This window comes from Rhipicephalus microplus, chromosome 5 (genome assembly GCF_043290135.1).
Source record: "Rhipicephalus microplus isolate Deutch F79 chromosome 5, USDA_Rmic, whole genome shotgun sequence".
NCBI classification, from domain to species: Eukaryota; Metazoa; Arthropoda; class Arachnida; order Ixodida; family Ixodidae; genus Rhipicephalus; species Rhipicephalus microplus.
Window position 1 is genome coordinate 132,856,000 of NC_134704.1, and position 144,179 is coordinate 133,000,178.

Consider the following 144,179-nt stretch of genomic DNA (forward strand, 5'->3'; position numbering starts at 1 on the left):
CAAGTGCACAAACACAACGTCGCTGAGGTAAGCAGACTGCGTCGGCTGGCTTGGAGCATTCAGCGTATTTTCTCCGCTGATACGCGAAACGCACGCACGATCACACACACAAGCCGCGCCCGCGCACTCGAAAAAAATCGAAAGTACAGAAAGAGAAATTTGACTGCGCGAAAGGCTACGATCCTCTAATGGGCCGTTCGCGTGGCGAGGGTGTGGGACAACTCGAAATGGTTCGTGCGGATCGTGAATTCGATGTAAAGGCGTTAGCCGCGCGAGCTAAAGAAGCGCGTTTCTAACTCGGCACGATATAGGGTGCGATGGGAGAGGGGGCTACAGTGACGTCACACTTTTGTCGGTCAACCCGGCGCACACGTGTTATGCCGTGTAGGTGAACCCGTTCGCGAAGCCGACGACGCCTCCGCTCGTGGTCGTCGTGGTTGCTGCTGTTGTCCGCGGGGACTCGGTCCTGTCGAAGATGATAATTCGCCCGCGTTCGCGCGATCACGCCGCCGGAGCTCGATTGTACTTTAGTGCAGGACGGGCGTACTTTCGTATGGGTGTCACTAGCACGCGCCCGGTGTCGAACTTGCGTTATGATACAGTGCGGCAACCGCCGTCACCGCCGAACCACTTCTCCCGACCACACGCGCCAACCCTTCCCAACTCTCCTCTTCTCCGCTCCGATCTCTCACTCTGATGACGCGACCCCGGATAGTGGGAAAGGGCTGGCTGGCTGTTCCTGCTTATGAGGGAAGGCCTGATCGTGTCAAGCAAGCGACATTCTGGTATTTACTTTGTTTTTTCTTAAAGCGTGGGAAGGCGCAAGAGTGGGGTGACGTGCTGTGATGAGGCGATGCCACTCACTCCCTGGCCACCCGAATTCTCGCTCGCGTTTCGCCTTATTTTTTGCTCTTCGAAACAAGGCTCTACGTATAGCGTGTGGCAGCCGTAAACACTCGGTGCCATTCAACGTCCTTGCGCGCCAGCTCAAATTAGTCATGACGGGGGAACCGCCAGCGGCGATGCGAGAAATTGGAGTAGGGGGTTTATACAAGCATCGCTCGGCGGTATGCATTACCCTTGAACTTGTCTATAACATAACCTTGTTTCGCCCGCACTTGAGTTACAGTGGCGAGAAAGCCTGAACTCCAGCTGGTAAACACGCCATGGTGATTGCTAGAGTAATAATTAGCGATGTCATTCTGGTAAGAAGACCAACTAGCCCCTTTACGCGAGCCTTAATTACAGTCAACCAAATCAAAATCACTGTGGCGAAACGCACTTACATGAGTAACACGTCCTGTATTGTTTACCAGTGGCATAAATCCAGAAAAATCACAACGGGGAACACAAATCAGATCATGGCGGCCATTTTGTTCTTTAAATGGGGGTTGTACTTTTTTACATGATAATTAAATCATGCTGTGAAATAAAATATAAAGTAACATTAATCGGGTCTGAACTCGAGCTAGTTAGGGCATTGCTATTAGAATTGCATTTGCGATTTCTGTAGTCTCACACAGCTGAAGAACACGGATACACGCTGAAAAATAATGACCCTTTCACAAAAGTTGAATGCGCTTCACTTAACCGTCCAAAATTAAAACATCATCATCATCATCACCATCATCATCGTGACTACGCCCACTGCAGGACAAAACGCATCTCCCATGTTCCGCCAGTCAACTCGGTCCTGTGCTTGCTGCTGCCCCTTCATACCTGAAAACTTCATAATCTCATCTGCCCTTGGGACGTTAGACCCCACATATGAATCAATTAATCCTATCTGCCCAACTAACTTTCTGTCTCCCCGTTACCTATCTTGCCTTCTCGGGAATCCAATCAGCTACCCTTAATTACCAGTGGTCACCCTGCCTACACACGTGCCCGGCGCACGTCCGTTTCGAACGGGAGTCGAACTTCTAGCCACTATAGTCGAACACACGCCCTCGCACTTAGAAGCGCGACACCTTAGCTGCTAAGCTACAACGGGCGGAGAGGGCACGAAATTCCAGCACTGATTGATGTGAGAAAAAAACGAACATAAGCGTGTTCGTGTGAGAAATATATACAACGACACAGAGGGTAACGTACTGTCAAGTTGTGGACGTCGTTGAAAGGGTATAATGCAGTCTACTGAAGGGCGTCGCGGTGAACTTACAAGCTACAGGAATAAATGGAAGTTCTGAGTGAGAAGCTGCGGCACGCCTGTCAATCACTCATCTGAGGGAGTTGCGCAAGCGTTTTGCTTTTGAACCGTATGTGTTTTGTCATTCGCTAATGCAAATACCACACATATTGATCTCTAAATGTTCACGTTCCTTACCAAAATATGAACCTTCAGTAAGCGGTGATGTCAACAGCTATGATGAAAGTTGTCGTTCATGTTTCCAACTTAACCCTATAGCGACAGGAACATATTTCTGTGTAGGAACACCAATAACCTCAAAAATGAGAAACTTGCTCGACGTCACGCAAATGAGCAAATTTGATTGGATGGGACATCTATGCAAATTATGCCTGGGTGCAACGTTAAAGTCTACGGGTTGAGCTTGTACTTACTCCTATATTGAAACTGACTATAAATCTCTGCAAAATTTCTCGGGACTCGTGGCGACGACGTTTATTAAGTGTGGTTAGATTACAGGCCCATATGTGTGACTATAATTAAACACCGTAGTACCGATAGAAACTAGAATCTCTCGCCGTATACAACTTCACTCGTTGATTCTGGAGCCGCTAGCAGGAAGTATCGTGGCCTACGCAGTACAAGGACGCGTAAGAGCATACCGCGGCCAGTCGATCATTGAGGCGTAATCGCGGACCACACCTTTTTTTCGTCCTGTCCACCCTCCGCTCCCCTTTCTCGCCAGTCATTATTGACCGCTTCCCCATCTCGAGACACACCATTCGACCAGCGCACACATTACGGCCACTATTTTATTCATCAGTGATGGTTCGGTGTACGTTGAGGTCAGTGCTGCCTAAATATACCAACCTCCCCGTGTTTTTTCACTAATGTATTCCACGCCCTCAGTTCTGCACCGGCTTAAGGAAACGACCGTTAGATAACGTAAACAATCGGGTCACTGTGCGGTAACCTTTGGCGGCTCACCTTTACAACGCTCGAGGGATTCCTGATTGTTGTTAAAATGTCACGTAATTAAAGAGGAAGACGTTCCCTGAGGCACAGGTATGCACCAAGGGACGGGGGGTACCAGGAACACTATGCCCACCCCTGATAGGCAGCTGGAGGAGGGAAGCACAGCTTAGTCTGGGAACCTTTGTTTACTTATTTGCTTTGCTTTGGACAGTGCGTGACCCAAAGCAAGCGTATGTGTTCAAGTGTTATACTTCGTGCGCTCAATATAAATCACTCCGATGGCCCTCCGCATGCTTTGACACTTAAGCATTTAGTGCATTCATACTTGTGAATGTTGATATTTAGAGCTTGCTTGGCAACGTGCTTAACGCATAGTTGGGCGAACAGACATGTGTTAAAGAAAGCTTGGGTCAGCTTAGGCAGGGCATGTAGAATTCCAAGAGAAGAATACCGAGTGAAGGGGACGTGCAAAGCTATAGGTGGGCAGATGAGATTAAGTTGTTTGCGGGGATAGTGTTGCTGCAGCAAACACAGGACCATGTTAATTGGGCAAACGTGGAAGAGATCCCTCGTTCAGCCTTCAGTGGGCGTAGTGAGGATGATGATGATGACGATAATGATGGTTGCATATATATTTACGTACGCGTTGCATCTACAAATAAAGCTGCAGAGAGGAAAAGGTTACATCGTTAGACATGACGGTAATTACGCGAGAGAGAAAGAGATCAGTAGGTTTAGTGCAGTGGTTTGGGGAGCAGGTCTTCGCCTAAACGGGGGAATACAGTGCTCGCGTCGTGTCCCTGTGAGGCATCTGTCTCTCTTTCAAACCTCTTCTTTCTGCTTGTTAATTTGGTGTGAGTTGTGAAGACTCGAGGGGTGCGTTCCAGTCTGTCAGTACGTGTAATTCAAGGGGGATGTGATTTGTCTCTGGTTACAAGGAAATAGCAGCCATGCGAGGAGGAGATGTCAAGAACTAACTTTTACCATAGCTTCCTACATTTCCCTTGCCTGCCGGATGACCGCCAAACGTCGGTCATCTTTGGCGGCGCTGCCTACGTAGAGGTAAGGGCCTTTGTACTTGGCCTTTGAGATCGGCAATTTCGGCGTTTGCCAAAGGCTAGGCCTTGTATTGGAGGAGTTGCCTGTTGAATGACGGCGTCACTTACGTAGGGTTAAATACAATTTTTTTTACGCCTTTTAAAATTTTTTACGTTATTTTTGTTGCATATAAGTTCCAAAAACGTAAAAACTTATTTGAAAACACCCCTACTTAGGTGGCGCCACCACCATAGTTCCCATGACGGCCGCTTTTCAAGTGACCGCCGATAATCCGGCAGACAAGGGAAATCTAGGCGGCTATGCTTTTACATTGCCAGTTCCGACATAAATACGCGATAATTATTCAGTCTTGTTTTTAACTCGTAACCAACTGCGCCTTTTTCGTTATACCTGGCATAATAGAAAGAAATGGTAAAAATTAAGCGAGTTAGCTAAGCAGTTTTTTATTGCGATATCAATTATGTGGACACTTTCGCATGGATTTGGCCGCCGGCGTCAGCGACCGCCCTTGTTCACCGTACATGTACACGTATCAATATATATGAATACGCAAAAAAGAAACGTAATCCAGACAAAGACTCCAGCGTGTGGTATCGAACGTTGAAAAGCAAGCTATTTATATCTACCACTCACCACTGGCGATGCCAATCTCGGGGTAACTATAATGTTGTCAGCATTACCACCGAGATGGCGCAATGAGCGCACGTCACCAGATCGTCACGACGCGGTGACGCGCGCTCATGGGTTCATCTCCCATGCGTACTTTGCCCATCGAAGGCGGGGCGGGGGGGGGGGGGGTAGACGCTTATACGTGCGCGCGCTTATCTCGCGGTGGGGATAATCGTACGCCTTGGGTTTTCACCGGAACAATTCTGTTGTAGTTACTGGGCGCACAAAGGTAACTGCACTCGCTGAACAGTCTCCGCTTGCGAAAACAGCCCACTTTTTAGACACAGATGAGCTAACAACTGAGACACTTATTCGAGTTCATATGTACCTGTTAGTACGTTTTGTGCGTCATTCGTGCGTGAGCAACGCAAGGCACGTTTCGATCTCCTTGCCATTCTTCGCGTGGCATTCCCATTTGTTGCTATTACATACATTGCTTCGCCTTTGGGGCAAAGCTGTAGCTTTTATGGGCTGTCAACTCCATAAATTAGTAAAGTAATAATTTTAAAATATGAAGTAGTGAGCCACTGTGTTTACTCACCAGAAATAACAAAGAATGAGATAAATGATAAGGTACATGATATAAAACTAACAAATGCGAAAAAAGTTCAGGTGGTCGCGATGAACAGGGTGCCTTATACCTGCTCTTCTTCGCTTTCGATTTGTGCTTTCCTATATCCCCACTACATTTAAAATGTTTTTTGCTTGCGCCTAACTGTAAGTTAAGCTTTCTTTATGTACATATAATTACGTATACGTTTTTGTAGATGAACTTTCACGGGTATTTCCCATGGTATTATTTCTAATGATTCACAATTAATGATTATGAGTTCATTCCAAGACACTTCATCACAAATGAGGCGTTAGCTGTGATACAGCGTCTCTGCACCAATCGCAAAATATAACTAGAGTTATTTGTCATTATTTAAAGGGTTGCTTCCCAAAAATTCATCGAATAATAACACAGATAACAAATGACTAGGCAGACGTTGTGCGTTACGATTACTTGCACGATTACTAAGAGTCTGTACTGCAAAGTGGCTGTGGGGTCAAGACAGTGAAGACCCAAGGTGATGCGCTCGCGACATATCTGATATCTTGACCCCTAAATCAAGACCACACAACGCAGATGCTGTTTACTTTCGAAGTAAGATGCAAGCGATTGAACGAAAAGGAAAACAGAAAGAACGTTACTTCAATTGGCTGAATTGAAGATTGAAGAGAGAGAGGTAAAAAAAAAACGAGTCACATGACAAAGGAAGGTCGATTAACGATGGTGATCTCGCTAAGCTACAGTGCATTGGGGAAACGGAAATGGGATTGAAATGTAACGCGGAGTAGTTCGTACACTTATGAACGCTCGAGCATATGCGTTCATCGTCCACTTCAAATCATCCACAACAGCAGCTCCCCCCCTCCTTTTTTATATTTCAACAAAGAAAATTCTGTACAGAATGCGGCCCTCGCAGTCGCGAATCTCACTCAACCCGTGCAATTCGGTCGCGTACAGCACAACCACCGAGCAAATACAAATAACGAGATTATTCTCAAACGAGTGAAACAAAAAAAAGTACTGCTGAGCAGGCTGCCGACCGATCGCTTGTTCCGAGCCGTCAGCTGTTCCCACTTGTGTACCAATATATTACGCGATAAAAAGAGTCCCAGATCCAAGCAGTACATTTTTTTCAAGCTCCACCCACCAAGGGCTCATTTGCGTCAAAAGCGTGATTAATAGCAAGCCACGTATACGAGCGCTCAACGACGCTCAGGCAGGCTCTGGGCAGTCGCTTAATCTTTTAAAGGGCATCGCATTGCGATCAGCGTGAAGTCCGTGTGCACAATTGACCTGGCTTATACTCGCCTTCCGGCGCCCGGTTTCTGGGGGCTGTGGATGCATAAAAAATGGCATCGCGTCAGAGCGCTGGGAACGATTGTCGATATGTTTCGCTCACCACGAGGCCCCGACACGAATTGCCTCGCATGCGTGGGGTGGAGAGACAAAATTAATTTCTGCGCTGGCATCACAGATGCGTTGTTCCCAATAACTTAAGACAACTTACCCGTTTCGTCCCCTTCACTCACCGCTATGGTCTACGTCAATAGTACGCTTCTGAGTAAAAAGTCTAAATCCAATCGATATCACCTAAAACTCGCAATCTTTATTTTTTACTTCATTATTATATTCCTAGTTAATAAATTTAAAGCCTTCGAGTAGACGCAGTACGATGGGACCACGGGCTCAATACAGACTGGCGCTTTTGTTAATTCGTGTGAACGTGCGCATTTATTGACAGCATATATCTGGCTCACTAACACATAACCACAGGAAGCTAAGGTAGGTGGGAACGTGAATAATACACAAGGGCACAATGGAATATCATCCTCGTATATCGAGGGTCTCAAACTCACGTCACCAAAGAGGCCACTGTCTCAAAATTCCCGCAAGGACCGGAACAGTCAGGAACGTAGAAGCGGAAAGGGGGGAGAGGTAGTAATGTGTAACATTGCCTGCGTGCTCCGATGACTGCTGGCAGCGCGTTCAAGTGGAAGTGACTGCAACCACAGCCTCTTTCGCCTCATCTCACGGTGAGCAAAGCAACCATTCATTGCTGAGATATGCCGTCCCCCCATCAAGGTGAATAACGCAAGAGGCTGGTAATCGCCTTGAAGGGGGGGTGGGGGGGGGGGGGGAGTGCTATTTTGTCACTGGTTCCATATCAACAGTGAATGGTAGCACTGCTTGCCGCGAGATGAAGCGAAAAGAGGTTGTGGTTGCTGTCGCCTGCATGTGAACGCGCTTCCAGCAGTCATCAGAGCACGCAGGCCACGTTTTCTCTTTCATAAAAACTGACGCTGTACATTGCCATCGGGCGTCACAACTTGGAATTATAATAATGACTTCATGGTTTTAAGCCAGTCTCCCACTACAAATTGCACACACGTAACTGAGCCTATTCCCTTAAGGCCACGTAGTGAGTGCATGGCAAGTTCAAAACGATTTCATGCATTAAGTGGTTGAGATACGCACTATAGGGGCAGGGTATCGCAACGCGTTCAACTCTTAAAGGCGAAGCTTTAGAGTCCTGCAATATTTGTTTTTTTGACAAAAGCCTGCAGACTTCAGCGAAGTACATACTATGCGTCTGTATATATATGGTACTACGTGCAACTACGTAGCTGTACTCTTTCTTGGCGTTGTGGCTGCTACTGATGATAATCTTGGTGATAATGATGAATGACGGGTGAGGCTATTGTATTGAGTGGAAAGCTTTACATTCCACACTCATTGCAAAATTCACATCCTGTGACGCCTGATGCTTTTCTACCCTTTTGCCGCATAATATCATGTCCCTCCAAGCGTCTCCTCACCCTATATGGTACCTGCATACAGCGGAATATCGTTATTACTTTCTTTAGAGCAACCGGAAAATGAAACATATTATACTAGAATCTTATTGACCAAAGAAGTTGTTGGGGAGTAACTTTGACCGGTAACAAACAGGCGAAAACGTATTAGGCTAAAAAAACCTATTAGGCTAAACAAACGTATTAGGCTAAAAACGTATTAAGCCGGATTCTTTCGACAAGATTTCACTTTTGGTATCTTTTTTTTTCAAGGAAGTTTGAAGAAGCACTGCCGTGGCTCTCTTTTCTAATTTAGAGAATTTCTTCGGGCGGCGTGGTCGTCAACATGGTCACCGCCAAAGACAACACCTCCAGATTTCTCCTTATTAAAATTTAATTATCGATAACGAAGATTAGAGGCTGGTTATTAGCTGTCATATCGAAGGAACTCCGGGCTAATGCTGACCACTTGGGGTTTTCGAACGTGCATTCATGTATAAAACCCGAGATTTTTTACATTTTTTTCTCAAAGTTGTGAGGCAACGGCAAATAATAAACACCTTTTCTGGAGCTGAACAGGGCATCGTCATAATCACTGACATACCTCAGCGGGTAATCGAGTAAATAGCACTGCATTCGAGAAAAACGTGTGCACACTAATCACGACCAAACTTATTCACTCTTTATCTTCCGAGCTGTCGCCGCCAGCCTAGAGAGAGGAAGAGAGGTGGAGAGTAAATGCGTTGCTAATAAATTCGTGTGTGTGCCTCCGAAATTGATATGTAAACTAAACAGAAAGACATGTAGCGGGGTACGTCGATAAACCTTCTACACGATGACATACACACTTCTTCACAGTGTGCTTCTTTGTGTGTGCGAGTAGATGTTGCAACCCCCCTCCCCCCCCTCTAGGTGTGTGTGCTGCAACGGAATCGACAAAACCAATAAAAACTCAACAACCATATTACTAAAGCAAATGGTCACCATACGCGTGTTGTTTCATGCATGATGACACATCCTCGACAAGCAACTTACAGATTTATCTGTAACGCATAGTCAGCATTTGCTTCACGCACTTGAAACCAAGCATATCCAGTAACGCTGTTTCCGACAAACCTATAAGAGCTCGTGTTTCAGATGCGCAATGTAAACATCGGTATTCTCATCCTTTGGTGACGGCTAATGACGACCATTTCCGGTGCTAACGGTATTGCAGCCTCGTTCATGAGTTGTTTTTGTTTTACAGCTTCACACGCCATTGTTTCCTTTTATAGCTCCCCCGATAGCTATGGCGTACCACTTTTCACGGCATACGCAATACGCCCGACTGCGCTGAGACAACGGACACGCGAAACACAATGGTGATAACGATGTCCCTGGGTTTTTGGGCATACTTGTTAAGATACATGTATCAGTGGGTGTTAAGTCTCGTCACGAGAACGATGCGAGGACCCACGCGATAACGTTGTATTCCTGAAAAACTACCTCACCATGTATATCGCACCTGTAAGGAAGCAGACAGAGGTCCTAACAGAAAGATAAACCAAGTGCTTACGTTGCATTAACTAAGATAAGACTCACAGGAATATGGTGACGCATCGTACGGCTTTTCTACGCTTCTATTTGTTGCTCACACTCAAATAGACAGGTGGTATGCATCATGCATGCATGCATGCATGCATGCGTGCATACATACATACATACATACATACATACATACATACATACATACATACATACATACATACATACATACATACATACATACATACATACATACATACATACATACATACATACATACATACATACATACATACATACATACATACTCAAAGAAAACACTTATGCACGTTAGTGATTTCTAACCAGAACGTAGTCACTTGAACCATAAGTCATTTTTAGAACTAACAGACAAAGGAGCAAATGAAAGTACAGGGGATGTCATTTTGTAGTAGCTATGATATAAATCTGAATAAAGTGCACGAAAACATAACTGGCTGCTGCCAGGGGCCGAACCTACGACCTTCGAATAACGCGCCCGAATAACGCGCCAACTGAGTTACAGCAGCGGTTTTCGCGCCGTCCACTTGCGGTATATATGTGCATTTTAAATTTGGGTGGCTTAATCAACGGCGCTATAGTAGCCATGAAGGCAAGCGTGGAACAATTTTTTCTGCCTGCTGGCAACATAAAGCTCGCAATGATTGTTGCTTTCCCTCGTTAATTGAGAGCGAGGGCCTGGTTCTGGCAGACTGAATGCCTTAAAGTAGTATACGGGAGATCATTGACTAGCTGCCAGTTCGTAAAGAAGAGAATTCAGTCATTTTTTTGGTAATGCGGGCCCCTAAATTTCTTAACGTGAACTTACGCCTACCCGAACGTTTTCGCATCATGCCGTTAATCGAAATGCGAACGATGTTGCTTGCAAACTCGAGACCACGTGACTTCGCTTCCCTCGCACATCGAAAGGCAATCGCAATATACAATAGACCCTTTAAAACACCTCGAGCGGGAAGTGCAAAAACACAACAATATATATAAAAAGAAGAATATGCTGCAGAAGGTGTCGAGCAGCCATTCAGACACTCGGTAATATAAACAAAGCAAAAGCATAATGACCGAATCAAACGTGCGCCATAAAAGACGTACCCCTTCATGCATGAGCTTCGCAGACAGTCACGAGTCCCGATCACACCGCATCGCGTGGCGAGGACGCTGAAATCCGGTCACGACGCAGCGAGCTTTGTTTCGGCGTCGCTGTCCACCGGGCGTTTCCGGGAAAGCGGCACGGTCTTCACTGCCAAGGTCGCACTTCGGCGAGTCGTGTGAATCCACAATACGAACACCTACTTCGGTTTGAAAAAAATATTGCAGCAGATCCGCGAACTGAATGCTGAGGATGGGGCGAAGCGTTGTGCGTCAGATAATGGCATTTTATTTTGTTCGGGTTAAAAGTATTTTATTCTGCTCTCGTTGACCTTTTGTTCGGTCGCATGATTTCATTGATGGGTAAATAAATGTCAGTGTTTTCACGGTGCTGTGGTCTTTCACATTTTTTAAACCATATGCGCGTAATGTACGCTCTGTAGACGGTAGAACGCACAGATGTTTCGCACATGAACTTCGGCTAGGGACTATGGCGAAGCGAGCCATGGCGACAACGGCGGGGCATTGTGCAAACATAAGGTGCTTCACCCCCAAAAGGTGCTTCGCCCTCATATGGTGGTTTTGGGACGTTAAACCCCACATATGAATCAATCAATTCGCCCCCAAAATAAAATAACTACAGCTTCTTATCGTTATAAGAGCCACGCTTGTGGGGCAAAATCACGGATATCAAACGCTCACGAATATGAAACGGTGTGATGGGGAACTCAAAATTTGAACTAAATCTACAAAGCTGTTAATGGACCATTACTACAGTTGGAGGAGGTCGTCTTGTGTTGGTGATAGGTAAAATCTCGTCTCCGGGCTATACAAAGAGTGTACGCTATGGAAAACCCCGGAATCATCGAGCCGGAAAACGTAAATAGCTTCCAGTGTACTATACTCAAAAGGCGGGGAGTCGCAGCATAGTGCCTATAAGGTCGTTAGAAAGACTTAGTGAACGGTTAGTCGCTGCTAATTCTCCAGCACACGAGCAAGTAATTGCAAAATGGAGAGTACAAATCCAGACAACGCGCGTGCGTTTAGACTGAACGCAGCCCATACAGAAAACTCGAAGCAATCGACTTACACTAAGTCTTCATGAGCACCACCTTGTCTTGGCTTTCGAGTCCATCGTAAATGAAAGGTTAACGATACGCCATGCGTAATGAGTTAAGATTTCCGGTCATGGAAACGGACTTAAGGCATTTATTATCGGTAAATTTAGTTGTCGTTATCGGATGTCGCATTGCCACCTTCTAAGCTATAGCTTCAATAAGCTCATACAGAGAACATAATCTCTATTGTTTGTATGTTTTTTTTTCTTCGGTAAATGTAAGACCGGGACCTCTAAACCACAAAACAAGTATTTCTGAGACTCGGGACATTCTCCGCAATCAAATGTAGGAGTTTTTTACAGTCAGTGGCAATTTAGTTTCCGTGGTTTATACTCCATCGTGACGTCACGACAAAAAAGATGATCACGTGGGAGCAGCACGTTGCGCCTTTGTGGCGCTCGCTCAGACTCGCTCGATAGTGTCGTAATATACTCGTTTGATGAACTCATGAAGATTTCCTTAAAGTACACATTAGCTCTTGTTATGTAAATGACAGAAATGTTATGTACCATATTTGTTTGCTATATAGTTATATTTGCTATTGTTTAGATCTCTTGAGACATAGTGTCGATGTATACGCCGTGTTCTAACTACATGCTTTAGTACTTCTACCACTCCCGATGTCACGAATAATAAAGAATTGCGTTCATAAGGCTTTATAAACATATAAATGACTAATACTTCGTTTTGGTTGACGTACTTGTACAACAATGTGCAGTCTGGGTAGCAACTGTTAAGTTTTCGACAGCTTTCATGCTTCGCTCGTTCGTGCACCCATACAACCCTTTTCTGCTAACCACTGCCGAGCTAGCTACGAAAGCACGAGCGTGTTCAATTATTCACGTTAATCGCGATGCATCTCGTTACCAGGCCATTAAGCTCTCTTCCGTTGTAAAATAGGCATGGTCGCATACTAGTATACGAAGAGTTTCAATCCACTGAATCGCGGGCAAACTAATCAGAAACATTTATCTGGGCATACGCATTCGGCCAGTAACTAGCCCATTCTTGATTTCTGTTGAAGCAAGCAACACTGGTTTGTAGTTTTGTTGTTTTCAGCAAGAAAAGGAAGAAGAGAGAAAGAGACGGAAATGCGGTGTGAATTCTGTTGGTGAGAAGGTGCGAGGTAGACCAGGGCGTATAACTGACCTAGACTGTATTTTTCCTTAACTAAATATTAAGGTCAGAATTTGTCGATCAGTGTGAACGAACTGCGTCTCTAGATACGTAAGGCTGGCTAAGCGGGTTTAATATTAGCAGGTTATTTTGGTTATGAGTTAAAACGTAGACATAATAAGAAACAAACAACACAATCATGTACTTACTGAACAGTTCTTAAAAAAACGCAAAATATGGGAAGCAATAAAACCACGTGTGCAGGACTAACCAGCCGAAAAGATACGTGTGCACATCAACCTGTGCTTGTGTTGTTCGTTCCTTTCTATGTCCATGTTTTTCGGGCATTTTAACTCGTAATGAATTATCAACTAACCCAGCAGTCTATTCTTTCACGTTATTTGTTAACAAGCTTATAAAATGTATTGCAATAGAGCAACACTGCCCATATTTCTACAACGCGCGGTACCTTTTAAAGCGCACTTTGCTGAACATGCGAACGTTATTACATTTCTTCGTCATTAACAACGTGGCCAGGCTGGCCACATACCCAACTTTCAATCTCAAGTTTAGCTTGTGTCGGGACGACGAATTGAAGTGTGCGAACCATCGTACCACCGTTTAGTGTCGTCCAATCAGGCCACGCATACTTATGCACATGAAACAGATGAGGGTTGCAGGAGGCACGATCAGTAGCGGCTTGACGAAGTCTAATTAGATGAGCCTGTCGGGTGGACAAAACAAAACAACCTCAAGAAAGCGATTGGCCTTTCTACGAATGAAACTAACGAGGACATGGTGGGCAGCGCGAGGGCAAACTAGTGAGAAACTCAACGCACATGAACACAGAATACTGGAAATCATTGTGTAGAGCCACCGTCTCGGAAGGGCATTGGTCACGGTTACAATCCCCTGACTAGATATTTTTAAACTAAAAAGGTCGTCACCTACAAACGAGTGGTGGTCGATATATTTATTTTTCGGTCATCTTGTGGGATTCCAGGCGATTGATTCGGATTTGCCACCTGTAGAACAACGTCAACACGCGTAGTCTCAGTACACGGAGCTCATGCGTTTTAAAAAATGTTGTGACTTACCGATCTGTCATTGAGAAATTTGTTCCTCTTCATTTCCAACATCGAATAATTTTTTTTCAGCTCAGTTCAAGGTTGTTCTGGCTTTCATATAATTCGGTATATGTGCACCGATGCGTCAAGCGACCTTCGTTGATTATTTTTGCGTCCCCTATAATACCCTTTCCAAAGCTTGGTTGCCTCAAGCATACTTGATCGTTCACTTTCTGTTATGTTTTTTTATTCTCTTTTTTGTACTCTTCTTGTGCGTGAGTCTGTTGAACTGTGGGAACATTGTGATTTAGTTAGTTTGACACTCTACGTCATCTCAAGAACGTTATTTTAATCCACTGACGAAAAGAAAAACGTGAGGACAGTAGCCGCAATTGACATGATCATTAATAAGCGAGGAATTATGTACTCTCATTTACCCCGGAGCAAAATCAAGTCAACGGTTCGAAGTAACTGATGCCGCATAGTGATAACATGCAGCGACCGATGTGTCTGAAGTTTCCTGCATTCGTGCGCTTGCAGCGTCTCACCGCAGCCGTAGTCCTTTGCACAACATCTTCTGGAATCATCCTTCATGCTACAACATACAGCATGCTCATTCCTCGATTTATTTGGTGTTTTTTCACCGTGAGCGTATTATGTAATGCCAGTTGTTGGGATCTGGAGGCTTTCTTGCACCAAATTATTGTAAGGTTAACCAACAATCAGAATTGGTCAAAAAGGGCTCAATACTTACGTTATACTAAGGGGGGGGGGAAGCGGACACAATAAGGACAAAGTGCCAAACTAGGCGCTGATGTATTGTCCTTAACTTTTTTCTCGGAAAGCGCATGTTGGTATTTACTGACACCCGTCCAGCAAAAACTTAGTACGACTGGCAGTGCTATTGCAAACTTTCAATACTGGGAGAAAACTTGCGTTAAAATTTACTGCTGTAAGTAATTCATGTGCTTCGTACAGCATATAAAGATGTATTAGTTCTTACGCATTACGAGATGGCTTATTGCCACTCAGTGGCATTAGCAGGTGAGCAGCGACAGAAAGACCCAAACCACCGACAGAAATTTTACTGCATGGACAGTTTTCTTAGTATTTATTTGTTAGTTTCGTCTGTAATTATTTTCTGCTCTTATCATTCAGAGTAGAGAACAATACTTGCGACCTGGTTGACCAATGAACTTTCTTCCGCTCTCTCGTTTGCCACTAGCGGTAATCTGCGCATCTCGAGTTCCTGGGGTTACTTGTAAGATAAGATAATGATAAGAGTCGTCTTTTGGTACGACGACTCTTATCATTCTGCGCAGTGACTCACCGGAGGTTCCCTCGAGGAGCCGGCGTCGTCGAACGAGGACCCGTCGGCGAGCGGCAGGTTGCGGACGCCGCTCGCGGCTGGTGCGTCCCTGACCACCGGCGGATCGGAGACGACCAGTGCGAGCTCCTCGCTCTCCCGACGTGTGCCCATGTCCATCTCGATGACGACCCGGTAGCTTGACGGCCGAGATAGGCGCACGAGGCAACTGACGCTCAGCGTGTGCGGCTTACCGGCGCACCTAACGGCGCTTCCGCGGCTACAGCCACCGTCCGCCGCGGCTGCCACTGCTCTCCACCTGTGCCGCCTCACTGTCACGTCGCTGCTGGTGCCTCGCTGCCACCGGCTCACTCCACAGTCGTAGCGACGCTCGCAGATCACTGGACAGTAGGCGTGTCTTTAGACAGTGGCTTGGACTTAGTCCAGTGCCCTATCAGAGGTAGCTAGTGACCGATCACTCCCGTCTTCGTGAGTAACAGTACATTCACTACTGGCTGGCCGCCTTCGATAATGGTATGTCTGATCACAGGGTTGGCTGGAGTTGGTGCTCACTAACTTCTGCGAATACGGAGCCCTTGGTTGCTCGCCGGGGATGTTTCGACACCTGTGTACACAATGGCTGCAGTGAGTTTAAGGCGTGTATTTATGCATGTACCTTCCCACGAGCGGAGAGTGTTACGAAGCTTCACGCCTCAACTCGTGTTGTGCAACGATGCCGAATCTCAGCAATAAATGTTGCAATACCTCTGTGTCACTATTTACTTTCAACAAGTACTATATACAGACGTGCGTGGTGGTTGTTCTCAAAGGTAGCGAATTTAGCGTGGTATTGGATAGTAAGTTCTTGAATAACAAGGTTTTGACTTCGAGGAACACGTTTCATTTGGAAGCATACGGGTGAACAGTGCTCGGCGCAGGCTAGTCTTCGGAAACGGAATTACCGTGGCTTCACAAGAAGTTTGTAAAAGCAGACCAAAATTTAGCGGGGTCGCCTTGTATGAGCGCGCATCCGTGTCCTGGGCTTATTCGTAATATTTAAAAGTCTCTTTGAGCGCAACGCTGTCAAAGCAAGAATGATATCCTCGGGTTCACGTAATTTTAGTTCCGGATGCGACCAAATGAATCCCAGTCTGGAAGTAACCTGTAGCTGCCTCAAAAGTGCCTTAACTTCGTGAGCGCGTACTGCCCTTCTGACTTCTTGAACAACGTATTTCTTGTTCCGAGCAGATAAAATGTCGAGCCGTAACAAGCTCGACCTATCGTGTAAGAGGCTGTGCCTATCAGGGCGCTCTTAACTGTAACTTCCCGACACAATATAAATGTTTCCCGGGACACCTAGGTCAGCCTTTTTCTGATTGCGCCTATCTATTCAAGACTGCTGCAGAACAATGCCCGGGACCCAGTTCTGAGATACGGCACTCGCCAGCTCTAAATTATGCGGACAAAACAGAACGCCAAGCGTGCCAAAACACAAGAAGTTTCGGAAAGCAGTCACGTGCTTTGGCAACCGGACTAACAGACTTGATACAGGTGTGTTATGTCAACGGTCGAGACGCTGTCTACAAGTGTCACAGATGCTGCTGCGATGTCACGGCTAAAGACGTCAAGCCAACTTCTTTAGGAGCCAAGGTCCTGGAGCACAAGCCACAAGGACTTCCTGGTTTTTACACCAGAAACATTTGAACGATAAGGTACAGAGGGGGATGTCCTGTACACCTGTATCGAGGCTTCGTAACAGGGCTAACGCGACACAGCACTTGAGTACATCCTGACGGTCACCACTGAACACACCGAACAACAGGTCCTCTATGAAGTCCTCTGACAGAAGCGAGGAGTGCCAGCGACGATGGTGACCGCCGCTGGCCTGTGCCTTCGGAGACGCGACGCTACTAGCACTGTGAATGTTGAGACAAACGAGTACGGGGCTAGGCACTTGCGCACACCGGGCAAGGTAAGACGCTCGCGTGCTGCGGCGCCGCGACGGATGTGGCATTCACGACTCGACTCGGACCGCGCCGTGTAAATGCTGCTGCAGCACGAAGGAGAATGACGAGGAGAGGAAGAGAGGGAAGACCTGGGCCGTCAGTTGCGGGCGCCCGCTGCAAGCTGCGGCCGCAAAAGGTCGCCGTCATCATAACGGCGCCGAGCCTTTTTGTTTGGCGGCGCGCAACGGCGGTTTCGGTTTCGCTCGCCCTCGCAGCTGCCATCTCGAAAGCAGAGATGTGAGCGAGGGTTCAAAGGGTTGTGTGCGCGGATGTAAAGAGAGAGCTGGGAGCCGGGGAAAGCGGAAGGAACAAAAGTGAAGGCGTTGGTCACGCCAGCTTTTTTGCGCCGTCGTCGAGCGGGCGATCGTTTTCTGCGTTTAAATTGCCACCGCGCGACGATGAGCCGTGCAGTCTGACCGATCGGCGGCCACGCGAATGGCCTTTTAATAAAGGTCTCGCGGGCACGGAGCCGATGCAAAGAGAGGGGGAGGGGGTGCACGCGAAGTCACCTTCACGGCCCTTTACACGGCAGCTCTCAGTCCCAGTTTGCACGTCGTGTGTACACACTTGCCGTTGTGTGCTGAATGGGGACATAGTGAATGGTGTGACGTGCATGTCGCTAGTGCGCAGTTACATGCTACACTATATTGCATGCATGCAGTAATTGACGTACCCTTTGGAAACGGGGACAGAGAAAATTCGAGCCCCTAGAGCTTTTAGGTCCCGCCTTGTTATCGTAGACTGATGTTCAGGCTTTGAATGGCAGCGCTGCCTTGCGAATACGGTGTGTCCCCGCTAAATACAGGCCAACTTAAAAACAAAACAAATTCTGGTGCACTACAGAAAAACGGGATTGAATGAATGCCATGGGCCACTTGGGGAAGCAAACCGCCGTTTCTCGCTTCAGCCCTCGTTGCATAATTAGTCAAGATATTCAGCCGATTCTATAAGCTTTATGTTATTTTTAGAAAATCCTAAGCGTTATGCATAAATGACGTGTGAAAATTATAACTCAATGGGACTTGAAAGTGTGTTCAGGCATTACTAACAATGTCCGTCCCAGTGAAACAGTGAATATGTACTTCGGCTGCTGACGCGAATTCGCGGATTTGATCTCGGCCATGATGGTCGCATTTCGACGGAGGCCAAATGGTAAAGAGCCGTGTACGGTTTGATGTCGGTGCACACTAACGAACACCAGATGATCGAAATTTCCGGAGCCCTCTGCAACGGCGTATCTAAACATCATATATTTCTTTTGAGATATGAAACATCATATATCAGAAATATATATCTCTAAATATATCATACATTGCTTCCAATGTGGGGCGAGAACTGCGGCCTCTTTAAAATCACGCGTACGATCGTTTGTTTCGTGATGCACATCTTTTTTTTTATACTCCACGTCACCGAGAAAAGAGCCATTGTATGGCCCTAGATATTTGTTAGAAACAGTCACATGCCAGACATTTTGCCATACAGTCTTGTTATATCGCACACGCATACCCACGGGATATACGACTGCGACCAGAATTTCAACTCCCCCATGGTGTATGACTCATCCACATGCTGAACTCACTGTTCCAGACTTAAGGTTGAAAGCCCGGCTCTCGTTTCCAGCGTTAAAGCAGCTTTGTCTTCTCTTGCTGTATGAGAAGTACAGTGAGCATAACCATCTTTATACTGACGCTTCAACTAAAGTGGATGGGTCTGCAGGGTCGATGATCTTTTCTGCAACAGCGACAACGACGAAGGTTCGGTTATCCCTCCTGAAGTCATCGACAGTGGCGGAACTTGCTGTTCTACGTAGCGCAGTTAACTTCATTAAACACCAAGAACTCAAGAAATGGAGCGTGTTCACGGACTCCAAGGCAGCACTACAGTGTTTGGTATTCGCCTTACGCCGGGGACCTCATGAACAGCTATAGTGCTGGAAATTAGAGAGCTGCTTCACCACCTCTTCGACGAAGGACACAGAATCACGTTTCAGTGGATTCCAAGTCACTGCGGCATATTGGGCAACGAACATGCCGATGCAGCTGCTCAGTCAGCACACGAAGATGGTGAAGAAGAATTCATTCCATTTTCAAGGACTGATGCTGTAATGAAAATCCAAGAAATCGGTGAAGAAAAATCTGTACCATTTTCAAGGACTGATGCTGCAATGACCATCCGAAAAATCGCTAATGAAGAAGTAAAATTCCTGTGGAACGCTGAGTGCTTACAGAACACCCGACTGCATAGGCTGGACACGTCTCGTCGACTTCGGCCTCCGTCCGGAATATCTCGACTTGAGACAACCGTGCTTTGTCGACTGTGGCTTGGTGTCACTTTCACCAAAGTTTTCGCCTTCCGGATCGGCATGGAAGACAGCGCTGCTTGCGATCATTGCGGCAGCGACGAAACTGTAGAGCACCTTCTCTGTCACTGCTCCCATCACAGCGAGCAAAGACGGCAGCTGGCTGCTGCGTTAGCTCGCCTTGACGACAGACCTTTGTGAGAACAACCAGTGCTTGAAAGGCGTATAATCTGTCCTCGCACAGAAAATCAGTGCGGGCATTAATGGACTTTTTGCGTGGTAGTGGCCTATTGAACAGGCTATAGCACCCCAGCCCACATTTATTTTTGCATGTCTATTTCGTTCTTCGCTTTCTTTCCCACCTTCCTTCCCCATTCCCCATTCCCTTAGTACAGGGTAGCAAACCGGATGCTCCAATTTCTGGTTAACCTCCCTGCTTTTCCCTCATTTTGTTCGCTCTCTCTCTCTCACACATGTTGCTTCGACCTGTAGTTATCGTCTCATCGGTGTGTACTGATTCACAACTATTTACAACTACAACGTCCAGCGGATTCCCTGATTACGGCCTTTAATTACATTAACTCTCTCTCTCTCTCTCTATATATATATATATATATATATATATATATATATATATATATATATATTAAGAATAAGGGAGCACACTTACGAAAATTTTATAATTGTTTACTCAACGTATCGGCCGTGGCACAGCCTTCGTCAGGATTAATCCTGATGTTAATCCTGACGAAGGCCGTGCCACGGCCGAAACGTAGCGTAAACAATTATCAAATTTTCGTAAGTGTGCTCCTTTATTTTTAATTATATTTGCACCGGACCCACAGAATTTCTTTTTTAAATCACACACACACACACACACACACACACACACATATATATATATATATATATATATATATATATATATATATATATATATATATATATATATATATATATATATATATATATATATATATATATATATATATATATATATATATATATATATATATATATATATATATATATATATATATATATATATATATATATATATATCTTCTAATGCTCATACAGTTTATGTAAAAACTGTATGAGCATTAGGCGGAATTAGCAAAGACGCGCACAATTACAGAATTTCCACCGGACGTAACCAAGCAGATGCAGCGTCTCCGTCCGGCTTCACTGTCACTTTACATGTTTTGTTTCACGAGCGCGTTATCAGCATGCTTCGCGCATGATTTTGAGGACTTTTTCGTTTCTGTGGCGTTATGAAGAATATCTCGTACATATTGGCATCATTATTTAGAACTAACAAATTAGCACCTATATGCGAATAACGCAAATTGGACGTAAAGATATCTAGCCGCTGGCAAGGACCGCATCTGCGACCGTATAAAATAACGTGTATAATGCTCCACCAACTGAGCGAATGTAATTACAATGAATACCATCTTTTATGCTTTCCTTGGATTTCTTTATTGTTAGTTTCTATTTGGTTTTTTCTAACAAACAAAACAATACAAAAAAACTAGCCATAAAAAAATTTCTTACATCGGCAACATAAAAATCAAGCGCCTGCAGATCGAGGGATCTGATCCTGGCCGCGGCGGCTGCATTATCGACGGAGATGAAAATCTTTAAGGCCTTCGCGCTTTGATTTACGTGCACGTTAAAGAGCACAAGATGGCCGAAATTTCCGGAGCTCTCCGCTACGGCTTCTCTCATAATCATATATGGTTTTGGGACGTTAGACCCCAACATCTTTTATAGCATTATTCTTATTATTATTATTATTATTATTATTATTATTATTATTATTATTATTATTATTATTATTATTATTATTATTATTATTATTATTATTATTATTTATCAAGCGCCTAAAACCGTCGTTATCATGTGGCCCAGATGGCATCCTTTCCACCACACTGAAAGGTTATGGTAGTATATTTGCCCCAGTTCTGACTAAAATATTGAACAACTGTGTGAACGCTTGCACATTCCCTAGCATGTGGAAAACTGCGCGGGTTTTTCCAGTATTTAAGTATTTAGGTCAAACTGCAAAACTGGTGTTTCTAATTACCGCGCGATTTCACTATTGTGTGCCACATCGAAGATCTTTGAGCTGGCTCTTCAGAACATTCCGTATGTTAACGTTATTAATTCATTGATTCCTAATCAACGTGGGTTTCTTCTTGGCCGCTGAACTACCACAAATTTTGCTAGTTTCATGACCCAAATCTCTACTCCTATATCTCTCAGAAGACAGGTTGATGTAGTCTACTGTGACCTGAGCATGGCTTTTGACGTAGTCATCCGCTCACTGTTTTTGTTTAAACTTGCGAACTTTGATGTTGACTCGTCTATTTTGAATCTCCTGGACAGCTATCTGCTTAATAGATCATGCTATGTTGCCGTAAATGGCAAAATGTCTTCTTTGTACAAAGTGACTGGTGGAGTCTCTCAAGAATCGGTATTAGGCCTACTTTTATTTTTAATTTACGTTAACAATGTTTCTTTTGCAAATAATTATTCTTCTTTCCTCTTGTATGCTGATGATATTAAGATATTCAAGAAAATTCATTCAGTCAACGCCTGTCATTTGCTGCAGTCAGATTTGTGTTCTTTCTCTGAATGTAGTAATAGCAATAACCTCTGTCTGAATACCTCAAAGACCAAAGTCATGAATATATCTCGCAAAACATCCATCGTCTCATTTGCATACTCTGCCAATACCATGTACTTATGTAGTGTATATATGTGATTTCAGCGAGCTTGGTTTTTTTTGGCAGCATACTCAATTTTATTGCTAACACTAAATGTGCAGCCATGCGTGGCCTTCGTTCTCTTGGCTGCATTTGCAGAATTTCTCAAGAATTCAGTTCTCCTACAGCCTTCCATAAATTGTACACCGCTATATGTCTTCCTCAACTCAGATATGCATCTGTGAACTGCAATGGCATTGCTAAATCATGTGGTGACGCCATTGATCGAGTCCAGAAAAACTTTATATGCATTTGCAATCATCATTTAGCTAGAAATAACTTTGGATCTCGTTACAACACTGACAGATTATTATTATTGCCAGCTCTTCACTGCCAACGAAGTCGTGATGACCTCTTATTTCTTTACAAGCTTATTCATGGTATGATATCCTGCCCATTACTTCTCAGTTGTGTATTTTTTTTTTATTCCACGTAGGTTAATCAGAGAGAATCGACCATATCATGTACCTCCCAACTTCTTTCAACACTTTACTGTTCACAGAATACAAAGCCTATAAAATTTAACTTTCATGATCTTGATGTTTCTCACAGTCCAGTGTGGTTGTTTTTATCTCAGCTCTGCGCTGTTTTAACATAGTTCTTCACAATGTACAGATTCTTTCCTTTCCGTTTTTCAGGAAAGCTTCTGCATAAATGTGTATATTTCCCTTTATTTTACATTTCCTTTCTATGATTCTCGTCTTGCCTTTTTGTTCTTCCCATTTTGCACTGATTTATTTTTTCCTGTGTATTTTCACTGTTTATTAAAGTTTTTAAAAGTGCTTGTATTGTATTATTTGTACTGTTTCATTGTTATTTATTGTTTTATTGTTTGTTTGCATTGTTTCATTTTTGCGGGCGCCTGCACTAAGATCTCATGGTTGTTCCAGGGCACGTTAAATAAATGATTGATTTATCGAATGATTGATTGATTGATTGATTGATTATGAGCACTATGAAATTTAGGCATTCGATAGACCATTTTCTTTATATTTCCTACCGAACATAAGGAAGTTAAGCTGTTTTCCATCGTCCATGGCATAGAACCACGATTACACACTACTTTCCCATCTGAATGGCTGATAACACAGAGCCCGATAATTGCACGCACAGATTGGTCCTCGCGTGAGGTATGTAGGAATCTTCTGTTGTTCTGCGATGAGGAAGATATTTCTTTCTTTTCTCGTTTGTATTGCTGAAATGAAAACCACTGCCCAAGGTCAGAGCTTGAAATCCCGTTGTCGGCCAAAATCATTGGAAGGGGTATAAAAAAAGTACTGTAGACTTATGTAATTGCACGTCCTCTCTTTCTCTCTTTCATTCTTTCTTTGTTTCTTCCTTTCTTTTTTATTGCTTTCTTTTCTTTCTTTCCTTCTTTCTTGTGCCATGACTACTCCGCATACGATGAACATCGTTGAATGGCACGAAATGGCCATGGTATGCAGGTGGATACTAACTGCGTGTGGATAAAATGCAACCACTAAGCGTAAAAGTCTATCAACAAAAGTGTGATTCGCGCCGAATCTTTCAACAAGTACTTTATTGAACTCAAGCTACAGTGAAGAACACCTTCACGACCTTACTCAACCAAGCCGCTTCCTCGCAAAAGCTGAATCCCAACGTTGCAATTAGAAAGGTCAACCGGCGTACGTGTCCCATCCTGCAAGCAACGGACGTGCTTCCTGCCTTCCCTCCCTCTGAAACTTTATTCCCTTGTTTTGACAAGCGGCCGCTCAAAAGGCTGCAGGGCCGGCTCAAACGACAACGGTGCTACCTCATCGCCGGATTGCGCCTTCCCCCTCCACCCCCAACACTGCTACCCCATCCTTAGAAAGCGCGCTCGCGTGCATTGTACCTTTCGTTTCTTTCGTTTTCAGTGCACTCTTATTTTTTTCTACTTATATTGTTCGTACGGGGCCATTTAAAGGCGGCTTCCTCAAAGCGCGCTCGACGCTCTCAGCAACGAGTCCGCACAAAGGGTTCGTAACGCAGTCTCGGATGACGCGACGAGGCCGGCAAAACAGGGAGAGTGAGAGGAAGATAGATTTCGACAGCGCTTCGAGTACAGGCGTTCCTTCCGGCCTTTAGGGGCGCTCCCTTATTTACAGGCGGCCAACACACCACGCCAGGGCCCGACGAGTCATGTTTGACGAGAGAGGCCGGGGAGGCAGGGGATCGTGTCAAGTGGAGTGACGACACGCCTGAGCAAAATGTTACAACTCGCTCGGCAAGGCGTAATCACGTCGCAGCCCTTACACTTTGCGATCGGAGAGTTGTCTGAGGATGAGATAGAGAGACAAAAACCGCTTTGTCGAGTGGGCGTAACCTCTGGAAGACAATCGACCTGTCCGACGCTTCTTGTTAGGCTAGTTGGCGCTTCGCATGTAAAGAACTTGCAAAAAAAAAAGATGCGTCGCGCCTATTTCGCTTTTTTATAATAACTGTAGGCTCCATAACTGAGATCATCGCCATTCTCATTATCACCGGCAGCAACAGAGGTACAGGGCCGATGATAAAATAATACAGGGGCTCTCAATAATGTTGGTCCTAGAGAACCCTGTTAAGCTTCATTCGATGCCAAGGAATCCCCCCCCTCCCCCGTTTTCATACTGCCGCGTGCATAGCTGCATTTAGCGGCGAGATAGCGACGACAACGACGAACGCGGATTTGCTCGAGAGGCGCAGCGCAGCAGAGTGAAGACGACGACAATCTTAGCGGCCTTTTCTGAGAGCGTCTCTACAAGTCCCACTGTCCGAGTTTTTAAATAAACCCCCTGTAATTTATAACCCGCTACACTGGTGGAGGAGCTGGGTACTACCACCTCATGATCAGCACCCCTGTGAGACGCGCCGAGTCCAACTACTCAACAACGGAGAAGGAGTGTCTGGCCGTCGTTTGGGCAGTTGCGAAGTTCCGCCCGTACTTATATGGCCGCGCTTTCAAAGTCGTAAGCGACCATCACTCTCTTTGTTGGTTGACCAACATGAAAGACGCATCTGGACGTTTAGCACGATGGAGCTTACGGCTCCAAAAGTACGACATGGCCGTAGTTTACAAGCCCGGAAGGCAACACTTAGACGCCGACTGTTCGTCAAGGTCACCGATTGAATCACCGGCTATAGAGGATGATGATTTCTCAGGTTTTTTAGTAGTTGTTGATGCAGCTATCATTTCTCGGCAGCAACAAGATGATCGGGAGCTCAACTCGCTTATAGAATTCTTGAACGGATGAGCCGCCAATGCACCAAGAGTGTTTTCGAAGAACTTATCGTCATTCTGTTTACGGGACGGAATTCTGTACAAAAAGAATTTTTCATCAACAGGTAGAAGCTATCTGCTGGTAGTTCCTGGAGCTCTCCGCAGCGAAATTTTACAAGCCTGGCATGACGAAGCCACTGCGGGCCACCCCGGTTTCACAAGAACACTGACACGCACCAAAGAAAAATATTACTGGCCAAGAATCGCAGCAGAGGTTAAACATTACGTCCGAACATGCATTGACTGTCAGCGGCGCAAGGTACCACCTGTCAAACCCGCTGGGCTATTACATCCTGTGCCCGTGGCAGAAACATCGTTTCCGCAAATCGGAATGGATCTGCTGGGCCCATACCCAACATCGGACAGCGGCAACAAATGGGTTATAGTGGCGACGGACTACCTCACCCGATACGCGGAGACCAAGGCAATCGCGAGTGGCACTGCAGCTGAAGCGGCCCAGTTCTCCATTGAGAACATTGTTCTGAGACATGGTGCTATAGCTGTCGTCATAACAGACAAAGGTACCGCGTTTACAGCCGAGCTTTTGCGCACTGTGCTTACGCTCAGTGGCACAGCGCATAGGAAGACGACAGCTTACCACCCACAAACGAATGGGCTCACAGAACGACTTAACAGGACAATCGCTGACATGTTTTGCATGTACGTCGACGTGGAACACAAGAATTGGGACCGAATATTGCCGTACATCACATTCGCGTATAATACGGTGCGCCAGGAAACAAGAAAAATGACGCCGTTCGCGCTAATTCATGGCAAAGAAGTTACGACAATGCTTGACGCCATGCTGCCTTACGAGTGCAATGATTCAGAGACAGACGCCGCAGACTTCACTGAGCGCGCCGAGGAAGCAAGGCAGCTTGCCCGCGTCATAATAATGAATCAGCAGCAACTTGACGCCCAATGGTAGAACCTTCGCCATCGATTCGTCATTTATCAACCAGGAGATATTCTAGGTTTGGTTTCCTGTACGACGACGAGGCCTCTCAGAGAAACTTCTACGCCGATACTTCGTACCTCACTAGGTTTTGCGCCGTCTTAGCGACGTGACGTATGAAGTCGTGCTCGACGCCTCCTCCTGTTCGAAACGTCGGCAGTATCTGCCTTAGACAGTGCACGTGGTCCGCATGAAACTTTACCACTCTCAGTGATGTAAACACTCGCTGACCGCATCTCTACCTGTTGAGCGTCGGGACGACGCTCACTCTGGCGGGAGGGTAATGCCGCGTGCATAGCTGCATTTAGCGGCGAGATAGCGACGACAACGAAGAACGCGGATTTGCTCGAGAGGCGAAGAGCAGGCGAGTGAAGAAGACGACAATCTTAGCGGCCTTCTCTGAGAGCGTCTCTACAAGTCCCACTGTCTGTATTTTTAAATAAACCACCTGTAATTTATAACCCGCGACAATACAAGGCTTTTTCATTCGCTTCATGATACATTAACGAGCAATAAATTCAAAAGGAGGCGTAAATAAAACGTTTATTCACTGACATGCAATTGAACTCACTGTCCTTGCACCAACAGATCGATCTTCTAGCTTATTTCCCAGTTCGCGCGTTCATGTTGTGCCCTGATGTGCGCTTATTAACATGAAATCAAGGTTTCTTAGATATATCGCACCTCGGGTTTGTCAAGTGACTTGGCTTGTGCGGAACCAGGGAAAATTTATCAGGGGCTCGCGGAACCCTGAGGAGGGACCTGTGAAACACCTGTAGGTTTCGCGGAAACCACTTTGAGGAGTACGTACTCCGCCACGGTGGTCTGGTGCTTATGGCACTCGGCTGCTAACCCCAAGGTCCTGGGAGAGAATTCCGGTGGGGGCGGCTGCATTTTCGATGACGCGAAAACGTTTGAGGCCCATGCACTTACTTTTAGTTGCACGTTAAAGAACCCCAGGTAGCTGAAATTTCCGGAACCCTCAACTATGGCACCTCTCATAATCATATCATGGTTTTGGGACCATTTGCGATACGACAAATGTTCATGCCACCATCACCGTCAAGGTCAACCAGTAAACACTTACTTTAATTATTATTTTTGTTTCTTTTTCATGCCTGACCCGCTGACTCGAAATGCATGCGCAGTCTCTTCAAAAGATATAGCCATGAAGGGCTGAGAAAATTGATGATTATGTAATGCTTTGTTTTTAATCACTGACCAGACCAAATGGATAAGTAATGTAAAATATTATTGCATGTGAGTGTTTCCTGCGAACTTCGCGTAGGTAATTGCAAAGACGAGTGTTCTTGGGAGGGGCAAATTTTTTGCAATGAACTCGATACACAAACATGTAGAACGCATTTCTTTGGCGTTTTCTTGAACAGAATGCGAAAATAAACGACATTTCTAGGTCACGCTCAGTTGATGCTAACGTATACTTCCTCGCATCTGCATGGCGCGATAGAAAGGGGACGAAATACCTAAAAGTACTGCGGACATGCTGAAAGCCCAGCCGCGCTGCACGTTCAACACGCGCGCGCAGCGAAAAGCGCTTGGAAGGGATATGGCGACGTGAGGTCACGTGATGCGAGTAAGCCAATCGCATCGGTGGTGGTGCGCGGAAAACAAATACAGTACTCTGAAATTTTTCCAGTTATTATAACGCAGCACTTCCACAATCCCATTCACTGATTTTTTCGCGCAAAACATCAAATAAATGTTTCATTTCATTCACCCTTTCCAGACGGAAGACTATCGTCTTTCGATGACATTTGCAGTGGAACAAGCATGCAGATACAGGATCGATTTTTTCTCTCCTCTTATTTTGCTCCTCCTATAGCTTTTATTGCCATTACCCTATTCATGTGCCGACCTGCTAAGGTGTCCTCGTAAGAAGAGACAGTTACGAACAACACGTTTCCCTTATTTTCCTCATCAGAACCACCTAGAGAGTCATGGAGGCGGATTTTAACGTACTGGTACTCAAATATAGTGGTTTTGATGACGTTATAGCAGCATGCCAGTTTGCAGTTAACCTCCTTATATGTGGTAATGACATTGGCCTCTGTGCACGAATAATGATCGAAAGCACCGGCATGCAATGTAATGATATACCCTTAACGTGACATCACAAACAACGCTTCGCAAGATGTTGGTGCTCTCACATGATGCCCTCGAGCTTAGCAAAGCAAGACCCTATGGAGAAAATTCACAATCGATATACCTCGTACATGAACCAAGGGCGAGCTCACTTCCTCGTCACGTCACGTTAACAGACTGGCGTCTTGAATTGCGCTAAAATGACGGGAAACGCCAAGAAAGAATAAACCGCTCTTTCTTTGTACTTTCAGAAGTTTTTTTAGAGACTGTTTCATTGGCTCGCGAGGCTGACTGAGAGTGAAAGTGGTTTATTATGAGAGAAGGGCTTAGAGGTCGACCTGGGTGAATTTTCTGACTTGCTACTCAGCGTTAGGCAAGGGAAGGAAGTGGTAAAGAGAGTAGACAGAAAGTGGCGTCTAGGTGTGGCGTTCACTTGTCGCCATACGTGCCCCTTACCGGTAGTGAATACAGTCCTAATTGTGAGGTATGTGGCCCTCTGGAGACCATTGAGCCCCTCTTGTGCGGCTGGCCGCAATACGGCACACAAAGAAAATCAATCACCACCTATGTACTGAATACTGTCAAGGAACAAGTATCGGGAAAAGTTTGTTTGCTCTGAAGACGTTTTTGCGAGGGACAGAACTCGAAAAAAGACTGTAAATAACTTCTGGAGACTGACTGTATAGTGTGCGTAAATTGAGCACGGCGTGCACACCAAGGTTGTTGCCGCTGACGACCTCCATACATGGCACACACCCAATGAAGGGGACTGACCAATCAGAAGGTGAATTCTCCCCATTATTTGGTTCAAGGTTCGTAGCCTTTCCTCTTCAAAAAGGTATCAATTATTGAGGCGACAAAGACTACAAATGAAGCAGACGTATGGATCAGTGAACCATTGGTACATTTGATTGTAATGTAATTTCCGTTTGCTTGCAGTTTAAAGCAGTTAAATGGTTTACCTAAATAAATGCACCCCCTCCAAGCTATCTTCCTCAGATTGATACCGTAATTGCCAGCACAGTTTTGTGGACGCAGTTGAGGCCGCTAGGCGCCGGTGCCGCATTCCACCGTGCGTCAAGGGGCTTCTTTTGTGGCGACGATGTCACCCGGAGAGATAGGCACCGGCGGAGCAGAGGCTGAGGGCTGCACGTCGGGCTTCGGTCACTGGCGGGTCACGGCCATTATGTACTGTATACTAGCATACGTTCGAGCGCACGCGGAAGTATTTATACTCGGGTCCTTGGAGCGGACGAAACGGGTTTTTCGTGCGCGCAATCTAAAGCTTACCTCGCCCGCCGATTGTTAAACCTGAGAATGTTTTATGTCTTGTCCACCTCGGGAACACTGTGGTTACGGAGTTCGGCTGCTTGGCCGAAGCTCACGGGTTTGATCCGGTACGTGGCGGTCGCATTTCCACGGGGGCGAAATGGCAGAGGCCCGCGGGTATACTGTGCGATGTCAGTGCAGGTAAAAAAAAACGCAAGCACAGCATTACCAGCGACCCTGTGACACACATGATTCAAAACACAAAAATAAAGCTACGGAGCATATCTAAATCTAACGCGAATGCAACTTATAGGTGTATTTTTCCCGAAAAAAAGGTACGCGTTGGAAGCGGGCGAACTCTTCCTAAAAAAAATGAAGTTAGTCCACCGCAAACGTCTAACAAGTCAGAGTTGTTTGGCTGCGTTTGTGCTGTCTTGACGCATTTTCAATTTATTCAGCTGCTCCAGAATTCAACTCATTTAGTTACCCTTTCTTGTGGTTGCGTTTGCACTCCAGCTTATCTAAAATCTGCGCGTATGTGTTGCCTTACTGGCACAAAATGTATCTACGTGACACTTTGAAATAGTCATTTTAAGCATGGCAAAGACCATCCTTAAAGTATACAGACGCGAGCTCTCGCCTTGTGTAGTGCACAGGACTTGTAGTATGTGTGTGCAGCAACTATAAGAGTCGGAATCACAAACTTCAAATAACAAGAAAACAAAGAGCCCGCGCGAGGTTTATTTCGGAAATGCGCATGTGCAAACTTCATACTCAATTCACTGCGGTCAATATTAGCCGTTCACGCGATTATATGGCGGATGTTCTAGTACATTTCACGATGTTTCAATAGAACTCAATTCTACTTCCGTCTCCTAATCACCATCTCCCAACGTCTCAGTGATTCATAACGAACTGGCGTACAAATCAGAAGCTTATTGTGCCGCACACAGGGTCTTTCGAAGTTCAGGTCACGGCGCTCCCATCCTGACTAAACTAAACTAGTCGCAGGGTCTTCTTATTCGGACCACGATGTACGCGAAAGCCAGAGACCGCTAGGGGGCGGCACAGTGATTCACGGAAAAACGCGTCGCTTAGCCATTGGATTTGGTAATTTCGTTCCGGCCCTGATGACTCCCTGTCGTGACTCGGGGCAGCCGAACAAGACGAATGCCGAGTCGTGACTTGGCGTCCCCGTGCGCGTGTGTGCATTTGTAGATGCGTTGACTGCGTGCAATTAATCCGTGTACGTTTGCGTGCCATGTGCGTGAGCGTGTCTCCCTACACTACCAAGGCGAGCACGTTACTACGTCCAATCAGCACACGTACAAGCTGCACGTTCTCGCTTACTGCACGTAACTAGACCGCACGGCCGACTGAACAGAGGAGGACAATGGTGGAGGGGATCTGCCGTGTCGTGTAACGGTGCGTCATATGGCGTGTGTGTGTGCATGCAGCCCAGCGAAAGACAATGAGATGTAACAACCCGTAACCAACCCATCTCGCCACGCGTGCCATATACAGCTCCGTCATCTCCCGTGCAGCCTGTGTGAGATGATATTTCCTGGTTGTAGCTCTATACCACAGAGGAGATCATCAGTCGCAAATCCGGTACGCAGTAGTATCTTCAAAAGGCCAAACCCCGCAGCAACGAAATCTGGTTCGGTGCTCGCTCGAGTGTAGAGTTTCATAGAGTGCCGCGAGAAAGTATATCCCCCCACCCCCCCACACACACGTGTGTGTGTATGAAAAACGTACCCCAAGCTAATAACTAGAAAGTGAGTAATGAGGTTTTGTTAATTACTCATAGCAGTGTAACTTTAGGTGCTCCATATTATTGCCACCTCGATTTCGAGTACGTCTGCAAAGATGGCAGGAGTTTCGCTGTCATAGCATTTTTAATAATAATATGAATACTGTATACCTCTCTCTGTGTGAGTGCCTGCGTGTTTGTGTGTCTAACAAAGACAATGAATCCGAAGCTTTCTTTATTAATTTGTCTAATAAAGAAAGCCCGTGAAATCTGAAAAGACTGGCACGTGACGTGAAAGCAGCGCTGTGGTCACTGTGAATTAGCTAGCCAAGGCTAAGCACCCACCTTTTGGCAGTAGGAGCACACTCACGCGTTATTTCTGTGTTTTAGATTTCTCGTGATTCTTTATCCACCAGTAAAGATAAGCATATTTAGTACATTGTTGAAAACAGTGCAGCCGAGTGTCATTTGAACATGCCTACACGTACCACAATGTCATTTTATTAATAGGTTATTACTTGTCGAGTTGAAAACATTGTTAGGGCTAATTAACTAAACCTTACTAACGAAAAAATTAGTAGCGGCTGCTGCACTATCCGGCCAACAATACGCACTAGATGAGCTTCGCCTAACGACCTTCCTCTTTTTCTTCAATCGAGTTGTGTGACGTTTGGGACACCCTGTGTATGTATAAACAAGAAAGGGTTTGTTCTTTCTGTACACAATTAATGAAACGAACGTACAACGGCCAGCCCTTATCCATGACGAATGAGACGGTGCGTATACCTTTGATGTTAAGTTCCGTTGCACGAATCCCACAAATAGTAAATCTAGTGGTATATATTTCTTTGCTCATGCATTTTATTAATCAAGAAATAACATATATAAATAAACGTGATACCATATCCCAGCACATATCCCAGGTTTCAATTGTTCCTAAAATCCAAGGCTTCATGTAGGCTTACGCAGATGTGCTGATCGTCCCCTGCAACGTTTACCGGAAGCTTTCTGCCCTTGACGTAGTTTTGCGTGGCCTCCGGGAACGGTGGCATTGCAAGTTATTTGCACCAAACGTTGTCTGCACCTTAGTCGTATCGAACAGCTTCCGTGATCGGACCAACCTTGATCAAGCGATGATGTTATGTGACAACGTCACAACTTTGCCGACTTGCAACGTCGTGATGATGACATATGGTGACGTCATGATTTCTTTGTCTTTTAAGTGTTCATATCGATGGTATATTTTCACATGATGAGGCATCTGAGACTTAAATACGCCTTAATAAATAAATAAATAAATAAATAAATAAATAAATAAATAAATAAATAAATAAATAAATAAATAAATAATGAAATAAATAAATAAATAAATAAATAAATGCATTATTGCAACATACAATGGCATTGAAAAGCTGTATATTGATTCCTAATTAAGTACGCAAAGTACGCTACAATGTAAACAACAGCTTGGCAGCCTATCGCATGACAGCTGTCTTAGCTTCCACCAAAGGGGCCCTCCACTCTTTACTGATTCGAGACAAATCGAAGAGAGGAATAAAGAGAAAATGAGGGGAAGCGGCTTATAGCTCGTTTTACGCATCCTTTCATTCAAATGGATGAAATCTTTTTTTAGGAATTCCCTTCGTTTTCGTTTTCTATCTATGGTACAGACGTGGAAACGGAGGTCCCCATTTCATCTCTGTGCTGGAAGTTTTTTTTTTTTTTCAGGTGATTTATTTTCATTTTCTTTTACAATGATTCATATACAGATATCTGGATTGGTAGCCTGGGAAGGTAAGTATCCGGTCCAGCATTGATTATATATATATATATATATATATATATATATATATATATATATATATATATATATATATATATATATATATATATATACAGGTTAATGACTTATAACAGAATACAATGAAACGAGGCGTCGGAACTTCCTATGTTTGCAATATTATTCAAGAAAACATTGTTTCATGGCGCTGTACACTTTAGTACCCTTTGTTTCTTACTACTTGTGACATCAAAGACAAAGGTACCATTTGTGTATGGCGCGATAAACCATCGCCTCCCCTGAACATAAACCCTGCTCACGCCTATGAGTACAACCACCCTTCCACCGCTACCTGTAGTATTTGCATGGTCAGCATGTTTGAAAGCATAGTGATGTTCTTTTTATTGTTTAAGCTAAAATGCGTTGATCCTAAAGTGACGACATAGCGTATTTTTATGCTGACAAAAGTAGTGTCTAAGAAGAATAAGCGGTTTTGCCACGCGTCTGGAGCACTCGTGAGCGTGGAGACAACTAAGCTTTGGTTAATGCGGAACAAAACCATCTTGATTTGTTCGTATTTGTAGGAACAGTGCACCGCTCGGGCACCTTGTGGGGTGCACGTTAAAGAACCCCAGGTGGTCTAAATTTCCGGAGCCCTCCACTACGGCGTCTCTCATAATCATATGGTGGTTTTGGGACGTTAAACCCCACAAATCAAATCAATCAATCGGGCACCTTGTGCATTGGTATCATATACGTAACATTGGGCCGTACTGCTCGGCGGAACTCACGCTTGTCAAGCGCCGCACACAGTAACAAGCTTGGACAGGGTGAGGGGAACATATGTGTTCACCTGTGCGCAGGTATGCAATATCTTCCTTGCCGCAAAGGTTACTTAAGTGGTCAGGTACTAAACTGCTTGTAGGATTGTCACAGAACGAGCGCTAAAAAAGAGCGCGCCGCCAAATCCTTGCGACAACGGGCGGCAGAAACGCCGCGAGGTAAAAAGAGAAAAAAAAAGAAAGCAAACATCGAGGGCTCCCGGGCGCGCGCTCTCCCCGCAGAAGCACGGCTTCGCAGACGAACCTCCTCACCCCACATCGGCGGCCCAGCAAGCCCGCGATTTTTCCAGAAAGAAGTGGGCGGGGCCATACCGAGTTGACTCACCGGCAGGAGAGGGCATTCCAACTGTCTCGCCCTCTTCCCAGCTTTCGCCGCGTATCGCGCCGGCGAAATGACCAGAAATTTCTGGAAAGTCGCGCGCAAGGTATTTAACCGAGCAGCCGAGACGAGAAATCAGGAGGTGACGGAAGTTAACGCCAGAACGCGTAGGAATTCCGCCGTGTAGTCGGCGAAGGTTCTGCCCGTAGTGACAGAACAGGAGGAGACGGAAGTGAGCGCCAGAGTGCGTAGAGAGTCCGCCGTGTAGTCGGCGAAGTTTGTGGTCCGTAGGGACGGCTCGAGCTACAGGCAAGAGCGTGGGTTTACCGCTATTGAGCGAGGACGCGTGGCAACAGCTGCGTGTGTGAAGCCGACGTGTTCGGGCGAAGAAGTTGAAGTTTGAAGAGTGGCCAATTGAAGACGGGAGGTTTCCTGGAAGAGAAACTTCAGAGAGCTGCGGAACGACAACAACGCTGGACTTTGAGTGAGTGATTCTCGGAAGAGTATCATTCAGACTTTTGTTCCAAGGACTTTGGACTGAATAGGTTTTCTATCTCTTTAGTCCTTAAGTGTCTTGGTTGTTCAATGCATGTGACTGCATCGTAGTGCGTATTGTTGTCTGTGTCCGTTGTTTCAAGTGTGGTTGATTGTACTGTGTAGTACATTGTCTGTTTGGTGACGTATTGTATGTAACTATTGTGGAGTGTGCATACGTGTGTATTGTTTTTGATCTGCCGTTAATGAGAATATAATTTTGTTTGTTTATCATCTCTCGGCTCTGTCTTGTTCTTTGGGCCACAGCCGGCGTCCGCTGGCGCACCAATAAGGACCACTTCTAAATTGTCCACGCTTTCGTGGTGCGGTTCGGGGGGCCGATACTTCGGCTCTTGGAATTAGCCCGGCGATCGCCTCCCTAATAAACGGGACAGGTGTGACAATTAATCTGGCGTCCGCGACAGGACCTTTTGGTGCACAGTGTGTCCAAAGTAGTGAGAAAGAGCCTCGAGTTGTTGATAGTGCTATCGGAACGATTTTGTGTGTTGTTCAGTGTTCTCGTTAACGAGTGCAGGGGAGTGTTCCGATAGACTGATTTAGGCAGATACTTTTTGCACGCGGCAAGGTTTCATTTGCGAGTTGCGAGACACAATGGATCTCGAAAAGTTAGTTGCGCTTGGTGAGAAGATGGGTCTTTCCGGCGCCGAACTACGGAAATGGGTAAGCCAGAAGGAGAAAGAGGCGGTGGAGAGAGAAAGGTTGGCAGCTGAGAAAGCCAAGGAAGAAAAAACAGCTGAGTTGGAACGAGAGAGGTTGGCGGTCGAAAGAGCCAAAGCGGAAAAAGAAGCTGAGTTGGAGAGAGAGAGGTTGGCGGCAGAGAGGGCCAAGGAAGAAAAGGCAGCTGAGTTGGAGAGAGAAAGGCTGGCCGCTGAAAGGGCGAGAGAAGAAAGAGAAGCAAAGGAGCGACAGCTGAAAGAAGAAAGAGAGGCAAAAGAGCGACAGCTGAAGGAAGAAAGAGAGCAGCAATTGAAGTTGGAGCTGGAGAGAGAGAAGTTGGCAGCCGAAAGGGCGAGAGAAGAAAGAGAAGCGGAGATGGCTGAAAGGGAACGGCAGCGGCAGCACGAAATTGAACTCGAGCGGCTCCGTTTGCAACAGCGAAACGAAACTCCCGTCCAAGCTAGAGTTGAAAGCAGCGAACGAGAGGATCACGGCTTCCGCTTGAACCCAAGCAAGCTGCTCGTAGCGTTTGATGAAAGGAAGGACGATCTTGACGCGTACCTTCACCGATTTGAGACGATTGCGAAGAGCCAGAATTGGCCGGAACATCAATGGGCGACTGCTTTGAGTACTTGCTTGAGTGGTGAAGCGCTCAGTGTGTACGGTAGGCTGACGCCGACCGATGCAGCCAACTACGCAAAGGTGAAAGCTGCTTTGTTGAAGCGATTTAGATTTACCGTGGAAGGATTCCGGGACAGATTTCGGACAGGAAAGCCAGCTGATGGTGAGACAGCTACGCAGTATGCTGCCCGACTTTGCCATTATTTCGACAGATGGATTGAACTTTCAGGGACAGCACAGGAGTACGATGAGCTTAGAGAGCTCCTAATTAGAGAACAATTTCTTACTAGTTGCCACCCAAGCCTGTCGCTGTATTTGAAAGAGAGGAAGGCAGAGTCATTTGAAGGAATGCTTGAATTGGCTGATCAATTCTTGGAAGCGCAAGGTGGCACTAATTTGGCCAAGGTAAAGAAGGAGTGCCCCGACGATTCGAAGAAATTGGCTCCCGAAGAAAAGAAGCGTGCACCAGAGAGCATTCCGCGATGTTTTTTGTGCAACCGAGTGGGTCATCGCGCGAAAAACTGTCGAACGATCTTTACGAGCCCTACGGTTGTAAAATGTTTTAAGTGTGGTCAGACTGGGCACAAAGCAGACGCTTGTCGGAACGGAGTGAGTCAAACTCACCAGGTATCTTGTGTGCAAGCGGCACCGAAATCTGATAATAATGCCGTCACTGATGGATTCGTAGAGTTGAAGAATGGGGAGAAAATTCCTATTGTGGGTGCTGTAATGTCAAAACAGCCAACCGGTGTTACGAAGGGAATGCCAACGCTTCCTGGAAAGATTGCAGGCAAGAAGATTACGGTTCTAAGAGACACCGGTAGCTCCACGGTTATCGTGAGGAGAAATTTGGTACGGGAAAGAGAGTTGACAGGCAGAACGAAACCGGTTTGCCTAATTGACCGTACGGTCCGGATGCTTCCCGAAGCAGAAATCGAGGTTGAAACCCCGTACTTCAGCGGGAAGGTTACTGCGTTATGCATGACGACCCCCCTGTATGACCTTGTCATCGGAAACATCGGCGGGGCGCGAGGGCCAAGTGATCCAGAATGTTTGGGAGAAGACCCGAAGATAGAGCCCTCGCCAACACAGCGGCCGCGAGATACAGTGGAGGAACATCCCGTGACGGAGCTCACTAGAGCCCAAGGTGAAGCTGCGGCGCAAGAGACAGCGAAGGAGAAGACGATCGTGTCGAATCAGTTCACGGGCCGAGCAACCGGACGTACGTCGGCACGACCTCAACCGACTGACAGTGTAAAGGAGACGGAGTTGGCCAGCCGGGCAAAATGTAGAGGCATTATCAAGCGGGTAAATAAACAGACAGGACCCGTCGAATGTAATGACGCGTTAACGGTGTCGGAAGAGACAACGATGGCTGAGACGACGCCTCAGATATCGTCGTGGGAAAGGGCTCGCCGAAAAAGAACGTGGAAACACAAGAATAGATCGAGCGAGCACCGCAAAAAGGGGCGCAAGCGCTGTTCGAAGTACTCAAGATAGGTGCTGAGGTGGAATCAGAATGTGTTCGGCAGGGCTGAGTGACATATGTTGTGTTAATATTCTTGTTATCCTGTGTCTCAAGTGTATGTCGAGTGAGTCAGTGTTCTGTGCGATGGTGTGATGTATAGTGTTGTATAATTGTTGGATAGACAGAACTTTGTACGGTTGTATTGTTTAGAATGTGTGATGAAGTGTTGTAGGCATGTACCTGTGGCTATATTTCATGTGTTGTGGAATTGAACTACAATGTACGATTGTATTGAGTGATATATTGTGAATGTGAAGTGTCATGAGCGACGGATTGTGTTACAGTCTGTGAGAATGTGTGGTGACTGTGCGCGCTCGTCTGTGTGGTTTTTGAATATTATGAGATAATATTCTTAAAGTGGGGGGCAGTGTCACAGAACGAGCGCTAAAAAAGAGCGCGCCGCCAAATCCTTGCGACAACGGGCGGCAGAAACGCCGCGAGGTAAAAAGAGAAAAAAAAAGAAAGCAAACATCGAGGGCTCCCGGGCGCGCGCTCTCCCCGCAGAAGCACGGCTTCGCAGACGAACCTCCTCACCCCACATCGGCGGCCCAGCAAGCCCGCGATTTTTCCAGAAAGAAGTGGGCGGGGCCATACCGAGTTGACTCACCGGCAGGAGAGGGCATTCCAACTGTCTCGCCCTCTTCCCAGCTTTCGCCGCGTATCGCGCCGGCGAAATGACCAGAAATTTCTGGAAAGTCGCGCGCAAGGTATTTAACCGAGCAGCCGAGACGAGAAATCAGGAGGTGACGGAAGTTAACGCCAGAACGCGTAGGAATTCCGCCGTGTAGTCGGCGAAGGTTCTGCCCGTAGTGACAGAACAGGAGGAGACGGAAGTGAGCGCCAGAGTGCGTAGAGAGTCCGCCGTGTAGTCGGCGAAGTTTGTGGTCCGTAGGGACGGCTCGAGCTACAGGCAAGAGCGTGGGTTTACCGCTATTGAGCGAGGACGCGTGGCAACAGCTGCGTGTGTGAAGCCGACGTGTTCGGGCGAAGAAGTTGAAGTTTGAAGAGTGGCCAATTGAAGACGGGAGGTTTCCTGGAAGAGAAACTTCAGAGAGCTGCGGAACGACAACAACGCTGGACTTTGAGTGAGTGATTCTCGGAAGAGTATCATTCAGACTTTTGTTCCAAGGACTTTGGACTGAATAGGTTTTCTATCTCTTTAGTCCTTAAGTGTCTTGGTTGTTCAATGCATGTGACTGCATCGTAGTGCGTATTGTTGTCTGTGTCCGTTGTTTCAAGTGTGGTTGATTGTACTGTGTAGTACATTGTCTGTTTGGTGACGTATTGTATGTAACTATTGTGGAGTGTGCATACGTGTGTATTGTTTTTGATCTGCCGTTAATGAGAATATAATTTTGTTTGTTTATCATCTCTCGGCTCTGTCTTGTTCTTTGGGCCACAGCCGGCGTCCGCTGGCGCACCAATAAGGACCACTTCTAAATTGTCCACGCTTTCGTGGTGCGGTTCGGGGGGCCGATACTTCGGCTCTTGGAATTAGCCCGGCGATCGCCTCCCTAATAAACGGGACAGGTGTGACAAGGATGAACGTCAGGCTGTGCGTAGGATATTTGCCGCTTTCGTGTGGAGTATCAATGGGAACCAAGGCGCAGGAATAATTTGTTTCTCCATTCAGTATCTGCTGGGGAAATGCATCTGCTTGCAGACTAAATTATGCCTCCGTTTCTCTTTTACTAATTGGCAGATCTTTCACACTTTTACACGCCTGCCCTTGGCCCCTTGGCTCGGGCTAACTAGCTAAAGCATGAGAGGGGGGGGGGGGGGTGCCGCCACCGTTGTTGTGTAGGCACATTGAACACCAACGGCATAGAACCACGGTTACACGGTTACCCAAAGAATGCAGTCAAACTTCGGAGCAACATGGTGTACATGGTGTTTCAGCTAAAACCACCAAGTAATAAAAACTTACATTTGAGTGCGGCGCGTTTTTTTTGAGTGCTACGCCTTTTTTTATTAGCGCATTACATTTCTGAGCCAGCATGTCATAATATTTTTTCCGAGTCATCAAGCTTGAAAATTAACAAAATGTACTGAATGAACCTATTAAGCTGGGGTACTAGGAAACAATGTTTCAGTATAGTTGCACTTAACCAGGGATAATAAGCTTTTCAATCTGGGGTAGGATATATCTGGGATAGGAATTTTTTCCGGCCTTTTTCTAAAGTGCCCAATAATAATAAATAATCAACAAACACCATGCGATTGCCGCCTAACGCACGGTGTTTTCAGTGCAATCGTGTGTAAGCTCAAGGAATTATCATAGACTGCTCACACACGAAGGTCGCTTGAACAGAAATCGGTGACTATGATGGATATTAAACCAATAAGCGATGGTAGAATGGTACCGATAAAAAAAAAAACTTCCACAAAAAAGTGGCAGCCACGTGTGAATTACGACATCCCGACCATTTTTAATTGGCTCAGTGCCACCGTTTTTTTCTTTTCGGGCTAACAAGAAAGATATACGTCACCCTCTTTCCCTCTGTCATGTTGATCATCAGACCCCATCCCCCCAAAAAATGTCTACACTGCATCTAACGCTGTTTCCGGTCTCGTATCGCATTCGCACGTGGCGGCTGCTTTTTCATTGAGGTTTGTTTTCTGTTTCTTTTTTTTTTGTTTTATCGGTGCCATTTTACCATGGCTTATTGGCTTAACGTCCATCGTAGTCACCAATAGCCTGTTCAAATGACCTTCGAGGGTGAGCAGTCTATGATATTTCCTTGAACTTATACTTGAGTGCACTAAAAACGCCTCGCGTTAGGTGGCAATCACGTGTCTTTTTTTATTTTTCATTTCACACGCTTTAGAAAAAGGATTGAAAAAATTAGGGAGTCCAGTTATCTTACCGCAGATTGAAAGTTTTATTATCTCTTGCTAAGCGCTGCACTAGTTCAGTATATTGGAGATTTTTCTCTAGAGTCGCAATTTAATAACTTCATTAAGCAATATCTCTTAATTTCCAAGCTAGGTGGATTGGAAAAAAATATTTTCACATGCTCTATATAGCTTAGAATACTAGTGCACTAGCAGGAGACGCGTAACACTCATGAATTTTTTTTTACGTGGTGCTTCTTGGCCTGAACGTCCTCTATATAAGAATGCAGAATTGTAGTAGGCGCTTTCTACCGGACTTGTAATCAGACGAGCCATTTTAATGAAAATAATATTTGATTGTTAAATTTAAGACTCTGACTTACTAGTGCTTGAAATTTTAAAACAAGCGCGCAGTAGATAACGCACTCTATTTAGAAGACGCAATTGCATTCCCATTCCATTCATCAAAGCACTGTCTCCATTCAACTCCAATTAAATTCTGAAATCGCGAAAATGTGGAATTAATCTGGAGATTCCCATTCCGTAGTGGTAACTCCGGAACACTGATTGACGCATCTGAAAGTTATGTACTCATTAGCCCAGCAGCAAGTTCCACTGAGAAGCTGTCGAGTCCGTGTCGCTTGCATCCCAGTGGGAGCACCCTTACGTGGCTTGATTGGCAGCACTGGTGAGAGGTGCGCATGCGCGGAGTTTTCATGTCTCACTGGCTTCCTCAATTTTCAAACGTACTTCGGAATTCAATATTTGAAGAAGCTCTCTACTCTCCCCGCGAGAACAAAACGACGACACAGAGACAAGAAAGACACTTCTTGTTTCTGTATCGTCGTTTTGTTCTCGCGCTATAACTATCGTCATGCCATACCAACTAGCCCAAGCTGCCGCACTTCTAAGCTACTCTTCCCATTCTGAGTGCTTCACTAAATTTTAGCCCAATCAACCTGCCCGATTCCTGCATAATTATTCGTAAGCAGTTTGTCGCCAGGACAGGCGCACAGGGACAGAATCCCAGTGGCCCAGGCTGATGCAAAAGCTCGCTTATATCCTACACGCAGTGTCAAACAACATTAATTTCGCAGACGCTTACAGCACATTAAATCACACCAGCCACACCCTGCCGAATATGTATGAACCATGTTCCCAAAACAAAAATCAAAACCGAAACCGAAATTGGCCACTTTTTTAAAAACAATAAATAGAAATTTTTACTTTATAGCAGTTTGTAAATAAAATAATCATTATTTCTAGGCTTACCTTATTATTTCAAAAAAGAACAATATGAATAAAATTTTTGTGCGAAACAGTCATTTGGTGCGGCGCTGCACAAACAACAAAAATGGCGTCCAAGAGCAGCAGCTTCATGGATACGCGAGCTGAACTTGCCGAACTTGTGAAGCGAAAAGCCGAAATCGCAGTACGTAACTCTCACAACTTCCTTCTGAAATGTTACTGAGTCGTTTTGTAAGGCATACTGCACTCAAAACCTTTCGGCGATGATGTAATCGCCTCACCCCTCGATCCTTTTCAATATGGCGGGAGCTGGTTCACAACATGGGGTTGCGTGTGGCGTGTATCGGACCGCACGTGTTTTTGTTTACGTTCTGCGAGTTCACCTTTCGAGGAGACGGATCGCTTTGGAAATTCGCTAAGTTGGGAGCCTAGCCTTTCACCTTGCCACTCAGAGGCAGTGTTGGCTACGCCAGTCATGTAAAAGAAGGGAATTTCAAAACGCGCGCGCCACACACGGCGCGCGTGCTGTTTCATTGACACGTGCTCTTCATATGCAGGATACACTGGCAAACCTCGAACGGCAGATATATGCATTCGAAGGCAGTTACCTGGAGGACACGCAGCTGTATGGAAACATAATACGTGGCTGGGATCGGTACTTGGCTCCGAATAAGTGAGTAGTTTCGTTCGACGCTCTTCTGTGTACATTGCTGATTTGAGCCGTACAATCGTATTTGTTGGCGATAGTTTGCTGCGTTGTGATCGCAGTTAACTGTCGCCAGTTGATTGCGTGGTTGGGGCTACAACTGTCATTGCGCCTGTAGTTTGTTCGAGTTGTGCTGTTCGCAAGCACCCGGAGTGGAACAGTTAGGCACGTGAACTTTCCTATTCCAATGTGTTCGCGCTGTGAGCTGTGCGCGAACGCGAAAAAAAAAAAAACGATCTGCTAAGTTCCGCATGTTTCTGATGGTAATTCACTCACACGTAGCCAGTCCTAGCACTGAAAACGCAGTGGCTGTGAATCTGTATGACATACGAGCCGACACATGTGTTTGTAAACATGCACAGGAAGAGTCATGTCTTCTTGCGAACAAAAGCAGTCATTGCAAAGGGCCATCTTTCATTAATATTTTCGTGATTGTAGCCCTTCCTAGTGAGGGCTGTGTTGCTATTCTATGCAAATGAAATCAATTTGAACCGTTCAAAGCGCTAGCAGTGCGGTTGTATTATGTAAAAACATTCTAACTAGGAGTGTGTGAATATACAAGTATAGAATTCAATAACACGACAGGACAAACATCTCTAACGTGGCAAAGGCCAATGGTTCAACTTTGTTTAGAAAGGGGTGGCTATTAACACGGAGGGTAACATAATTAGAGTAGGCCTTTTGTTAAAACTCATTAATATCCTTGCTGAAAAGCATGTGCATGTTCAGTTTAAAAGAGGTTGCGTCATCTACGCACGTAAAAAGACACATTTGAGAACTCTCTAGTGCTTCAAAACTTGACTTCCGAAACGAAGGCATAGACTCCTTGCATAGTTCAGTCGAGTGTGTTTCAAACGCCGTATAACGACCTAACTCTGGCTTCTTGAAACCCTCAGTGATTAGCTTCACATGTGGAAATTTGTTCAGTTTGTGCAGTTGTCACAGCTGCACCGAACCACTCGCTAACAAGCTCCCATCGTTTCACTGTGCAGTTAGAATGCTGCTGTGAAAGGCTACCTGAAGGTTTCTTGGGCTTGGAGCACCCATGGCAATGAAGCACGGCGGTACTGTTGTCAAGCTAGCTGTATTGTGCGACCATAGAAAAAAAAAATGCTAGCTACCGTACCGTCTCTGTTAGCTTTTGTGGTTCTGCTAACACTCTTCTGTCAACACGCTTGCCCATGAAAACTGAAAAAAAGAAAAGAAAAAAGAAGGCATCCCAAACAAGCGCGTAATGAAGCTGTCATCATGTCGTAGCGTCCCTGATTTTTTTCTTTGTTTTGCCACAACTGGGGGTAAAGTTTCGTGTAAATACACTATTTGATATTGTTGGCCTATTTGCTGCTATTTGATTGCAGATAAAATTTCGCTATTTTCGCACTCTCGATGCTAATGTAAACATGACCCCTACCGTGGCATTTTGACTAACTGGCCCTATGTCTTCAAGTACCTGATCAGACATGCCAAGTTCTCTAGCTCAGAGTTTTGAACAAACATAGGTGCCAATTAACACATGTCCATTCTGCACTGTGAAACTCTGAACGGTGCTATGAAACCCATATGTACAGCATCGACTTCATGTCACATTATATTGCGTGAACCTCATCACGCAATATATTCATAAGCATTCTCATTTTTTCTGAATTCCTTATACGTGATTCATTTTACTTTTGGGATTGGGACATTGTGGCACAAAGGCTGTAGTATGTCTAGTGTGTTTGTATGTGTGTTGTACTTCACTCGGCATACATTTTTTGTTATTGACATTTCTTCAACAACCATCAAGCATTGTTTTCATCGTCACATTTCGCCGTGGACTCTTACAAATATGGGTACGCTTGACTTGGTGTTTTAACTTTAACACAGTGTCTAAATGACATAAGCATTTTGCGTGATTATTCACTTTTCCGCTAGGTTTCAACATAGCGATAACAGCAGCACTTCTTGCTACTCAAAAAAGTTCTGGTCACATAAGAAACAAGCAGAACGCCAGCAAGGGCGAGATGGAAGCAGAAAGCTTGTTTGTCAAGTTGTGCTAGAGTCAGGAAACACTCTTTTTCCGCTTTCCTGTAATAAGAAGGCGCTTAGAGCTAAGGACTTGCTCTTAAAATGTTGTGGGCAGTTTAAGAGAAGTTGTATTTGAAACACTTGGCGAGACACGATGAGAAAACTGTGAGAAATGAGTGGGCCACTCGCTAAGGCTTTTGTTTCCCACCAATTCTACTAGGCTATGCCGACACACAAAACCGGAAGCAGTCAAACAGCTAAAATGTCTGTAGTGGTAACCACTGCCGTGCACCAACATTTCTTGAAGCAAGACACTCAATTAGACGAAAATAATTACAGAGTTATGCTTTGCATTCAGTTGTGTTTTAGCTTTTATCTGAAAGCTTAATTTTGTTCCCTTATTTTTTGCAATTCGTTGTGTTTGTTGCAGCTGATTTTCGTTGTGAAAAAGTTGCTTATGTATAATTCTCAAATCCAATGTACGTACATGGATACCAGAAGTAGTAGGTTGTCAACATTTTAACTTTAACATAGGTTTGAATTGAAGTGCACTAATGACAAGGGTGACCTGAGAGTTGATTTTGCTATGCTGAACCGCACTGTTGATACCAAACTTTTGTTAGATTCCGCTTCAAGTGAATAAAGCTTTCAAAATAAACAAAAGACTTTTCGTTTGTGCTTGCTCTAAGCAGGAACACGAACAGCAAGGCAGACAAAAGGAACCGCAAGTTCAAGGAAGCCGAACGTCTCTTTTCAAAGTCTTCCATCACTTCCATGGCTGTAAGTTCATTTGTTTTGTGTAATGTTTATAAGTTTGTGGTTTCTTAATGGTTCATTATACCTGCTCCTTTATAATTTCTTATTCTTCACAAAATTTTTCAGTACATATATCAAAATTTACAGTTCTGTTTCTGCATCAGATTTACATGCGTATTTAAAGGAAAGCTAATGACGCCAATTTTATCAGTTCAGCCTCTTAAAAGATCGGCCATGTGGCGTTTCTTTGGTGCAAAAAGATTGTTTTATATGATCTAAAATGAAGAAATAGAGCATCTGTATTAAAAATTTACCCTTAAATGATAGCACATCAGCCTGCCAGATATCTGCAACGATGGCTGAGTGGTTTCAGTATTAGTCTACCTACTCAAAACACGTGGGTTTCATGCATGCCTTGGGAGTCACTTCTCGAACAAGGTTAGGGGCTAGAGGCCAGCACAATGTAAGTGCACACGAGAGAACCTCAGGTAGTTGAAATTGCCCGAGTCCTTGACTATGGTGTCTATTGTAGCCCGTGTCACTTTAGTATAAGAAAACCCACAACCAAAACTGTTATTGTGTTAAAGCTTGTTTGCATGTTCGGGCTGTTTTTGTTTACAAAATATACTAAAAATGGTATTGTGGAGTCTTTGGTTTCTTGTTGATTTCACAGGAAAAATTTGCTCTCGATAACTAGGCATATTCTGAGTTGACACAGGCCTTTCTTCCTCGCATTAAAAGGAGCTAGCAAGGTATCTTCAAAGAGACACTAAAAAAAAAAACAGTGATTTGGTGCAGATTGAATAATTGCACGCTGAGAATTCTAACGGCACTAGTTTAACTATCATAAGTTCATCAGTAGCGGAGAAAATGAAGGTAGAAGTTTCATTTTCAAAATTTTACGCTGAAATCTTCATGCGTGACGTCAGTGATGGCCCGATGAAATTTTCTACTTCGTATGCTAAATTTGGGACACCCACATATGATAATGTACTTCATTTTTATCGATTAGAAGCTATGTAGGACCCAGGAGACACCTTCAATATCTACGACATCATGGTGTTCAATGCGGGAATCTCAAGTTGGCGTACCCACGTGCATTTTTTTTCCCCCACTTTTTCTTGCTTGCGAAAGGTTACCGTAATTACTCGAATCTAACGCGCACCTTTTTTTCCGGTTAAACGAGTTCATAAGTCGCATGCGCGTTAGAATCGAGTACGAACAAAAAAATTATGGTCAATCTATTGCCATCGGCAAATCCAAAATGGCCGCCCCCTACGTGCGTCGGCCATTTCTGCCTATGTGTTTCCCATGTGCGGCACATCGTACGTGTGCTGAGGAGTTCGTCATCTAGTAGTGCATTAGCATCGACGGCGTGGAAGGGCCAACTCCAAAAACTCGAGTGCACCACGATGCCGCTTTTAAAAGAAAAGTCATCGCGTGTGCAGAAACGGACGGAAATCGGGGCGCATCGCGGTTGTTCGGAGTTCCCGAAACGTGCGTGCGGGACCGGCGGAAACAAAAGCAGAAGATTGTCGACAGCAAAGCTTCAGGCAAAGGCTTCAGTGGACCACAGCAGGGTCGGTTTCCGCAAATTAAAAAGCTGCTCAGCGAGTATGTGCTTGAGCAGCGAGCGGCACAGCGGCCCGTGACGACAGAACTGCTCCAAGTGCGGGCTATGCAATTAGTCTTAGAAAAAAGTCTAATGCAGAGCCAGTTTAAAGCGAGCAGGTGCTGGCTAACTAACTTTATGAAGAGGAAAGGCTTTTCCCTCCGAAAGGAAACATGCATATGTGAAAAGTTTTGCGGAGGAGTACGATGAAAAGCTTCGCAGTTTTCAGAAGTTCGTCCTAAACTTGCGGCGCAACAACGGCTACCTGCTTGGGCAAATCGGGAATGCCGATCAGACGCCTCTTTACTTCGACATGCCTGGCACCACAACCGTCGAGAATAAGGGGGCGAAGCAAGTTCACGTGCTGACATCGGTCCACGGTAAAACTACAGTGACGGCAATGCTCTGTTACACGTCAGATGGGCACAAGCTTCGCCCGTACCTCATATTTAAATGGAAGACGCTCCCGAAAGGAGTCGTTTATTCGAGTGGTGTGATCGTGCGGGCCAGAGAGAAAAATGGGTGCGCGTTGCAATCCATGTCTTACGTTTTTTTTTTTTTTTTTCGTGGTGGAAATCAGGTGCGCGTTACAATCGAGGGCGCGGTAGAATCGAGTAAATACGGTATGCGGCATTAAAAGTGGTGTTTTCAGGATTGTGAACTTGTACTTGTCAACTGGTTGCCAGGACCAAGAGGGCAGTCGAAGCCAGACGGTTCCTGGACTAGGCAATCCTCCCACCTTAGAGTGACACTAGGCCTCATTCGGAATGCTGTTTCTAAAAACGTTTATTTCTCTCTCTTTAGTGTGCCTTGAGCGCTCGTAGCCACGCACTACCTAATTAATTGCAAGGTGTGCAAGAATGTGGTGCTTCATGATGATTTAGCACCTGTGATGTCGTTCGTCATTTTAATTTAAGTCGTGACACCTTGAGTGGACAAATTTATATCGTACCATTTACTGTTTTAAAGCCAAACCATCGTTTACGAGTGCCAGGCGCACCAATTCTTGTTTTGGTGTCTGTTTCAACAGTGGATGAGAATCATAATATCACGTCAGATTGAGGTGCCTTTCACCTGCAGCACAGTGCTCATCTATCTTCCATGAATATGCGTTTGGGGTCGTTGGTACTTATTGTACCAACAAGCCCAAATTTTAATCGTGCTAATAAAAGTCATGGTGCCTGTGTTATGGTATCTGTTCATGTATATTCTTAAGCCTACCGTAAAATCTCGAGCAACCCCCCTCCCTTCTTTGGGAAAATTTTAAATATGCGACCTCTTCTCCCTTTTCACTATTTTCGTTGTTTGATTCGCAGTTTTCAATAAAAGTCTGATGAGGCCGAATGAAAACAGTGAATGATTGGTATCCAATGAATCATCCCGTTAGAAGCTCATGTGTGCATTTCTTATTGTTGGCAGTTTTCCATTGCCATATTGAATTTTGTTTGGTTGGTTTTAATATCGGTTTTAATGTTGGTCGAGCATACTCGACCAACATTAAAACCGGCCGATCGGGCTCTGCACAGCATACAATAAAGTTCACTACGAGAAACTATACATCAAAAACGCATCATCAGATGTCGGTGCATGCATGCTGCAGCTTTTTGAGTGAACCGCGTTGTTGCACCAGGTTGCCCTTTGTTTCTTTCTATTTTCACGCCTCTACATGTGCTTGCGTTGGGCTGTAAGCAAAACCATTTCTTTGCGTTTAAGAGATGGCGCACTGCCACAAATGACGCGACTTTTAAATTTTGCTTGACGTCGTGCACACTCGCAAGTGTTTAGCATAGCTCTTAGGCTATATTTTAACTTTTATTGTGTTGCTATTTTGTGATTTAATGGCGTAATTTAATGTTGTTTTGATCTTAAACGGCACTGGCTTTCTCACCGAAATAAAAGGAACAGATACATAAAAAATGAGACTTTTTTTTTTCCAAGCACCAAGGTGGGAGGGCGGGAGTTATTATGCAACTGGGTTCATTACGCGAGTAAATACGGCATTTAGAAGTAAAATAACATTTTAGAGGTCCCCATCGCATTAGTGCACTTCAAATTCCTCGCCTGAAATTGTGGTCTCACGTCGCCGTGGATAACGTTGCCCGGCTTTACTGCAAGGCCGTAAACACTAGCAGCAGCAGAGCGAAAGTAGTGAGAGCCACAGCAGCAACTATGGCTATTGAACAATTTTTAGCCTTAGCCTCAAAGAGGGTAAGCGTGCGAAGTTCAACTGGGTCCTGCTAGGTGGCACGACCTGTCCAGTTTAACCAGGTAAAATTTGGACTTTTGAACCGCTCACACAGTTGCCCATAGTAATGTCCGGTGGTTGTTTTTTTCATCAATCAAACACAAACGAAGAAGCAGCATTTTATTATGTCTCTTGATGCATGAAAGAGTCTTAATTTAGTGCAGCTAGTTCTATTACTAGTCATGAATTTTAGGTGGTAAGTATGATGCCATTGGGATCATTTTGCGATTGTCCTACTTGTGGCGCATGTGTCCTCGTGCATTTACCTTAATTTGTCGGTACATGTGGCACTGCTGTTGATAATACTGTCGTTTTAGACGTCATATATGGAGCTTTCACTGTGACATAAATTGTTATTTGACTTTGGTGTCCCTTTAAATTGTTGATCAGTGTGCTAGAGCTAGTGTCTGCCCAGCCTAACTTTAGTCCCCATCTCAGCAGTACTTATTCCTGTAATCCTCGTACAAGCTCTCAACATATTGCATTCATTCCAGTCTGGAGCTACACTCTGTCGTCATGTTGCATGGGGTTTGCACCTACTAACATGTGTTACCCATGAGTTGTGTGTCGCTGCAGTTTTTTCCAGACTTTTTTCTCGAAGAGGAGTCTATTGTAAGTCATTCCTGCAGTTTCTGCAGACGACATGTCCTTTTATCTCTTCTTTTTTATCTTGTGTCGTGACGTTTCAACTGTAGTGACAGTGCAACTTGCTTGATAGATCGTCAATGTCCTGTTTATAAAGCTCTTGATTGGTTGACACATGAAAGACAAGTGTGTCGAGTTGACGATGTGTTGTTGGGAGAGAATGGGGTGGTCTTATTGTGTGCTGCTGATTGCATTGTGAAACTCACTGAGAGGGCGGTCAGAAGCAAAGAATGAAAGAGCCCTTGTGGTTTCTGTTGCATTTGGATGACGCGGCCATTGGCTGCTGTGAGGACGAGGGAGTGACTGTGTAAGGGAGGGTAGAAAGGGCGACCGAGAAATATGGCTGCTGGGCGGTTGTTCTTCAGAAACCTGAGACTATACTAATGTGGTCTTGTGATTATCTGCTCATGTTGTCGGGAATGCACATATACAGCAAGTTATACATATCACATTACCTTAGGGTCCGGATCAGTAATATGATGGCCACATAAGGGAGCCATATATCTTAATCTTACATTTCTGGTGGCCCATTTATGTGACAAACTTATGTAGTGCAATGCGTCATATTTGTCTGGTGTATAGCTGGTGCCATGAGATTTCTGCTTTGCTGTTGTCACTGAGAAATAAACTTACAGCATCACTTAACGTTTGCTCCATTGGTGATAGAATGCTGCATCATTCAGATGTGTGCTACTTGATTGTTTTAATAAAATGATTGCGCACAGAAATAAAACGCTAAACATTGCTTAATGGTTTTCTTTCCACAAATTACAGCCTCAAAAGCAATGCGAAGATGATGTCGTGCCAAAAGTCTTACCAATACCAAGCATCCTTGGATTGTGCTTTAAGTGCAGCTTTTCTCCATAAATAGCAGCAGCATCAGAGGCGCTGTGACATTTCCTAGAGCTGTTATGTGGCGTTACCAAAGCTAAGCGTATTCCTCGACAGTTTCTAGGAAATAATCACTGACACTGAAATTCTAAAGGCACAATGTTTAGGTTGTCTGAATTTTTCTGATACTTAGGTTCCTGTGAATTGTGCATTCGTTGCGGCTTTTAACATATGTGAGTGTGGTTGTAAAACAAGCCACAATGCTCCGCCAAGTTACAAGTGCATTGTCACCAAAATGATGGATCCGTAGTCTTGTACAGCTCTTCCTAATGTCCTGCCAATTACTCGTGTGTGATAGTCATCATCCATAGAAATACTTGTGCCAAGGCAAGACGAGACAGTGAAGAGGCTCCTTCTTTCCTTCCTTCCATGGCTGTTTGCATTAGTGGCGTGGCCTTTTGTGAAAGGGTCTGCGCTTGATTGTGAGGTGGGTGCAACATCAAGATGAGGACTATAGGAAGAAGGGCACACGCAGTCCTTTTTGCGTTCTTCATTCCATCGTCTTCGTTTGGGTGTTTGGTTCACCTTACATCACCAACTTGCCCGAAGTTTCGTGCGAAGTAGGGCTGAGCAGGTGACTCTTGTTGCTCCTCGTATCAGTCTAGAGGCATCATGTGAAGCAAGAGGAAAGGGCATGCTGGGGCCACCCCATATTTTATGCACAGCTCACTATGTCAAACAGCCTGCCAAAAAAAAAGGGGCATGGTGCAAAAAGCTTCCACCGAAGCATGGAGACTCTACTCCAGCGTCCATATCGTTTCATTCCTACCTTCACGCAGCGTACAATTTCAGCAACTGCACTTCTTCAGTGCCCCCAAGTTTTTAGCGTAAGTGGTTAGGGCTGATTACCACGATTTGGCGCTATTTGCTCGCTACTAGGGGACCTACTTGAAAGTGGCACGTAATGGAACCATTCTTTACGATTCCAAAATTAACTATATGCAGCTTTGAAGTATTAGTGATTTTGACTCCACGACTGTTGGCCACAGACGTACTTGTTAAGGCACGGAAGTCAAAAAGAAATGTTTGGCTGATACTAGTAGACATTTAAAATCAGTGCTGTTGTAAAAGTCAATTGTCAACGAGTTGTCTGTATGCAGCTTATAGAATTTTCAAAAGAAAGTTGGATAGTCTTTTCTGTTTTGATTGTTATGGCATCAGCACCTGCTGTTCGAATCAATATCTTTTACTATGCAAGGATATACAGGGCATACATGGGTGTTAATTTTGCTGCAGCACTACAAATACATGGACTGTTTCGGCATGTTCTCCTGTGGAACCGATTATTATTACTAACTTGACGTCTGTTTTTGGTTTATTGCAATGCTTTATTTTTTTTGCAGGCTGTGAGTGGCATTATAGAGAAGGATGAGAGAGGTGAGTTCAGGCTTTGAATTTTGTTAGCTGGCTTAGTTGCCTTTTAGTCTGGGCAGTTGCATTGTGGTGTACTATTGCAAGTGTAAAATTGTGAAGTTTAATGTTTGCCAATTCAAAAAATGGCCCGAGAAGAGGAATAAAAAGGGGCACACGTGTACGCGCACCTAAAACTAGTCATAGTGACTTCCTAGGCAGCGTAGCGTCATTCACACCAATGTATTGACAAAGAAGTGTCACCTACTTGCGGTGTCACGGCCGGGGGCCATGAAGAAGAGAGCTGATGAGTCATTGTAACCTGACGAAACAGACGGACACTTCATTTGACGACACCTATACATGTACAAGACAACAGCATCGCCAATGCACAGGGTTCCTTGACGATGCACTGAAATGGAAACTGCTGACCTGACACTTCCATGCTGATATTCTCATGCTGTTTTTTCTATCAATATGCATTGGAACTAATTATACCACCAATAAGCATTAATTTAGAATGTTTGTTATAAGTACTGTAGGAAGTCATTGTTTCAAAGTCTTTTATGAGAAAGAAAAATTAAAGAAATTTCAATTAAGCTGAATTTGTGGTTGTGCTGAAGCTACTACAAAACATAAAAAGTACTGTCGTAAAATGTACAAAGGCGGCACAATTTTATTGCTTAATGGACACTGTTTAGTAGCAGCATAACAGCATAATTTGAAGTGCCGCCTGGCGTGTTGCTCAAGTTTTCGGCCGAATGCACTCATGCTAAGGCACCAATATAGGGGTCACAAACCATATTGCCATTCAGGCTTTATGTTGGCTGTGTCCGCACTTATCTTCTTTGCACTGGGCCTTGATGTTCACCACACATGCCATGAACATCATTTACTGGCCTTGATGTTCTCCACACATGCCATGAACATAAGTTACTGCCGGTGGCAGTGTGTCTGGACCCTGCACTGTATACATCTTGCATACATAATGAGTATAGCTCTAACTAACATAGCATATACAAACATAAGCAGATAAGTCTGCAAGATGAAGGGGTCATCGAAGGCTATGAGTCAAATTTGCCGGTTAACAGCTGGAGATGTTGCAGTCTGACATGCAAACATTGTCTCTGTCAGAGTTTGGATCTGAGTGTAGGAATAGCTGAGATGTAGGAATAGGCAATGGAAGTCATCTTCCACCAGTGATCTGTCTTCGTTGGCATGGCCATGAAAGAGTTGGTTGAACCATACACAAATGTTGATGCATAGCGTCGTTCTGTTAGGCGAACAACAATCTGCTCATACACCACATGGTCAAGCAGGTGTCTGTATTTGCTGATTTTAGTTGGTAATATGTCTGCACCATGGACATCAAAAATAGCAATGGTATATCAAGTTTCATAGATACAGCATAAGGTGGCATCCTCGAGTAATACTTGATTATTTCGCTTCCACGCCTATTCAAATCGGTCACCAGATCGACGATTTTGCCGTGTTGAATTTGTTTCAAATAGTTAGTCTAGCCACTCAACTTTGAAAATTAATTTAATATTGCCCATTTTGGCAATATAGTGATTTTTGACAGACTTTCGCAGGAACCAATGTGCCTGTGTTGCTGGGAAATTGCACTTAGCTGGCAAACTTGACAGAAGTGCGTGCCCCTTGTGGTTATGTCACAGTAACATCAAATTTCTGTAATAAAAAAAAACCTCTACAAGTCAAATATTAAATTAAGGTGTCATCTTCGCAATCTGGCAGTGTCGAGCAGTAATGATTGACAGAAATTTATGCCAGCTATAAAACAGACAGCCATTTTAGTAGGAGTCAGGAAAATATATTCAACAAAAAAAAAATTTCTGAAGGTTGTCTGCATGTTTAAAGTGTGGAGGTGGCCTTCTCAGCCTGTTTCCAGGAGCTTTGGTTTCACTTTTATCGTTATATCAGACACGGGGCTGCATCTAATGTCACTAGTTGCTCCTATGGCGTTGGCGCATGCAGTGCACTTGGGTGCACACCTGCGCTGCAAAAGCACGCACCGCTTGAAGGTGTCTTGCAATCACACCTGAATTGAGTGAGCACAAACTTAAGAGTCCGAGGATGACAGTACGTCAGCTTCAAGTATTATGGTGATGGTGTTTTGCGTCAACTTGAGACATTCGCAGCCGCTCATTGGTTTGTTTTGTTTGGGGCCTCAACTTGTTCGCTCTGCAGCATGTTGGAAGTGCATAGCTGCTGACCTTTGTGCACAATATTATAGCTACTCTGGTCATGTGCGAGGTGCACACATTGCTGCGGTGCGGTTTGCTAGTGCAGGTTGCAGAGCTTCTCCTCGCATCAAGAAGACCACCAGAGCACATCTTGGTCCCGACTATAGAGCAGTGCGAAACGTTTCATAAATGCGTGTGATAGGATTTTTTTCAATGCGATCCACAAAAATGCAAAGAAGTATGCTTGGATACATATATTGGAACGCCAACCTATGCGGAGGGAGATGACGCTGGATGAAATAGCGAAGTTCAATAGGCATCTGATTTGTAGAGGCTTATTCACTACATAGACATCCATATATTTGGGAACACCTGCAGGCTATTATCGAAAAAAAAAAAAAATTACCAAGAAAATTGTACCAGTTCACTTCTGTTTCGCGAAAAAGCAAGCAGTGCTTCACCGCATGGAATGAGCAATGAAGCAGCACCTAGGTTCTGATTTTCTTTGTCTATGTGAATAGAAATGTTTTGTACAACATTTATTATTTTTTATACTGTTGCTGGGTCTTCAAAATGTAATTTTTGAATTTGCTTTGCTTGGAATATTCTTGCTCTGTTTATGGCACTGTTTACCAGCTGGCAACCAAAAATGTCGCTCTTTTCACATTTTTATCCACACATAAATATTTTTGTTACTCTACCAGATGTATTTTTTGGAAAAAGCATTTCATTTAGGTACCCGCCAAACTGGCAAAAACTCTCTTCCCGAAATGCGAAAAATAACAGTTAATGGTCAATCCGTATTGCCTCGCATAAACACCTATAAAGGGACCTTGCAACATTTATCCAGCTTGGTCACAAAACGCTGCCGATCAAATATTAAAGGGACTGTCTATTGTCCTTTAGTCCTTTACTTCTTTTCTGGTTGTGTCGCAATAAAAAGCGTACCATCTGAAGTGCCTAACCTTGCAGCGGTTCCTCAAGAAAGTGTGTAGAAATTTGTATAACAGAATTTTTCTATCTATGTTCGGTGTCCTTTCATCGGTGGGATGAACGCCCACAACAGTAATTGGTGGGGGGTGATGGCAAGTTCGCTGCCGATAAAGGTCAAAAGCTGAAGCTGCGTGAAACGCTGAAGCTGCGTGCGGTCCTTGCAGGCTTTATCAAGTTCTGTTTGTCAATGTTTTTACCTTAGTGGTCGTCACGCACACACTTTTTTTAGCGAAGCCGGATGGCGTGCTCGCGTTGTTTCTCCGTCTGCAGGCAGGCATGCAGGCTAGTAAACACAATGACGGCACCACCACCGGGTGCCTTTTTTAACTTGTGAGAGAAAAAGGGAGCAAAAATTAGTGTCTGGGGCAACCTAAAACTGCCTCAAGTGCGTAAGGTACAATTTCAACTTATATGTGTTTGTTTTTAAGCAAAAGAGTCAACCTGCTAGGATTTGTTGTCTTACCCGTAGAGTGACCACATCACTGTTGGGTGATGCTAGCGGTAATTTTTTGTCGACTTTCAACATCAAGTTAAATTTATAATTCCTTTTTTATGGGACAAAAGCATGCCCGTTGTCGCCAATGTGATGACTGATCTTCTCAATTGCGGTACAAACGAAAAAGTTTTTCAGAGTGGTAGACAATCCCTTTAACGTTCCAAAGAACACGTGAGCTAAACGGTACAGCGCAGCATGCGGCCTAGAATGTATGAGTAATTCTAAAAGCCAGCTATAAATTGCTCACTCTTCTTTAGACAAATGCTGCCATGAACCGAAATGACCGTGTTGTGAGCACTGGGTTCATGGCCGTGGGCTGATTTGTGCTTAGCGAGCCGCATAGTTGGTGCAGCTCCCATGGTATGCCATGACATGCGATCACATTGAGAGTAAACCACGCGTTTGATGAAAAATAGAAAACAGTGTGCTCAAGATTACGACACACACTCAAACACAGATGTAGTGTCTCACGCCCTCGTCCTTGCCCAGCACATAATTTCTTGCCCTGCACGTAGCTATCGAATCACATGTTGGTACGAAATAAGACAGAAAGTATTTAAGGGGAGATGCTACTCGTAGACACTTTTTTTTTTTTAATATTCGCCCAAGAGCAATGAAACTTGAGCTGTTTATGGAACTTTTTATGCTGATTTCAAATATATAATTAGTTTTCTTGCAAGTTGCTTACTTTTAGCTCTGCGAAATGACAAAGTGAAAACCTTAACCATTTCGCCCCCTTCTTTTCATCCCTAAACTTCTGTAATTTTTTAGCATTCATAGTTCGCAATGTTTGAAATGATGTGTAGAATGCAAATAACTAATTAGGAAGCACATACAACATATGTAATTGGCATGTAAACTAATAGACGTAAAAAGTTCATATTTCACCTATCTTAGTAAAGGTTTATATAGAATTTTTTATTATACATTGAAATATTGAAATTTTACACTAGATAATTGCATTCGCCATACTTTGGAAAAAATTTCGGCAAAATTGCATCCAGATCTGAGCACTAGAAGTGCCCAAAAAAGGAGGGGCATATTGAAAACAGTGGCAAAACCTGTGTTTTGAGAAAAACGAGTATTAGGGTTAAAATTTAGTTTTTATTTATGGAAGATGTCATTAAATCTGAAGAAATTTTTACACCAAAAAGAACAATACTTCTTGTAGTGGCCACTGCGACTAAAATACGCCAGCCCCGTGAGTTTGTCCCTCTCGGCTTTTTCGAGCCGACTCCTCGCAGACATTTCGCTCACAGACAGGGCCATAAAACGCTTGCCAAACTTCGGCTCCATCTGGCAGAGCCTTGTGCCAACTGCAAGCTAAGAAGAAGTTCGACAGGACTGCGAAATCTAAACTAAGTCCAGTGTCATGCCATTTTGCGGTCATGTTTGTGCCACATACCGTCGTACATAATGGCAATGTCCTCCCTGCTAAGTTCTCTCACTGCAAGCTCTTTCGATCTCGCAAGATTGATGCTGACGTCATTTATTGCCACATCACAAACTTTCCGGCTGACGGGTGTGAATGACTTTTGATGCATTGGTTTTTGCAAGCCAAGAGCTGCCCCAAATCGAACCAGCTGCTCGTCGCCTATTCCTACAGAGCGCGCTGCACTATGGCTTTCACTTGCGAGCGATGCGTTTTTCATTCATAATGGAGATAATTACATGAGAAAAGCATTGTTCAGCTACGCTGCTCGACAAGACATGGACCCCGCAAATAGGCTTCACAGCACATACAAGGGCAGAGCGGCCAATGGCGGTCCCCGATCCGTACCACGTGATAAGCCAGTTGCGGCGCTCGAAAAACGTGCAGAAACATGCTTATTTTTATTATTTATTGCACCGCATCAACGAGGGAAACTGTTGTTGCTTGAAGAGTGAGGCTCGAATCTTCGGCTAATGCGATCAACAATGGCGAGCAGCGGTGCTTATCGGCGGCAAGGTGCTCAAAGACTGCAGACGTTGGACCTTTTAACAGGCACCTTGTGCTCTTTAGATGCAATTTTAAAGCATTTCTAGTTAAGTCTCGACCTGTATTTTTTTTTACATAACAGTAGAGGTACTTATCTTATCAAAATAGGCAAAAATGAAAAATCAATATTTTTGAAAAATACTTGCATTTTTCGACCTGCATTGCCCCTTAAAGGGTGCGACAGATGTGGCGATTCCACATTTACTTAAAGGTACTCTCTGCCAACCTTCATTGCTTTCCTGTTTTGTTTTGCAATAAAGTCTACCATGTGAAGTGTATAACCTTGCAGCGGTTTCTTGGAAAGTGCATAGAAATTTTGAAAACAGAATTTTTGTATCCCCGTTATGTCTCTTTCCATCAGTGGGATGAATGCCCACAACACTGATCGATGCCTGTGAAAGTCGAAAACTGAAACCGCATCTTGTTTTTGCAGGTTTCATCAAGTTTGGATATTAATAAAACAAGTATCTTAGTGGTCGTTTTAGGCACACATACTTTTTCGTTGTTCTCATGAGCGGCGGCAGACGCCATGGTCGTGTTTCTCCGCTGTTTGCTGGCAGGCATGCAGGCGAGCGAACACACTGCTGGCAGCGCCACCGAGCGCCAATTTGAGCACATGAGAAAAAAAAACAAACCAAAAATTGGTCTCTGGCGCAATCTAAAGCTGCCTAAGTGCATAAAATACAATTTCAAGCTGAATGTGTTTGTTTTTAAGCAAAATAAGTTTACCTGCGAGGATTTTTTATCCTACCAATAGATTGTCAAGATTGACCACATTCGCTGTTGGGTGACGCTAGTGGTCACTTCTTATCGACTTTTAGCATGAAGTAAAAATGATAATTCTTTGTTTCTGGCCTGAAAGCATGCTCGTTGCCCCCGATCTGATGAACGATCTTTTCATTTGCGCCACAATTAGAAAATCTTTTCCGAGTGGTAGACAGTCCCTTTAATTGATTCTAAGAAAATTTTTGTGACAGTCAATTTATAAGGCAGCAGAGAGTCCTTTATTGAAGCAATTGGATGATCACTTGGCGAAGTGTTGCAGGACCTCTTTAAGGTATCTATCCTTGGTAGCAACTTCACGCATTCTCTAGCCAATCATAATGTCATTGTAAGTTTGTGGCCTCTAAAAACCCCAGCCCCACTCTCATTCTTACTTGCCTTGGAAGATTGCTTTTGGGATGACCGCTGCATCTGTAGAGCTCAATTTTAATTAGGTAATAATCCTCATGTTGCTCATTTCCAGAGCGCACCAACAGCGAGTCCGAGTCGCAAAACCAGCAGAGTGGTAGCGAGGAGAACGGGCCTGTGTCCTCTCTGCTGCCGCCGCAGGGAGGCTCCGCCGTGGCTGGCGGTGGGGGCTCAAGCAGCAGCACTTCGAGCAGCAGTTCGGGTGGCGCGGTCAACGGGGGGCCTGGCGGGCCACAGTCACCAAACCCAAGTGCGTTGCACCTTCTGCACTTCTTGTTTGGCGCCTCTAAGTCTGCGATGGCCATCCATCTCGATGGATAAATGGCTAGGCGGCATGGCTGCCGACCCGAAAGCCACGAGTTCAATCCCAGCAGCAGGGGTCTCATTTCAGTGGAGGCGATATGGTAGAGGCACGTGTTCTGTGCAATGTCAATGTGCGCCAAAGAACACTAGGCGGTCAAAATTTCCGGAGCCCTTTGCTACGGCGTCTCTCATAATTATATTGTGGTTTCTGGATGTAAAACGCCATATACCATTATTGTTAAGTCTGTAATCAGGAAGGCACAAGCAACACCTAAATGTTTACTGACATGGTTTTAAGACACTAAAAAGGGAATGCCGTATTTACTCGCATAATCCTCGCACTCGCATAATTCTCGCACCCCCCACATCGCCCACGAAAAATACGATTTTTTTTTTCCTCGAGTATTTATCGCACCCCCGAAAACTCCCGCAATAATGCCGTCTGCTCGTTCCAGCCACTGATGATGATAGCGCGCTCTATCTGGCGCCACCCCTTAAGCATCAAGCATACTATTGCACGGAGATTCAATCCAATCCAAGCCAAGCTGAAGTGACCAGTGCGCGTTGCGGCGTGTTTTGTATGTTGTGTTGGTAATCTTCGCACGTTATGGGGCGATACTGAAGCCACATGGCTGCTTCAAGTTGCAAGTGATAGACCATGCGCTAAACAACGGCAACAGGGCCGCCGGTTGGCCCTTTGGAGCCTACGAGTTTTGTGTTCGCTACTGTTGACGGCAGCTGAAAGCCACCAAGACGCGTTGGGCCTGCTGTGTGCCTAAAACTGGGATTGATGGTAAACTTTATTTCTTCAGAAGGAAACTGCAGACGATTCTGTTAAATAACCATCAGCCCAATACTAACGTCCTACGCTAACTTTTTGAGGGCTCCTGTTGAGCGCCGACCGCTACCGCTATGGCCGCAATGCCTACAAGCTTCGCGTATGGTATTCTAATTCTCGACTATTTGCTTTCACTTTTTGTGTCTCAAATAAATCTTGCCTTGTGTTGAACCTCTGCTTTTATTGTTGAGGTAAGCTCTAATTAGTACTTCTTAAAGCTTGCTGTAAGTTGCTGGCGTGAGAATCCCGATTTGCGGCCACTTCGTTTTCTTTTTCGCTCTCTGCGTTTTCATGGAAAGTTTTCCCCGCATAATTCTCGCACCCCCCAGCTTTGCATCAGTTTTCTGGCAAAAAAAGTGCGAGGATTTTGCGAGTAAATACGGTATTTTTCGTTTCCTTGATATGCAGTGTTAATGCTCTCTACCCACCTGACTCAGGCAACACCCATAAAATATTTTATTTTGTTTTCGTCGCTGAGCATGAGCAAGCCTGCTCCACCGCAATGAACTTCTTGTTCATTGTGGTCTTGTTCCCCAGTTCTATTGAACTAACGTATTTCACGCGTTATCTTGCTACCATGCCACTAACGCACTCTGCTTTTTTTTTCACGCTTCCTGGTCAATGCACATAGGGCACTTTGTGTGTTTTTTGCATTAGACTAGCATTGCCGGTTTTATTGTATATTCACGTAGCTACTTGTTACGAGAATTACCGTATTTACTCGCATGATCGGCGCACTCGCATAATAGGCGCACCCCTAGTTTGGTCGCGGAAAATTCGATTTTTTTAAATTCCGCGCATAATAGGCGCACCCCCGAACTTGGCCGTGATCAGAAACGATTCTACCCCCCAGCGGTACAGTTGAAACGCGGTCCCCGTACCCTGAAGAAAAAAAGAAGGCGAATCGACGAGCAAATAAAAAAAATTCGAAGTGCAACGACCTAACCAACGTGTTTGTCGAAATAAAACTCGAAAAAAAAAAAGCGTCCATGAGCGGGAAAAAAAAACGGCTGTTCCATCAATTACTGATACCCCCCAAATAGCCGCGCTTTTTGGAGGTCACGTGTACAACGCCGGGGGCTCGATCGCCATCACCACCATCAGAGAAAAAGAAAGAAACGCCATTTTGCAAGCGGTGTGCGTATGTTGTGGTCGTGTATTGAACTTTGGTTCCACCATGGGGAAGTACGCGAGCTACACGGCTGGGTTTAAACTGAAGGCAGTGCACTTGAAGTCGTCAGGAAAAGCTTCAAGAAGACGGTTATCTCGAACGCACTGGATGCGAGTGAGGATGACATGTTGTGGGGTGCGGATGATTCGGACACCGAAAACGAATCCCCGCTCGGCGAGGATGAATGTGTGATCTCCGACTCGGACTCCGAATAGGGAAAAGGAGGAACAGCTACGACTTTTGTGTGAATAAATTTTACGTGTGTGTGTGCAGTTTACGGCTCTCGCTTGTTCATTAAAAGGTACATAGGTATGTTTGTTTTATGCTGAATTAATTGGTAAACGATAAAGTCGCCTTTTACTTGACAAGTGTGCAGATTTAAAGCACGAGAACCGAGTTGAAAAAATTTTCGAAAATTTTACCCCGTGTAATTGGCGCACCACTAACTTCGAGCCGGATTTTCTGAAAAAAAAGTGCGCCTATTATGCGAGTAAATACGATACTACTGCTTTGCGAATCGCGGGCCATGCTACTGATTGCGCACGCTTGTGTGTGTGTCGTGATAATCTGAAAGCTTACTGCATTATTGCTTCCCTGTGTACCGCGGACCGTTGTTAGGAAGGAGGTGTCGGGACATGCCGCCATGTCCGTGACTGTGGGGACCTTGGGTAGCGTGGTCCCAGCTGGAGCCATTCGAGTGCCGGGAGAAGACGAGTCGAGGAGCCGGTGTAGAACAGCATGGAACAGATGAAGCACACTCGAGCGTCTCTGCGCTCGCGTTTTTATACACTGCCTTTTGCAGGATTCACTGTGAAAGAAGACAAGTCAGTTCAGGTCCCTCCAAAAGGATTGTCCTCTCCCACTCCGACCCTCTGCAGACTCGTGCGCCAAACCAGTTTCTAGAAAAAGTGCAAGGACACGCACACCCGGTGCCACAGGGAAGAGCAATACGGCACCACTAGCTCGGCTAGCTCCTTGCAGGCCCCGAACACAATGCACCAAGGCGCCGTCGCTGGCCCAGGAATGTAGAAAGCGTGCTCTTGGCACAAGTCCAGATGCGAGGCCCATTGTTCGGTGCGCCACCCAAAGGAGGAGGCGGAAGCACAGGCTGCAAATGTCCCTCCGGGTAGTCGGGTGGAAAGGGTTTTAGGTCCGTGGGCCCAGCAGACTCACCGCACCACCATTGTAATTTTAAGCTGCCCTGGAATGTCGCTCCCGGCAAAACACCGTGTTGTTGGTCGCGTGTAAACTTTGTGTTCAAAATCTGCACTGTACCACTCCTGCCCTGGCTGCCAGTACTGAATAAATAAAATAAAGTAAACATTATCCCGATGTGTCAACGCAGTTTCACTAAGTTTGCAAACTCTTTGTCCTGCACGAAATCTAGATCACACAAGCTGCTGTTGGGGTCACTGGAGACAATTCACTCATGGTTGTCTACGTGTACCACTACAGTGAAACCTCGTTAAACGGTGGTTGGCCGGAGCTCAGAAAAAGTATGTACTAAACGGTAATACTGCTTAATCGAAATAGCGTCAGGTCGCTCACTTACCTGTCAAAAAAAGAAACTTTCAGGGAGTGCGATGAAAGAACAAAAAACGTGCAGTAATTTATCAACTTCGCATGACAAAGTCTGTAATCTTCATTTGATGACGTGGCAGCCTAGCAGCAACGACAACGGCCTCAAACTCACTTATGCTGTGAGCCAGCTTTTCCGCCAGCCCCCTCTTCTCGGCAAATACCCGCATGACGCTGACGCAATGCGCAGCTTCGGCTACTGTCGGACCTGGATCACCCGTGTTGTCGCTTTCCATGTCGTCCTCATCACTATCATTTGGCGACACTTCGACAACAGAGGCAACAACGGCTTCATCGGACATGTCCAGAGATGTCTGCACATCACTGTCTGCATCTCTGAAGTCGGGGAAGGAAATGCGTTTCGTAACGCCCTGCCGCTCCAGCACTTCAGCTAGCAGAGTTTTGCAAGCTTCGTCTAAGATGTCCGAAGTCTGGTCGATAGTGTCACTGGCGTCATCTGCGTCGCCCGCACACACACTGAAGCCAGCACGCTTGAAGCAATTTTGAACTGTTGTTGCTTCAACCTGCCGCCACGAGTATTCGAGCAGGTGAATCGTGCCAATTAGGTTGATGGAGAATAATTTGCCACATTCAATGGCGAGAAGAAATCTGCTGCTTCTTGTAGAGCTGTTTTACAGCTCGAATGATGCTTTGGTCCAAGGGCTGGGCAATCGCTGTTGTGTTTGGTGGCAGAAACGCCAACTTCACAGCCGTCAGGTTGTCCAGGGTGACGCGTGCCGAAGCGTTGTCTAAAATAATAACAACTCTTCTGTCCTTAGCCGCAAAACGACGATCAATGAGGCGCACGTACTCCTCAAAGAGTTTCGCTGTCATCCATGCTTTGGTGTTGCTGCGATAGATAACCCCTGATGGCAACCGGGCGCCTTTGAAACATCTAGGCTTCGCTGACTTTCCAATCACGAGGAGCGGAGTTTTGTCGGTTTCAGTCATGCTTACGCAAAACGCCACTGATATTCTGTCTTTTGCATGCTTGTCGCCGGTGCACGTCTCGCCTTTGAACGCGAGCGTTTTGTCTGGTAGCAGCTTAAAGAATAGCGCCAATTCATTCATATTATAGATGGCATCAGGTGCGTAGTCTTCCAAGATGTTCTTCAGCTGACCATTTTTCCACTGCTCCTCGCCATCCACGTCAGCAGCAGCACCTTCTCCCAAAACAGTCCCTGTGGTAATGCCATGCTTTGCCTTAAATCTGGCCAGCCAGCCATTGCTGCACACGAAGTTGTCATGGTTGAGCTGCGAGGCAAAAACCAGGGCCTTCTTCACAAGCAGGGGTCCGCTGATAGGCAGATTTTTTGACCGTGCAGCTTTTAGCCACTTCACCAGCGCCTCCTCTACATTCGAAAACGTCGAACCGCGTAGCCGGCATCTTTTCGCAGTTGCAGCAGCACTGCCAAGCAACTTCTCTCTGGAATTCCAAATTCCACACACCGTGGTTAAAGGCAGGTCCTTTTCCCGTGCCTGCGCCGATTTTTTCGTGCCACTTTCGATAGCACGAATTATGCCCAATTTCTCCTCTATTTTCAGCACTCGATGCTTTTGTCCCAGCTTCGGCATGACGCAAGTACGAATCAGCACAAGCATACATACACAAGACGTGAAAAATGACGCGAGATTTGTACGGCACGGATCAACCAGAGAACACCTATGCACGGCGCCAAAGGAACAAAGAAAGCAAAGCAAGCGCACACCGTGTTTGCGTGTTTGTGCAAAGCGCCATCGCGTGGACAACACCAGAATCCTAGCCAGCCGAGTGCTTCTTGTTGCAGAAAAATCCAAGAGATGGCGCTCACCAACACAGCGGCCATCATCATAAACACAAACAAGCGAGGCATGTTTCGATCTCTGGGGCTTGCTGTTCTGTTGGGACGCCCAGTGGAGGACGACATGCCGCGGCGAGTGCGCAACGAAAATTGGAAAAACTACTTATTAACGATACATACACGATAAGCTGGTATGGCTTATGCGGATACAAAATGCATTATGTTCAATGGCCGCCGAGTCGGGGATTTGACTTCACTACTTTTAAAACGAAACTACTGTTTACGCGGGTACGGTTTAACGAGGTTTCACTTTAGCAGATAGCGCACGTGTGGTTATGGGCGGGGTTAAAAAAAATTACTTCATGATTGATCTTGATGAAACTTCCTGAGTTGATGTATTTCAGTTTGCAGTTTTTAAATATGCAATAATTTTCTAGTATAATGTGTACTTTTTAAAATACAAAATATGGGCATTTTGGGGCTAAACTCAGTGCTACTAGGTAAATCAGCATGCTACAATATTCTGGAATCAGAACTGTGCACAATGCAAGTAGATGTTCTAAAGCCATTAGAATAAATGTTATGGTATGTTGAACATTCGTGAGGAAAATTCCAGCTTGAAGCTTACTCACTTTGGCCTGGTTCTTTGCAGCAGCGCTCGTTACCTGTAAAATGTGTATTTTCACCAAGCCTGAAGGATGGTTAAGGAGGGGCGCGGCAAGTAAAGTGCCGATTTTGGTCAAAATATGCGATTTTCCGATTTATTTTTTTTCGTAATCTTCAGACCTTCAACTTCCTTGTTCTAAAATATTACAGCGAAACGTGCGCTACAAATCCCGCAAATAGTGTTTTTGCCGAGGCTAGTCGCCGAAAAGTGCGAAAAAAAAGCCCCTGAAACGCTGTTGTTCACGCCGCACAAACGCGCCAAGTTGTTGACCGTGGGCCGCCATTTTGGTAGCTTTGGAAAGAGGAGAAAGCCGGCTTCCCGATGGTCGCGGTCTCGTATTTCGCCGAGTGAAAATAAAAGCGCGAGGAGCAAGTAAAAAAACGAAAACGAAGAACGGCAATTGGCTGCGCGGGTCACGTGGTAGCAGGCGCGACCTCTTACTGGTCAAAGCTGCGCCGCGCACCTTGGCAACCTTGGAAGCGCGAGCGCATCTGCGGCCGCCGAGTCGAGAATCATCCGGCGTGCGCTTCGTTTTTTGCCAGTTGGCTGTTTTTGTGATAGTTCGCGTGCTTTTTTTACCAAGCTTTGTTTACATCGGTGGTCTCTTCTGAGTGCTTGCTCATACTGCGGTGCTATGTTGTCGCAAAAAAAGTTCCGGAGCGTCCACAAGTACGGCAAGCGTCGGAAAGCTTGGAACAAAGGGCAGACGACTGCGGCTGCCGTCCCAGTCGCAGTTCCGGACGGAGCATGCTCTTCAAGCGTCACGGAGCCTCTACTCAGACCCTTCGCTGATTGTTGTGAGGCCGAGAGTGTGGAAGGTGCCACATCGTCGTATGTCAGACCGCCGGATGCCGTCGACCGTGATGGACGCTCTCGCGAACCCGATTGCGGTGGCACCGCGTCGGCAGCCGTTGCAACTCCGGGCGTGCGCGCGTCGAACATTCTATCGCGAGTTTCGGCCCAGATTCCGAGCAGTGAAGAAATCGCGCAGCGGGCGCAGACAAGGCGGGATGTTTTGGATGCCGTAGCATCGAAGTCCGCTTCAAAGCGGAAGCTCGAGCTTCTGAACGAAGGCTGCGACGAAAATGACGGCGGTAAGGACTCCACATTCTTCATTGTAAATAAGAAGATGCTGAACGGTCTGCTTTCGTCAGTAAAGTGCGACGAAGGGTCGATACGCCTCGAGACTACGCACTGCCTTGGACTCGCGGCGAGGATGGAACTTTTTTGTGACAATTGTGGCATAGTGAACAGTGCGTGGTCGTCCCCGAGGTGCTCCGGGCAACAAAAAACGAACCCCTTTGAGGTAAACGTGCGTGCTTTGAGGGCTGTGCAGTCAGTTGGCAGAAAACAATCTGCCATAAATGACATTTTTTCTGCGATGGACATTTCGCATCGAGCACTGCACCACAAGTCCTACCAGAGACTGCAAAGGAAGTACAGCCACCCTGCCACCACATCAGCTGCCACCCGCATTGAAGCAGAAAGTGCACAGAAGGTGCATGACATTTACAAGGACCTAGGAGGAGTGCCAGGCAACATTGACGTCATTTACGACGGCACGTGGATGACGAGGGGGCACAGAAGTCATATTGGCGTGGGCTGTGTAATCGAGCTGTACACAGGCTTGGTCTTGGACCACTGTGTCCTGTCCAACTACTGCCAAGGCTGTGCTGTTGGCCCCAAGCCTGGTGACGACAACTATGAGGAGTGGCTTGAGAAACACAAGCCACAGTGCCAAAAGAACACCGATGCTAATGCAGGCCAAATGGAAGTAGAAGCAGCGAGGATCATGTTTGAAAGATCGTTTACCAAGTACAAGCTTCGATACATCAATGTGCTCTGCGACGGTGACAGCCGTACGTACCTTGCCCTCACGCAAGACAAGGTGTATGGCTACATGTTGATTAAGAAACAGGAGTGTGTGAACCATGTGAAAAAAAGAATGGGCACTTCCTTGCGCAACCTTCTTGATGAGCACAAATCCAAAGGCCGAGGACTGAGCATGGGTGGCAAAGGCCGGCTGACGCAGGGCCTTATAAAGAAGTTGACGAATTATTATGGCTGGGCCATTAAGAGCCACCCCAACGATGTTCCTGGCATGGAGAGGGCCATCATGGCCACTTATTACCATGTAACATCCACAGACCAGGATCCACACCACGACCTGTGCCCAAGTGGGACTGGCTCCTGGTGCCCGCACAATCAGGCATTGGCCAAGGGAGAGCCGCTGCCGCCTCACAAACATAAACTGCCCCCTCACGTGCGAGTGGCACTGCTGCCAATCTACAAGCGCCTCTCGAACAAAGAGCTCCTTGAAAGGTGTGCGCAGGGAAAAACCCAGAACGCTGTGGAGAGTATGAACAGCCTCATTTGGTCACTCCAGTCCAAGAGCCAGTTCGCCTCCCTTCGAAGTGTGGAAAGTGCAGTTGCAGATGCAGTCTGCCGTTTCAATGGTGGCTGCAAGAGTGCGCTGCAAGAGATCACTGCTCAACTGGGCTTCAATCCAGGAGACTGCTCTTTGCGGCGAGCAGCCGAAAAGGATGCCAAAAGGGTGAAGAGGGCTCAAAGGGCGCATTGTTCCACGACAAAGAAGCGCAAAACTGGGTTGCGCTCTACAGAGGCCAAGGCCACAGCATCTCAGGATTACTGCCCAGGAGGATTCGGAGTGTTTTAGGCATGTTGTGAACTTCCAAACAAGAGTGAACTTTCAAAGTCAGTTTTCTCAACTCTTGATTTTCGCCTATGTGCCTTCGCTAGAACATCTGTCATTTTTTAACAAAGACTGATAGAGTCGTTCCGTTTTTTGCACTAGGCTCAGGAGGCCTTTAGCAGTGCAATAAAGCTTTATCTCTCTTCTTACTCATCATTTAAAATTTTTAGAACACATTTTATAATTACTGCGATGTGTGCGCAAAACAACATCCATGTTTTGGAAATTTTATTTATGGTTACAAGAACTAGAAAAATCAACTAATAGCTTCTTTGCACAAGTTGATGCTTTGGGAACATAATAATATGAAAAAATAATTTCATTTAGCAATAATTATCTCTTTAAGTGTGAAGAGCATTAATTAGTATAATTATGCTTGTAACTCGAAAAGTACAAGAGGTATTTGAAAACGGTTTTCATATTTGGAATCCTCACAATCATCCACATACACACACCAAATTTCATCACAAACAGTACATTAATAAAAAAATTAGTTTTACTTGCCACGTCCCCCCTTAAGGACCCCTATAATGGGCTCATAGACTTAAATACGTAGGCTTAGCCGCATATTACTGCTATTGAAATGTGGCGGCTGTGGCTTTGATTGTATCTACGGCTTTTATTTTTTGTATGACAGAATTGATGCAGTCTCGGAGAATATTATATGGTTTTAGTCTGTCTGGTAAAACTTGCCGTATTTATGGTAAGCTATAGAAGATTTTCCTAATCAGCAAGTGCGCTTTTCTGAGATGCATATTCACCCTACTAATGGCAGCACCGGTGGTGCTTCAAGTGGAAATGAGGTCTTAGTTGCACATGCTGGGGCTTGCTATTATCCGTGTTTATATCGAGACAGCCTAGGGAACATTTTACACGTCATGGCGCAAGGAAATTGTGTTCGAATACATTGTACAGCAGACTCTGAGTGAACGGAACCTGATGGGACAGGGAAAATATGTTTCATTTAACAAGAGTTCCGTTTACTGAGAGGTAAGCGTAGGTGCAGAACACAAGCCCGAAACCAAGTGTTGCAGAGGCCATAGTTTTGTTTAAGCAGTAGTTCCGTTTAACAGATTTCCGTTTCTTAAGAGTCTACTGTATTTAGGAAGAGGCTACCTGCCATTGGTAAGACAAAGTGCATAGCAGAGAAGCGCACCTGTGGATTAGGAAAATCTCCTGTTGTAGATGTGCGCCGACAGCTTATGCTGTAGCTCATCATGTAGAAGTGCTTGCTGCGCTTGGGTCTCTTTTGTGTAGAAGTCGTAATGAAAACTGTGGAAGCTTAACCCATTGCGATCAGTTGTCACCCCTTGCCCAGTAACACAATATGGCTGCTGGGGTGCTTGGCCAAACAGTTCTGAACAAGTCATTCTGCAGTAGAATGATGCTCACGTACTCCCATTACATCATGTGCCATCTATAAGATAGCTGGCAAACTTCTTTTGCTCGAGTTTTTGAGTCTCTAAGTTTTCGACCAAAGTAGACAGAAGGGGGCAAAAGGTTTTGGGCCGCAAAGAATTAACCTTTCAATGGATCAATGTAAAAAACTACTGCAACCAGGTGGACATTCGGTGTTCGATGTGACATGCAGGTGCCAGGTCACACAAGGGGAGCCTGCCTGCCTCCTCCATGGCTTCCCAGCACCACCATCACCAGAGGGGCGTAGCGACACCGTCATCGTCCTCTGCAGCAAGCGTCAAAAAGTCCGCAAAGAAGTTTCGCAGGTAAGACTCGGCCGTTAAGTAGGTCGATGTCCGACTTCTCGTACCCTCAAGGGACTTTGAAAACGTCCGGAAGATCGGGCAGTTCGGAAAAACAAATGCAGGCGAAAAAGCACTCTTTAAGGGGTATTTTTCGCTGACGGAGGGGGTCTCGACAGTGACGTACTGTGTTCAAGAAATACATCATTTAGGTGGCTCTGAAAAGAGCCAAAATATAAAAACCCAATGTGGCCAGTGCTACCACATTTGTAAACACTTTGGCAGAAAAAGAAAAGTCGCTTATTTTTTGTTTGCACGATGTTCCACTTGCCCGCGATGATATCTGCCTCAATTTCAGTTAACGTCATGCTGTCGCTTTACACGATTGACAGTGTCAGTGCTCGTCAGCTCCGAACTCTTTGGCTGTGTAGGTGCCGCCTTTTTTATCTCGGTGTCGCAGTCATCAGAATCTTCGGTAATGTGACGAATAATTTCATCATCGGGCAATTCCGCGCACAGCTCGATGTCTTTGTCAGTGTCTATGGAGCCCTCAATGGTTATCCTGGCTGGAATCGAAACAACGACAACGTGCAGATTGTCGAAAGCAATGTTCGCGGGAAGAACTTTGTTGCACACCATGTCCAATCTGGGTGTGACGGCTGTCTCAGCTTCCAGTATGAAGCTCGTGTAGCGAAAACGATTCCTGAGAGTCTGTTGCGTAACAGCCTTCCACGAGTCTGCAAGCATGCTGACGGCAGACCAAAGGTCAACAGCACAGCTTGTGCCACTGTCTGAGCACAAGCTGCACAGCACCGTGCGGCCTAAGCTACGGCCAGACTCGTGTGCCCTGGATCGTGGCAGTTTCGGTTTCGAGGGTACGGTAGCTACGGCGCGATGAGTTCATGTGTCTGAAAACAACCAAAGTGGTGGCGTCGATAGTGACTTCGAGTCTGCGGTTAGCAATAAAATGTTTGGAAAATTGGATGGCAGGAGCTATAAACGTCCAGAATTTTGGACACTTTGATACATTGAGTCTATGGAGCAACTTGACAGTGCCACAGATGAGTCCGGCAAATTGGGCATGTCTGTAATTTCGGGCGTCCGAGAAATGGGACGTTGACTGTATTTTGCAAATTCTCTTGCAAGCCACATCCCTTTTACTTGGTGCGAAACTGGATTTTCGTGGGATGGGATGGCTTTAGACAGTGCGACTGCTTCACTGGCTTAAATATTGGCGAAGTGCATTCATGACACAGTATACTCCTTAAAGGGTTAGAAGTTGGAAGCACGCCACTGTATTATCTTGCCAGTTGCTCTGTAGCTAGTGCCATGCACCTAAACACGCTGCGAGCAGTCATGTAGTACTACTTGAAATTCCCGTAGACTGTCATGCTACCGTGTGGATGACAGGGGCGATCCCTGGAAGAGGGTCACCTGTCCGTAAACATCAGGCGCTTCTTTGGTGGATGTGCAAGCCTGAATGAAAAAACTCTGCGACTGTGCGTGCTTCGTTTAGTAGTGGACAAACTGGGCTCTCTGTAACAAGACTCTTTTGCGAAACACAAAATTCACATGAAAATACAAACATAGTGAAGACCTGCAACACTGTATGTGGAGTTGTCTAAGCTGCTGGCGACGCCCTCTCTTACAACTGAACGATAGCAAAGCCTTCGTAAGAAATAGGTAATACTTTAAAATGAGACACTTCATTTTTTTTTTAGAAAAGTGTTATGAGTTGGGTGAGTGACCATTCTGCAGTCACAGTTGCGGTCACTTCACTGCTATCACAATGGGCACTGCTACGTGCAAATGCATGCCTCGTAGCGGGGTCATTGCGGCTGCATTCTCACTGAGATTAAACGTGGTTGACCGAAGGAATCTGTAAATATCCACTTTAATGGACCCCAGCGGTCAAAACTTAATCGCTAGTCCCACTTTCTGTTCTGTCTTTACTACCTCACTCATTTATCGTAGTAATGGCTGACAACACTCTCTGCGATGCCTGTCGTTGCGAAGAGACACTAAACCACGTCCTGTGCAACTGTCCGTTGTATGACATCTAAAGACAGTCACTGGTGTCTGTCTTGCGCGCATCGACAACAGCCAAATGTCTGTGGACACTATTTTTTCAAGTGTCTGAGGGAAGACATTGCAACAGAAGGCGACAAATGCACTGTTGAAATGCCTACGCGACACGGACTTGAACAAGCGGCTGTAACATCAATGTCACACGCCACGAAAGACAAGACTGGGCTATGACAGTGCGCGTGTGCTGCTTAATGTGCTGTGTTTACTTTTCTTCCCTCTCTCCTCTATCTTCCGTCTCTCCCATCGCCCTCCCATGCGCAGGGTAGCAAACTCGCTGCCTATAGACTGTTTAACCTCCCTGCCGTTTTTCTCCTATTTTCCTTCCGCGCAGTTTTCACTGAGAACATCACTTGGGATGTTCGAAAGCATTTGCTTTTGTACATAGTTGATAGGGGGCAGCACAATACCTGTTTGCTCGCAGATACGTGTGCTCATTGCTCTTGCTTCTTGCATGATGAAAAGGAGCACTTGGCCAAAGGGAGAGACAAGCCAATGAGCTGTATGAAATCTTAGCACTAACATGCTAGTTCAAACCTTGGAATCCATCCAAAATATTACAGTCAAGCCCGACTATATCGAACCCGTTTATATCAGACTATCCCGTATATCGAACAATTCCTAAACACGGTAAGTTTACATTGAGAATATATAGCAAAAGCTACTGTTTGATCGAAGGAAAATAGCAACGACAACTGATATATCAAACTCCATGTGCCTCAAAAGTGCCCCAGCAAGTTGGCTTTCCCGTGCGGTGGCGGGGAAAACTGCCGGCGCCACCCTAGAAAAAGTTGGTTAGACTGGCTTGTGCGCGTGCGAACACCCCCCTCCAAGAAATGATCCTGGCCCGCTCGCAGCGCTTACAGCCAATCAGAGGCCGCCGTGCTTTCTCCGAGGCGCGGAGGCAGTAGAAGCGAGCGTCATTTTTTTTTTCTTTATGCTTGTGTGCCTACTGCTGCCGATTCAGCGTGGTCTGTGGTGTTGCCTGTTGGTGCTCTGTGAACTGTATTGGCGCGCTGTCATCATAGCTTGCGCAAAGAGGCAAAATTTGCCGTTCGCCGCGAAACTCGAAATCATCAATCAGGTTGAGCACGGTGAAAAGAAGTCCGACGTCGCCGCCGCGTACAAAATTCCAAGGAGCACCTTGAGTACTATCCTGAAGAACAAGGCAGACATCAGGGCCAAGTCGGACAAAAGGCCAGGTGCCCGTGGCGCCCGACGTGTGCGCGCTGCTGTGTACAAAGATGTTGAAGCGGCTGTTTACAAGTGGTTTATGGACGATCGGTCGCGAAACGTCCCGGTGTCCGGCCCTACAATCGAGCAGAAAGCCAAGGACTTTGCTTTTCTGTTTGGCAGGAATGATATTGTTACGGGAAGGAGACTGACTCAGAGGGGTAGTCACCGATGTATTTACAGCCGGTTAGGCGAGCAGCGCCAGCCACACAGATTAGCTCGTGCCAGTCTATCTGCTTTCTCTTCTTCAGCTCCATGCACTGGCACGTAGCATACCCCCGGCGGCGGAGGCACCGTCCGGGTGCTTTAAAGGTCGTTATCTGACGCATTCTTGTAGGGCTTGATCCGCGAGACAGTACAATATCACTGGACCGCATAGTAGATGATGATGGACAGATGGGGCTGATCTCGTAGGTGATAGGTGTTACTTGACGCAATATATGGTAGGGTCCCATGTAATGAGACAGAAGTTTTTCGGATAGGCCCAGCCGACGATGAGGGGACCAGAGTAAAACGAGGGTACCGGGAGCGAAATGTACATCTCTATCTTCCGCATTGTACCGACAACATTGGTTGGTTTGCGACGCCATCAGCCGAGCGCGAGCGAGCTGACGGGCATGATCGGCTCGCGCAATCGCGTCGCGGGCATACTCGCTGGTGGACGAGGTGTGAGATGAGATGACTGTGTCCAGTGGTAAAGTCGGCTCTCTTCCGTACAATAAGTAGAACGGCGAAAAGCCCGCTGTGTCGTGACGGGATGAATTATACGCGAAAGTTGCGTAGGGTAAGGCAAGGTCCCAGTCTCGGTGGTCAGGCGACACGTAGGTACATAGCGAGCATATTTGTTAAAGTGCGGTTATATCGCTCCGTGAGGCCGTTTGTTTGAGGGTGGTAAGCGGTTGTCAGTGTGTGTTGCGTGGAACAAGAACGCAGAATGTCAGCGATGACTTGGGATAGAAATGTACGGCCACGGTCTGTGAGAAGCTGTCTCGGAGCACCGTGAATCAATATAACGTCCCGTAACAAGAAGTCAGCGACGTCGGTTGCACAGCTGGTCGGTAGAGCTCGCGTAATAGCATAGCGTGTAGCGTAGTCTGTAATAACGGCTATCCATTTGTTTCCCAATGTTGATGTGGGAAAAGAACCAAGCAGGTCTAACCCAACACGGTAAAATGGTTCCACGGGTATGTCAATTGGTTGAAGATGGCCAGCGGGTAGCAGCGACTGTGTTTTACGACGTTGGCACAGGTCACATGTGGCAACGTATCAACGTACCGAACGAGCAAGGCCTGGCCAGAAGAAACGGTGCCGGACACGCTCGTACGTGCGGGATACGCCACGGTGTCCAGCCGTGGGAGCGTCGTGAAGTTCGGTGAGAACACAGCGGCGCAAATGCTTAGGCACAACAATGAGAAGGTCGGGCCCGTTTCGTCGGAAATTGCGACGGTATAGCACACCCTTTTGAATGACAAAGTAGCGGACGGAAGCATCATTTGTGGAGGATTCCATACGGCTGATGATGTCAAGCAGCTCTGGATCACGCTTCTGTTCTACCCCAATATTAAGGAAGTCGGACACTGACAAGATAGAGTTCTCCGTGGGCTTGTCAGTGTCCTCAGGATCGTCGACAGGGTACCAGGAGAGGCAATTGGCATCACGGTGTAGGTGGCCAGATTTGTAGACCACCGAATAGGAAAGCTCTTGCAGGCGCAAAGCCCAGTGACCAAGGCGGCCTGGTGGATCTTTCAGAGAGTTGAGCCAGCAGAGTGAGTGGTGGTCGGTAACTACCGAAAATGGGCGTCCGTATAGATAAGGTCGAAATTTCGCCACCGCCCACACAAGAGCCAAGCACTCACGCTCTGTTATCGAATAGTTACGTTCAGGGGCAGATAGGAGGCGGCTGGCATATGCAATAACGCAATCATGGCCATGTTGTTTCTGAGCCAGCACTGCACCAATGCCATGCCCACTTGCATCTGTACGGATTTCCGTAGGGGCAGCAGGGTTGAAGTGTGCGAGAATCGGAGGGGTAGTGAGAAGAGCGGCGATAGTCGAGAACGCAGAAGCCTCTTTGGAGCCCCTTGAAAACGGGACTTCTTTCTTGAGAAGCTGCGTTAGCGGCCTCGCTATGTGCGCAAAATTTTTCACGAAGCGTCGGAAGTAGGAGCATAGTCCGATAAAGCTGCGTACATCCTTCGCAGATCGTGGTACAGGAAAGTTTTTGACGGCGCTGATTTTTGCTGGGTCTGGTTGTACACCGTTGCCGTCTACTAAATGGCCAAGCACTGTGATTTGATGGCGTCCAAAGTGACATTTGGACGAGTTGAGCTGCAGGCCAGCGCGACGGAAGATTCCCAGGATGGCTGAGAGGCGCTCTATGTGAGTTTCAAATGTTGGTGAAAAGACGATGACGTCGTCCAAGTAGCACAAACAGGTGGACCATTTGAATCCTCTGAGCAGGGAATCCATCATTCGTTCGAAGGTGGCTGGAGCGTTACAAAGGCCGAAGGGCATGACCTTGAACTGATATAGGCCATCGGGGGTGATGAATGCCGTCTTTTCACGGTCCATTTCATCTACCTCTATCTGCCAGTAGCCGGAACGAAGGTCTATGGAGGAAAAATAGTGGGACCCATACAGGCAATCAAGCGCATCATATATTCGTGGCAGAGGGTAGACGTCTTTTTTGGTAATATTGTTTAGGTGTCGATAATCCACGCAGAAACGCCATGCACCGTCTTTCTTGCGGACTAGCACTACAGGAGAAGCCCAAGGACTGCAGTATGGCTCAATGATGTCCCTGGCGAGCGTTTTGTCGACCTCACTTTGGATGATGTGACGCTCGGCCGCCGACACCCGATATGGACGCCTATGAATAGGATGCTCATTACCAGTGTTTATGCGGTGGCTCATACCGGTAGCTTTCCCCAACGGACGGCTGCTGATGTCAAAAACGTCGATGTAGGACAGCAGAACCCGGTGGAGCTCATCAGTCTGCTGCGGCGTTAAGTTGGAAGCGATCATCGAAGTAATAGCGCTGTCGGAGCAAGTGGCAGATTGATGTTGAGCGTGGGGGTCAGAAGGGGCGGCCATCGCGAAAACATCTACCGCATTGTCTTCTAAGGTGCAGAGCAACGCCAAAGAGATCCCTTGTGGCAGAACTTGAGCCGTCAAGCTAAAGTTGACAACTGGGAGGCACGTAGAATTTCCTGCGACGGACAGAATGGTGTGCGGTAATGTAATGCCACGGCTTATGAGGACATCGGTGATAGGGGTCAGAACATAGTCACCGTTGGCAACTGGTGGTATTGAGACGAGCTCTATGTAGGTCAGTGTCTGTGGAGGGAGGCGCACGTGTCCTGTTGTGCAGAGGCGACTCGGCCGTTGTGTAAGAGGTTCTGTTGCGGGCAAGTGTCTATTGCGGGGTTCTGTTGCGGGCAAGTGTCGGGCAAGTCTATGAGGGCAGTATGCGCGGACAGGAAGTCGAGGCCTAAGATTACGTCGTGGGGGCATTGATCAAGGACGGTGAAGAGAACAACTGTGGGTCGATCCGCAATGCTCACACGAGCGGAGCACATTTCAACAATAGATGCTATTCCACCATCCGCAGCACGGACGAACTAGTGGTCGCAGGTGTGAGAACCTTCTTGAGCTTGCGGCGAAAATCACTCGTCATCACGGAAAGTTGGGCGCCGGTGTCGACAAGAGCAGTGACATGTACGCCGTCTACTTGTACGTCTATGAGGTTTCGTTTTGTCGTTATCGTCAAAAGAGGATTTTCAGTCAGTCCGAGCGATGCAGCGCCACCTCCGAGGGCTGCAACGCTTAGTTTTCTGTCGGGGAACCTCGTGGGAAGGCGGGGAAGATGGTCGGCGGGGCTGTGGAGAACGAGACTAGTGACGTTGGGGGGATGGAGAGCGGGAGTAGCGGTGTTCAGAAGCAGGTTCCTGGGCAAAATGGTCGCGGCTGGTCTCATGGCGATAGGCAGGACGTGCATAGAAGGAACGAGAGGACGGTTATGCAGGAGAACCCCAGCGACTTCTGCAATGGCGAGAAATGTGCCCGATTCCGTGACACGAGAAGCATATCGGCTTGTCATCGTGTGTTCGCCACGCGGACGGATTACGGAACGTTGAGGGAGAGCCGGTCGAGAAGGGACGTGCAGGCGTGTATCGGGGCTGGCAGTCGGTGCGGGGAGGCGGTGAGATAGAGTGAATTCCCAAGTTGGCGATTTCCTGCCAGACGACTGCTTGAATGAAAGGCAACGTAATTGGCGGAGAGTGGTCAGGGGACGTAGGTCCCACCTTAGCTGGAGCAGCCGCTTCAAGCTCCCGCCTGACGATTGGCGTCAAGTTGTCACAGGTGTCTGGTGGGTGATATATGTCAAGACACGAGGACGTCGCAGTGGTGTTCGGGAGGCGCTGGAACTGATGGGAGATGCGTCTGCTTTTAGCTTGTTGGAACCAGCGGCATTCTTGAATGATCGCATCAACAGATGACACATTGTTGAATACCAACAAGTTGAACGCATCGTCGGCGAAACCCTTTAGGATATGCGCAACTTTTTCAGGTTCAGACATATTTTCGTCAGCTTGGCGGCATAGTGAAAGGACAGCCTGAATATAGCCGATGTACGATCCCCGTCCGTGGCGACGACGGGGATCGTACAACTCCACCAAATATGTTACGGAAAGGAGACTGACTCAGAGGGGTAGTCACCGATGTATTTACAGCCGGTTAGGCGAGCAGCGCCAGCCACACAGATTAGCTCGTGCCAGTCTATCTGCTTTCTCTTCTTCAGCTCCATGCACTGGCACGTAGCAATATCCAAGGCGGTTCAGGCTGGCTTCAGCGGTTCAAAGAACGGCCCGACATCGTTGGCAAAGCTGTTACAGGTGAAAGCAGAGCGGCGGACCTGGACAGCGTAGAAAAATGGCTCAAGGAAAACTGGCGAGATATCGCAGCAAGATATAGAGCCCAAGATATCTTCAATGCGGATGAAACCGCTCTATTTTGGCAAATGTTGCCAAACAAGACAATTGCGTGTCGTGGTGACAAGACTAGCGGCGGCAAGGCAAACAAAGCTCATGTGTCCGTGCTGCTGGCAGCTAATTTAGACGGAACGAAAAAGCTTCGACCTCTGGTTATCGGGAAAAGCACGGCACCGCGGTGTTTTCGAAATGCACTGTTGCTTCCAGTTATCTACCGAGCAAACTCAAAAGTGTGGATGACCGGGAAGCTTTAGAGCAGATGGCTATCATCGTGGAATGATGATTTGGTAGGCGAAAATCGCAAGGTGTGCCTGCTCGTGGACAATTGTTCATCACACCACTGCAGTACGATCTTCAGCAACATCGACCTGCGTTTTTTCACCCCAAACACTACGTCTGTACTGTAACCACTGGATCAAGGCGCTATATGCGCAATGAAAGCCGGCTATCGGAAGCGCCTGGTGGAGAGGCTGCTGCAGAACCTTCGTGTCGGCAGGGAGCTTAAGATCGACTTGCTCGGAGCTATTTTTATGTTGAGTAGATCGTGGGCAGATGTCAAGAAGAAGACGATCCAGAACTGCTTTAGGCATGCCGGCTTCCGCATGCCTAGTGATGACACTCCAAATTCTGACAGCACTGAAGACACCGCAGGTGTTTCCGCCGAAGTTTGGAACGAGCTGGAAGAGTTCCCGGGTGCTATCGACGGAGCGACATTCGACGAGTTCATCAGTGCGGACGATGAAGTCCCCATCATGGGCCAATTACAGGATGAGGATTACATTGCAGACGTCGTGCCGACCACGAGCCAAAGCGACAGCAATATGGAAATCGACGACAGTCCATTGCCTACATCCTCCGAAGTGATAAGTGTACTTGCGTTGGTCCGGTGCTATTGCTTGAATGTGGAAGGTTGCGGCCTCAACTGCTCTGACTCGTTGGACAACGTGGAAGCGTGCGTGCTGTCGCAGGCAGGAAAGTCGTTGACACAGAAAAAAATCCGGGACTATTTTGTTCCACAGTAGGGCACGCAAGTAAGCCACCGTAATAATAAAGTACTTTTCTTCTAGTTTGTTATGTGCCTTTGTGTCAAAACCTATACCGGGCCTATATCGAATTATGCCATATATCGAACTAATAAACGTTTTTGGCAAGTTCGATATACCCGGGTTCGACTGTAGTGCACGTTTCATCCTCTCAGACTATATATACGCATCTGTTTGGGGCTTTCCTGTTCTTTGTTTCAGCAGGAAAGTGTCTTGTCTTGTTCTTTTTTATAAAACTTTCCACAATCTACAACTAAAACAAGGCCTTTTTTTTTTCAAATCATGCTACATATAAAAAAAAATTCCGCCATATCCACGAAGTGAATGATGATGAGTGGGCGAAGCTCCGGAGGTAAACCTGGTAAACCATGAATCCTCTGTACATTTTGCCCACTCGATTTTATTACATCGCTCCCCCTAGCGTACGTCGCCGCACTAAATCGAATGATTGCCTTCAACCAATGACACGCGTCATATGTGACATCATTCCTATTTTATAAGATCTCGCGTCTTTCATCAACTACAAGTACCGCTTTCTAGTTTATAACATCTTGCATCTTTTCATCATCAGCTACAAGTACCACCATCTAGTAAACACTACAAGAACTAAACGAGAGGTGGCTACATACAGGAGACGGTACCGCCATCTAGTGAACACTGCAAGAACTAAACTAGAGGTGGCTACATACAGAGGACGGTACCCCCATCTAGTGAACACTGCAAGAACTAAACTAGAGGTGGCTACATACAGGCTACAGGGGACGCACAGCCCACGCCCTAAGGAGCTTCGCCCCTAATATAGACGTGACCATCTCCACAATGTGCACATTATTTTTTCACGTACAAATTCTTTTTCATGATTTATTTATTCTCATTATCTCGAACGATTGAAACCACCTACCCTCCCCTATCCCAAATGAACGATGTCCAATGTGACTGATGTCACAGCTTTTAAAGGAGCGCTAACATTCGATTTACACACGTCAAGATTTTTGCGTCAATGAGTAGCTCTCGACATCCTAGTAGCGATTTGCGACCTAAAACACAACTAAGAGATGAATCACTATCACTTTTATTCATTTGTATCACAGGTATTTAGCAAGATTCAAATCGGCCGGCAAGCCCGCCACTTTTAGCACTTGGAGGTCTACCTCGTGATCACTTCCGGTCTGCGCTACAGCTGATCAGTTCTCCACAGAAAAAAGTGACGTCAGGCCATGCTCCTCCGCATACATTTTGTCTGCTAGGCACACACATTCAGCCATGCTGTGTCACTTGCATTGTCATAGTCGCCGTACAAAATGTCAACTAGCGCTGAATACGACAATGTGGAGCTTCGAATCACCACGATTCGCGAGGTCGCGAATTATTTTTGCTTCGATTGACTATTTGCAGGAAACAAATTCCAAAATGGACGTCCTTTCAAGTTCAAAGCAGCAATGAGGAGTTGCCTGAGGATCGATGCTTGGGCCATGCTCGCTCGTGTGTCTCAGTTCGCTATAATAGGTAGTTTTGGTGTGCACAGCATTCAGGTATACGGGAAAGGGTCAATAAAATCTGGGTAATGCGCACCAATAGAGAAATAGAATACGTTCCCTGCTTGCCAGGTTCTTCTTTGCGCCTTCAGATGGCCCCGCCTATCCGGCCACTCACGGCAGTGGCAGTGAAACACCCAGTATGATACAGATGCAAAGAAATCTACAGACCAACTCAAATTTAGTATTAATGATACCTGCGTGTTACTTATTAGCGATGATATCTGTTTGTACGCTACTCAATTTTGATAGCTTGTGGTCGTGTTGGCGTGTAACATATGAGTAATGAAAAGACATTGTGGTTTTTTCGCGTTTCCATCCAGAGGACTGCAACTCACCATTCTCTGACATGCCGACTTACGAGCACACGTTGAATCGTGCTCTTTTCTTTCAACGTTATTTTACAGGTGGTTTGCATCTTGGTAATTTCACGAAATCATTCCAAATGGTGTGACGAAGATCAGACATGAAGAGTGAGTGCGTTTCCAGGCTGCAGCGCCAGTTTGTGCCACAATAGGGACACTCAGATTGTAGATGTCATCGCTACTATTGCACGGTCACTCACGATGGTATGTGTGAAGTTTATCACACCGAACACGTAGCACTATTGTTGATATCGCAGGGCCCTCCATTTCTCGTTGAGCTTTCATACGCTGTTTGCCGTCGAAATAAAATAACTTCCACACAACAGACACGATTCAAATTTGGCCAAGAGGACCTACGCATACAAAGTAATCGAACGAAGGACACAACTCGATTGTAAAATTTGAGGCTAGTACTCCTTTAAGGCTTCTGTTGAATGCAATGTATACTCTTATCAGCCCTTTTTTGAACACTCTTAGTATTGTATATGCCCTCCCATTTCCTTTTCTAACGCTTTTCAATCCTGAAGGTACTGAAATAAATAAATGAATAAATGCAGCATAGTGATGAAAAAAGTGAGGGCCTTTTCTAGTATCATCTAGTCTTGTGTGAATAGTAAACTTTATGTTAAAAGTGAATGGTGATTTGGGTAAAAATTTCAATAATTTGAATCAAATGCTAGTACAGTCAAGCCCACATATAATGGCCTCACTTAAGGGGGGATGCTACACCTTCCAAAAACTCTTTTATTTTTGCGAGTACCTCAGTCAAATTTGGAGAGCCTATGTAGATTTTACTGCTGATTTCAAAAATCTAATTCTTTTTTTGCTGTGACAATTAGTTTTAAAGATATAATGAACTGCGACTTTTTTTAATTAAGGCCTAATTAGCTAATTAACTGTAACTTGGATATTGATGTGCAACCTATAGAACCAATTCGGTATGTTCACAGTGTGCAATAAAGTATAAATCATTGTTCTGGGCTATTTCGAAGCAAAGTTGTGGGATGTTGAATATGACATGAAAAATTTCCCCATCTACACTGGAAACAAAAGATCCATTTAGAGAATTTTCTCCAAAAATTATTACAATAAAACTTACTTTACGACACATCCCCTGCATTTATCTTCGAAACTAAAAAGAAATCGTAATGATAACCCAGACAGAACAAGAGATATTGCTCCGGCATAATGGGAAGCACATGAAAATTGTCGTTATGAGAAATCGAGAAAAAACGTGGGCACACATTTTTATTGCAGAAGGTGCAACAAGACAACCTCAAAACGCACCAGAAGCATAGTCTGAATGCATTCTGTGCTCATGCCTCCTCTTCACTAGCTTCCGGAGTTCCAATGAGACTGTTCTTTTCTTGTTGGAGACAATGCTGCGACGGTGGTCTTTTTCTCTCGCTCTCCTGGCACCAGTACTTGTCGCATTCATGTCCATTTCACCTAAGATTGCCGTTGCAGAATTCAAATTGCCCGTGTTGAAGCGCAGCACTGCTTCTGCAACAGCTGCTTCAACAGCGAACAGGGACGCATGGTGCTCCTTGGGGGCCAAACTCCAGATTACCGAATGTAGGCTCTCGTTGGAGTTCTGCGTTTTGCCGGGTTCGCACCTCTGAAGCAGGGCTCTTCCCGAAAGCCGGGTATAAACCGGTAGTAATGCCTCTGCCACGTCTTTCGGTAGATTGGGCATGCCTGGGGTCGGGCTCACCCTTTGCTTTTGCGGCATTGTGCCGACACCATGAAGTTTCACCAGCTGGGCACAGACTGTGGTCCGAGCATTCATCAGTGGAGGTGACGTGGCGGTATGTGGCCATCACAGCCTTTTGCATCTCGCCCACGTCACCTTCATGCGATTTCAGAGCCCGGCCATAATATGTGCTCAGCCTGGTGATCAGCTCACCTGTGAGCCTGCCTTTCCCACCAAGGCCTCTTTTCCCATCGCACTTTTGTTTCTGCACCAGGTTTCTCAATGCGGTGCCCATCCGTTTCTGTACATGATTAATACAGTCTTCCTTCTGCACGTCAATGTAACCATACACCTTGGCGTCTTGTATGGCGCAAAATGTCCTAGAGTCTCCATCAGACAGCATAGTTGTGTAGCGCAGGCCATGGCGTTCAAGCGACCTCTGAAATAGAATTAGAGCCGCCTCCACTTCCATTTGCCCCGCTTTGCTGTTCGTATTTTTTTGGCATTTGTGGTTAGCCTTCCATTCTTGATAGCCCTCACTACTAGGCTTTGGGCCCACCTCGCAGCCTAGGCAAAAGTTGGAAAGAACGACGTAGTCCAACACGTAGCCACTAAATAATTCGATAACTGTGCCCACGCCGATGTGGGAAGAATGGCCTCGCGTCTTCCACGTGCCGTCGTAGCTAACGGCAATATTGCCCCGGTGGCCGAAGCACAAGTCATCATAAATTGTTCTAACCTTTTCCGCACATTCGCTCATAGCGGACTCAGCCGCTCGCGTTGCAGCGGGTGCCAGCGTGTTCTTCAAATGCCGCTGAAACGTCTTGTGGTGCATACCGCGGTGTGAGATGCCCATTGTTGCGAAAATATCGTTCATTTTCGTTTGGCCGTTGCCGGTAGCCACCATCGCCCTCGAAGCGAGAAGATTTACTTCAAACGGATTGCACGTTTTCGTGCCGTTCGCGCGGGGCGAAGTCCATTCATTCGCGATCTCGCCGCACCTTTCACACTGCACTAGCACTTTCACGGCAAGTCCGTAGTCCCGATCCCCTCTGACGGTCGTAGCCGGTCCGTGGCAGGCTTTGCAACACAAGGCACCCATTATCGCGTTTAGGATATCTAGATGCATAAGCAGATAAGGAGCAGCGTGGTCCGAGTCCTGTGCGGTTGCCTCGCTACAACTCGCGGTGAAAAAGTCAATTTTCCGTGCAGTTGCTGGCGCCGATGAAAGCCGGTCGAGCGTCGCTTTCTCCCGGGCATGATTTTCTTCAACTTCGGCGTTTGTCACCACCTTGGCGTCGATTCGTAGTCGTCCGGAGTTCGCTTCACCGTCATCGTCGTCGGAGGCAACGCGCTCGGTCGCACCATCGCTGAACGGCCGCGAAGCGTCGACACATCGTTCGTCGGAGTCAACCAAGGGCTCTGATGACTTCGTAGACTTTCTCCCACGACCTTTGCGTTTCCTGCGACCAAATGCGTGCACGGTCCGATACTTTTTTGCGTTTCCAGGCATGGCGATACGATCAGAAGCTTCAGAGTGCTCTGCCGATTTCGAGGCGTCACAGCGGTAACCCTTTCAAAATGGCGTCGGGTCGCGTATGCAGGCGCAAGCCGCGAGCTTCCAGCCAACCGGAAAGCGCCATTTCAGTCACGTGCGCCGTTAAGCCAATGGCAGTGAGCGCGGCTCTTCGTCTTTGAGGCCCTGTTTTTCGAGCCGGGGAAACGCTCAATGTTGCTTACTGAATAAAAAAAAACAGCCGAAAACGCGTTCTTTCAAACAAGACCAAAATGGCGCCGATCGAGCGCGTAGTTCCCGCGTATCGTAGAGCCGAAACCTGCGCTATTCGCCCTCAATTTAAAGGGCAGGACGCCCATTTTCGGTTTTTTAAAGTTGAATAACGATAGAAGTTGATGGTATTCGGCTATGAAATTTTGTAAATAGGTGCGCAATAATGTCGGGAACGCGAAAAGAAGGTTCGCGAAAACTCGATTTTTTGGCTGATTTTCGGTCCCGAAGTGCCGCGTCCCCCCTTAAAACGAACTTTCGCTTAAAACGAACAATATGCGCGTGACCGTGAAAATATACCTTGGTTCAATGGCACAAAATCGCACTTACAACGAACGTCTCCGAGCGCCGCTGATCGGTTACAGCGAACGGAGTCAGTGGTCTGCTGACTTCCCGGGAAACCAATTTTGACCACTGATCAGGCATCGGCGAGGTGCCCATACATTGTTATTGTGAAACGCCGACCCTGCCTCCGCGTCCCTCTAGTTGCCGCTCTTCCGGACCACTTTTTGTTAGGCACCCCTCCGCCCTTTGTTCCCCTGCTACTCTGAGCACCCCGCATCGCCAGACGAGGCCCGTGTTTTCACACTGCCACCGATCTTTTGTAGACTGGACGGCCATCTACCCTATTTTTGATCGCTGGTACTGTCGTTGGCGTCGCCAGCATGTAGTGACCAGACCATTTGCCAGCATTGCCGGCCACCGATTGTATCCGATAGTCTGCGTCTAGTGCACGCGCGTATGCTACTCTGGCGACTCTGATAATTTGCGATTCGTTTCGTGTTTAGGACTTGTTCTCGCTCACTTCGCACTCGGCTCAGCATGCCTTCCGCGCGCCTGCGGAAGTGCGAAAACGGCTCTTAATTTGTGCGGAACGAATCGCGTAATATAGAAGTTCGTGAGGCCACGCAAACCCGCCAGGGCAACGAAACGATTTTTTGACCACAGCCGCCGATTCTTCGAACACCGCCGCGCGCACCAATTTAGGCGGCCATGCACACTTTCCAAGTTTTTTTATACGTGCGAGTTTCGCGGACCTTTCAAGCAAGCTACCAAACCTGCCTCCTTCCCGTGTGTTTTGGTTTTCAAGGTCGCCCTCCCGCCGCATCCTCCCCTCTCTTTATTGCAACTCTTTGCCCTTCTCTCACAAGTCTGCTCCCCTCTCATAATCACAACCCCTTCGCCCGTCTCCACCGCTCCGCGACGATCGCCATGCTGGCTCGAATTAATTTCGTTTTCTGACTGGAAACGAGCCCAGATGTTCCACGCGCTCTGGCATTTGTGTCGCGTGTGCGCGTCTTGCTCGCTCTTGGTGTGCGTGTGTGGTCATGATGACCGACGGGAGGACTAGCACGCTTTTTCGTGCCGCTCAACAAAATGTCAAAAGTGTGACCACTTGGCTTGAGCGTAATCAGCGCGTTAGGCGTCGCGTTGCAGAGCGCTTGCTCATGGCTGTTGACCACCTGGCAGCCAACTTGCCGCTTCGGGCGTCCCGGTATTCGCTTGTGGTGATGGTGAATATTTCGTGGGCAGCAGTGACGGCTACATGCGCGCGAAACTGTTTTCGCGAGGCCGACTTCGTCGACGTCGGGCCTGATGCCAAGCCTGAAGCTTCCGAACTGCGGCGGCGATGTGTGGCCGCGCGTCGTCGACTCAGACCTGGGAGAGTGGGTGGGACATCTGTTGCGATGGTTTAACTACGGCCGATGATGATGTCGACACTGTGGAACCGTGCACGGATTGGGGCGTTGTGAATGAAGTATGTGGCGAGAGCGATTTGGAGGAATCGGATTGCGAGAACGACGAAACTTTGGAGCCAGTGCCTCATGCAGCTTATGCCAGGGGCCTCGGCGAACGAGCACCCTGCCATTTTAAATGAATTCGAGACCGCCCTTATCGCTTCTGTTCTTCGCAACACGTGCATCACGGACTTTTTGGGGCGAAAAAGTTTGTGTTTTCACTCGGAACCTGTTTTTAAAAGCTGTGTTTCACTTACTACGAACTTCGGGATACAGCGAACGAATGCCGCGTCACGCTCAGGTTTGTTATTAGCGGGCTCGACTGTAGTATACATGTTGCATATTATGAAGAATAGTAAGCATATATTTGTCATTACTCAACTAACCTGAATATATATAGTGAGATCTAACAAACAATAATGCTAAAGAAAGTATAGGGGAAGTTATTAGGCCAATTGTAATGTAAATGTGAGGAAAGAAGTCATCTGTTCACCCACTTTTCTTTCTTTGCATTTTCATTACAATTGGTCTAATAACTTCCCCTATACTTGGCATTATTGTCTGTTAGATCTCATCAATATTGTGTCAAAAACACGGAGAAATGAGCCCTTAAATATACACTTGTTTCCCTTATTCATTAACGAGGGTCTCGTACTGGCAGACTTGGTGCCTTTAGGTTATATGTGAGGGACTATTGGACAGCTGCCAGCTCGTAATAAGTTCACGTGCTACGTGATGCCAGACAGGCTCATAAAGAGTGTGCCACACTCGCTGCCATGGCTGCTGGTGGCGCTGACTGACACTCCCACGTCTAAATTCAGGTATATACCCAATAAAGTGGCTGGGGCGATAGCCGCCGTGGTAGCTCAGTGGTAGAGCATGAAACGCGTCATTCGAAGGTCGCAGGTTAGTTTGCTGCCCATGGCAAGTTATCTTTTCACCCACTTTTTTTTTTTTCACATTTACATTACAATTGGCCCTATAACTTCTCCTATACTTTCCTTGGCATTATTGTCTGTTAGATTTCATTATTATTCTGTCAAAAACATGGAAGCACGAGCCCTTAACTATACACTTGTTTTCCTTATTTATATATAAACAAGGTATGTGCAAATGTCATTCTTTTTGAATCAAACAGAAGTGGAAACAACTTTGAAACTAGTAGCTGCACTTGACTTGATGGGTAAAATGCAAGTGAAATGATAACCTGTAAAATATGTTATGGTTTACAATTTACTTTACATTGAGCATATCAAAGTTTATAACAGGTTCTAAACATAAAAGTTAAAAAAATTATGAATCGATGAAAGGGTAAACTGTTTATTTAACATTGAAGCGGGGCTTTGTGGTAGTGCCAAGCCCCATTTTCTTTCCGTAGGTGTATTCACGGCTTAGCAGGCTTTACGTACAGTGAAACCACCTTTACAGGGGGTTTTCATTTGGTTTATGCATGTTCGTGTGCTAATTTCAATTCGAAATAGCAGATTATTGGAATTCATGTCAGAGAAAATTAAAATATTATTGTATATTCATTTCGGTCGTCCGATTTTCTGGACCCTCAAGGGGCTGCGAAAACGTCCGGAAACTAAGGCAGTCCGGAAAAACGAATGCAAACGAAAATAGGTATTTTTCTTTGATTGAGAGGGTCACAGCAGGAGTACAGGGTTTTTAATTGCAATTCAACAAATGCATCATTTAGGTGGCTCTGAAAAGAGCCGAAAGGAATAAAGAAAAGAAAAAAGTCTGATGTGGCCGGCGCTACCGCATTTGTAAAACACTTGGGCGCAAAAAAAAAAAAAAAGGTTGCTCATTTTCGTTTCACTTGAACGTGATGATGTCTGTCTGAATTTCAGTTAATGTTATGCTGTAGCTGTACCCTGATTACAGTGTCAGTGCTCACGTCAACTCCGAGCTCGTTGGCTATGTAGGCGCCGCCTATTTGATTTCGGTGTCAGAGTCGTCGGAATCCTCCGTAACTTGATGAAGGATTTTGTCATCAGTCGATTCCGCACACAGATCGAGGTCTTTGTCAGCGTTGGTGAAGCCCTCAATGGTCATCCCGGCTGGAATCGAAACACCGGTAACGTGCAGATTGTCGAATGCAGCGTCCACGGGTGGAAGCTTGTTGTACACGCTGTCCACTCCTGGCAAGACGGCTGTCTCGACGTCCTGTATGAAGCTCGCGTGGCGACAGCAGTTCTGGAGCGTCTGCTGCGTAATCGCCTTCCACGAGTCTCCAAGCATGCTGACGGTAGACCAAAAGTCAACAGCATAGCTTTTGTCACTGTCAGACCACAGGCTGCACAGCACCTACAACTTTGCGGCCTAAGCTTAGCCTAGAGGCTACGGCTGGCAACGGATTGGCGTGCTTTGGGTTGAGGTATTTTTGGTTTTGAGGGTACGGCAGCCGTGGCAGGGGGGGGGGGGGGTGAGTGTCTGAAAGCAGCCAAAATGGTGGTGTTGATAGTGAATTGTGTGGCAGAAGCTAGGAACATCCGGAATTTCGGACTTTTTAATACATTGACTTCATGGGTAACTTGATTGTGCCATGAATGAGTCCGGGAAATCAGGTATGTCGGAATTTTGAGAGGTTGAGAAATCGGACATTGACCGTAATAATCCAAGCTTAGATAAGTACAAAGCTTTTGCATCAGAAAGTCGTAGTAATATGTGTTTCCTTCCCTCTACCTTGTCCGCTCATATATTTCCACATTTTGCTTTTAGTGTTCTGCTACGGCCGTAAACGAATTGACTCACGAAAGCGCTGGTTCGAACCCATGAGACATAGGTGGGGGCGGTAAATAATGCCGGTTCGGACCAGACAGTCTGAAAAATTGGACGAAGATTTTCAGCATCCAAAATTTCGGATGTCTTTACAGTCGACGATTGATTTTTTATGCCCAAATGCCCAATTTTTCGGACATGCTTGATAATTCGGACATTTGCCCGGCACCAGGACATACCCTATAAGTTCAATGTATTTCGCAGCTCGAAATTTCGGACGCTTTAGGACGGGCTGTTTGATATTTCGGACTTTCTAAGCGCCAGTCGAGCCGACTTACGCTTAGAAATTTCTTGCGCCGCCGCCATCTTGTTTACTTTTTTTCTCCAGTAGCCTCGAACCGGTGCTGGCCGTGCACACAGCCGCTAGCTCCGCTAGGGTGGCTACCTCGAACTGCTGGATCGAGGCTATTTCCACATCAGCATTGCTGCCCAAACATTTTTTCTTTCTTCTCTGCTCTGACCATTGGATTGACAGGAACGCATCGATTGACTGTTCGCCTGTGCGTGTGCCATGTGTTCCGCGTGTGTTGCCTAGATAACTGCGCTCATTCACAATGGATAAGGGATTGTCGATGTTGTTGTTGGCCTCGAGAGCTCCGATGAAGCGCGGCAAGTATGTCACCACCTCGATGGCAAAAAAAGCTTGTTGAAATCGTCAAGCTTGTTGAAAGTGGCCGATCACGGGCAGACAATGCGAAAAAGTTCCATATTTTCAAACGGACTCTTTCGGACTACATCAAGAACAAGCGAAAGATTTTGGAGGCGGCAGAAAAGTTCACTGGATGTCATAAAAAAAATGTCATCCAAGGTACCTACCCTAAGCTCGAGAAGGCCCTACTCATATCGCTGAAGTCGACAGTGGCCAGCTAGCTTCCGATCTCCGGGGGCCTCCTCAAACAGAAAGCTGAGATGATGGCGCTTCAAATGAACATTGAAGGATTTGAGGTCAGTGACGGCTGGCTCAGAAACTTCAAAAAGCACTCTGACCTCAGTTTGAAAAAACTGTGCGGTGAAAGTGCAGCTGTTGACCTCAGCGTCATTGTGAACTACCGCTCTGAAAAGCTGCAGTCCCTTTTACAGCAGTACTCGTCAGACGATACTTTCAACTGTGACGATACCGGACTTTTTTTCAAGCTGATGCCAGAGAAGACTTTTGCCTTTGCTGGTGATCCTTGTCATGGTTGCAGACACAGTAAGGAGTGAGTTACTGTACTGATCGGTAGCAATATGTCGGGCACAGAAAAACTGCCGATGCTCGTCATCCGCAAGTCGAAAGCTCCGAGGTGCTTTGAAGGTGTAAAGTCCCTGCCTGTTTGGTACGAGGCCAACAACAAGGCCTGGGTAACGCAGAAGATTTTCGAAAACTATGTGAGAAGACTAGATTGCAAATTCAATCTAGAAGGCCGTAAATTTGTGTTGTTTGTTGACAACTGCACTGCGCACGGACACATAAATAATTTGAAGGCTGTGCGCGTCGAGTTCTTGCCACCGAACATGACAACTGTCCTACAACCGATGGACCGGGGTGTCATACGCACTCTCAAAGTGAACTATGTAGTGGTGGTCTGCCTCGACAGCAGAAAAGTGTACTCGGTCAATTTGCTTGGGGCACTTAGCATGCTCGCCAATGCGTGGAAGTCGATTACATCGACAACGCTGCGCAACTGTTTCCGCCACGGTTGATTTGTGTTGAATGGCGAGTCGGCCGCTTTAAACGAGGACAGTGTCGTCGACCAGGTCTCTGAAAGCAAGCAGCTTATCGACGACCTTCGCACTGCGGACATCAAGACTCCATCACATGTCTCGTTTTCCGAGTTTGCGTGTGTGGACAGTGAGTTAGAACTTTGCACTGGCCTCATGGATGAGGAAATCATTTGCCAAGTGCTTGCGGAGTCCTAGAGCGACAATGACGACGACAACTTACCTGTAACAACACAGCCAACACAAGTTGAGCTGATGCAAGCGCAAGCAACTCTTTCGTCAGCTTACAGCAACACGAGAACTCTAGCCGAAATGTGGGCGGACGTGCTCCCACGAAAAAGAAGCATGGTCCAGAAGAAAATAAATCACTTTTTCCGCCGTCCGGCTCAATATTAAGCAATAAAGTGAGCATTTTAGGGGTACATTTGCTTTTTCGGACTTCCCAATTTTTCCAACATTTTCGTGGCCCTTGAGGGTCCGAAAAATTGGTCGTCGACTGTAAACTTGTACAAGGCAGATTAGCAACTGCGAATGCGAAAAGAGCACATTCTTGTCTGCCAAATCATTTATACCTCTACAGAAATTGAGGTAGAGGAAATACTAGGGTTTTTTTGTTGCATGTGTAAAGTGCTGTCGACACCACATTGGTTGCACCAAATTATGCAAATAAATACAGTTCAGCATCTGCATTGCCTCATACTTGATAAAGCTAAAGAACATCCCTCCAGCATTCATTAACCTAGAAAAAAAAAAAAGAAGAATTTCGTGTTCCTAACTCATAAGAATGTGTTTAGAGATTCTCTGCAACCTTTTTTTCTGTAATTTCACTTGAAAGTATTCATATGAATATTTGTTTCGGTTTCCACGGAAACTTTAATATTCGAATTTGCTTTGTATCCAAAATTTTGCTATTCGCACAGCTCTTGTTATGATCGATTCATGTGAAAGACCCATAGACCAATTTCTTTTTTTCTGTCCTTTTCCTGTTCACTTATTCACCACTCTTTCACCTTTCCTGCATTGCTCAACTCACTCTCACTTAGGCAACAGAACCTTCGTTGGAAAATCAGTTTAATAGCTCTCATTTTTGTGGCTTTTTCTGGGAACGGTAGTATAAGTGGCCTTTCACATTTGGGAGTAGTAAGCTGAGGTTGCGCATCATGTGGTACGCACCTACATGAAGCCTATTCAGTGATGTGATCAACAAATACCACTTCGGCAATGCGTCTGCAGAAGCTAAAACCTCACTTTGGAACGGCAAACCAACCTTGTCTAGCAGTTGCTTGTCATAAATTTACGAACATTACTTTTTATTTCACTAAATGGAAGTGCATAGCTGTATCATGTTTAAAAACCACATATATGTAGACGTAGATGTTTATTCCAAAATCTGAATTTAGCTCACTGGTTTTTGCTTTCCACGCGGACAGCCTTGAATTTCTATATATCCATGATATTAGGCCACCCAGCATTTTGTCACCATACACTTGTGCTTTTTTATTCACTGTGGCCTTTCCTGATGCTTCAGGCTGCGTAAATTTTTCACTCTTTCTTTTTATCATCGCAAAGACTAGTATTGCAGTGACGTCTGCTTTTTCGATGCTACCTAGGTATTCGAGCTGTTCGGTAACATATTGCAAGAATGAAAGGAAGCTTTGCAAGAATGAGCCTTCATGTTTTATTTAGAAAGGTTCCTTAACTTGAACGTTTGCTTAAGTTGAGCAGCACCATTAATCAACCGGAATGTGTCATTTCCAACAATGTCCGCCAGGCCACTGCGGCAGCTGCCATTGTAGATAAATTCTGACTGTTGTAGAGCATTAAAACTTATGTGCCCTGCGTGAACTTTTTTAGTAGTCAGAACAAGTAATGCTATCTTTTTTTGTACAATAAACTAAAGAAATGAAACATTTTAAGTTTATACACGTACTGCTTACTGTAGGTAATGCTAGCAAACCTCCCATAAAAGACTGGAATTTTACAAAAACTTGTAACTTCAACAATTATTGTAACTCCAGGGCTCTCGGCAACTTTTTTATACCTGAGTTGACGATGTAATTTCACAGTGTAAAGGGTAGTTCGTACCTTTGGCAAGCTTCTTCCCCCCTCCTCCCCGCCCCTTCATGGCCAGAAAACTTAAAATAATACAAAATGAATGGCTGAATTGAGTCTATCCACGAAGTAGAGTGCTGAAATAAATGTTGCCCATATGAACTTCACATTTAAATTTAAACAGGTATTTATGCTTCGGGCCTGTACATGGAAACTTCAGTTTCCGTCTCTCCCCCCTCCTTTGTGTCGCTGTCTGGGTCATGGCATCGAGCTCTCATACAATCTACACGCCACCATGATTTCGCATGCCATAGGCCATTTGCACTGGGAAAATATTTACTGCAGGGCACATGCTTTGTTGCTGAAATTTTCATTTATGAGCATGTGTGCAAGCACTTGGAGCTGGGTGACATGGTTGCGAAGCTGTACTGCAAATGTGGTTTGTCAGCAACATTACCCAAAGCCCAATCAACGGCTGTAGTTTACTTGCTCATTACTATCAGCTCTACTGAATAATATTTTTTGTTGAATTTGTCGATATTGCGTCCCTCATAAACATGTCTTGGTTTTGGGACATTAAACCCCAACAATTATTATGAGCACAGAGTTATTGGTCGTAAACTTGTTTACAGTGCAACACCAGAAACACAGGTAAGGGAAAGAGCAAAAAAAGAAAGAAAAGACTGCGCTGTCTTTTCTTTCTTTTTTGCTTTTTCCCTGTCTTGTGTTTCTGGTGTTGCGCTGTAAACAAGTTCACGATAGATCCCAACCAACTAGACCAACTTTTACTGTCTTACTGGAGTTATCGGCCCTGAATTTTGATCAACTTCATAGCTCTTGGCTATGTGTGCTAATGACCACTATGAATTACAACGGCAACTTAAGTACGTGCTTCGAGCGCCTGTCTTCCTTTTTCTCTCTCTTTCTGAAAGATCGCTGAAATGATGTCTTGGCACTGTTATGCCTACGAGTCCACACCGAACGTCCACGCCTCTGAAAAAGGCAATCTGTGTCAAGGCCAGCAAGCGAACCCGCCTAACGCGAACAACTCAACGGCGTCATCACGCAGCGGCGCCTTTCTGTTGCGCGCGCACGGCGAGCCACCTCAGCCAGCGAGTTCGTCGAGCAAGCAATCGGCGCCTTCCTGTCTGGCAAGTCTGACGCAATGTATGGCGACGTCACTCGTCCTTGGGTGCAGCCACGTGCAGCGCAGCGGCTTCAGATTCGATGACGCGGCCCCATTGGAGGATTCTGACCTCACGGCCAGCGGCGCTTCCGGTTGGACATTTGGTTACTCAAAGAATCCACCCGGTGCATATAAAAAAAGCCCTGCGGCGCGTCGCGAGCAGTAGACGTATGTGTCAGAGAAGAGAGCTCGGCTCTTCGAGTCTCTAAACTGTCGTCCCCAGTGCCGAATTTGTATCGCGTCTGTATCTATGCTGTACATAAACCTTGTTTAACTCACCGTCGTCTGGTCTGCTCGTCTATCAGCTCTACGCAGAAGCAGTCGCGAGCTGAGAAATCTACGCTACCAAACGGCTGGTGACCGTGTCGACGGAGATCGAAGCAGTGGCGCCTTTGGGACCGTGTTGGCGTCGCCTTCTTTCGTAACAGTGGTTAGCAGCTGCGGGATCGGCCGGCGTCAGCAACATCGATGCGGTGAGTGCCTGATGTTTTCCCGTCGGTTCACCAGACTACTCTAGCTCAGGTGATAGTAGTTTAGAGAAGGGCTGTGTGAAGCATTGGTGAGTGAGCTTTGATTGTTTCTAGCCAAGTCAGAGCGCTTTGAAACCAAAGTTAATGCGGAGGGTGTAAACATGGCAGTGTTAAAATTGCTTGCGCGTCTTGCTAGTAGACTTATAGTGGGTCTGGCAAGTAGATTCTTAACAAGGGCAAACAGCAAGAGGCTAGTGTGAACGATGGAGAACCTTAAAGTGAAGGAACTCATCGAAATTTGTGAGGAACTAGGTAGTACTTTGGGCCGTGCGAAACGAAAGCAAGCGATTCTCTAGATCATGAAGGATGAAGGATTGTCAGCTGAGGAAGTCGATGAGGCCTGGGCGGATATCAAAGCACGCTGCGAGGAGGCTGAAAGGCGAGAGGTAGAAGTTCGCGAGCGCGAAGAAGCTGAAAGGCGAGAAGTTCGCGAACGTGAAGAAGCTGAAAGGCAAGAAGGCCGTGAGGAGGCCGAGAGACATGAGGGCCTTGAGTTGAAACGAATAGAATTGGCAATCCTACAGTGTTTGCTGGTGCCTAGCGTAGCTTCTGCGACAGTTCAGGTCAGTAGTCAGAGAATTCGCGACCAACTGCCACCGTACGTAGTGGGCGAGGACATGGCGAAGTATCTCGTCAAGTTTGAACACGCCTGTGAGCGAAATGCTTTGGAGCGGTCTCTTTGGGCGCAGAACTTGTTAGCTCTTCTTCCCGGCAAAGTGTCCGACGCGATAACTTGCTTGTCGAGGGAAGCGTTTGAGAGCTATGACGTGGTTAAGGAAGTGCTTTTGAGACGTTATAAGTTGTCACCCGAGGCTTTCAGGCAAAGCTTCCGGTATGCTAAAAAGGGGAATGAGTCACACGTTGACTTCGCGTTTTGTTTTAAAGCTGATTTAATTGAATGGCTCAAGGGCAAAGTGTAATTCTACCGCTGCATTGAGGAGAATGTCAAGCTTTGGCTGCAGGACAAACTTGGTGAAGTACAGCTAAACAAGGCAGCAGAGTTAGCTGAGGAGTATTATACTTGCCGAAAGTTGCATAGCAGGGCAGTGTGCATTGAAAAGGATGAAAGGAAAGAGGGCTTTTCAAAGAAACCTGATCAACGGAAACCCGCTCCGCACCGTAATTTCAAGAAGGACCCGTCTCTTGCGAAGGACACTGTAGGAGAAGGGCATACGGAAGCGGAGAAATAGAGTGCGGTTCCTAAACAACGCACTGATACCACACGGGCGTTTCAATCACTGAGGCCACTAGTCTGCTACAACTGCAAAAAGGAAGGGCACAACGCGATAAACTGTAAGCAAAAGTTTGCTTTCGCAACAATCCGAGAATCGGAAAAGAACATGCGGTTGTTTGAGCCGTATCTCCAAGAAATTAGTGTGAATGGGAAAACGTGTCAAGCACTTCAAGACTCAGCGGCAACCGTAGACGTTGTCCATCCTTCATTGGTGTCTCCGGATGACTTTACAGGAGAATGCCCGTGGATCAGACAAGTCGCCGAGGAGCAGAGTGCTTGCTTACCAATCGCTACGGTAGTCGTTGAAGGCCTGTTCGGTAAGCTTCCCTCCAAAGCGGCTGTGTCTGCCGCGCTTCCCGATCGTTTTCCTTATCTTTTCTCTAACAACTCAGAGCAGCTTCTCAAAGAGCAGGGTAAATCGTTCTTCTGTAACTTAGCGTACATGGCCCTCACGCGATCGCAAGCGTGGAAGCTTTCGCAGGAGCTTGATCTTGTTCAATGTGGTGAAGCATCAAGTGACCTTGGAGGCGAGTCGATGAACCTCAGAGACGAAATTCTCCGTGTGAGTCATGTGAGCAGTCACTCGAGCGGCCCGTCGCCGAAGCTACTGGCGCGGTTTCCGTAGCAGGAGGAGACGACATGGCGTCATTGAGTCAGAGCAAGAGGGGTGCAACGCTCTCGCCTGTAGCGGAAAGTTGGAGTGAGCTGTGGAGGGTTGATCGAGAAACGCTCATTCGAGAGCAGCGTGAGGACCTCTCGATTAAAGCGCTAATGGAAAGCGTAAACTTGAAAAAGAAAAAGAGTATTTCTTTTTTTTAGAAAGCAGGGCTCCTGTATCGGAGCTACACAAATGCGCAAGGTCACAAGTATGAGCAGCTCTTGGTGCCACAAAAGTATCGTCGCCATTTATTGTAACTGGCTCATGAAAACGCGTGGGCAAGGCATCTCGGCATAAAAAAGACCAAGGCTAGAGTTTCCCTTGAGTTTTAATGGCCGAAATGCTGGAAGGATATAGAAAACTTTGTACGCTCATGCGACACTTGTCAGAGAGCGGGGAAATCCATGGACAAGTGGAAGGCACCCATGAAGCTTGTGCCAATTATCACAGAACCTTTTTGGCGCCTAGTAATTTATATCGTCGGGCCATTGCGAGAGTCAAGGCAAGGTTGTCGGTACATCATGATAGCTCTCTGTGTAGCCAAAAAATTTCCGGAAGCGATACCACTTAAGGAGCTCAATTCCCCTCATGTCGTGGATGCACTGCTATCCATAATTGCATGCGTCGGATTTCCTTCTGAAATCCAATGCGACAATGGTAGTGTCTTCCCCAGCTGCCTTACCTCTACCTTTATGGATAAATGCGGAATAAAAGTAGTGCAAAGCTCGATCCATCACCCGCGATGTAATCCGGTAGAGCGCATGCATTCCGTTCTGAAACGGATATTGAGAGCTGTTTGCTACGAGCACAAATGCGACTGGGAAGCGTTCCTCCCGCTATGTTTGCTTTGAGATCAGCTCCTCATGAGAGCACTGGTTTTAGCCCTGCAGAGCTTGTCTATGGCAGGAGTTTGAGAACACCATTGCGAATGCTACGCGAGTCCTGGGAGGGATTCAATGAGGACCCTAATGTAGTTGCGTATGTTCTAGACCTCCTTCAGAGGCTTGGGAAAACGAAATATCTTATGGAAAGCCACATGAAAGCTGCACAAGTGTTGTCGAAGGAGTACTACGACAAATCGGCGAAGAAGCGCACTTTTGAAGTAGGAAGTCGGGCAATGCTGCTGCGGCCGTCCAAAAAGAACAAGCTTGAGGTTCATTGGGAAGGGCCTGCCAAAGTAATATCGAAGCTTTCGGATACCGATTATGAAGTGAAATTAGGAAGGCGGCTAACAAAATTTACCACAGTAATTTGATGAAACCGTATACGTTCAACGTCAAGCGGTCGTAAATGTGCTTTTGAATGCTTCCGAGGAAGGGAACAAAAATTTTGACCACTAGTGATGTAATCGAAGGGAGATCGGAAGTAATCTTGGAGCAGTTAAACCTAGAGCCTAGGTTAAGTGAAGACCAGAAGCAGGACCTGAGAAGGATTGTTTCCGAGTTTGAAGGCGTGTTTTCGGACCATCCCGGAAACACGACGGTGATCGAACATAATATCGAGCTAACTTGTAAGGAGCCAATCCGTAGCAAGCCGTATCGTTGTTCCCCTGTGTAAAAGCAGATAATGAAAGGGGAGATCGCTAAAATGCTGGAGTTGGGAGTCATAGTACTGGGCAAGAGGGACTATACATCCCCTCAATATTGGTTCAAGTGCCGGGAAAAGATCCCAGGCCATGCATCGATTATTGGCGTCTTAACGCCATAACTCGAGACCAAACTTACCTGATACCAAACCTAGAGGAGAGGGTAGGAAACTGTGTCACAGTCCAGCTATATTTCTACGTTAGACCTCGTGCGACGGTATTGACAAGTCCCGCTTACGGAGCGTGCTAGCCGCTATGCCGCATTTGTTTCTCCATTTGGAACGTATCGTCCACTTAAGCTGAGCTTTGGATTGAAAAATGCGCCCTTTTGTTTTTCAGGCTTAATGGACTGCATTCTTAAAGGCCTCTCTGAGTTCGCTCTGTCGTATCTTGATGATGTCGCCATCTTCTCAAATAACTGAGAAGAACATGTCGAGCATTTACGCGTCATGCTGAACAGGTTGAAAGAGGCTGGCCTTACCGTGAAACCTACTAAATGTCACCTAGGGTGCGGCGAGGTGTCTTACCTGGGACACGTTGTGGGGCGTGGCCGGCGTAGACCTTCAGAAATTAAGGTAGCCGCCGTCGTGAACTATTCACGACCAACCACAAAATCTCCTCGCAGGGGCGCCTGCGCAAGTAGGCGTTTGGTGTGTAGCGACACCACGGACCCGAGCCAACGGGGGAGTTTCAACTCCCTCCGACGCCTAGCCGTGCGTGGCTTTGCCGTGTCCGGGGAAAAGGGGATCCTGGGGGTTGAGCTGACGCTGGGTGATTGGACCGTTAAGGCCCCCCAGCAGAGGCAACACACCTCTTTGGCCCCGGCTTCACGTAGACGGCACCCCTGGGCTGACCCACGCAGGGGAAATCGGCAGTCGCCTTTTCCTATCTCTCTCTCCCTACATCTTCTTCTTTATCTCTTACTATTTATCTGTCCTGTCTTCTACTGTCTTCCGTTTACTTCCAAACATTCTGGCGGCTAGGGTTAACCCTGTGCAAGTACCATACCTTGGTCTAGGCGCATTGGGTTATAGTGGTGTTGTACGGCTGGCGTCTTCAGGTTTCAGCATCCGCAAACTTGTAGCGTCCCCTCGTTGGGCTCCGTGGTGGGTGGCCGCCAACGCTGCTGAACAAAAATAAGACAGGCATGCATAGAGCATTCCCCCTACTGTCTGATCGTACCGGCTTAAACCGGGTATGCACCGATGATATAAATTTTTTCAACCAGCCAAAAGAAACATATCCTTACTTTCATGTTATCCACTGTGAAAAAACTGAAAAGCAAGCCAGGACCGTCTCTCCTTTCCTAGTTGCTAGATGTGTTACCGAAACTCTTGGCACAGGATACAAGGTAACCAAAATGGCTAGCGGAGACCTTCTCCTCGAAGTCCCTGACAAGGAACAATTTGAAAAGCTAGACCGTCTTTCAGATTTCGGTGGCGTACCAATAACCATAACACCACACAGATCAATGAACACAACTCGCGGAGTGGTATCTGACATGGACTTACTTGACTTGACTGAGACTGAACTTTTGGAGGGGTGGAAGAGCCAAAATGTCACTAATATACAGAGAATCATCATCAGGAGAGATAATATGGAAACACCGACAAAACAATTGATACTCACGTTTGCATCCAGTAAACTACCGGAATCTATTCAAACAGGGTACCTGAAGACATCTATTAGACCGCACATACCAAACCCTCGTCGTTGCTTTCAATGCCAGAGGTATGGCCATGGCTCTAAAACTTGTCGTGGTCGCCAGACTTGTGCACAATGTGGAGTCCTAGGCCACATGCCTGAGAACTGCAAACAACCGCCACACTGCGTAAACAGCGAAGGAAACCATGTCGCATATTCACGCTCCTGCACATACTGGAAAAAAGAAAAAGAAATAATTACGTTGAAGGTGAAGGAGAACATTGCATTTAAGGAAGCACGACGAAGAGTAGCACCATTCTATGGACCTACATACGCTGATGCGGCGCCTCAGGGGGCACCGCCGCACCAGCTCTCGCCACTTCTTCGGCCCGCGCATACCGAGCCGGTGGTTGTGGCACTTGCCCCCAAGGCGGCTGTAGCCCAGGCTACACCGCCTACTCCCAAACAGAGACCGGAGACTCCAGAGTCCTCGGGTCTCAAGGCCTCACCTCACCAGGCGAGGCCCGAAATTCGAACTAACAGCCCGCACGTGCGGGCATCCAGTGCCTCCGAGGAGGCAATGGATACGTCGGTACCCTTGGTGCCGAAAGAGCGGCGTGGCTCCTTGGAGCGCGCCAAGAAAACAAAAAAGCAGATAACAGGGCCTGGTGATGGCCCTGTTAAGTGAACTCAAACTCTCTGTCTAAACAGTTACTCGCTTTTCGTGCACACAGCACTATTTTACATTCACCATGAACACTCAAATTATACAATGGAACGTCAGGGGCCTTCTCAGAAACCTTGACGACATCCAAGAACTCTTACACGAACACTCACCAAAAGTGCTGTGTGTACAAGAAACACACCTTAATTCAAAACACACAAATTTTCTTCGTAAATACGTTATTTTCCGAAAGGACCGTGTCGATGCCATGACATCATCCGGAGCTGTTGCCATCATAGTGAATCAAGGAATTGCATGCACACACTTACAACTACAAACATCTCTTGAGGCAGTGGCTGTTCGAGCGGTTCTTTTTGATAAACTGATCACAATCTGCACTATTTACATTCCTCTTAGCTATCAGCTGCAAAAATGTAATTTACATTCTTTAATTGATTAACTTCCGGAGCCCTATGTTCTCTTTGGAGACTTTAATGCGCATAGCAGGCTATGGGGTGACTCTCGGTATGACGCGCGAGGTCGACTGATTGAACAGTTCCTTCTCTCGTCGAGCGCGTGTCTCCTAAATCAAAAAGAACCAACCTATTATAATCTCGTCAATAACACCTACTCCTCCATAGACCTAAGCATAGTATCTCCATCTCTTGTGCCTCTACTCCAGTGGAAAGTCGTCAGTATTCTGTACGGAAGTGACCACTTCTCCGTAGTTTTGAGCACAACTGCAGTAACTGAGTGTCCACCACGTGTTCCCAAGTGGCTCATAAACAGAGCCGACTGGGAACAGTTTTATACCATCGCTCGTCTAGGTTGGAATGACATATGTACTCTGAACATTGATGTTGCTGTCAACTACTTCACAGCGTTTTTGATTGATGCTGCAACAAAATGCATCCCACAAACAAATGGACACCCTGGAAAACGGCGTGTGCCACGGTGGAATTCTGAATGCCAAAACGCGCGCAAACAGCAAAACAGAGCTTGGAGGCTGCTTCGGAACTCACCAACAGCCGAAAATCTTGACACCTTCAAGAAAATAAAGTCTCAAGGCAGGAGAACGCGTCGGCAGGCCAGAAGAGAAAGCTGGCAGAAGTTTTTGTCAGGGATCAATTCATACACACAGGAGGCTAAAGTCTGGAACATGGTCGGTAGGATAGCAGGAAAACAAGTACACACACTTCCACTCGTAAACACTCGGGGTGATACCTTGGAAGATCAGGCAAACTTCCTCTGTGCACACTTCGAGCAGGTGTCCAGCTCATCCCACTATACTGACACTTTCCAAAAATACAGAACAAGAATAGAAAAGCAGAAACTCGAACACAAATGCACTAGATACGAGGCATATAACCAAACTTTCAGTCTAGCTGAGCTGCGAACGTCTCTAAACTCCTGCAGTACTTCTGCCCCAGGTTCTGACCGTGTGGTGTATGAAATGTTGAAAAACCTACCAATCGAAACACGAAAAACCTTACTTTGTTTGTACAATGCTATCTGGTTATTTGGCACTATTCCTACCTCTTGGAAAGAGGCTATTAATTATTCCCATTTTGAAAGAGGGCAAGGACCCTTCTTTACCTTCGAGGTATAGGCCTATTGCACTTACAAGCTGCTTGTGCAAAGTCTTCGAAAAAATAATAAGCTGCAGACTTGTACATTTCCTTGAAACAAACAATATGCTCGACCCATTTCAGTGCGGGTTTTGAGAAAGTAGATCCACCACAGACCACCTTGTTCGTATCGAGGCACAGATCAGGGACGCCTTCGTCCATAAACAATATTTTCTCTCTGTATTCCTCGATATCGAAAAGGCTTATGATACAACATGGCATTTTGGAATTCTAAGAGACCTGTCCCACTTTGGCGTGCGCGGAAGAATGTTTCACATAATCGAAAGTTACCTGTCAAACCGGACATTCCGTGTCCGAGTGGGCACGGTTCTTTCCCAAACATTTGTCCAGGAAACAGGCGTGCCACAAGGTGGTGTACTTAGCTGCACACTTTTTCTCATCAAAATGAATTCCTTGCGCTTGTCCATTTGTCGCAATATGTTTTATTTTACATATGTCGATGACGTCCAGCTTGGCTTTAGATCTTGCAATCTGGCAATGTGTGAGCGGCAGGTTCAGTTAGGTTTAAAGAAGGTCTCCAAATGGGCAGAGGAAAATGGATTCCGACTGAACCCACAAAAAGCACATGTGTCTTGTTCTCCCGAAAGAGAGGCATGCACTCAGAACCCGACATTGAACTGAACGGTCAACGTCTGTCTGTTAATGCGGAGCATAAATTCTAAGGATTAATCTTGGACAACAAGTTGACCTTCGTACCGCACATCAAGTATCTAAAAACAAAATGTTTAAAAGCCATGAATGTTTTAAAAATGTTGCCACGTACTACGTGGGGTAGTGACAGGCAATGTCTCATGAACCTGTGTAGAGGCCTCATTCGCACCCGCTTAGATAATGGGGCCGTTGTTTATCAGTCTGCGACTCAAAGTGCTTTGAAGATGCTGGACCCCGTGCACCATTTGGGCATCCGCTTTTCTATGTGTGCTTTTCGCACCAACCCCGTAGAAAGCCTTCATGTTGTGTCAAATGAGTGGTCGCTTCATCTGCAGAGAACTTACATGTCCTTTGTTTATTTACTTAAGGTGAAAGCAGACAAGAAGCACCCCTCATAGTCTACTATTGATTTGTCGAGCTCAATTCTGTTTCAAAACAGGCCTTTGATGAGGCAGCCCTTCTCAGTTCACCTGAAGAGTCTAGCTGAGGAAACTGGAGTCTCACTTGAACACAGTTTAATGGCTCCTGTAGCATACCCGCCACCGTGGCAATGGCAGACTATAGACTGCGATGTGTCTTTTCTAGAAGTTACAAAACATGCGCCTATTGCCCATATCCGAACATACTTCCTGGAACTTCAACACAAATACACACGTCCTGAGTTCTTTACAGATGCCTCCAAGTCTAACTCCTCTGTGTCCTACGCTGCTCTCGGCCCATCCTTTTCAGATGCTGGCCCTCTACATCCAGGCACAAGTATCTTCACAGCGGAAGCTTGTGCGATACTTGTGGCGGCTAAACACATCAAGCAATTACAAATACAAAAAGATGTAACTTATACGGACTCCCTCAGTGTGGTAATAGCTCTGCACACTCTTAAAAAACAAAAAAACCCAGTCCTTGTCTCACTTTAATCCATTTTGTGCACACTCTACACACTCGAACAACATGTTGTAGTCTGCTGGGTGCCAGGGCACCATGAGATTCAAGGCAACGTGAGGGCGGATCAGCTCGCTGCATCCGTCCACAAAAGCACTGCCCCTACACCCATATCAATCCCGGCCCTTGATCTTAAGCCGTCTCTCAAACAAAACCTCAGGGACTACTGGCAGAGCAAGTGGAATACACACACACAAAACAAACTACACATTATTAAGCCACACCTTGGTCATTGGCTGCCCGCATCGAAATCGCGTCATACCGAGGTAATACTAACGAGACTCAGGATAGGACACACATACACGACATACACATATCTTTTGTCCGGTGGCGATCCACCATTGTGTGACAGATGTTGTGAAGCATTAACAGTCCTTCACATGTTAATCCAGTGCAAACATTTAGAAACTCTAAGAAAACAACATTTTCCATTACGCTACCGACAACATATACCTTTACACCCTGCAACGTTCGTCGGTAGGGAATTGCTTTTTAGTCATAAATCATTGTTAGCGTTTTAAAAAAAAATTCATAGTTTTCATATCATATACCCGGGCATTCCGTATCACGACCTCTCCAGAGAGGTTTTTGCTGCGGTGGCTACACAGAAAGCACTTGCCTCACGGCCCTTGGACGCAAGGGTATGAACGAGTGAGGCACTTGTGCTAATACCATACATATCCACCATCGTTTTTTATTATCACCAACTTTTGTCATCTATTCACACCACACACACCTTTCACGGCATGGTCATGATTTTATTACTTGTATGTTTTTACCCGCCTTACCGCGAGGAATTTTATGGCCCTTATACAGCCGCTTATCACAATCATTGTCCATATTGTTAGTAAGATGAACTGGCGCTTTTTGGCCGTGAAATGGCCCTTGCGTCACAAAACATCAAACATCATCATTATCATCAACCACAAAATCTGAGATAAGGGCATTCTTGGGCCTGGCTGGATACTATCAGCATTACGTGCAAAACTACTCTAGCATTGCCAGCTAAAACAGGCCCTAAGCGAAAAGCCCGTTCTCATGGCACTTGATTTCTCTAAGAGATTTGTGATTCAATGTGACGCGAGTGATCGCGGCATGGGAGCTATATTGTGTCAGGAAGACAGTGCTGGTAACGAAAGGCCAGTTTTGTATTTAAGTCAAAAACTCAGCAGCAGGGAAGAGGCATACGGTACTTCTGAAAAGGAATGCGCTTGCCTCGTGTGGGCCGTTCAAAAGCTAGCTTGTTATGTCTCCGGTTTGAGGTTTGTGGTTGAAACAGACCACTGTCCTCTAACCTGGATAACATGTGACCTAAAAGTGGCCGGTTACTGAGGTGGTGCATGATACTCCAACAGTACAACTTTGACGTTCGCTACAAAAAAGGAAAGCTAAATGCTAATGCAGACGCATTGAGCCGTGCATTTAGTTAGTACCTTCTCCGCCTTTCGGTTTCTCGCTGGCGATTCGGGGCAAAATTTTGTCCTCATCACGGCCTTAGCTAAGCGCTCTCGTCCAGAATGACCTGAAGGAGCCAACTTTATGTTCTATTTTATTTCGTTACGGTGTTGTACGTGTAAAAAATTTGAGTTCTCATTTTAAGAGTCTTGTGTCCCACATGTGCCTCTTGATGTAGAGGGAACGAAATTCCGATAGACACATAGCTAGGCATATGTTGTAATTAGTTTGTCTGGTGTTCTGTCGGGTGACCGAGGGCACTTGCTTGTGCCGTGTGTTGTCTGTTGTCGAACCGTTCTTGACAAGTTACAGAACCATCGAGAAGTGCTGAGACCAAAGATCGTTAGGAGAGACGAGCGAAGCTGGCCGACAAGTTGTGGCGACAAGCCAGTGGAGCTGGAATCCATCCTCAAGAATGGGATGTGTTCCTGGAACGGAGTCTGGAGCTGCATTCTCCCCATGGCCCTGGAGGCGAACCTGGAGGGACCTGGCGAACGAGCGCGCCTGACATCCGAGCCACGTGGAAGCAGCTCGTCTTTCCGGCACATTGTCTGGCGGCGGGGGTGCTGTTATGCCTGCGAGTCCACACCGAACGTCCATCCCTCTGAAAAAGGCAATCTGTGTCAAGGCCAGCAAGTGGACCCGCCTAATGAACAACGCAACGGCGTCATCACGCAGCGGCGCCTTTTTGTCGCGCACCCACAGCGAGCCACCTCAGCCCACGAGCCCGTCGAAGCAATCCGCACCTTCCTGTCTGGAGAGTCTTACGCAATGCGTGGCGACGTCACTCGTCCTTAGCTGCAACCATGCGCAGCGGCTCCGGATTCGATGAGAATGACGCGGCCCAGCGGCGACCCCATTGGAGGATTCTGACCTCACGGCTAGCGGCGCTTCTGGTTGGACATTTGGTTACTCAAAGAATCCACCCGGTGGATATAAAAAAAGCCATGCGGCGGGTCGCGAGCAGTAGACCTATGTGTCAGAGAAAAGAGCTCGGCTCTTCGAGTCTCTAAACTGTCGGCGAATTTGTAACCCCTCTGTATCTATGCTGTACATCAGCCTTGTTTAACTCGCCGTCGCCTTGTCCGCTCGTCTATCAGCTCTGCGCAGAAGCAGTCGCGAGCTGAGAAACCTACGCTACCAAACGGCTGGTGACCGTGTCGGCGGAGATCGGAGGAGTGGCGCCTTCGGGACCGTGTTGGCGTCGGCGTCATTCGTAACTGCACATGCTCAAGGCTAATCAGGCCATTTACTTTGAAATGTAGCAATTTTCACCCTTCGACACTGTTTGGCGTGATTTTCACAGTAATTTGATCTCTACTTTATGTGAACGGAAGACGAAAAAAAAAAGCACACACACGCATAACCTGTCCTGCATCAAAGTTGGTTAAGTTATTAGCAATGTGAATTGTCTTTGACGGTTCCTGCATGGTGGACTATTCCCATATTACTAGCTGAATGATTTCCCTTGTTTTTATCCTGAAAAACTTCCTAAGCCTGTTTTTCTTTGATACTTCTGTTTGTGTCAGTCAAGGAATTTCACTATGTAAACAGACATTCCTACACTGTACATAGTCAGTCAACTTGTGGGACTACACTTCACTGCAACACTAATGCCAATAATACTATATACTAACATGTTCACACTGAATGAGAGTGATTGATGAACAATGCTTGTTTTGTATGCTACCCTACGTATTTACAATGACATATCGTTTGCCTAGCCTTCATGCTCACTTAAAAAAAGAGATTGACTTCTTGCTCACTGGTATTCCCGTTTTTAAATTTCCTTCAGGGCCGTGGACGAGTGAACAGCCATGTAACTTGGGCCCGGAAAAGGATCCAGAGAATTCGTTCTTTTCACTGGCCATAACCTGGCACCTGTCTTGTGGACGAGAATGGCATAGCAGCACGGCTCACGCCTCCACTGCTGTGATTGTGCCTGGAGGGAAGTCAACAAAGACTTTGCGTAAATGCATAACCTTTTCAGCGCACTGAAAAACTTGGGATGAACAGCGTATGGACACGCCCCTACGTATACTAGTGCCGTATACGAGAACACTTCAATCATCCTGCTTACTACAGTGTGATAAAAAAAAAAGGTTACTGCGAGTTTTCATCATGCCCAGTCATGTGTTCTTTCAAGTTGTAAAAGTGATGTTGCATTGTACAGTGCAGATTGTAGCATCATGTAGTTTCTGCATTAAAGTCATCATCCCATTACAGTTACGACTGTGCGAACTCTGTGAATGTTGTGGATTAGGTAGTTTTTAAAAAGATGTTCAACTTTTGAAGAGATTTCTCTGAAACATAGTGGACTCCCATTGAACGAAACTCGGTTAAACGGAAAAGTCGCATAAACGAAACTATCTAGGCACATTTGATTGGTCTCCTATATATTATATAATAAACACTTTGGGTAATCGGAACTTTTTTTTTGCGCACATCGGTTAAATGAAACTAAAACTAGCAAAAATTCATGAACGGTGGAAGTGGCCACGGCAGTCTTCAACCATGAAACATATACCGAAGCTAACCTAGCCAAGCTAATCCAGCGATTGCACATGTCCGTGCGCGCCATGGCGCACGCCGAGAATCGATCGATGTCTCTTGATGCACTTGAGATGGAACTGAAAAAACGGCAGCACAATCCACTTTCGCTCACAACAAAAGTAAAAATCATTCAAGAACTTCACCGCAATGACCTTTCGAAGATGGATATTGCGAAAAGTTCAATATTTCCAAGTCCACAATATCGAGGATACTAAAGAATAAAAGGAAGATTGAAGAAGCTGTAAAGCTTGGGAACTTTGCTTACGGACAGAATGTGGATGAGAACGACGGCATACAAAGAAATCGCAGATGTTTGTTCTTTTCCTCTGGTTCAAACGAGCGCGCAGTGTGAACTTCCCGATCAGCGGCCCCATTTTGGAAGAGAAGACCAAAGAGATTACTACTTGAATGGGAATCGAGGACTTCTGGGTGAGCGATGGCTGGCTGCGCTGTTTTAAAAAGCGGCATGGTCTTGTCAGTAAGACAGTTTCTAGAGAAAGTGTGGTTGTAAATAGAGATATTTGTAGTCACTAGCAACACGGGAGGTTGCAAGACATTTTGGAAGCCTACGATCAACAAGACATGTTTAATGTTGATGAAATGGAGTTATTTTACAAAGCACTTCTTTCTAAGACTCTTGATTACAAGGGCAAAACCTGTGTGGGAGGAAAGCGAAGCAAAGATCATATTACCGTGCTAGTAGGTGCCATTATGGACGGCAGCGAAAAGTTGAAGATGTTAGTCGTGGGGAAATCAAAGCACCTAAGCTGCTTTAAAGGTGTGCGCACGCTCTCTGTCACGTACCACGCGAACGGGAAAGCTTGGATGACACAAGGAATCTTCGAAACATGGTCACGCGAAGAGGGTAGACGATTTACCCAACAGAACAGGAAGGTTATTTTTATTGTTGATCAATGCCCTGCTCACGGTCAAGTCCATAGACACAAATCAATCAGCCTGGAGTTCCTGCCACCAAATGCGACTGCAATCATTCAACTGATGGACCAGGCCATAATTCAAAAGTTGAAGGTTCTCTGCCACTACCAAGTTCTCCAGCGAATGCTTCTTTGTGCAGACAACAAAAATTACAATGTGGACTTGCTCTCAGCTCTTCACATTCTAACCAATGCCTCGGAATGCGTGAAAGTGTCAACTGTGCAAAGGTGCTCCCACCATGCAGGATTTTCAAGACAAGAAGTCCTTACAGATGACGAAGACATCGTTGCCGAGGCTGAGGAGGCTGATATTCTCTTCACTCAAGTGACACAGTCTACTTCTTTCACGCGAGTGGACTATGAATCACGATGAAAACGTCGCCACATGCCGCGAGGACAGTCTTGAGGAACTTATTGCTGAAGTTCGAGATGAAGACCCGTGCTCCAGTGGTGATGAGATGGTGTGTGATCTTGAGCCCATTGCAGTGGCGGGCAGTGCTGCAAGAGATGCTGTCATCTTGTTGCAGCGCTACTTTGAACACGATGGTGGCACAGATTTCCTGCCTAGCCTTTTGGCCATGCACTGTTACTTTGGGAAAAAATGCTTGAACAAAGCCAAGCAAAGTGTTATCACCTTTTTTTCCCCAGTCAGTAATATTAGCAAAGTTTATTTAATCAACTATAGTAGTATTGTATATTTCAAAATGTTTTTTTTTTCAGTCAGCCACAGTTGGTGCTTTTGAAATAGTCATATTTCATTCATTTTGTGGGCTTTGTTTAAATGAAACTTCTTATAAATGGAACAAATTTTCTTGCCCTTTGAGTTCCGTTTAAGAGGAGTCCACTGTATAACAAGGAATAAAGAAGGGAAGAAAATGTGGCGTTAGCGAAAGCAAGGAGTTGAGGAGCCAGAGTCTACAAGTGATACATCTCGTTTCCTTCGTTGTAGGTGAATACATTTAAAAAATAATACAGAAGCTTGCACTGGCCATGCAAGACTTGGCACAACAAAGCTTGCCGATTGGATGGAGTTTCATAGTTGGTGCTAGATATGAAGTCTGTTCACAATAGGCTCGAGCTCGTCTTCTTGTTCTAGTCTTGACATTGACAAGGTGCGAACTTGGCTGGCACAAAATCAGAGATTGCTTCACGCGAGGCTTTTTCTTAACTCATTATGGCCATTTGATCGGCCAGCTTCACCGCTTCAGATCTCGCGCTGTCAGTGCAAGCTGAACCCCTTCCCATACGCATTCACAGGACTCTTTATTTTCCAACGCAAAATTTCATAGCCATTTTTCAATCATATCGGTCCTCGTCATCATTGTCTTGCAGCACCCGTGTGTGTCAAACCTCTTCTCTGTCTCCTAGTTTTTTACGCTTTCACCCTGCATCATGTCAAACCGACAAGCCCAAACAGCCACCCATGCCACAACATCTCTACCCAAGAAATACTATTCATCATCAGATGATTGCTAGGCAACAGCAATTTAAACTTGGCGCAGCCTCTATGCAGCTACTGTGTGGTGTATGTGTGACTCGGTATGAATGCACCACAGCTGTCGCAGTCAGGTGCGGCGACTTCTTCATCAGTCTGGCCGTAGCTAGGCCGGGGTGTTGCTCAGCTGTGGCAGTTTTCATTGCAACGTTGTGGTGTGGTTTCCTCTATGTGATGGCATTTCCATTTTGACTAACAGCTTTGGTGTTAAACAAAAAATGCTTGAATTTCAAGGGTTGGCATAGGTTCATAAAGAGTAGGATGAAGGTGTGACCACTCTCATGATGTAAGCATCAAAAATGTGCAACATTGTTGAGGTGTTACGATGCTATTTTTGTTTGGTTTACATACAATTAAATCGTATTCAACAGCTGAGCTGTTGATGCCTTGCACACTCTAATTTGGTTGTCGGAAACAAAAATTAGTATCACCAGCACGCGCTCTGGTCATGGCGTGAATAACACGTGACTTTCATATTGTGGCCCATGTAGTGTGGGCACACAGCGCAGGTTATTCTCTGTATACATCAACTCAAATTTTGATAATCTGAATCTTACAGTGTGAAGTAGCTAATGTCATAGAAAATGCAGTGTTGATATCGGTGGGATTATAGAGAGGTTAAATATTACGATGGAAGAAATCAGTATCAGAGCTCAAGCCGGAATCAAACTGAGCCATTCTGCGTGGCCTTCTGCATTGCCAAAAATGTTTGCCGGAGGCGGGAGGAGGAATGTGGTTAAACCATACTTTATGCATGTTTGGGCATGTGTTTGTGTGTGTGCGTGTATAAAACATTTTTCGGAGTGTAAGGGGTGTAATTTAACTTCTCCTAACTACACGAATGTGTGAGGTAGTGAAGTATTTTACAACTGAGTCACACAAGTGCTTCAAACTGTCTCGAAAGGAAGAACCTGTACAGGCGTTATGTCAGGACAAAGTCAATTGGCCATCGGCGTTGGCCATCCACGTTTAACGAACGTAGCAAACATTACTTTACGGCGATTCCTCAAGATATAGTCAAGCGTAGGGTGACTATGCCTACAAATGCTACGTATAATCTGGCCATAATCACCCCGCAGAGTGTGGCAGTCAAGCAGACGTTTCTGCTCTAATGCAAGTGCCAACATTGCGTCTTGCCATGAGCTATGCCTCAGCACACCAGTGTACTTGGCATGTGTGGTAAGCACATAATATCTGCACAACTACTAAATTTCTATGCAGATGTTGAACGACCTCCTACTGCACCACTTAAAGCAAAAAAAAAATGCGGCACAGGCTGTTGCGACTGGATTGCTTGGCATAAAAATGATACCCACGTTGTATGGAATCTACTGTATTTACACGATCGTAGGGCGACAGATTTGACTTATAATTAAATCCTAAGTTTGGGGGTCGACCTAGAGTTAAGAACTAGTTCTGTTTGTAAAGTCTTTCTAATAATAATTCCTCTTCCCCCCCCTCCCCCCCCAATCTCCACGAAGCTAGCTTTTCCGCACAACTTTAAGCACTGCTGTGAAGCCACCTTGGTACACCTGAATTTGATTTTTTTTCTTTGAAGACATCGTAAGTTTTTTTAGTGAAATGTGCTAGTGCTGTTTTTTTTTTCGTGCTATTTTAGGGGATCAGCGTACATTCTAGTCAACTTACAATCGTGTAAAGACGGTACCAGATATATTTTTTGTGATCTCTAAATTTCTGTAGGCCAGTCTAGATGAGAACAAACGTCATCATACATAGCTAAGATGTCCTGGAATATGCCAGGAGAGTCGATAATCATCAGGAATGTACCTTGGGCAAGTTCAGATGCACCCTTGGTAATGGCACCTCATTCTGTCAGGGGTGTTTTCTGCATCAAGAAATGCATGGGTGTACAAAAAAAAAAAGGCTAAGAAACCATCAGCTTCATTTAAAACTTTGTATTGAGGGTTACTTTCAGAAAAATAATCTTGAGCAAGTTGAACTCAATTGTTGTGTCAAATAACTTATATTTGCATTAATATACCAAGGTACTGTGGTGGACAAAATGGCCATAGATTATTGAAAGATCTGTTACATATGTAGTGTGTATTATAGTTATGCATAACGTGAGTAATTTATTTGTACTTGAAAACATACCAAGAGCTTGCTGATGATAATTAATTTTATTTGTTCAATAACGAAAATTGCATTCCGAACTTCATTCACTATTTTTCTGGGCTTTTGCATGTGCTTAACGTGCATGTAAAAAAAAAACAGGTGCATTTTTTTATGTTAACCTCTCATGATGGGATTTAATTCCCAGCTATTAGCAATAGATTGTTCATGTGTATTACAGTAGGTTTTACAAAGGTGCCAAATGCTTATCTTAATATGTAGTGATGGTGAATATGTGAGTTGGTGAACCATGATAATAATGAAGCAGCACACAAAGGGCACATTCATGTACACATAGAAATGATGCAAACACAAACACATGTCATTGCATCATTTTTATGTGGGAATCATTGTGCCTTTTGTGTGATGCTTCAATAATGACAGATGTGTTTAGTTTGTTTAGCATTTTTTTACTTAAGGTCGAAAGCACCCAAAATCGGTATCAGAAAGAGCATGCCTGCATATATATATATATATATATATATATATATATATATATATATATATATATATATATATATATATATATATATATATATAGTATCACTCATATTTTGCTATCTTTATTGGCAACTGAACTGATATGGGTAAAATAAAATAAGCTCACCTGATTCCCCCCCCCCCCCCAATCTATACTTTTTTAGCCTGGGGCACACGTGCGAGCTTAGACTTGAGTTTTAGACAGTATATGTGTGTCTTGCCGAGTGAGCTAGGCAGGACTCGCTGAGACTCATTGGTTAATAAGTCTGAATGTATGGACTAGTGAGTTAGCAGATCTATGCCTGAAAGGCAAATGAAAAACTGGATGGATAAAGGAATGCTTGGCAGATCGAAGTGCGTGGCCAGAGTGCACTTGGCCTTCGTTAATGACAACAAATCACATGAGAAAAGAAAAAAAGAAAACTTCGATAGGACACTCATACAATGCGCCGATCTGTGTGCGGCAATCATGAAGTCACCATTCAGCACCAACCTCCAGACATCGTATTCAGGGTGTTCACAGGATCTGGACTGTTCGGCGCCACTTGCATACATTCTAGGCTAGAGGCTTTGCGTTACAATTTCGTCCTGACAGAATTAATCTTTTTGTTACACCGACAGCCAAGACAATAAAAAACATAAGATAGTTGAAATTTGGTTCTAGCTTTCAGTAATTAAAAATCCTATCTGAGTAATGCTGTACATTGGATTTTTTGTGAGTGTTGACGCATTTTACACTGAAACATTCAGATACTCCTCTAGCGCCTGGTGTAGGGTATAGCAGAATGGTTCTGTAGTGCAGTGCACTTTTGCATATGCATATACGCATACGAGTAAACGGGATGTGCCTGATCTAGCTATGTAGGTGGTGTGAAAGGCCTGTCCTAAATGTGGCAACGCCCACCTGCTTCCATTAGGTTACTCATTTGAAAACTGTTAGCATTCAGGCCTTGTTGTCTATGCAACGTATTCAGCAATCGCCTTGATGTAAGGTGGATATCCGCTGGACATTTCTGAACACTGTAGAACGAGCACACAAGGGATGGCTGTAGGGCATCTTCAACACGCCCATTAAAAATTCATGTTTTAGCAGTAGGGTTTCCATGGGACATCTACTAGACATCACAGTGGTCACAGGCAAGGTGTCGTGTTCACAAGGATGGCTTTCCAATGCTGTTCCATCAAACGTATCATCTCGTTGTACAGAAGAGTTGTGTCGTCGCCCGTTCAAACAACGAGGTCGTATTGCGTGAACTTCCAATCAGCTACCGTGTCGAGACGCACCACGGTGGGCAGCTCCCTCTGCAATCGCGCCACGTCCCATGGGCCTGCATACTAGTTGTCCGCATTGTGGTACAGCGTCATGGGCACTCGTACGCGGGACAGCTTGTACCTGGACAATCGCCACTGCAGCGAGAAACAGCTGGGGATGAACTTCAGCGATGTTTTCTTTTTTATTTTTTTTATTTTTTTGAGAGGATTGATTGATATGTGGAGTTTAATGTCCGAAAACCACAGTACGATTATGAGAGATGCCATCGTGAAGGGCTCCGGAAATTTCGACCACATTGGATTCTTCAACATGCACCCAAATTTTGAGGAGGGTAGGGTATACTCTTCCATTATTGCACAGCTTTGGCATTACTCGGAACACTGAAAAAATTAGTTTTGCGCGAGCCTAAGCCCTTATTGATTACGCGACGTCGTAGTGAGCAGACCCCTTGGAGGCTGTTGTCGTACAGCTAAGTACATGAACATTCTTGTGTATACCTTCCATCGAAATATGCGGCCGCCGCAGTTTGTATTCAAGGGCAGACCTTGGTAGCACAATAGTTTAGTAACTAATTAGCTACCGTGGCTGGTTTTAAGAACTGATAGCATCTGTTTAAGTCTGCTCTTCCAAAGTATATGATAGGTGTAACCTTGAGAGACAAAAAGAGAGCAGAGTGGGCCCAGGAACAAACTGGAGTTCAGGATATCATAGTTGAAATGAAGAAGAAATGGACATGGGCCCGGCACGTAGGGCGTAGGCAGTATAACCACTGCTTAAGGTGAACTGGCTGGATTTCCAGAGAAGGCAAGCGGGTGAGGGGAAGACAGAAAGTTAGGTGGGTAGATGAGATTAAGAAGCTTCAGGTATAAAATGGCAGCAGCAAGCACAGCATCGAGTATACTGGTGGAACATGGGAGAGGCCTTTGTTTTGGTGTGGCCATATTCAGGCTGATGATGATCATGATGAAGCCTTAAATATGGCCTATACCCACTCAGGGGGATCAGCCAAGAACTGATTACCTGAGTTAGACGTTTTCAATATTGAATATTTGTGAAAAAATAATGTACTAAAATGAAAAAGAGTGCAATGACACGGCCTCATCTTCCAAATGTTCGTGAAATTGGACGATGGGCACGTACAGCTCAAGAAAACTCTGAACGGCGTCATGACTCTCCACCCACCTTGTCTGACAAAAGGAGAGAACTGATTTTCTTTTTTCTTGTGTTATATCTTCTACCTTGTCTTGCAGCTGGTTCGCCCTCTGTGGCGAAGCTCTCACAAACGCACAGGTTGTCGATACAGTCCCCAAACAGTTGTGGACGCTGGAGAGTTTGCATGCGCGAGGCAGTGCAAGGTTTAGTGAGTGGGCGCTAAAATGCACGTACAGCGCTTTGGGCGCGGTTTGGCGAAAGAAGACCTGGACACCGTTTAGGTGGCCGCACAATGATGCCGCGCCGTCGTATCCTTGTCCGCAAAGTAGATTCAGGTCAAAGACGTGACCCCTCATGCTGTTTAGGATTGTGCTCGCCAGTGCCTTGCCAGTGAGGTCGTACACGGGAATGAAGTGCACGAAATCTTCTTTCAGTATGAGTACTCCCAACGTGTCGTGTTCGACGTACCTTACAGCTTGAGTTATATCAGTCGCCTCGTCAGCTAGGACTGAAAAACACGAACTTGAGTGGACATTTTCAACTGTCTTTCTTTGTTTAATATTACCACAGAGGGTGATCAAATAATTTTGAATTTTAGGGCTCGTGTAGAGCGCATTCGCCGGAGATGTTCCATTGTGAGCTCTCAAGGTGGTATCTCCACATTTTGCCCGCATCCTAAGCAGTGCCCGGAAATTTCCATCGTTCTTTACTGGTAGCACTTCAGAAATATTTATAGGACTATATGAAGTCGTCTGTTCCGCGAAGCGGCAATTCTTGCCTGCCACAGAAAATGATTGTTCCGATTATTGGCAGCAAGTTCTTGCGATTTTCTTCTGCCTGTATTATAAAGCCGTGGTCAAGATATGTCAAAATGTCATGCTTTTAGCGGGACCGGACTGTTAAAAAGTTCTCCGACAGTGTTGTTTGACATGGCGTTGTAACTGCTGGATGCATGGTTCGTAAAGGCGTGGCTTTCTTGTAATTTGCGAAATCCTTAGTCACAAAAGAGCCCAAGCGCTGGTGATCTCCCTTTCCCGCACACTCGCCTGCGAAGACTGTGCTGTATTTGCAATGCATAGGGCTCCCTGAAGCTTGTCCGAATAAACGAGCCATGGGTAACGATCTACCCAGTGAGGCTGGAATTTTAGATTTCTTTTCCCAGTGCCTGGATAGTTATAGTAAGCAGCAGGGGTTCACGGATGGAGCAGGAGCCTCTCTATCGTTGCTGGATCATTTACATTCTTACTCTTAGAGACAAACAGCCCCAAGTTGAAAATGTTTGCACTTGTCGCAAAGACGGTAGGTGACCCAGAATGTGTAAGTGCCATGCCACTCACCTTGCTGCCACTTTGCGCAGCGTCAATTGTCGAAAATGGGTCACTTGGAGTTGCACGGCAGCCGACATCATCTGCCGGTGACGTGTGAGTGTCGCGCTTGTGTTCTTCCTCGGGTGATTCACGTATACGCTGGTGCATTATCCTGAGTCGCTACTGAAGTTCCGACGCGCTTGGCTTTCCACGTGTGCTGAGGAAGGAGAAGCTTTGTCCTCCGAAAGAGGCAGCTCTTCTACGTACGCTTCATCTGTTCGGACTTTCTTGAAGTAAGACGCAAGTCTCGTTTGTTTCGCTGTGGCAGAGTATCTTTTCATTTTGCTGCCGCACTCTTGTGCACGCACACAGAAGTGGCCAGTGGCTCCGAAGGGATGTTTGCAACTGCCTCGACTGCCGGACGGGAACGGCGGATGATGTTTCCCTTGCTCGCTTTACAGCGGATAGAATCCCTTTAATAGACGTGACCCCCCAATAATACATTGTTGGGGCTATGACGTTAGTCCTTGTACTCCCGTGGTACCCTCCTGGCACGAATAGTTTCTTGTTTCCTGTGGAAAGCCAGTAGAGTACATCTCTGGTGCCGGACTGTGTGGTGGGAGCCTTTGCTTTGTGCGCGGTGTAAAAGCGCGTATACTTTGTGTGTACAGACAAGGCAGAATTTCATGTTAGTGGTTAAGGTTGTTCAAAGTAGCTTGGATATGCTAGGCTTTTAGTAGAAGTTGTCTACGGTGATTCGTTTCAGTGGCGAGAACTTAGTTTGTGAAAAGTTCATACTGTGATCTGCGTCTTCGGAATGCTCCGCGGAGGTGTCACCCACCACGGTGGTCTAGTGGCTAAGGCACTCGGCTAAGATGTAGTGGCTAAGACGCAGGTTGCGGGATCAAACCCCGGCCATATTGCCACAATGGCTTCGTCCTTCGAAGAGCGAAGCATACTGGGAGTCGTAGAATCTCCTCCCTGCTGGTCCCGACCAACACCTTCTGCTCCGACTCCTGTCACGGTCTCAGCGAACATTCCGGAATGAAGGGAGAGGCAATAGCGCTACCCAAGCTTGTGATGTCGCCTCTTCGACGTCGTGCAGGTGCTCTCCCCCTGCAGTCTGGCCTTATCCCGTCAGGCTGCGGCAAAGTGGACTCAGCGCCCCGCCAGTTCCTCAAAACGAGCCATCACAGGCGTCAATATTCAACCTCCAAGCTCTAGGTCGTCAATTGGACATGGATCCGTGTGATACAGGTGGACTCATTATGCGCTGGCCAATGTTGCAAGATCGGTGGAGAATAGAGAGATGGTGGAATCTGGCGGACCGACGTGCACAGAGGCTGTTCCCTGAGAGCGAAAATGTGAATACGACGTATAAAGTATTTCCTTCCTTCAGCTTGGGCTGGTCACTGCTTCGGGCACGATGTTTTCTCGGTGTCCTACAGGCCTCAACAACACGAAGCCGAAACTTGCGGTCCGTACAGAAAGCATGCGCGGTGAAAGAAGAAAAAAAATTGGCAGCATATCCATGGAGTGAATGATGGAGAGTGGGGCGAAGCATTCGTCCGTCCATTCGTTCTTGCTTCCGTCCGTCCGTCTGTATGACTGTCCATGCATTCATCCGCCCGTCCATGCGTGCGCCTGTTCGTGTGTTCGTCCCTGCGTTCGTCCATGCATCCACCCCTGCGTCTGTTCATGCGTCCATCCATGCATCTGTCTGTGTGGTGGTGGTAGTGGTTAGAAGATGAGAAAAGGCACCTAATTTCTGCAACCCGGTCGGGAGCACGGCGCAGTGCCTGCGGGGAAGGGAAAAGGGAGAAAAGTGGAAAGAAGAGGAAAGATTAATTGAGCAGTGGAGCGGTCGTCATCAACAGAAGCAGCAGTCCAGAAGCAAGGGTAGGGGAGGCAAGGGCCCCATCCTCAGCGGTAGGCAACTGTCTGTGTGTCCGTTCGTCCGTCTATTCAACACTCCAAGTACCACCATCTCGCATCTTTTCATCACATATTCCCCATATAGAAGCACCGCCATCCAGCGGACATTCCAAGGACTAAACGAGAGGTGGCACACGCACACTTTCTTACGGCTTGCGCTTTGGGTCTGCTTCCCACCTTTAGCCACCTCGAGTTCATGGTATATACTAGTTCACTGTATTCATGGCACTGCGGCCCAACGCTCGCTAAACCTTTCTAAAACCAAGGTGGTTACGCCCAGCGAGTATAACGTAGCAACCCTTTCTTGTCTTTTGTGCGTTGTTGAACAATAAAAAATTCGCATCGTGGGCGGTAACTAAAAGCCGAATGCTCCTGTCTCTCATTCCCCATTAACAGCCATTGGCATGTACATTGAGCACTATTTTTTATTGTTCAACAAGGCACAGAAGAAATCTCTCACTGGCACTACCTTGGAGGTCAAAATGTTATTCTTGTTACATACTACAATGGCTACGATGGACGAACGGGTGACGCTATAAGGAGCTTCACCCCTAAAGAGAGAGAGAGGCTAGAAAAAAAAGGTCAAGGAGGGGTAAAGTGCATAGCTGTACAAAAAAGGTGTGTGAACGTGGGGTGAAGGGGGGGGGGGGGAGCGTTCCTTAGGCACTGCGCCGTGTCGCCTGTAGGCAGACAGAAATTAGGTGCCTTCTTCCTTTTCCTCATGAACCACTAACAACATGGGGGGGGGGTCGTTCCGGTGATCTGATAAAAAGGAAGGTTTGACGAAAGGCAGGTGAAGAAAGCAATGTCAGGAAATTTGTATTCCTATTTGTAGCACACACAAAAAAAGAGAACCAGACAAAAACACAGCAGGACGGGAGCTAGCGCCTGCCCTGCATATGTGTTTTTTAGGTGGGTGCGTCTGGTTGTTTTTTTTTTGCGCTACGAATATGAATACAAGTGACTCAAACCAACTAACCCGCATCAGCACTTTGAATGGCAAGAAAGTTGCAGTGTGCGAAAATCTTTGGCGGCTGGTGGTCGCTCTGCAGGCGTCTAAGTATTTTAGTATCAGCCGAAAAGGCAAAGCATGACAAAAATTGCCCGCAGCTTCCCTCGGGGTACACTGAGGAGGATGCGGAGCATATAATTGGTTAACGGGGTGTTAAAGTGCGACTTACTTGGGTCGATGGCTAAATTGGTTAACGTGGTTGTGAAATGGGGTGTTAAATTGCGACTTACTTGGGTCGATGGCTAAATTGGTTAACGTGGTTGTAGGAGGGGGTGTTAAATGAGTGAACACGTACACGCGTATGCGAAAGGGCGGCGCTGGTCGAAGGGACGTCGATCATTGTGTTTGTGGATTCGTTGGAATTCATTTCACCGCGACCTTGGACTTCGACGCGCCGTACAAACCAACCGACGAGCGGCAACTGAGCGAGCGAGCGCCGACCTTGAGTATATATACAGCGCGACGGCGCATGCACTGTCAGCTGTCGAATGTTCGAGAAGGGGGAGAAGCGCAACGGCGCATGCGCGCGCGTCAGCTGCCGATGTTCTCGAAGCGCGACGGCGCATGCGCGCGCGTCAGCTGCCGATGTTCTCGAAGCGTGACGGCGCATGCGCGCTACATTATACAGCTAGCGAATGTTCGTGAAGAGGAGAAGCGCACGCGGTGTGTAGAGGAGGAAGGGTGCACAGATGGTGAAGGAGTGAAGCGCGCGCGGTGTGTAGAGGAGAAAGGGATGCACAGATGGTGGAAGAAGGAGGAGGAAGCTTGCGGACGGCGCCGCACTACAAGCCTCGAGTATTAGATGCTCCGCATCTAAAATTTCGAGGGGAAAAAGTCAGAACCCCCTCGACCCCCCCCCCCCCCCCCCTATAGTTACGGCCCTGGAGTCGGCGAAAACGCCGTGCACTGCGGTAACCATCTCTCACTGAGGACACGTCAACGACAGCTCACATGCAGGAAAGCGAATGCAGGAATATGAAAGAATACAGAAGTGTGTCCGCCGCAAATGCCGAAGTGACATTTGAAGAATGTGAGTTCCACGCGTCACTTACGACGGTCAGCTTGTTCATGTTGATGCCGTTTAGTACGGCTACCGCTGCGATGCACAATTCTACGGTGAAGTCATTTCCGCAAACCAGCGCGGCTTGAAGCTTCGTCAGCGCTGTGTTTACCATGAGACCTCCACTTCCACTGAGTCCGAGGAATGTTTGTGAATTGCCGAGTCAGGGTTTCGTCATGACACGTGTGGCGAAGCTAGATAAGGCATAGAAACACATGCGCGTCCACTACGCAAAATATTTGACTGTCGGCTTTGCCCTCTTCAAATTGCTGTGGCTGGGATATACCATATTGGGATGATTATAACACGCACTGTTTCCTTCTGTTTTTTGTTTGTTTTTTGTTTGCTAGGTGTAGCCCTTACAGTTGTGTGCGCATTACAATCGGTCGCAAGACTGAAATTTGGATCAAATTACCTTCCTTTCTCTTGTAATTTACAATGTAAAAATATCCTTGTGTTGCAACTTGAGGCATGTTAGAATGATATATAATAGTGTAGCCAAGAGGAAAAAAAGAACTGATAATCCATTACGATTCGCTAACACGAATAGGTAACCTAGCGCTGTGACGTAGTCAAATGGCTCCATTGCCACCAGGGGTGTCCTGATACGTCTCAAATAGGCAACCAGAGCCAGGGCGGCAAAAAGTACGATCTGTAAACATAACACACAGGTCGGTCACGTAAACTAGTTTTGCTTCCGGCTGTAGTCGGATTCGTGGACGCGAAGGTGAGTGTTTGTTGAATTAATTGCGAAAGAAGACGACACGTGTCTGCATTTACGAAACACGGGAGCCTTACCTTGCGTTGTACGTGGGTTTTTCCGAGAGAAGACCGAAAAGAACTTGAGATGCCTGTAACCAACCGATGTACAGGAATCGCTCCTGCTGCGTCGGGTTCAGCACTGCGTCTATCGTGGCTGGAAGGCCGTGCTTGACCATTTCATCGAAACTAAAGGATAGTGACATTGTGTAACAACTGCGCAGACATTTAAACGGGGCCCTGCAACACCTTTTCAGCAAGTTCAGAATACGTTGCCGATCGCTAGTCGAGAATATCGACAACGCACGAGCCAAATACTGAAGCACAGCACGTGTCCTTGAATGCGCATGTAATTCTGAAAGTCAGCTATGAGGAACTCCCTCTTCGCTATACAAATAATGTTATATACAGCAAACACTGCGTCATACACCCTAGTCTACAGCCTTTAATCGATTTGAGCATCGTGAATAGCATAGTTACCATGGATGCCACGAGATGCAGCCACGCGCGTGCGATCAGGTTAAAAGTAAATCGCGTGTTAGAGCAAACAAATACAGGAACTTGATCAAGATAGTGACGTGTGCTGAGAAAAGGTACCGCATCTTCTTACCCCCTGCTATGCTGCATACTGAGTAGACGTCTGAGTGTGCGCTTGACTCCACTCGAACATGTCAATTATCAAAACATTTGCGGCAGTGGTTTCAAGATGCGGTCATGAACTAATAGTCTGTAAAATTATAAACTTCAGACATGTGGGCAGGGCCCCCTTAAGAAAATTTTTTTCGATAACAACAGAAAAGCATCTTCGATGGTTTTCGTTTTTCAGAATTACAATGGTCTGCTGTACCGAAACCGATGTGTGATTGATGCCCTTCCCAATTATTTAAACGTTCCTTTTGCACCAGAATGGGGGTTTTTAAACGTTTGCAAAAAAGAAAAATCGTCACCGTGTATGAACATATATATTTTGCTTATTTCAAAAAGAGATGACCACAAGTACGTTGTTGAATTTGAGAAATGGTTGCTTCATACACAGAAACAGAAGTGCGCTACTTGATTTGGGGAAGGGTATTCGCGATGTCGAGAAGCCCGAGCCAGCCGAGTTTTTTTTCTTTTAAGCTATGATGCCGGACGAGTGCTTGAATACCACGTGATTTTATATCGACGCAAACAGACCTGCCGATGTTCCTTAGCATCAATAGAGTACTTTTCAGGAGCCCCATTTTGTGCTCGAGTGACTTTAGTGAAGTAGTAAAGGGGCCCTTAAACACTTTTTCGACTAACCATGAATGAATCCACTGGAAGAGCTTATTGCCTTCCAAATTCAAAGCCGCAAAAATTTTAAGAATGCGTACAATACGAGCGGAGTTACAAAGATTTGTCACACGCTGCAATCGCAATCTCTCTTCTCTCGTCCCGATGGAAGCGCTGAAAGCTAAGCAGGGAAGGATGGCAGGGCCACAGAGAAACGGCACGTGAGCCCCGTGACCTTGAACACTTTTTAAAATACAATAGTCTTTTTTGGGACTTTCGACGCAAAAAAATTTCGGTCTGTCTGTCTGTACATTTGTCTGTTTGTCCACTCTTAAAAATACTTCAAAAGACATTGGAGTGACCGGCCGATACCCCTAACGGCCGACCCCATCCGCAGCGCCCACCAATATCGCTCAAGGTTAAGCATTCATACTTGTGCAATTGTCAATTAAAATGCAATTATTGCGCATATCTGAGGCACCATAACAACACGTCAATATTTTGTATGCACATCTCTTGCTATACAGGGCATACATAACCAATTCTAAGGACCATGCTGCGCTGACCATGCAACGCTTGCATTAAAGGCAAGTGTTTCCAACGCTTTGCTAATACGACACGGTGGTGGCACCTACCTGTCGCCTTGCGTTTTACACCTTATCACCTCCGAGACGGGCGCGCACGCCATGCGTGCGCTTCATTTTCCAAGATAACTGCCAGATGGCGCTCATGTCTCACGCCTCCGCTGCACGCTCGAGGCACTCTAACGCGCCTCCAGAATACCATTCACCTATTTTGTTGCGCAGAACATCAAATGAACGTTTTGTTCACTCTCTCCAGACGCAAGACAATCGTCTTTCGACGGCATTTGCAGTGTAAGATGCAGATACGGGGCCATTTTTTGTTTCTTCAAAAGCGCGGCTTTCTCAGTGTGATCAATCACACGCACGCGTGGACAAGTAGTGGCATCCGATGACAATCTCTGTAACGAGTGAGCGCGCCATGTTCAAATCAGCTAATGGCTGATAGACGGGCTTGCTACATGCAATTTTTGGGTATATTGCGTGCTTTGTCTATTGAAGAGAAAGCAATTTTCAGCTGACTTTGATAATTTATTGTGAATGCCAGGCCGCGTGCTGCAATATAATATTTGGCTCGCGTGTTTTCGAGAGCCTCTACTACCGATCGGCAGCGTTTTCTGAACATGCTCAAAAAGAGTTGCAGGGCCCCTTTAAATCTAGCTTTAAAACTTGGCATGGCAGAACAAGGAAATGTGCCTCTCTAAAAAAAAAAAAATTCCTGAGCCATTTTTTTCTACATTACAATAACTGCGTTTCTTATAGAGCGCTTTCTTTTACATCTAGCGCCTTATTGTATTTGTCGCTTAGTTATGAGGCTACCGAGTGCTGTAATCATTGTCGATTTTGACCACGCAGTCAACTCACCACAGGCCAGTGCAGTTAGACACTTGCTGCGCTCAGGTACTCAATACGTGAAGGCGTTTGTTTAATCTCTACTTTGAGGGAAGACAGGGTTCAAAGCTTATCGCAGCTAACCGCCTTTGTGTACTGATAAGTGACATCGTTATCTTATTTCATGACTGTGAACACGAACTCCCTTTGCAAAGGTAATTGATGCACACAGGGTTGTCTACAAGAGCAACGCTGAAAATAACATGCACATCGGCAAACTTGTCCAGCATCGCGAGGTATGCCAAAGGACTACTCGTAGGTGAGAAAGAAAATGACAGTTTATGACTTGCTGTACTATAACGCAAAAGAGGCCTCTCCACACGATGCCTCTTGTTGCGGAGAAGTCACATTCGAAGAACATGGTTCTCTCGATGAGCATACACACAGGTGAATTGCCCATCACCCAAGTTTTGAAGTGTTTGCTACAAACTCGAAGAAAGCACGTGGATAAAGGCACTCTTGTATTTTAGTATTGCTTGAGTTGCAGTATTTTGTTCTTTGATTTCTTGAGTACAGTTGTTGCTGCTCTTGCTTGTGTAATTTTTTTATGTATGTAGTTTCTTTGCGTCCATTCCTGCTTGGAGTCACGCTACTCTGTAGTAGGAAAATGATTGAAACTCCAACCAAGAAGTTCGTGACGAAACCCGACGTTTCGGAACCGACTTGGTTTTTTCCTCAGGGGGGACTGGTACTACGTAGCAGCGGCGTCTTCAAAGAACTGGCGGTGCGGTTAATGACCCCCGCTCTCTATTTTTCTCGTTTCGACATGGAGCGCAGCCCATGTGTACTCTGTAGTATTTAAAAATAAATAAATAAATAAACAAAATAAATGAATAAATAAAATAAAATAATAAATAAATAAAAGCCCCTATGAACACCTTTCAAAAAGGTCGGCAGGTGTGCACCATACGCAAGCTATGACGTGAAAAATGAGGTGCTGTTGCGTATGAGTGGCCTTCATGTGAGGCTATATGGTTGAGAGCCTACAATATGTCCCTCGCTTCACACCACTTTTCACAGGAGGATGTTTACTGATTAAAGTATACATATGTTGCATACTACTGCTTGCGTACCGCTCGAGGTTAGCCAAACAGTAAGTTGGAGCTTGTATGAATAAGTCTGAATTGTAGAAATATGTTTTCTGGTGAGCCCAACAGAGCACACTGACCGGAAGCTCTACAAAAGAAGGTTAATTCCAGAGTATCTGGTGTGACTAGTGTAGATATTGCCGCGAAAGTTGCCAAGCCAGACGTCGTAGCCAGCGTCAGAGAGAAAAAAATGGTGAAAATACTATTAAAACGAAAAAAGAAAATGAAGGTTGCAAGTATGAATCACCGTAAAACTACAGGAAAGCTGTTTTTAGACTACAGGAAAATTGCCGCACGCGACACACCCGCGTGTACGGAAAAAATAATAAGAAAGAGCCGGGGTGTTGAAATGATACCTGCTGCATCAGTGCAACGGATATCCTTTAGACATTTGTTGCAAAGATGCAAAAGGTGAGCAATATTCTATTCGCATAATTGAAAGCAGCGTAGTTAAGTTTCCTGTGCCGGAGGGATTCCGTGAATTATGCTTTTGTTCCTTTCGACGAGTGCGCGGATTTTTAGCAGATGGTTTTAATACGTCAAGATATACTAAATGTGCCTACATGTTTTATTTTTTATTTACATAGTCCCTCCATTGCCTTAGTGACATTACGGCTGGGGGCGTACATACAAAGTCAATATAGTTAACAATATTTTGTTATATAGTACAAAACATATTGCGAAGTATAATTGTAACAACATATAACAATGGCAGCATGCGAACAAAATTTTAGTACATAGTGTGTGACACATAGTTTATTGTTGTGACTCCGGACCCCACGGGGTTTATTCTGATAGCGGGCCCCCATGCTATGGGACCCCTCGCCCTACAAGTCAGACGATCGAGGCGCTCGTAAGAACGACAAATATTCATTTACATTGTTAGTAACTGAGAAGTCGAAATGCGGTGATGAAGTGATCATGAGTACGTTGGAGAACTACGAAGTGCAGAACTGAAGAGCTGAAAATATAAAAAAAAATATATGGTTTGGGGACGTTAAACCCCACATTTCAATCAATCAAAATTTGTAGAAAGAATTTTCTTACTAAGCAAGCCTGGTGTCAGGCTCGAAAAGACATACCTAAACCGACAACGTGACAGTGTTTACTGACATGCTTTCAACAATATTAAAAATTCATGTAGTGTAACGTCCCGAAACCACGATATAATTATGAGAGACGTCATAGTGAAGGGTTTCGGTAATTCGACGACTTCATGTTCTTTAACGTACGTTTACATAGCACAGCACACGGGCATCTACCATTTCGTCTCCATGGAAGTGTGATTACAGAGACCGGTATCAAACCAGCGACCTGCGAGTCAGCAGCTGAGCAGTTCAGTCATTCCTTCTGTTGTAGCGGAATAGCAGGGAGGCAAAAAACTTTCTTTAAAGGACGAACAAAGAGAGTCAAGACGTCTTTTCAGTACGAACGCATCACGAAGACTGATTTATTTTACAGTATGTGCACCACTCTCGTCGAGAGGAAAAGGGGATGTAAAAAAAAAACATGCAAACCAAGACAAGTGTACATATAGCCAAAAAGTTTTTTCTCTGCACCTGGCACGTGCAACGTTTTCTAGCAACTCAGGTAGCTAACACAGTCGGTCCTTGCGGCCTTAAGCCTTTCTCCACGGTAGTCGTGTAGCTCGCAAAGGCGCGCCGACGTCGAGGACGCGCTCCCCTCTTTCTGGACCACTTGTCTCCTTTGAAGAGGGCTGCTGTTCCCCGGAAACGTGTCTTCTCCAAGTTGCCCCTTTTGCACCTTTTCGCTGAGGGTCGTTCACGGGTCGTTCAATTAGTTCCTCAGAAGTGGTGGTTTTGTTTTCATTTGGCGACAAATACAACACCTTCACCGCGGCGGACAATGCTATCAACATTTACACCACGACGCCGGCAGCGGCAAGTGCGCGTGTTTATCCCAGAGCAGTCTTCCCGGCTTGCCACGACATTCTTCCTTTTAAAGGGACACTAAAGAAGAACAATGACTTGGTTTAGATTGATAAACTGCCCTCTGAGGACTCTAATGCTACAAGTATGTCTATGATAGCTTCAGTATTAACAGAAAAAATTTAGTTTGAAGTTTCATTTTAAATTGCCGTCAAGTAAAAAATGTCTCGCCGAAATCTTCGCGTGCGACGTTAAAGATTTTGAAATGTATTTTTTGTATTTTCGCTACATTGGCTAGATGAAATTTTCTGAAACTTTGTATGCCAGGTCAATGGTACTCACAGATGACGGTGTAGTTCAATTTTATTGATTAGAAGCTACTATTCGCCGTTTTAGTCGGTGTCAGAAAAGCCTTAGGAGCAGCCCTTGTTGCTTCCCAAGAAACTTCCGGTTAGTTCAATTATCACTCTCTATTGTTGAAACATAAAGCTTCAATTTTTTTAGTTGTACCAGAGTAAGAAAAAACCTATTTTTTCGCTTTCTGGTAGGAGTAATGCACTCAAAGCTAACGACTAACTTCTTGAGTGTTTATTTATTTATTTATGATACCTCAAAGGCCCCTAAAGGAAAGGGTTTTACTTGAGGGGTGGGCATATCTACAAAAACAGCTCTTCTATGATGCGTTTGATGATGGCTTAATCGGAATGAAGCACTGCTTTGGTGGGAAGGTCATTCCAGTTCCTTGATGTCTGGTTGAAGAATGAGGAGGCATGAGAGACAGCGTGGGCTTGAGGGGGGTATACGGTGTTTTCGTGGTTTGTCCGGCTTGTGTGGCGGTGTGCGGGAGCAATGAGATCTTAGAAGAAAATGTATGTGTAGCTTAGAAGAAAATGTACTTAAACTATTTGGCCAGACGAAGGGTACCAAAGTGTTGAATATGAGCGGTCTACTCGCTAACGAATTCGGTCCCCGCCAATGCTCTTTGACGATGCTGGTGCACAAAACCGTAAGCCGTCCAGCACCTCTGTTTTTATACAGCGAATGGGTCTATAGGACCGAGTAGACGCATTGAAAAATTGTGATGTCATGGTGTTTTGTTACAGGAATCTCGAGGTGGCGTCTGCATGCACACATTATTTTTTTATGTGGGTTTTCTCACTTTCCGATCATTGTCTCGCCGTACGAGGGGTGTTTTTAGGATAGTGAAATAGTACTTTAGAAATACTCGAAAAATTGTTTTGCTCTTTAGAGGCTCTTTGACTTTGTTGTGAGTTGGATCCCCCGGTTACAAAAAATCGACACAGGGCGAGGCTCATGAAGACACCGCCGTTATTGCAGCTAGACTCTTGAACCCACCTTTAAATGCTTGCCCTTTTGCTTCTGTAGCCACAGCAGATAATGCATCTCCCTAGCACTTCACGTGAGTCGCGTAGGCAATCGGCTGCTCGGGGAGGGCAGGCTCGCTGAAATGACGTAGGGTCACATGACAGCGTCAAGCAGGAATCACTCACCACGTTTTGGGAAGAATCTGGATCAAGATGAATCCGGCTGCGAACGTAACGGATGTTCCACACTACAAGCGCCATGGTTTAGTAGAACTGCGATGTCATAGCCTGTAAAGGGCCGGCATGGAATCAATTGTTACTACTTCTTTCTATGACCTTGCTTTATTTGTAATAGAAAAAGAGGGGAAGACGTGTGATTATTTAGTTAGAGTTTACGAATACCACTTACACTGAAACCACTTAAATGAACATTTACGTCGCTATCGCTCGTCGCCTCAAAGGCAATGAAGCCACTTTTTTGATTTCAGAGACTATGAGCCTGTGCGAACGCCTTCAACTATGTGGTTTGGTCCCACGCGCGTTAGTGGATTCATTGCAGATTTATCATATGTAATAGCCAAGCTTTTCTTTGTGGTGCAAAGGTGATTTGCGAGTTCGTATCTATCCAACTGCCTACGTCTGGATGATATCGAGGCCGTCTTCTGAATTCGAAACATACCAAAATTGGCACAGGAGGACATGATTGATTGATATGTGGGGTTTGACGTCCCAAAACCACCATATGAATATGAGAGACGCCGTATAGTGGAGGGCTCCGGAAATTTCGACCCCCTGAGGTTCTTAGATCTTAACGCGACAGCGTTAAGGAGTCGTGCCGCAGACGATGAAGGGCCCACTTCGGAAGCGTTGTAGCCGAGCCAAAAAATAGATTGACGTTAACAATAAAGAACGATGTTTGAGCAGGAATCGAACCCCTCACTCTGCGGAGCAGTCGTGTGTTCTACAGCACAGCATTACGTATAAACATTACGCATGACTTCTATCACTCCACAGCTTCAGTGATGTGTTGCTCGGCCCCAATTGTATACGCCTCCAGCTACTTATGATATCCACAGCATCGCACCACGTCTGTGCCTTAAGCCTCAGTGTGGACGTTACGTTCTGAAGCTAACCTTTAAGCGTCGGTATAGTCCATGTGTTTGGTAAGCTAAAGACACCCGCATGAAGTAATTAAAGGGCAGAGAAACGTCGATCCACCACGAAGCACCAAGCTGAAAGAAAAAAAAATGGCAGCATATCCACGGAGTGAATGATGGATAGCGGGGCGAAGCATCCGTCCGTCCATTCGTTCTTGCTTCCGTACATCCATGCGTGCGTCTGTGTGGCCGCCCGTGCATCCATCCGCCCGTCCGTGCGTGCGTCTGTTCGTGCGTCCACACGTCCATCTGTGCGTCCGTCTCTGTTTTCGTCCATGCATCCGCTCCTGCGCCCGTCCATGCGTCCATCCGTCCGTGCAGTCATCCGTGCGTCCGTCCATGCGTCTGTCTGTGTGTCCGTTCGTCCACCTATTCAACACTCCAAGTATCACCATCTCGCATCTTTTCATCATATATTCCTCACATAGAAGCACCGCCATCCAGCGGACATCGAAGGACTTAACGAGAGGAGGCACACGCACACTTTCTTACGGCTCGCGTTTCGTGTCTACTTCCCACCTTTAACACCTCGAGTTTATGGTATTTACTAGTTCACTGTATTCATGGCACTGCGGTCCAACGCTCGCTAAACCTTTCTAAAACCTGTGAGTTATGCCCAGCGAGTATAACATAGCAACCCTTTCTTGTCTTCTGTGCGTTGTTGAACAATAAAAAATTCGCAGCGTGCGCATTAACTAAAAGCCAAATTCTCCTGTCTTTGATTGCCCCTTAGCAGTCATTGACATGTACATTGAGCACAATCTTTTATTGTTCAACAACGCACAGAAAAAATCTCTCAGCGGCACCACCTTAGAGGTCAAAATGTTATACTTGTTACACACTACTACAACGGCTACGAGGGACGAACAGGTGCCGCTATTGGAGCTTCGCCCCTAAAAAGCCAACAAGAACAGGAAAATGTGGAATATTTCCTGCTCCGCTTAACACTGACTCCCATAAAGCATGGGATCAGCCATAATTTCTGGACCTCTCTCATCTTTATATTTCTCTTTCCTATTACCCCAGCGTAAGGTAGGTAGGCCTTTTTCTGGTTAGCCTATACTTGCGTTTTCCCTCTCTGTTTCCTACCTTCGTCTGTGTTTTCGCATCAGCGGAAATGTTGAGATGAAGATGTATGTATAACAATCACAAGAGTTGAATAAAACAGGTATATCTGCCAAGTTTAATGGTAAATATAGTAATAAACCAGCCAGAAATTATTTACTATAACAATAATTATAGACGAAGTTGAATTGACGTTTTATCTCGTTGTTAGCGTCATTTGTTTAATTTATTTTCCTAAACTTAATAAACGTTGTCTGATTCTGCGTTAGATTTGCTTTAAAAAACAAATATATTAAAAGTTGATACCGACTTTTGACACAACACGGCATGTGTGATAGTGGAATACTGTCTCAAGGCTCTTAAATACGCACATAAGTTTGTATTTTAAATGTTATTCAATGTGGCATGGCGGAAAATGAGCAACACCAAAGGCTGAATTGAAACGCTTGGTTGAAATCGTGGCAGAGTTGTTGCAAACCTCCAGAATTCTCATTTCTCAGACAGCTCGTTTACCGCGGCAAGAAAACACGGGATTGCGCAATCGGCCGATGAGATAAAGCAGCATAAGGGCCTCCTTGCACAACATCTGATGTCGCGCAAGCGTGAGTCTGCATTTGGAGCGTTTTGTTAGCCTGTGGCTCGAGGAAGTTGTCTCGCTTGCTACTGGGGACGCCCGCACGTGTTCGCTGCTCCTCCGTTATCGAAAGGTGCGCCGTGGATTTAGCAGGAAGGGTCAGGTAGACGCCCGGTGGCCAAACTGGCCCTCCGTGCGACAGGTCAGTCCTCCTTCGCGGCTCGCTGTGCTTCTCCGCTTTTGCTTCTCAGGCTGCTGGCGCAGTTTGTTGCGTACCAAGTCGATTTATACGAAAGCAAGGCGTGGTAACGTTTAGAAAAGAGAAAAGGACTTGTTCGATTTTCTCTAATCAGCGAAATGATAATTTTGTTTGTCGGTGTTTTTTAATGCTTTTTGTGGTATCGCGCATGTGCACTATTTGTTTACGCGATCACGACGGTTGTGTTTAAAGTGCGCGCAACTGCCCAGTGACTGTTGCGTGATCACATTGAAGAACTTGTTAGTAACGCGTGGATGTCTCGTGTGCGTGAGCATTTCTCATGTTTGCATTTTCCTACTGCAGTAGTGCGAGAGCAACTTTACTGTATAGGTATGCGAATCTCCGTTCTAGTGAAATTGGTAATGTTTTATGGCCATCAACAACTTCAGAATGAAAACCAACATGTAAATAAAGAGGAGTTGTTGGAGTCGCACATAATCACCAATCTTTTTCTAGCCGCTTTTATTAAAAAAAAAAAAAAAAGCTTAGCCCGCTTTATTGAAACAGTTCGATATGTAATTTATCTTGTTGGTTTCAACTCTTAACTTTTGTACCCAGACATGGCCTCTGGTCAGCATTAAAAAAATAAACCTTATCCTTAGCTTTACGCGTTTATACCCAGGCACACAATGAAAGCATGCGCATAACGACGAAATATTGGTGCGCTTTGCTACATTCAACAATTTAGTGAAGAGCCAGTAATTCAGCCACGAAGTGATTCATCCATAATAGGCGTGCACGAGCGAAGAATGTTTGAGACATGGTGTCTTAGTGTCAAGGTGGAGTGACAGAATCTTGCCGCATCTGCACGTGCGTTCTGTACAGACTACTGGAATGTTCCTGGCTGTAATCAGAGATCTCCGGCTGGCGGAACACAGCCTCGCCGTTCGGTGAAGGTGCTGAAGATAAATTTTTGTGAGCACGATGTCAAAGCTCTATTGCTAAGCGCATCTAAATTACCGAACAATTGTCGCGGCAAACATGATGTGTCAAGTTAAAAAAAAAAAGGTCGTTTTCCTACCCTAAACGGAGCGATTACTTCGTCCTTGAAAGACCCACATTTTGACGAAGCTCAGTAGATGCTTCCCATGCACTTCGCTATTGCGTGCGTCAAAATCAGATCGCACATCTAGCACGCACGAATTTTGTTTTAATTGCTGCATCCACTTACATTGCGTTCAGGTAAAGATGCAAGTGGACAATAAAAAATATGGCGTCTTGCTATACATTATGTTTTTTTTTGTTATGTGGTACGTGCGTAATAATGAAGCGTTGTTACTGATTGCGCGAAAGGTGGCGTTGGCACTGGTAGAACTGGCAGCTGATTCTTTTTCACGCGGGTGGTAAAATTGCCATCGTATACGGAGAACAACTAGTTTTTGCGAATAGTGAACATGTCATGAAATCAAAGTCACGAGTTCACTATCAAGTACACAGACTCAACGCAGTCCACGTAACAATATACAAAACGAATCAAAGAGTCGTACATGCTTCAATGCATTATGGATCAACCTATAAAAACGTTTAATCGACAAAGAACAACGAGAAGATATTAACGGGATAGCGTTAAAGAGCTCGTTTCACGGAAATTCCGCCATTGTTGCCAGCGTCGTTGGTTGTGAGCGAAAACTAATCTTGTGCGTGACCGAAAAATTCAGAAATCTGCAAGTAAACTAAATACTAAAAAATTCTGGGTCTGAGTTGGGATCGAACCCGGGTAATTTGCGTGGTATGGCAAGAAAGTGTTCTACGAAAAAGCCAAGTGTATTTTTTCCTAATTTTAGATCCACGTCCTTGCTTGGAAATATAGTGAAAATAACTTCGTCTGCTTGGAAATGCAGTGGAAGTAACTTGCATGCCTTAAAACCACCTCCTTCTCGTTGAAACCTACGCTACCTTCAACGTAAATGAGCGACCGCTGAGAACCAACATGGCAGCCTGTCAAGTATGGTGGTCGTTTTAGCCTGTTGTAAACAACCATGATCAAACTTGTCGGCACCCTAAAAACAAAGACGTGCGCACATGAAGGCTTCCTAGGCATCGCAGGGGACAGCTGCTTCTTACCGGTACACTCCCACGTTGTGTGCCACAGCATCACTCTAGCTTCACATACTCTTCGGATGCATAAATATCAGGATAAGAGAGGTGTAGGACCACTGGACACATTGTAAATTCCAAAAGGGTGTTCAGTAAGCGCTCGGTGCCCATTGAGACGGGGTCGGTCAGAATGGGACGCAATGGACGTGCCTGCCTTTTTGCAACACTGCGTCATTATCGAACTCCTGAGTTTCACTAACTGTGGTCAGAACACATTTAACTACGTCAAGGACTTTTTATCGGACAGAGCCGCGCTGCTCCACATTCAAAACCCCGAATTCGGGCCGTATCAAATGGGTATCATAGGGACACCGCAAGGGGCTGTTCTTTCTCCCATTCTAGTTAACATCGCAATGGTGCACCTGGCACGTCAGCTGGCGGGCATAAAGGACATTCACCATGACTTCTATATCGATGACATTACTGTATGGACAACTCAAGGGAACTTAGGTGCCATTGAGACCAACAGGCTGTCGAAATTGTACAAACCTCTGTGGCGCGTTGCGGACTCGAAGGTGCACCCACCAAATCCGAATTCCTTCACATTAGAGGCATGGCTAAAAACAACACAGATATCTCCACCACTCTTCGTGCGGGCGCACTCAGACGAATGGATGAAATCAGGGTCCTCGGCTTATACATTCACGAGCAGCTCCGGATTGATACAACATTGACAAAATTAAGGAAGATAGAAGACCTGGTAGGTCGCATGATCCGCAGGATCTCCAACAAGAGGGAGGGACTTGGGTGCACAGATGCATTGCGGCTAGCTCACGATTTTATCACCAGCATGGTTATGTACGCTGTATCTTACCTATCCCCCTGCAAAAATGAGGAAGAACGAATCGAAGCAATCATTTAAAAGACAATAGAGTGGGTTCTTGATCTTCCGATCTCTACATCCAACACAAGCCTCAAGGAATTGGGTGTGATTAACTCATACCAAAAGCTGAAAAGTCTACCTTTTACATTAGTACACACGGCTAGCCCAAACCAACTCTGGCCAACGCTTGCTTGCCCGTCTGCATATAGGACACGACTTCAAACAACAAGAGTGGGTCAAATGGCCAGAACTGTGGCGCACATTGCTTCTGGTCCGACTCTCTACCCACAAAAATGAACAGAGATGAATACCCCGCGCGACGTGACGCACGCGCTTGGACACTGGAACGACAATTGGGACAGAAGTCTGGTGTGCACTACGTGGGCGTTGCTGGCTCCACCTTAAGGGGTGGTACACAGCGGCAGCTATTCCCGAAGGCACACAGGTGGATGGGTTAGCCTTCAGGAAGTATTGTGTGACGCAGGTTGAGGAGGTCGCCATTGGCATTGCAACCTTTCACAGTATTTCCCGTTATATAATTAAGGATTCGTGCTGAGCGTGTCGATATTATATAGCCGGGTACATAATCACCGTTAGCTGAGATAATACAGCGCAACTGCACGTAAGAGACACGGACCCTCATTCGAAACGCATTATATTGATACCGGGCAATCAGGGATGGCGGGAAAATGAGGCTGCAGATGCGGCTGCCCGAGCGCTCACTTCCGGGCTACCTTCGTCAATGCGGATGGAGACTTGCGAGGACGGTTACTCTCTCCTCCAAAATAAGGAAACATCATTATTATCAGGAAAATACTCGCCGCTACCCTCCGCCCGCAAGGGGGTTGAAGAAAGCAGGTGAGCATTTCGCTTCGCCTCCAGACGAATACATTGCTATGTCCTGGTGTGGGCCTGCCAAAATAACGCAGCCATTACTCCTAACCCAAACCCAAGGCGAAAAGACTGGAAGGCAGCCCTGCTCGACTGCTCAAACCTTCACGCACAGCAGGCCTTGGTCAGAGAGCCAGGACGGCGGCTTTAACCCGTGGGGTCCCTGAATAGAGACTCCACTTAGTCTGTAGGGACCTCTAAAGAGGTACTATACCGCTCTTTTGTAAATAAATGTTTTAGATGCGGAGCATCTAATACTCGAGGCTTGTAGTGCGGCGCCGTCCGCAAGCTTCCTCCTCCTTCTTCCACCATCTGTGCATCCCTTCCTCCTCTACACACCGCGCGCGCTTCACTCCTCCACCATCTGTGCACCCTTCCTCCTCTACACACCGCGTGCGCTTCTCCTCTTCACGAACATTCGCTAGCTGTATAATGTAGCGTGCATGCGCCGTCGCGCTTCGAGAACATCGGCAGCTGACGCGCGCGCATGCGCCGTTGCGCTTCTCCCCCTTCTCGAACATTCGACAGCTGACAGTGCATGCGCCATCGCGCTGTATATATACTCAAGGTCGGTGCTCGCTCGCTCAGTTGCCGCTCGTCGGTTGGTTTGTACGGCGCGTCGACGTCCGAGGTCGCAATGATCGACGTCCCTTCGACCAGCGCCGGCCAAAGTGTTGGCGGAACCGCAACCAAGTCGTCGTCCGAAGACAAGGCAGCGCGGAGAAGAGCTCGCGACGCCGAACGTAAACGTCGGCGTCGAGCGGAAGATTCTCAACTTAGAGAACGTGAAGCCGCTGAGAGACGTCAGCGTCGAGCAGCAGCACCGGATTCGGCCGCTTTGAAACGTAAGCGTCGACAAAAGGACCCGGACTTTCGAAAACGGGAAGCCGAGTGCAAGCGTCGGCGACGAGAGGCCGATCCCGATGCTGCCCGCGAGCGCAAGCGCGCCGAGGTAGCCGCGTGGCGCGCCAAGCAGTATGCCACGCCCAATTAACACCCCGTTAACCAATTATATGCTCCGCATCCTCCTCAGTGTTCCCCCGAGGGAAGCTGCGGGCATTTTTTTTCACCACCACTTCTTTCATGATTGAATACGCTGGGCCCAGCGACGGTACGCAAGCAAAGCGCGAGCACTGTAGAATCCGACGCGACCGGCGTTCGTCGGTGCACCCCGGAGGCTACCTGGTACCGTGCCAGAGCATGAACAGACGGGCTTTAACCGGGCTTTAATAAAAGCTTTCGTCTTGATAAACCTTGCGCTTGGCTAAGAGAAGGCAGGCGGGCGCCCTTCATGGTAACATGCACACATAGGCCAATGAACTCTAAAAAATGCTGGAATGGAAAACTTAAAGTGAAGGAAGCGCTTGAAAACTCTTCATCTATGAAGCCTGCTCTAGTCAGGTGGTGCCCACTAATAAAGTTGTTTTGCTCCGATGATGTAAAGGTGACGTCGATTTTAAGATGACCAATCGCTTTCCCTGACGGAAGCAACTTTGCGAGATGGGCATTTATGTCCTTATCTCTAATATAACTTGCCAAGAATTCGAAGTTTCATAAGAAAACCAGCATGTGAACACTCATTAGGTATTGTCTTTAAGGAAAATTCGCCCACTATAAACTTCTAGTACGTAGGAGAGAAATACCCCGTAATTTTTTACCTAACTCACACATTTTACCCATTTCCGTTGGTTTTATTCTGTCCCTACTAAGATGGCGGTGTCGTCGCCATTTTAGGGCGGATACGGCTTTAGTCGATCCACAGCATAATTTCTTTCCCGGTAGTGTCTTTTTCACCATACTTGTATAGGCTACAACAATGATTTACAAAGCTGTATTTCTCGGCCTGGAAGCAGTTACTCAAAAATATGAAAGAATTCCTTTGCCAGTGGCCACCTGATTTTGCCCAGAAATCAATGAGCTGGGATCACAAATATTTAAACAAAAATTGAAACTTTAAGTCTGTGTCTTAATGACGCAGAAGCGACGCGACCAACTCACGATCGCTTCCGTTCGTATTGAAAAGGGAAAAAGAAATAAACGCGAGTTGAGGAAACATTTAGTCTATTTGAAGGAGATTTCACTGCCTCAAAGTTTGTGTCTTGTGCACTCCTGGGCGCTCACTGCACTGTTAAAATATTCAAAAAAAGATTTGATTGAAAATACAGAAAGTACCGTTGCTCATTTATGTTAATTGTCTAGAAAAATAACCGTGTAATTAACACGAACCATTTTCTTTTAAATTTATTTCGTTCTTGGGCAATTCTTCACGGTTTGTGCGAACCAGTGAAGTAGATCACCAGCATCGTCAGGTAGTTGCGTGGAGGGTAGCACGAAAGGATCTTCAGTCTCTGGGAGATTACACAAAATAGTGCAACTTATAATTACAAATATTTATAATTAACGTTGCATTAAAATTGTTTAAAATTATTTTAGCTCCTACTAAATAATAATCATAAATCCAATATGTATTATCCGCCCGACTCATGGCCGATCCCCCAGATTGGGTAGGTGCCAATGATCCAAGGAGCGTCATCATTATCAGCACGAGCTACAAGTGCTTTTCGGAACGTTAGATGATGTTGCAAGGACCGGCGTGGCAATCTCAAAGCTTACACCAGTAAGTTTTGGCAGTACCTTGAGTGGGCCGACCTTCTGTTCCCAGCCATCTTTTTCGAAGCATCTTCGCCAAATGCACCATTCGGCATCGACCACCTTGCCCGCCCTACACTTCAGACAAACTTCCAGCACCATGGATTCAAAGCTATGGTCACTTGTCAACCAGCGGCTGGCTCTAATGAACAGTAAGGACCTGAACACAATCGTAGTCACTCTGAACGTCTCCAGTATGGGTCACACAGGCGGGCTTAACTGGTACGCCAGGGACAGCATGCTAAAGCGGAACAGCGAGGAGACGTAGCTACAGGTTGCGGCATGCCACGTCAACGTCAAGGTGACCATTGAAACGCGTGTCTTAGACCAGCATGCTGTTGCTGGTGTCATCAAGAAGGGCGACACCCGCCACTGGAAATGGCCTCAGCATCTTCCTGTCTTACATCATTGCATACGAGGTGCCAACCAGGCTGTGCTGCTGATGAAGCACGAAGACCTGCATGGCGTCGTCGTGGCGCAGGTCCCCTCCTGTGCGAGGTGCAACACCGTCCTTTCGTACGATTTCGCCGATAGCAGCATGCTGAAGCGGCTGAACTTTGAGAAGACACGCCAATCCCCGAAACCCCCGATAGACGCTGGTGTCCTCCAGCGTCGATCGGGGGTTTCGGTTCACGAGACTGACGGCTTCGGCGCGCGTTGTGTGTGATGTGTGACGCCCTCCCGTACCCCGTGAGCATTTTGGCAGCTGGGAACGAGATCAGGTTCAGGATCAGTATCAGCAGCGTGGCCTACTTGAGCAAAAGCCACACCACGATTGGCTCAAATGACGCATTCCCGGTCCCTGCCAGGATCGAGGTTTCTTACTAGGCGACGGGCATTCATTAGGACCATTATGCCACAACCTCGCAAAGAGTTTCGGAATGGCAGTGACACTTCTGGCCCCGTGTATATTGGGAATGGCGATCCAAAATATATGACTGGTTACAGCGGCATTTTAGTTCAGAAATAGGTTGCGTGAGTATCGGGTTTATTTAGCATTGAAGCAATAAACTTATGAAATGGCAGGTGCTCTTTGTTGGTGTCGTACTGGGAGGAAGGCAGAGCTAAGCTCCGAATGGTAAGCAAGGTGTGTGCATTGGTAGGGTCGTGTCGAACTTAGCCCATTTTGAGCCTTCGCTGAACGAAGCGAGGCAATCCGAATGCGTGTATTACGATATTGAAGCAGACGAGGTGGTTTCCCAGGTATTTTGTGCATTTGCTGGTGAATGACGTCCTTTATGTAATATCACACTTTTGCTGAAATCTTGGTATCTCTCAGATTGAACATACCTCCCATTTTAATTTATTACGTGTAATGTAACGAGTTTTACTAAGCTTTAAATGTGCCCCTGTTACTGCTCACGCAACGGAGTGGACCAAGCAAATGTGAAGCTGAAGCGCTCATTTCTATTTGGGGTCCACAGTTCGTGGGCAGAGACATCTAGGGCTTTTACCATAAAACAGAAAAATCATGGCAGCTTAATATTATAGTGTTGCCAAGCCTTAAGGACGAGTGGAGCTTGGCGGCCTAGATTGACCCTCACTACTTTTCTTTTTCTCTATTCTTTGTCTCTGTCTCTTGTATTCTTTTTATCTTAGCTTTCTTTTTCTCCCTGTTCCTATCTTTATATCTATTTCTTCTGTTCGTCCCCTTTGGCTCTCTCTTTTTTTCGTCTTGATATTTTCTCTATTTTTTAGTGCGTGTTTTTTTATGCCCTTCTATTTTTATCCTTTTTTCTCTCTCTCTCCCATGATCTCGCCTGCATATGACCTCTCCCTGTCTGCTTTTCCCTCGGCATTTCTTTCTTTCTCTTTATTTCTCGTTCTTTCTTTTTCTGTATTGCTCTATGTCTTTTTTCTGCCTTTTTTTCCTGTCATTTTCTTTCTATGTCCCTGTATATTATTCCTGACTCTGTTTTTAAAAAAAGGTGCGTTCCATGCCACCGAAACTTGAGAGCACGTAGCCTAAAGCGCACCCACACTGCAGAACGCCAGTGTTTTACGGCATTTAGGCGGGCGTTTCGAACTGACGGAGAATTGTTCCATATCAGCGATGCTGGCATTACCTGAACGATTTGTTAAAGAATATATGATCCAATTTCGGGGTTACCAGACGCAAAGCTACAAACTACTGGAAGAAAGCTGCCAAGAAAACTTTCGCTGTAAAGGGCCCTTAACGTGAGAACACCAAACTAAGTATGGCAAGATAGACGATTTGACGAATATGACTTGATGGTAAAGACAAAAATAATGTGACGATCCTGTCGCGCACGTCGTCAAACCCTTTCCACCGGACACGTCAGCCACATACCCGTATACCATGGGCCACGGCAAGTGCATAATGCATCACGTGTGATCGATAGTTTTTCTACCCGGAAAGTGTAACAACGTACATTGCTAATTTAACGTTAGGCCGTTAAGAAAAAAAAAGCTGACTTCGGCAGCGTGAGCGAGATGAATGCAAAAAATAAATTTCGGGTTTCCAGCACGAATCGAAGCTAAGCGTGGCAGTCAAGTATTCTATACCACAGAACCACGTCAGACGTCGGAACTAATTTTGAAAACGACCCTAGTTCTTGAAACGACAATTGTTGTTGCAGTTTACTGGCAATCTAGCTTTACACACAATACCAGTGTACCCTTATAGTACAGCTGTCACATCGGGTTAACGTCAATTGTAGTTAAGCAGCATTCACACCGGTTGAGTTATGTAGCACTGTCAAGAGGTACCACCATCGCGAGCACAAGCGCTACATATGAGCTTACCGTTCCTGGTGTTGCTAATACCTATGTTTTAGTTTGTATTACAACGCAACTGTAAACAACTGGTTATATAAAACATGTGCGACTCTTCAACATGTGTTTGTGCGTAGGGCATCGTCACCTTCTCTCCGCATGCTTCGCATGAAATATATTCTCAAGGTACGTGGGATCGGCCGAATTTTCGTTTGAACGTCACCAGGTCCCGCAATATCACTCACGCTTTTCTCGGTAATTTTACCTTGCTGTCGATAGCAGTCTGCGGTTTAGCTATGGGTGCCTTGCATTAGCTATGTCAAGGAAGGCGCTGGCTTTGCCGATTCGCGGAGCTCAAGTTAGAGAGAAAGAAAAAAAATCGGCAGATCCCACGTACAGTGGGAATCGGTGATCTGCAAAGCACGAATGAGGAGGGTTAATGTGTCACATTAAATTCAGCACAGTGTTTTTAGGCGGACCTGAATTGCGCCGTACAGGACTTCCACGTCATGATTATAATGTGTAAACTTGTCATTTACCTTCGTCGTCTATTCACGTCACGTGATACCAAATTTGGTGTGTGTGGAGCTATCGAAATGGCCGCTAGTACGCTATGAGCGTAGCATGGAGTCATATTTTACATGGCACGCTTGTAATGATTATCATGTTTAGAAGTGTTATTTACGTTCGTCGTCCATTCACGTAACGTAATACTAAACTTGGTATATGTGAAGCTAGCGAAACGGTGGTGAGCACACTATGAGCGTGGCATATAGTGTTTTTACATAATATGCATGTTATGATTATTATGTTTGGACGTGTCATTTACCCATGTCGTCCGTTCATGTCACGTGATACCGAATTTGGTACATGTGAAGCTGGCGAAACAGCCGCGAGCGCATAATGAGCGTGGCATGTCATGTTTTTACATGACACGCATGTCAAAATTATAATGTTTGCATCAGTCACATATCTTCGTCATCTATTCACGTACCATAATACCAGTTTGGTAGATGCCAAGCTAGCGAAATGGCCGCGGACGCATGAGCGTGGCATGTAGTCATGTTGTGCCATGAAACGCTTGTCCTGATTTTCATGTTAGGGTCTGTCACTTGTGTTCGCCATGCAGTCATGTCATACCATACCACTTTTACAACATGTCATGTGAACGAAATCATCGCAAGAGCAGCAAGCTCATGAAATGTAAATAATCACCTTTACGACATACATGTGATTATTTTCATGTTATGACTAGTTACTCATGCTCGTCATACAGTCATGTTATGCCATACTAGTTTCGGTATCGATACCATTAGTGAAACGGCCAGGAGAGCTAAAAGACGTAGGTGGCTAAATAGATAGATTAATAGATACGCTCAAAGTCGCCGAAGTTCGAAAGAAATGCTTCACATAACAAAAAGAAATCTTTTCAGCAAATTTCGCTATTTCAGCTCGTCACTGGGAACATTAGAAGCCTCGAAGGGAGGCAGCCTGCTTAGCTTCTATTCACGCAGCCGTGTGTAGGACAGAGAGAAAGAATAAAATATATATTGTTTAGGGCGCTAGTGGTTGGAACTTCTTTTTCCAGAAGACAATTAAAAATTGCCGCTGTTCGGGCTTGGTCGACAAGGCCCTGTTGCTCCACAGGGTCAAAGCTCGACTGAGCCATCTCGCACTCGAATAATTCAGGATTATGATTCGACGATATGCTGGGATTGTTTAGGAGGAATAAACGTTTTGTTCAAACAGCAGACTGAGGTTCTCCTGGGTGCAGCCCATGTCACCCGTATTTAAAGGCCACACTGGTTCGAGGGCATCATTTACAGTGAGGTTAAGTGATGAAGAAAATCATTGTGATGATGATGGTGTTGATGATGATGACGACTGTAATGATAATAATGCTGCTGATTATAATGGTGTCCTTTCAGTATGGCTATTGTGAAGAGAAAAACTTTGTCAGCCACTTAGCACTGTTGATTAGGTAGATCACTTAGCACTGTGATATACTTAGCACTGTTGGCACTGCTGTATAATACATTGTCGTAGAGTGCACTGATCCAGAATGCCGAAAACGTGCTCACCATGTACAGAAATACACGCGCGGCGTCCGTCGTCAACTCGCGGAGCATCGGCGACGGCCACAAAGGCTACGCTGCACCGTTACAAAAACGATGTTTCACGCGAGAGGGCGCTGGAGCCGAAGCTTGGGTTGAAAACAAAGAAGTGGCGCAGCGCGGAGTCCGAGATTCACGCGCACCGTCGAACATTCGACGCCCTCGTTCAGTTGCAACGTGACACCAGTGAAGTGGGTATGAGCCAAGATCTTCTAGGCGACAAGACAAGACAAGGTCATCATCACCATACCAGTTGTCGTTGGTCTGCCAGAACCGTCTCCTGGCATCGACGCAGTAGCAACTGACAGAAAGCGTCGAAGAAAGATCCTACGTGGCAAGATCCTTCGCAAGACCGTTCTAGTCTCGCCTTCAAGCTTGCCCGTGCTAAACCTGCTGGGGTGTTCTTGGCTGAGGATTCAGTGGTTTTAACTTTGCTGTCTTAGAGTCCGATTCTATAGTTTATCTGTTTCTGAGTCTAACCATATGTCTAGTGCTCATGTCGACCAGGCGCGATCCGCCTGTTTAGCGTCCCTGCCGTCTAATGAATTGCCGCTAGACTCCTTTTTCCGCAGTGGTATCGACAGCGTTTCCGTGGCACTGGTACCTACAAATGGAGGCTTCATCAGACTTACAAACCCTCAGGCGGTCCAAAAGGAACTTAAAACAACTTCAAACCATTTCCAGACCATCACAGATGTGCGCCCATTTGGGCGAGGAGGTATCGTGTGTAGGTCGCCAGATCAGACCTGCGTGCAGGATCTTCCCAAATGCACCTCGTTTGCAGCTACCCAGAAGAGTGCTTTCATTCCGCCTCAGCTTGCATGTACCAAAAGGTCTTGTAAGGAGAGTTGACTACAAGTCGAGTCCAGCTGAGACCCTAGAAAGGCTCTCTGGAGCAGGCATAATTTGTATTTACCGGTTTAATCGCCTAGTCGACAAAGAGTACCAACCGAATCTGTCATCGCGACATTTGGGGGCACAAACTGCCCGTCAGAAATAAAATTATGGCCATTGATTTTTCGAGTAGAGCCCCTCGCTTCCCGTCCGATTCAGTGCAAAAACTGCTGGAGATTCGGCCACAGTGCAGGAGGATGTAAATTCAAGCAAGTGTACTGCAACAGCGGAAAAGTGTTGTCTCTAAGGGTGGAGTCACTGCGCTGACAACTCTGACTGTTCCGCTCGTTCCCAGGAGGTTCAAATCCCAGAAGTTATTGACCACCACCGCTGTTCTCGAAGGGAAGCCATTGACATAGTTAGAGACAGGGCTTTTGGATACTCTGGCATTACAGCGCGTTGCACTTCCAGTATCGACTCAAACCTATAGCAGGCTATTGAAACTGCTGTGGAAAAGGCAGTGGGTAAGGCAATGAATAAACTCATATCTAACCTTTCTGACTGTCTGGTGCAAATTCTTTCATGTCAGATTGGGCAAA

General features: G+C 46.0%; 2 protein-coding genes across 4 annotated transcripts in view; one reads left to right on the forward strand and one right to left on the reverse strand.

Annotated features, from left to right (window-relative positions):
* Lmpt (four and a half LIM domains protein limpet) overlaps nucleotides 1–16,088 on the reverse strand; it is a 405,187-nt gene extending 389,099 nt beyond the window's left edge. Inside the window, exon 1 of one of the 2 annotated variants that reach the window (XM_037425056.2) lies at nucleotides 15,457–16,088. In XM_037425056.2, coding sequence (XP_037280953.2) covers nucleotides 15,457–15,612 — 156 coding nt within the window. In that variant the 5' untranslated portion in view covers nucleotides 15,613–16,088. Of the gene's footprint in view, nucleotides 463–15,456 lie in introns of those variants that run through there. The other variant, XM_037425052.2, reaches the window with a different exon arrangement.
* Nucleotides 16,089–42,310: 26,222 nt separating this feature from the next.
* Eaf6 (chromatin modification-related protein EAF6/MEAF6) lies at nucleotides 42,311–107,378 on the forward strand. Of its 2 annotated transcripts, none has more exons than XM_037425047.2 (7): nucleotides 42,311–42,416; nucleotides 42,790–42,905; nucleotides 45,635–45,725; nucleotides 52,438–52,471; nucleotides 59,362–59,556; nucleotides 69,949–70,081; nucleotides 107,055–107,378. In XM_037425047.2, the coding sequence occupies exons 1-7, from the start codon at nucleotides 42,339–42,341 to the stop codon at nucleotides 107,068–107,070; spliced, it is 663 nt and encodes a 220-aa protein (XP_037280944.1). In that variant the 5' UTR covers nucleotides 42,311–42,338; the 3' UTR covers nucleotides 107,071–107,378. The 2 variants fall into 2 exon arrangements, with proteins under 2 accessions (XP_037280944.1, XP_037280945.1); XM_037425048.2 differs by having other exon boundaries at nucleotides 45,638–45,725.
* The last annotated feature ends 36,801 nt before the right edge of the window (nucleotides 107,379–144,179 follow it).

What these genes read in the sequence shown, in the direction of transcription:
- Eaf6 (XM_037425047.2), top strand. Translation starts at nt 42,339, where the DNA reads ATGGCGTCCAAGAGCAGCAGCTTCATGGATACGCGAGCTGAACTTGCC. An exon ending in CGGTACTTGGCTCCGAATAA is followed by an intron (nt 42,906 to 45,634) that starts GTGAGTAGTTTC and finishes GCTTGCTCTAAG; the next exon opens with CAGGAACACGAACAGCAAGG. An exon ending in TATAGAGAAGGATGAGAGAG is followed by an intron (nt 52,472 to 59,361) that starts GTGAGTTCAGGC and finishes GCTCATTTCCAG; the next exon opens with AGCGCACCAACAGCGAGTCC.